This window comes from Podarcis liolepis (genome assembly GCF_965112155.1).
Source record: "Podarcis liolepis genome assembly, chromosome: Z".
Lineage (NCBI taxonomy): Eukaryota > Metazoa > Chordata > Lepidosauria > Squamata > Lacertidae > Podarcis > Podarcis liolepis.
Window position 1 is genome coordinate 30,203,456 of NC_139570.1, and position 129,997 is coordinate 30,333,452.

General features: G+C 44.8%; 2 protein-coding genes and 3 long non-coding RNA genes across 22 annotated transcripts; 2 read left to right on the plus strand and 3 right to left on the minus strand.

The window, feature by feature from the left end:
• The first annotated feature begins 16,614 nt into the window (after positions 1–16,614).
• Positions 16,615–112,757, plus strand: LOC310698169 (rho GTPase-activating protein 20-like). Of its 13 annotated transcripts, none has more exons than XM_083484991.1 (16): positions 16,615–16,816; positions 18,776–18,887; positions 77,205–77,287; positions 82,777–82,950; positions 85,178–85,327; positions 88,481–88,522; positions 89,873–89,957; positions 90,120–90,197; positions 91,707–91,773; positions 98,513–98,701; positions 99,462–99,637; positions 101,068–101,229; positions 102,508–102,617; positions 103,800–103,989; positions 106,115–106,232; positions 108,158–112,757. In XM_083484991.1, exons 2-16 carry the CDS (start codon positions 18,873–18,875, stop codon positions 109,771–109,773), a joined length of 3,255 nt encoding a protein of 1,084 aa, XP_083341117.1. In that variant the 5' UTR covers positions 16,615–16,816; positions 18,776–18,872; the 3' UTR covers positions 109,774–112,757. The 13 variants fall into 13 exon arrangements, with proteins under 13 accessions (XP_083341117.1, XP_083341111.1, XP_083341118.1 ...); XM_083484985.1 differs by having other exon boundaries at positions 16,623–16,753; XM_083484992.1 differs by lacking the exon at positions 16,615–16,816 and adding an exon at positions 16,877–16,927.
• LOC310698398 lies at positions 23,810–30,859 on the minus strand. Its single transcript, XR_014521499.1, has 2 exons — positions 29,375–30,859; positions 23,810–25,609 (listed from the first exon to the last, which is right to left on the minus strand). It is a non-coding gene; the product is annotated as an uncharacterized lncRNA (long non-coding RNA).
• LOC310698353 lies at positions 30,893–74,926 on the minus strand. Of its 6 annotated transcripts, none has more exons than XR_014521437.1 (4): positions 74,661–74,926; positions 43,263–43,372; positions 33,665–33,703; positions 30,893–33,121 (listed from the first exon to the last, which is right to left on the minus strand). It is a non-coding gene; the product is annotated as an uncharacterized lncRNA (long non-coding RNA). The 6 variants fall into 6 exon arrangements; XR_014521438.1 differs by lacking the exon at positions 74,661–74,926 and adding an exon at positions 43,876–44,198 and having other exon boundaries at positions 30,893–33,118; positions 43,273–43,372; XR_014521439.1 differs by lacking the exon at positions 74,661–74,926 and adding an exon at positions 43,876–44,198 and having other exon boundaries at positions 43,273–43,372.
• On the plus strand, positions 54,892–60,295 carry LOC310698413. Its single transcript, XR_014521513.1, has 3 exons — positions 54,892–56,892; positions 56,934–58,005; positions 58,044–60,295. It is a non-coding gene; the product is annotated as an uncharacterized lncRNA (long non-coding RNA).
• A 4,376-nt stretch (positions 112,758–117,133) lies between the features above and the next one.
• LOC310698319 (adrenodoxin-like) lies at positions 117,134–125,087 on the minus strand. The gene is made up of 4 exons (XM_083485421.1): positions 124,781–125,087; positions 123,292–123,416; positions 120,363–120,492; positions 117,134–118,137 (listed from the first exon to the last, which is right to left on the minus strand). The coding sequence occupies exons 1-4, from the start codon at positions 124,954–124,956 to the stop codon at positions 118,017–118,019; spliced, it is 552 nt and encodes a 183-aa protein (XP_083341547.1). The 5' UTR covers positions 124,957–125,087; the 3' UTR covers positions 117,134–118,016.
• Between the last annotated feature and the right edge of the window lie 4,910 nt (positions 125,088–129,997).

Consider the following 129,997-nt stretch of genomic DNA (forward strand, 5'->3'; position numbering starts at 1 on the left):
GTAGACCAGACATGAGAACAGTGTACTGCAGCAGCAAAAAAAGCTAATGCTATTCTAGGCTGCATCAACACAATGAAAGTTGTTGCTCTACACATATGGAAATCCAAACAACAGTAATTCCTCTCCCCTCACCCATCCACACCTACCCACCCCTAATCTGCCCCCTCCAGCAGGAATCAACCTTCTTCAACCATCTCCTAACCTACCGTATTTTTCGCTCTATAGGACGCACTTTTTCCCCTCCAAAAATGAAGGGGAAATGTGTGTGCGTCCTATGGAGCGAATGCAGGATCCTCGGCTTCGCCGCGAGGCGCCTGACCTGGAAGCCAGGGGAGGAACAGAAGGGTCTCCTTCCTTCCAGGAGAGGCGCTGCGCAGAGAGAGAGAAGGTGCAGCGCCCCTTGAGCGGCACGCCTGTCCAGCGAAGCCCGAGGAGGCACAGAAGGGTCTCCTTCTGTTCCTTCTCTTGCTTCGCAGCGACACACCTGTCCAGAGAAGCCGGAGGAGGAACAGAAGGGTCTCCTTCTGTTCCTTCTCCAGCTTCGCTGAAGGGCGCTGCGCCTTCTCCCTCTCTGCGCGGCACCTCTCCTGTGAAGGAGAGGCGCTGCACAGAGAGAGAGAAGGCGCAGCGCCCCTTGAGCGGCGCGCCTGTCCAGCGAAGCCCAAGGAGGCACAGAAGGGTCTCCTTCTGTTCCTTCTCCCGCTTTGCAGCGACGCGCCTTTCCAGCGAAGCCGGAGGAGGAACAGAAGGGTCTCCTTCTGTTCCTTCTCCAGCTTCGCTGAAGGGCGCTGCGCCTTCTCCCTCTCTGTGCAGAGAGAGAAGGTGCAGCGCCCCTTCAGCGACGCGCCTGTCCTGGCTTCTGCTTTAGCCCTGCGCAGCCTCTTCGGGCAGGGGGGGCCTTCATCCCGCTGCCTTGAAGAGGCTTGGCGCGGTTATCCCAGAAGCCAGAACAGCCACACGGTATCCCAGAAGCCAGATCCCTCTTGCTGTTCTGGCTTCTGGGGTTCAGAATAAGTTTTTCTTGTTTTCCGCCTTCCAAAACTAGGTGCGCCCTATGGTTTGGTGCGCCCTATGGAGCGAAAAATACAGTATATTGCAGTGGGAAGAGGAAAACTCTGTCACAGAGAAGTTTTCTCTGCTGACATTCTACTGTTTGGATTTATTTTTAACAGCAGTTACATTATGCTCATATATTGTTGATAATTATTTTTTACAAGCAGGCCAAGGGAGTAGTTTCTATGTGGTTTGGAAGGTTTAAATCACTTGGGCCAAGAAAAACAAGCTTTGGAAAGGATTTTGATTCTGCATTTGAGGAATGCTGCTTACTATAGCTTCTGATCCAGGAAATATCAACATTCCAGCCAAATTCTGCCCTTACTTAAACTCAATATGGCCTGTGCCACTGATTGGGATGGAGGTACCATTTTAGCTCATGTCCATTTTTGTTCAGGTGGTACTAAGTGGGTTACATGCAGAAGGTCCCCGGTTCAATCCCCAGCATCTCCAGGTAGGGCTGAGAATCTGTCTGTTTTTTATTCCTATCCTGCCCTTCCTCCTGAAGGAGTACAGGGCTGCAAACAGATACACAATTTAGCTAAAGACAAGTGCAGCTGAAAATATCTAAAAGCAATTACATTTGAAAAGGCTCTTAAAAAGTTTTTATCATTATTATTATTCTTCCACACAAGGATCTTGTGGTTGCCGAGAAACAGCATTTCTCAGCCACCAAATTCCTCCTGAAAATTAACAACATACCCTCCAACCTTTCTCTGATGAAAATAGGGACCTGACATTCCCTAATGATAATTTTACTGCCACTCTGGGCAGCTTCCAACATATATGAAAATATAATGAAGCATTAAACATTTTTTTTAAAAACTACCCTATACAGAATTGCCTTCAGAGACAGCTGGGGAGTCAAATAACTTCATACCCTCCAACATTTCTCCAGTGAAAATAGGGACATCCTAAGGAAAAGCGGGACATTCCAGGATCAAATCAGAAACTGGGACCGCTTCTCTAAATCAGGGATGATTCTGGAAAATAGGGACACTTGGAGGTCTGCAATGGTGGGCACAGACACACGTTACTAGAAAAGGGCATTTCACACATGGGGCATTTCACACATGGGGAACCTCAAATATTTTATTGGGGGGGACGAAGCCCCCACAGCCCCAGGAGTTTGCAACCATCTATTTTCTATAAGCCAATATTTTTTCAATCTTCAAATCTAGATATTTCAAGTTCATTTTCTTTGTCACACAAAAAGTCCATAAGAAGTTTCCAATCTTTAATAAATGTCAATAATGATTTTTCTCTAGTTAAAGGCATTAACTTTGCCATCTCAGCCAAGTCCAATGATTTTATCAGTGATTCCTCCATAGCAGACGGGGCTGCATTTTTCCATCTTACATGGAAAAGATGTGTTCAATCTTGCCATTGAAATAATATATTGGCACAATCTTCCATAGTTTTGTTTTCTGGTTATATATCCATTAACCCTTAAAAAAAAGAAACAAAGTTCTGTCTTCAATTGCACATTAGACTTTAGAATCTGCTGTATCAACATATGTATTTGTAACCAATATTTTTAAGCCATTTTTCATATCCACCAAGCATAATAAAATGTCCCTTCATGTTCTTGGCACTTCCAGTAACTATTTGAAACACCTTTAATGCATTCTTTAGACACACACAAATACACCAATTCACCCAGTGATCAGATTCTTAGGCCTTTGGGACATATTCTCCCAATTGTTTTCCTGGCTGGGGGAGAAGGGGGGGGAGTCCAACATAGGCATAGCAAGCAGGATGTTGAATTCCAGAGACTCAGGAAACCCAGCCCGATGATTCCTGGGAGTGAAGAAAGCGGGTTTGTCACCATGCTGCATACCTTTAAAGTAAGGACATTTCCTGAGCCCTTCTCCCCATGATATTGTGTACACTATCACTGTTTCCGTCATGCGACGCATAAAGGAAAAGTCCTAGGAAAGGGGGAAGGAAAGAGGGTCGTGGAATCCCTGTCACTACTGCTGCTGCTGCTCTGTTAAGGCCACATGTGCACACTTTGACCTACATCAGAGAACGAGAGCTTCTGCCTCCGCAATGCTGAATTGTGTTTTTTCTCTCCAAGTGTGAGCAAAGCCGCTCTTGCTGTCCCTGGCTCAGCACATGGATTTGTCACATACTTTGAAGTCACTGCGTGCACTGAGATCGTGACTCAGGAACGAGAATTTACAGGGGTTTTCAAATGCCACCCCCTCTGAGTCAAGGGATATGGGAGGTTCTTGCCAAAGCTCTGTTTGGACCAAAGCTGGGGAAAGATGTGCAACTTCCTTCTTCAGAGTGATTTTGTTTAACAACACTATAGAGAGTTTACTTACTAATTCATTCATTCATTGCATTTCTATGCCAGCTTTTCCACCAAGTTGCTCAAGGTGGCATACATGGTTCTTCCCCTCCTCAATTAATTCCTACAACACCCATGTAAGGTGGGAGGAGACCGAGAAGCATTGAGTGGACCAGGGGTCAGTCAATGAGCTTCATAGCTGAGTGTGAATTTGCATCCTGGTCTCTCCCAGGTTAGTCTGACACTTTAACTGCTACAGCACAATTGGCTCTCTTCCCCCAGTATATATTTAAACCAGGCTCCACTGACCTGGTGCCCTCCAGTTGTTTTGTGCTACGAGTCCGTACCTGCCAAGTGCCCCAGGGGGGAAACGGGACGTCCCTTTTTTTTTACAAGAGGTCACTGTGGCCATTTTGGGTGCTGTGATCTCACGTGCCATGATCTTACCCTGAAAAATGCTCTCCCCCTGCCCCCACCCAGGACAAGATTGCAATGCGGATCACGTGAAGTACCTGGGAGCATGTTCTGGAAGACGCGTGTCCCAGCTTTGATCTGAAAAAGTTGAACTGCTTCAACCAGCACAGCTGTATGCTGATGGGAGTTGTGGTCTGGTTTAAACAATACATGGATTGCTTCCTCCTTACTGAGCCCACCTGCCCTTTCTTCAGGAGTGTATCTTAGCCCCTCCTCCTCCTCTGGGTGTGCAAGAAACTGTGGCTTCCATGACCACGGTATCGTTTCTGCAAGCATCCTCTCCAATGCGTGCTTATTACAGGGTTGTTTTTTAAAAGTTAAAAAGCTCAGTGCCTTCAGACATTACGATAAATGTATTTCATAGGACAAAACAAAACAGAAACCATGCGCTTTTGTCCCATTGACTATCATGCTGACAAGTGGAGGCTGATGCCATCATAACAACATTTCCCTTTCGCTCCTCTAATTGAAACCAACTCTTCCTTTCTGCAGCGGGGAAAAAGCATGTGCTCAGAAGATGTTCTTTGGCATGTCAAATGTTAACCAGCAACACATGGGCAGAAAGAAAGAGGATGCTGCCCTTTAAAAAAACCTATCTGACAGCTTGATGTAGGCAGAGGAAAGTCTGCTGCGGGCAGTACAGAAACTGTAATACATATGTGGACCTCTCTGAAAGAGTTTCCCCGTTTACTTAACTGGAGGAAGTGGCTGCAATACCTTCATCATCCGTTTGCATTCAGCATCTGTCCTGTTTACGTGCTACTTGCATATAAGTCACTCGTGGATCAGGCCTTGCCCCAACTAGTGTAGTGTAACAGGACTAGGACCTGGGAAAGACCTTGGGGGCCAGTCACTGCCTCTCACTCTTACCTATCTCACAGGGTTCTTGTGGGGATTAAATGAGGAGGGGGAGAACCATGAGCTCCTTGGAGAAAAAAGACTGGCTATAAATGCAGCAAATAAATAATAATAAATAACATCATACCCCTCAGCTCAATTCGCTCCCCAGCCTCAGTGCTTTGAGCGCAGATGCCTGTGGGGTGGGGATTGCAACCGTTTTGGCAAATGACCTTAGTGTTGTTTGTATAGTTAGCCATTGAGAGGGGACTGTTGAGGCAGTTTGAAGAGGTGTGCTTGCTTCTTATAGGGAATGCAAAAGTAAGGTAACTGTCAGTGATGAAGGACTTGGCAACGACAGATTCATCCTCATCTATCCTGAAAACTGTGACCAAACACCACTCTTAAAGATCGTCACAGATGTAAAACCCTATATTGCTTAAACCCAGGCTCTCTGAAATATCGCATTCCCTCAAACGAACCTGCCCAGACGCTGAGGAGGCTATTATTTCGGTCCCGCCGCCCTCACGCTTGCTGGGGATGCAGGACAGGGCCTTCTTGGTGGTGGCTGCTCCCAGACTCTGGAGCTCCCTCCCTAAAGAAGCCAGACTGGTTCCCTCCTTGCTGTCCTTCTACCAGCAGGTGAAGACTTTCCAAACAAGCCTTTGGAAACTGACTGATTTTAATGAAAGGGCTCGGTTTTTGTTTGTTTTTATTTTTTTAAGTTATTGTCTGTGTTTTTAATGGATTTTAAAAAATACTATTTTAATTCTATTAGTGTTTAATAGCATTTAATGACGGTTGTCTCAATGTTTCTGGCTTGTTCTGTTTTATCTGTGTAAGCCACAGAACTGGGAAACTGGCAGGATATAAATATAAAACCAAAGTTAGGTAAGGTTTCATAAAAGTGTGACCCAAACTGAATTTATCTGCTATCCCTATTGGCCGTGTGCTCTTCAAGACATGGGGAGAGGAGGGGTGTTGTCAGCAGAGCAAGGCATTATTCAAGAGGAGATTGTTGGAACTGGCTGAGAGTCAAAGGGAACCAAGCGCTTCCGGCATTCCTCTGCCTCAGGCTCTGTTCCTCGATGCAGCTCCTGCAGCTACCATGCAAAGGCTTCAACAGGTGCCTTCCATGCCAACTTTTAAACGCCTGCTGAAGATTTTTCTATTTTGTCTGGCCTGTGCAGGCAATTATGAATGCGTCTTTCCATAACTGATGTCTGGTTTTAACCTTTTAAATATGGTTTTACTGTATGGTTTTATGCATTTTAAATGAAACAGAGCTTCAAAATAAACAAACGGATGAAATGAAAGCTGAGCATTTTGGTGTAGATTGTTGCAGCAAATAAGAGGGTGTTTCGGGTGGTTCTGGCGGCTGCATGGACAATAACTGGAAATTGCCCGGCGAGAGAGAAGCGAGGGAGGAGTGTGTGTTGAGAGGAGGGGGTGGGGATGCCTGCATGGATTTCAGCCCATGTAGCGAAGAGAAAATAATAATTTGAGAGCAAAAGGAATGATGGCGTTTGTGAAAGGAAAGGCAGCAACTCAAAACAAGATGCTGTGGGTGGGTGAGAATTCTCCCGGCTTTATGTGTGTGGAAAGTGTGTGTTGTGTGGTTGCACTTACGTACCAGAAAGATGAGTTTTCAATGGCTTTTCGACGGTTTGTTAATCCTTTTCTTTGTTGGTTTGTTGCCCGTTCCACTGTCAAACAGTCTTCCTAATTCCTGAAGATCCTCCTGATTTTTAGTCAGAATCTCCTTTCCTATCACTTGAATCCAATTAAATTTCAGAAGGCTGAAAGGCTGTTTAGTGGAAGCACTGGGAGAAAAATAAAGATATCCACTTGGTGGCAGGCAGCTGCAGTGAAGTGAGCAAGGAGGAGGGGCCAGTTTGTGCTGGTTTGATTCCACTGCCCCCCCCCCTTCCCTCTCTTGGCACAGCTCCACGCTTTCACAATTTGCTAGGCTGATTTTGACTCGTTTTTGTTTTACTACATTTATATCCTGCCCTTATTCCAAGGAGGTTCAGGCAGCAAACATGGTCCCCCCCCCCAACACACACACTTCATTTTTTCTCTCACAACAACCCTGTGAGGTAGGCTGGCTGAGAACAGCTGACACGACGTTACCTAAAAGAGTTTCATGGCTGAGGGAACCTACATCTTCCTGGACCTACACCCACTACACCATACTGCCTGGCCAAGCCTAAGGTTGCCAAGAGGTAAAAATACATTTTCATTTAACATTTACATTCCAGCAGCGGGAGTAAAGCGAAGCAGGGCTCCCTCCATCGGCTCTACTGTAGCTGGCCAACCCCACCAGGCTTCCTCTCCCCTCAAATGGCACTTGAGGGAAAGCCATTCCCTCAGGCTGCCTGGGGGCTTATCCACACTTCCCCTTGTCTCTCTTCTTTCCCAGGGAAAACCCATTTTTTAGCTCTAAATCGGAGCAAACCTCAGTCTCTGGAAAACACAATTGCTGTTTGCTCCAACTGAGTGCTAAAGAGTGGCTTTCCCTGGGGCAGGGGTCTGCAACCTTTAAGACAGAAAGAGCCACTTGGACCCGTTTCCGAAGAAAAAAAAACTGGGAGCCGCAAAACCATTGCGACATTTAAAACAAATATAACACTGCATATATTGTTTCTTACCTTAATGTCCGATCTGACAGCGGGCGGGAAGGTGACGTTGGGACGGTGCGTGACTAACGCACGCCCCGCCCCCATGCGACGTCACAGCCAGTACAGCGCCCGCCACAGTGGGGAGTGTCGGGGCGCACAATGCTAGTATCCGCCCCGGAGCCGCGGCAAAGGTGTAAAAGAGCCACATGCGGCTCCGGAGCCGCGGGTTGCAGACCCCTGCCCTGGGGGAAAGCAGCAGAACAAGAGGAACTGAGACCTCAGCGGGAGAGGTGGGAAGCAGGAAGCTACCTCCATCACCTTTGCCAAAGACCCTGCTCCACCAGGCACCTCCTCCTGCTGGTCATTCTAAGAACAGCTGTTTAGAAATCTACCTGGGTTTTTGTTTTTCCTCTTCCCTCTCTGTGTCTTTGCCCTTGTGTGTCATTTTTTAAAAATATGGTAACCCTGTGGAAATATACTTTTCTTGTTTTGATTGTTTGTGAACCACTCTGGGAGCTTTTTTGGCTGAAGAACCGGGTACAAACTCAACAAACAAACAACGCTTCTTTCATGTAGACTTTTTGCCATTTTTGAAAGGGTGGGTAACACCCTCCCCAATTTTGACCCCAGAAAATGTCCAGATATTGTTGATACCACCCATAATTTTTTAAAAAATATATCTCTGACTTCTGTCAAAAGAAGGAAACAAATAGGAAACACATGACTGTGTGACACTACCAGGATCCACAAAGGTGGCTATTACACCCAATCCCAGCACAGGAGCCACAATGAATCAGGGATACTAAGAGCATATTAACAGTTCCTTTGCCTTCTGTACTGTTTGTAAATACTTCAGAGGACAGTCACTGATCCAAAAGGAACGGCCCTTCAGTCACAAAGTAGCCTGCCAGGAAACCTTGGCCACCAACTTAGTTTGCGTGCTATGCTTTGCCTGGATCAGTCACTGCAAAACTGTTCCTGCCTCCCCTTTTAGGAAAAACTGACTTCTTCCAAGCGGACATCAAATCTGGTAGCATCCCCAGGGGAGAGTCAATTTAGCACAAAAGGTGAATGGCAGGCATACTATTTTCAGCTCTTTCCGTTCCACATAACTCTGCTTTGAGAGAGGAAGGTAAACCACATTTTCTGGGGACTGGACCATAGGCTGGGCTTTCTTTCTAAGTGGGGTCATCTTTGTCCGGTTATCCACATCTTGGTCTCAGGTCCAGACATTGGCCATTTGTTTGCTCAACTCGCAGGACTAGTGGCTGGCCAAACAGCAGAGGGAATTTCAGAGGTGAAAGGATAGAAGTTTACAAAATCATGCATGGCATGGAGAAAGTCAACAGAGGAAAATTTGCCTCCCTCTCTCATAACATTAGAATTTGTGCGCCTCCATTAAGGTTTAAAGTTGGCAGATTCAGGACAGATACCCCCCCCCCCAAAAAAAACCCTTCTTCATGCAGCATGGAGTTACTGTAGTTGTGGTTGTTGTTTTTATTTATCCACCCTTCACCCTAAGGTTTCAAGGTAGGTTACAACATTAAAACACAGTATTAAGAACAGTTTTATAATAACTTCCCACCACAAAAGTAAGGTGGATCCTAATAATATACACCTCAAGTATCAAAAGGCAGACTGAAAATGCGAGTTAAGACTGTGGAACTTGGTTCTACAGGAGACAGTGATGGCCACCAAATTAGATGGTTATTTTTTTAAAAAAAAATTCCATGCCAGGGGTCATTGGGAAGGGAACTGCAAATTGAACTACTAATATCATAATGCTATTATACAAATCAATGCCGTGAAGGCATTTGAAAACTGTGTATGGTCCTAGTTGCCTTGCGTCAAAAAGGCTGTTGTAGAGATGGAAGATGTTTAGAAAAGAGCTACCAAAATTATCAAGGAGTGGAGCTCTTGCCCTGTGATGAAAAGTTGCAGCATTTGGGACTTTTTAGTTTAGAGAAAAGGCAAGTAAGAGGCAACATTATGGAAGTTTTTACAATTATGCATGGCATGGAGAAAGTGGATAGAGAAATGGTGCTGGTCCCCCCCTTATTTCATAACACTAGAACTTTTGGACATCCAATGAAGCTGAATGTTGGGACATTCAGAACAGATAAAATAATAGTCCGTCCTCAGAAGGGCACTTCACTGAGTTCCGCAGATGGGGAACGAAGCACAAAGAAGCTAAATCAAAACCAATCAAAAAGACGGTGGAATCTTTCATTTATAAAGTCACGATGTTGTCAAAATGTCAGGGCAGCTACATCTCTATTACTTGAGTCAAAAATAGAAAAGAAAAGAAGCTAAGAGAGCGGGAGATGGGGCAGGTGTGCACCGCTCGCAGGCAGAGAAATGTTCATTTGAAGAAAACAGTCTTACATGGGAGCGGGGAGGCGGCCCCCCCCCCCCAGCTCTCCAGTATTGCTTTGGAAACCATGTTCCGTACATTGCAGGTGCCTTGGGGTGGTGGTTTAAATAGGAGAGTGAAATCAATAAGATATAAGTGTCTTAAGGATGGAAGGTCACCGCGGCCTGGCTTCGCTGCCTAGAGGCCATACAATGACAGCGGAGGATGTTTAGCAGCAAAGACATCATCAACAATGAAATATTTGATGACATTGCAAGGTTTCTCATTTGCAAACAAGAGAATGGCTATGACTCAGGGATGTAAGCGGAATTGAGCCTGGATCCCAAGAACTCTTGTATTCTTCGCTCTATTACTTTCCAAGGGCATCTTACCCTGCCCTGTTCCTTCTATACATGTAGAAAATATAGCATTAAGAAGCATTGTTGTATTAATCATAGCAAGAGCAAAACAAATTCTTTAAAGAATATTGGCCTCCGTCTATTGAATTTGATTTGCGTCAACAGCGAAGAATCGTCCTTCCAGATGTTCCTAGTCTGTTAAGGACTAGTATAATACCTAAACAGTTCTGACCTTTAATGTAAAAATCTACAAATTAGATTTGGAATTTAATGTTCCAGGTTGCTGTGTCTCCAAATCATTGTGTCCTCTGGTTTGTTTATTAGTTTGGTGTATCAGCAAGAACTTTACTAAGTTCACAGTAAAGTTTTGTTTTGTATGTTGTGTTTGTTATTATGTATTTCTTATTTGAGAAATTTCAATAAAAATTTATTTAAAAGCAATAATATTGTTGAGAGTGTGATTTCTTAATGTTAATATATGATATAGAAGTAATTATGGAAATACGATAGATATGTTAATGTCTTAGGGATGTCAGAAAGAGGGAGGGAAGGAAGTCAATGCTCCTTTTGAGCAAATAATATAAGTTGTGAATATGTGTATTGAACTGAAATGAAATATGGAAAACTCAATAAAAATTATGATAAAAAAGCAATAATATTGTTGTAGGTTTGGGAAGAGGGTCAGTCCAGACAATGCCCATGGGGCCCTTTCCAACCCTGTGATTCTGTACCTATGAGGGTAGACAGTATAACAGGAAACCTGTTGAACCAGCCAGATCACTGCATTTGTTAAGGTACTGGCCTGTGCTGGCCAGTTAAGTACTGCCAATGTCTACCTGTCCAAAGAGAAACAAATGGGTGGGCCTTTACGCACCTCACCTGATTGGAACTACATCAACCTAGGATGGAGAACAATAAACTAAGGAGTGTGTGAGAGAATTTGGGGCTACTGCTGGAAACTGGAAATACAGATGCTCCTCTTGCTCTGGGCTGGACCCAAAGCTGTGGCTTGGGGCTTCCATGGAAACCAAATGGGGAAGAAAGATCTGCTTGAGTGTTAATGATGTGAGCCCTTCCGTCTATGTTCAGGTTTTATATGTATGTAAATAAAACCACAAATACTAATGACCTCACGATCTCCATTCACTTTCATTCCAAGGAAATGGAACCATAGGTCATAGCACAGCACCCCTGGAGTCTCTTAGCATTCAAAAGGGGGTGGGAGGGCATGCAGCAATATTAATTCAATTATGCAGCAAAGGCATATTAAAACATTGTTCTCTCATTCCACATCAAAATGTTGCTGAAAACAGTTTATTTCTAGGTCCATCAGAACATAATATATTTTCTAGTTCAATTCGTGCAGCCAGTACTTTAGAAACAAAACAAACCCTGCAACACTACGAAAACCACCTCTAGTCCAAACTTGTTTACAGATCACAGTGTTGAGTCCTGGTTCAGACTGGTTGCAGCGTGGTTGCCAGGGAAGAGAGTGGATCAAAGGATTTACAGAGGCTGGCTATGGCTGATCTGAGAGATATTTTATATCACCTGTGCTCTCATTCTTCCAATAATAACACTTGCTTACATCAGGTAAGCCTCTCTGTTTGTAGTGAAACATGCAATGCATGAACTGTTTAAAATTTTTAATTGTTGTAACCTGCCCTAGGACCTGATGCAGCAGCAAAGAAAGCTAATGCTATTCTAGGCTTCATCAATAGAAGTATAGTGTCCCAATCAGCGGAAGTCATATTGCTGCTCTCTTTTGCCTTGGTCTGGGCTCCCTCATTTAAGGAGGATATTGACAAGCTGGAATGTGTGCATAAGAGGGCAGTCAAGATTATCGAGGGTCTGGAAAGCAAGCCTTATGAGGAGTTGTTGTTGAGGGAATTGGGTATGTTTAGTATGGATAAGAAGAGACTGAGAGGAGAATTGATAGCCATCTTCAAATATCTGAAGGACTATCTCATAGAAGATGGAGCAAGCTTGTTTTCTCTGGCTCCAGAAGGAAAGACCTGAACCAATGGCTTCAAGTTACAAGAAGATTCTAAGCACCAGGAAGAACTTTCTGACGGTAAGAGCTGTTTGGGACAGACTCCCTTGGAAGTTGGTTGGGGTCTCCTTCGTTGGAGGTTTATAAGCAGAGGTTGGATGGCCATCTGTTATGGATACTTTAGCTGACATTGCAGCACTGCAGGAGGTTGAACTACATGATCCTTGTCCCTTCCAACTCTACAATTCTACGATTCTAGTAGTAGTAGTACTTCGCCTGACTGGGTTGCCCCAGGATGTGTAATGTTAATAATACTGTAGCCTCAAGGCTGCATAAATACTTGCACATTCATATTTTGCTGCAGGCTGCATACAGCAACATGGGTTTTGTAGTCTTAATGCTTCAAAAGTATCTGGAAAATATGCTTAATTATTTTATACTGGAAAGGAAAATGTTAGAAAATCTAACAATATTTTTACTGCCTACACAACACATTATCTTGGATGCTTGTTTTGCACCCTGTTCAAAATGTGCCCAGGGCACCACATTACATCACTTTAGTTCCACTGGTGCTGTCAGATGCTGAGAAGTTCATATATTGTGTATCTCGGCTAAGTTCTTGAGGATTTTATGATGCCCACACCCACAATTACTTAGCAGCTTCAGGCTATAAGCCCAAGGAAGCACATCCTGTCTACACCCACAATGAGATGAATGTAACATCTGGATGACATTACCAGGGTTTTCTATCATCTAAAATATCCATAGGTCTTTGCCATGTTTCCCTCCCCCCTAGCATGATATATTCTTCAATAGTACACAACCTCAAACTTACTCTCCATGGTTTATCACCAGAATAACTATCATCCTCAGATTCCATGCTCACAATCATTAATGTGATGCAGCCATAAAAAGGGGGGGGGGGGTTAGAATGGTAACTAGTCCCCCTTCCATTGCCTCTCCTCTCTTTTACCCTCCCCTTTTAGATCTGTTCAACAATATGTGTAATACATTGCAGGACAAGGAGTCTATGAGAGCTTTCCACCAGAACATACACACACAAATAGATGTCATCTTGACTGTTTCATCCTCTCCCTAACCACCACCTGCTACCCATTTGTTCCAGCATCTCTTCACCCAACCACGGTCTTTGAAAATGCTTATTCAACCCAATTCCCCCATCCTGTATATTCAGATCCTTCCTTGTACCCTATCTGGAGTTTTTGACTCAAATAGCCAGCCGTTGGGTTCCTTCTTAAATGGTTCTTACCAGTTGTGTAGTCAAGCTGCATACATGGCACAAGCCTCATGGATGACAGGTTCCACAAAAATTCTACTTCTGTTGGTAACGACTTTGATGGTTTAATTTGTATGAGCAGAATATGCCCTTTTGCACAGCTGCTGTGCACTGGGCTGACAGCTTCATCAGGCTGTCCATTATGACAGTTGCCACAGGAGGACAGAGTTGCTCTTGTACTCAGGCTCTGCTTGCCTGTTTCCCACATGCATCTTGTTGGCCACAGCAGTGAGAACAGGATAAAGGACTAGATGTGCCATCGTTGGCCTGTTTCATCAGACTCTTCAGATGTTCTTAACATAGGGCTACCAGACATCCCCGGTTCCCTGGGACAGTCCCTGGATTCACCAATCTGTCCCCGGACAAAATCTGTCCCTGGAATGTCCCCGGTTTTTAATTAATGTCCCCGGATTTATGCCTGGGGACTTCTGGCGATGCAACATGGTGGACGCCATGGCAGCGAGCAGCACTGGAGGTCCTGGACATGTCAAAGTTCCAGCCAGTCAATCCGCTGGTGGGGGGAGGGGTTATTTAAATCAAGGCGCGAGCCAGAGAGCTTCTTTCTGGCTTGCTTCCTCAATCAACGCTCGCCCTGAACTAGCGCAGAGCTGCCTGCAGCAGAAGAGCCCACGACGCTCTTCTGCTGAGGGCTCTGTGTGCCCAAGTTGGGGGGGGGGAGCGAGGCACTGAGGAAGTGAAGAAGAGGAGGAGAAGCATAGAAAAGAGTTTTGCCGCATTGCAAGACAGAGAGACAGAAATTAAAATTATGTCTGATTCAATTCCTCTGACCTGTTCATCAAACAATGCACCAGAAATGGAGTCAACAAGGGAAGCAAGGTGAGAAGACTATGAAAGATGGAATGGCCCATGGGGGGAGATGAAACTCATTCACATTCCTATTTGCCATGCTGCTTTCCCCCAGGAAACCCTCTCTTTGGTGCTAAATTGGAACAAATGGCAATCACCAATTTAGCACCAAAGCCAAGGTTTCCTGGGGGAAATTGGTGGGACAAAGGCAATACCTAGAAAGCATGGGACAAGCAGGGAACAGCTCAGAGTTGTGCTTCCTAGGCACTCCCTAGTGGAAGTGTGGACAAGCCCTCGGTGGCAAGGCAGCATAACCATGGAAAGGTTTAAGCAGGACTTCACCATGCAAGGTACAAGAATGGATGAAAAAGAAGACCCTCAAAAGATAGCATGTATTTTTGCCCATAGCTGAGCATACAACAATAGGGATAGGCTGGGCCATAGCTAGCGGGTGGTGAGGTGGGCCCCCGCCAGAGGCGCAGGCAAGGGGGGGTACAAAATCAGCTTAAAATATGTCCATAAATATGTCTATAAAGAAAAATATTGATTATTGCCTCGTAAGAAAAGGTTTTAAGTAGAGGGTGTATTGAACGGGTAGCAGGGGGGTGGGTTGGAGGAGAGGCAGAAATAAAAGCTAATTTGTCCGTGGCTAGGGGGCGCAATCTGGACGGTTCTGCCAGGGGTGCAAGATCACCTAGCTATGGCTCTGGGCACAGGCAGTCAAAGAAGCAGGAGGCAGGGCAAAGTGAGGTAGAATATAAAGGGAAGGCTTGTTGCACTCAGTTCATTAATAAAGCTGTTTTGAGTTCTGCTCCTCTGACCTGATCAGGACCAAGAGGGTGTGACTGTTGAAGAGATGCCCAAATTTCAAAATCAGTTATGGGGAATCTATGGATGCTCTCGGAAGATGGGCCTAAAGGCATTTCCCAGATGTCCCTAATTTCCTTACAGCAGGATTTATTTCATCAAATTTATGCACTGCTTGATTGGGAAAAAAAGCAACTGTGGATAAGCCCATGTGTACATTAAAACCAAGGACTTACCCACACTTCCTCTTGTTCAACTGCTTCACGACTGGGAAAACAGCTCTTTAGTGCTCAATTAGAGCAAATGGCAATTTAGGTTTTCTTTCCCTGGACTGCCATTTTTTCTGATCTATCACTAAATAATGATTTTTCCATTGGAAAGGAGTGGGGCAAGGGGGAAACCACTCAGACCTATGCTTTCTAGATGTGTAACAAGTGGGAGTTTGTGAGCCCCAAGGGGGGGGGGATACATTTAAAACATCCTGCCCACTTCTAAAAAAAACAAAAACCCACAAACAGTTAAAGGCCAATGGGGGGGGGCAAGTACCTAAAAATGTGTGTGCGTCTTATGGAGTGAATGCAGGCTGCGCAGCTATCCCAGAAGCCAGAACAGCAAGAGGGATTGCTGCTTTCACTGCGCAGAGATCGCTCTTGCTGTTCTGGCTTCTCAGATTCAGAATATTTTTTTTTCTTGTTTTCCTCCTCCAAAAACTAGGTGCGTCTTGTGGTCTGGTGCGTCTTACAGAGCGAAAAATACGGTAGTTACCTGCCACCCCAACTCTACAAAAGGTGTGAGACCTGCAGCTCTGAATTATACCACGTATATACTCTGGTTGATCCAAAAGAGTATTCATTATCTCAACAGTCTTACAAGTTTCTTTCTTTCCCTCATCGCCCTTCCATTACAACCTCTTTCCTCTGAATAATAAATAATTGGATTTCTATTTGGTTCCCTGACTTTTTTTCTTTTTCTCTCTTCAGATTTTATCTGTGTTGAAATTATGTACATAACATGCACGTCACTGGACTTTTGTTTCCTTCTGTATGCATTATAAAAGAAATATAAATTCAAAAATCCAAATAAAAAAGGAAGGACACCCTCATTGTACATTTGCTCCCTCACAAGACAAAGGGAAGCGCACGGAGGCAGGAGGCAGGCATTAGCTCCTCAGCCCACAGCTGCAAGCAGCCTTTACTCCCTGCTCCCACAGACTGCTGGTTGTTCTAAGGGCAATACGATCCTGTTTACCTCCTTCGGATGAAAGAGTGATCGGGAGACGTGTTCTTTTCAGGTGTTTGTTTTGTTTCAATGTGCAACTAGTATTTTAGCCTTCTCCTCTGTTTAGCTTCTTTTCGTGTCTTTGCATGCTCACTGTTCTCAATAATTGGAGAGACGTCCAGTTTCCCCCCCTGCTTCTGACTCTCCCCCCTCCATGCTAACCTTAGAAGGGTGAGGGGGTCCCCTACAGGTGGAAAAGGTCCCCTGCAGCAGTTTTATGGCATGGCCATCCCTAGTTGTCAGTACCAATGAAGGGGAGTCTATAAATATTTTTTAATAGACAAGGACACAAACAAATCCCTGCTGAGGGGCACCCACAATTGTGGGGTTTCAGGAGACCATGGTGATGCATCTCCAGCTGTTGCCATTGGCTACAGAGTACCTGTGACATCACAAAAGTACATGGCGGATATATAAGTGGCTATAAAGGTGGGCCTTATCTTGTTCCCTCAAGAGAACACAGAGGGCAGCAGCTGTGACATGCAACGTTGCCCAGCTTTATTCCACCTGCAGGAGGTGAATTTGAAGATGGACAGAGATGATTATCTGGCAGTGGGATGCTGCGGAGCAATAATAAGGCAAGTTCACTTGCTGAGAGGGACCTCAGCTTGAAGGGGGCTGATACCCAGTGTCAGAAGCAGGTTGGTGTCTACCTGCGGAGCTTGTGAAAGTTGGCAGGTGTTGGTGGGTGGAAGGTGGTGGAATTCCCATTCTGTAAGGCTGAAGCAGGCTGGTTTTGTCTTTAGGAGCTGGTGAGTATTTGTGGGTTGGAGACAGGGCACATTTGTGAATGGATGGAGAAAGATGAGGGAATAAGTCTGTTGAAGTTCTTCACAGATATTGCTTGGTATATGCTTGTGTGTGAGAGAGGTTTTGACTGTATTTGAGGCTAATGGGTGTGCACAAATGTGATGTGTGAAAGAATATTAATGAATAGATGAAACCCATAGAAGTTGGCAGGCAAATGTCACAAAAGTAAATAGTGGCTGAGGGGAAAGAGGTAGTTCTTATGGGGAAGCAGGCAGGGAGGGTAGAGACCCACCAGGAGGAGGCAGAGGAGAAATCAAGGCAGGACCAGCTGGAGACACAGTAAGTGGGGGAAAACATTTGGCTCCTTCTTGTCTATTTGAGTTGCCAACTTTTTGTGCTTGTCTTGTGCCTGTCTCACCTATATAGCTGTAAAAAAACTAAAAACTAATGCTATCACTGAGAATTCCCATCCCTACTCATCCCTGATAAATTTATTAGGATCTCTAGGTTTTGAAAAGTTATGCTTTAGTTGAAATATGCCTGCTGGGTCTAGTAAGGTGTTGATCCTTCAATGTGAACTTTCATCCATGTATTTTATTTTAAATGATTTTATAAGCTGCTTAGACTTTTCAGTGTACAAGGTAAAAGCAATAAACAATATCATTAAAGCAGAAATACAGCAGAAGATCAGCAAAGCAGTAAGTATGAAAGCATGTTGAAACCAATAAAAGCATACTTTTGGGGTAATTAAAACAATTTAAAACAAAGTCCAATCTTATGGGCCAGGGAAAAGAAAAAGAATCTACAAAAAGATACTTTGTAGAATCGGGAGTGGGGGGGGGTCAGACTGTGAGCCATAATGAGCCACAAAGACCGGGGTTTGAATGTCACTTCTGCACTCAACTAAAGAGAATGTTTTACCCTCGGTCTCCCTCCTTCCTCCCTGCCCCACATATTTACATAACAGTCTGAGATACTTGCAGCTGCCAGTGCCATGCTAGGGATTAAACCTGTGCCAGATATGGCTGGGGGATGCTACCTAACACCCCACAAGAACATCGGGCTTCCTAGCTCAGCAGTCCCCACATCTGTCTTTGCCAATGTGGGGTTTTAAGGTTCCAAGGTCCCCATTAAGTTCCCCTGCAACACTTTCATCACCCCAGTTTGAGATTTGAAGCCTAAGCTTTAAGAAGCAGCCCCAGTTGCAGTATGTTTTCTTTCTTTCTTTTTTAAAAAAATATTGAATTGTTTAAAAGTGCAAACATAACAAAATGTAAGAAAACAAAGATTTAAAAATTCAATCTGTATAGCTTCTCAGCCTGGAAGGACAAAAATACAAGGATCTAGAGCAGCTTCAAAGCAATTCCCTTTTAGGAATAATAAATATTTATTAAAGTATTATCCACTTGTGAGTGCCATCATTATTGAGAATAAAGGTTCTATATAGTCTTAAATTTGAGTCAGGCATTTGCATATACTGGTGGCACAAATACTGTCACTTTCCCCTGGGAAACCCAACCTTTAGCACTCAAGATTAAAGTTAAAGAGCAAGTTTTCCCTAGGAAAGGAACAGGGCAAGGGGGAATCTGCCAGAACCGTGCTTTCTAGGCATGGAACAAGCAGAAGTATGGATGAGCCCTGAGTGACCACCTGCCTCAATATTTGTGTAACAAATAAAACCATACCCTATTGGGGGGGGGGGAGTCATTCAAGCTCTACCCTTTAGATGCTTTTAGTTTGTGAGAAACCTTTTCAAGGACAGCATTTTGCAAAAACCCTTGAAGACCAGCAATCCAGATTATTAAGATTAATATCCAAATTACTGAGAGGTGTGCTTTCTTTGCTTACAGATATACACCAAAGAGCCCCCTGAGGAAGCAAGACAGATCCAAAGAACTGGAAGCAGATTCTTCACAGAGCAACTCCTATAGGAACCCACTCTCCAAAATGCTGCGCCTCAAGGTATGTCCACCTTAAAACCTTGCTTCTTCTCTCACTGTATGAAAAGGTGATTTAAATCAGGAAATATTGCTGTGAATTTCCCACTCAGGAACTGCACTCCTAATTATCTGCTTCCCCTGTGGTTTGAACCCACGACTGTTTGCAAACAATTTGTAAAGAATGGTCTGTCGGCAAAGGCAACCCCATTTAGGGAAATTTAGCATATTGTAATTTTATTTGTATTAAGGGTTTTTATTAGTTTTATTATTGTGCTTGTACTGGAATATAATTAGCTGTTCATGCCTCTGAAATCCTAAATAGGATGGGTGGTATATAAATGTTTCTGAGTTGTTAGGAGACTGCTATTCCTCAGTCCCCAAAGTTCTCCGGGAAGAGGGACTGGTGGTTAAACCAGCCTGAGAACATGTGGAGACGCTTTTCGGGAGGGAGAGAAACAAGGAGTTGGGACAACCAACTTTTTTGCTTCCATATAACACTCGCGCTAGTTTTTCTTGTCTTCCTGCTGCCTCCCCCCCCCCCCGCGCGCTTCTTCTTTATCAGTGGTAAGATTTATTATTTTCCTCTGCCCCCATCCAATTCTGCTTTCACATCTTGAGTTTATCTGGAAAGTATACTTGGCTGAAGTTGCTGGAGGAGACTTCGTTCCTTTAATGAAGACCAGGTTGCTTTCCTAATGCCTGAAATCTGCCGCGGTGAAAGCAATCGCGGGGAGGGGGGGTGGACGGGGGGCGGCGTTGGCAGGAAGGATGGCGGAAAGCGAGCACTTGTGGCTTTGCAAACCTCTTGAACCTTGGGGGATTTTTGACAATCTTCAAGGCTTTATCCAAATCCCAGCAGCTTCAGAGGGAAATGGGAATCCTCCTTTGCCCGGTAGTGATTCCTGCCCATCAAACAGCTTGGAGTCAGGTGAGCCCGCAAGTCTTGTAAACTCTGAGGATCCACTCATGGGTGTAGCCCGGGGGGCAGGGCAGCTGCCCACAGGCATAGGATTTTTGTTAGAGGGGTTTTTGGGAGAAATCATGGGTAGAAATACGTGATTTCATTACGTGGGGCAGGCTTCTGCTGGGGGGAGGGGGAGGGGCAGAACCTCAGTTAAGTGGGTGCTTTCAGTGCTGCCCCAACTTCAGCTCCAAAGCTGGACTATGATAGACCATGTGGGAGAAGAGACTCAGCAAAGAGCATTCAAGAAGGCTGAACATAGCAGACCTAGTAAAGTAAGTGAAACGCTTTTGCCCTACCACAAAAAGCCTCTGCTCATCTCTCTTGCTCAGCCATGGGTATGTCTAAGGACTCAGGGAGGGGCAGCTCCCCCCCCCTCATCAAGTAAATAAATACAAAATCTTAACTGAGGTCCTGCCCCCCCACCCCAAACATAAATGTTGGCTATGCCCATGTGCTCAGCCATGCGCACCACTTGTACCATAGAGCTGTCATTCAGTGCCTTACAAAAAGTAAAGACATGGCTAGTGACAACGATGACAGGTGAGTGTCTCAATGGGCTTTGGTTACTGAGTATGCACCGAAAAAACTGCATTGGGGGGAAAGAAGGAATTTGAGAAAGAAGTGCTGAAAAGGTTTTCAGCAAATGCAAGAAAACTTGTTTTAGTTTTGTTTTTTTAAAGCAACGTAAAAAATACATGTTCCTTGTAATTTCGCAAAATATACCCGTTAACCACATGAAAGATACTCCCTGGTGCTAACTGTTTTATTTAACTTCCTAGTTTTCAAATGACTGAAGATTTTGACTGGATTTTTCTGAGCACTTGGGGGCAAAAGAATAATTTAAAACAACTGTTGTTGAGGCATTTCATTCTGAATCTGCTAGAGAGCCTGACAGGGGTTGATGGCAAGTGGGTGTCCTGCCCTCCACCACCCCAGAACACAAATCCTGGCTATGCCCATGGTTCTGTGCCCTTATAAGCTCCCACAGTGAAAGAACCAAACCAAACCAATTAAAATTCAATTCAAACCAAACCAATTCAAACTGGAAACATTAGGAAGAACTTTCTGACAACAATGGAATGGAGGTGAGTTTGGAAGGTGGTGGACTCTCCTTCGTTGGAGGTTTTTAAACCAAGGTTGGATGGCCACCTGACAGGAATTCTTAAACTGTGGTTCCTGGATTGCAGGGGGTTGGACTAGACCCTAGGGTGTCCCTTCCAACTCTGCAGGGGGTCGTCAAGTCTAACCCCCTTCAGTGCAGAAATCTTAACTACAGCACCCATGACAGGTGGACATCCAAAAAAACCTCCAACGAAGGAGAGTTCACCGCCTTCCAAGTAAGTCTGTTCCACTGTCAAACAGCTCTTACTGTCAAAAAGTTCTTCCTGTTTAATCAGAATCTCCTTTCTTGTAACTTGAAGCCATTTATTCGAATCCTACACTCCCGAGCAGGAGAAAACAGGTTTGCTCCATCTTCCATGTGACAGCCCTTCAGATATTTGAAGATGGCTATCATATCTCCTCTCAGTGTCCTCATATCCAGGCTAGGTAAAGGTAAAGGGTAAAGGGACCCCCGACCATTAGGTCCAGTCATGACCGACTCTGGGGTTGCAGCACTCATCTCACTTTATTGGCCGAGGGAGCCGGCGTACAGCTTCCGGGTCATGTGGCCAGCATGACTAAGCTGCTTCTGGCGAACCAGAGCAGCACACGGAAACGCCGTTTACCTTCCCGCCGGAACAGTACCTATTTATCTACGTGCACTGTGATGTGCTTTTGAACTGCTAGGTTGGGAGGCAGGGACCGAGCAACGGGAGCTCACCGTTGCAGGGATTCGAACTGCCAACCTTCTGATTGGCAAGCCCTAGGCTCTGTGGCTTAGACCACAGCGCCACCCTGTGTCCCTCATATCCAGGCTAAATATACCCAATTCCCTTAATCAAAGAATGTATCAATTTTATGACATAAATAAGGACAACCAGGAGTCAGGGTCAGCAAGCAAGGGAAACCCATGCCACCTTGGAACCCAGCTGGACCTCATTACTGAAGCAAAAATCACCTGCAAGCCCTTTAAACCCCTTAGGGCCCAGGGAAAGCCAATGGCTAACCTGGGTGGGCAGTCAAGCCCAGATCTGGACCATTCTTTACTGAGCTGCTGCATTTATGTGGCTCACCACATGAGGGCAGCAGTTCCTGAGGAAGGCGAAGGCCTTGGACTCTGCCCTGGACTCATTAAGGAATGGTGGCACAAACACCTAACTAATAATTATAATGCTTGCTAGTAGAGGTGAGAGAGCAGCTCTGTGGGCATAGCCTGTTTTCCCCCCTTCTTGTTCAGGTTTTACATAGTCATTTAGAATAAACAAAACATGTCATGTAACAACAACCGTGTTAGGCAGGTCAGTATCATTATGTTGCAGATGGGAAACTGAGGCTGAAAAAGGCAAGCCTCAAGCCACATGGCAGAGGTGCAGTTTGACTCCTGATCCAATTTAATTTCAAACTGATAAGGTTTTTTATTTATTTATGTTGTAAAATTTATACACTGCTTGGCTGTTGTTTTTTAAAAATGAAAGCTCTCACAGCTGTCTAAAGACTGCTGTCTAAAATAATCAACAAGGAGAATTAGCAACAATAGTTTTAAGACTTTCCTCCTCCTAGTGGTGCAGTAAAAAATTGCTAGCACATTGGCAAAGCTAAGCAGGGTCTGGTGTGCGTTGCAGGGGATTGGCCAAATCAGTGTTTCTCAACTGGGGTGTTGGGGGGGGTCACCTGGGGCCCCCAGGATATTCCAAGGGGGGCACAGGTGAAAATCATGTAACTGGGGAGCCACGGCACGAGACCAGGGGGCCACAGAGGGAGGCGAGAAGTGAAGAAAACAGAGACGTGGCCGAGAAAAGAAAAAAACAAACAACAAACAAACAGAAGTAAAGCAAATAAAGTGGTACCTCGGGTTACATACGCTTCAGGTTACATACGCTTCAGGTTACAGACTCCGCTAACCCAGAAATAGTACCTCGGGTTAAGAACTTTGCTTCAGGATGAGAATAGAAATTGTGCTCCGGCAGCGCAGCGGCAGCAGGAGGCCCCATTAGCTAAAGTGGTGCTTCAGGTTAAGAACCGTTTCAGGTTAAGAACGGACCTCCGGAACGAATTAAGTTCTTAACCTGAGGTACCACTATAGAAAGCAGAGAAGTGGAGTGAACCGAGAAGTGACCATAGTTCCCAGTGGATGGATTGCCACACACCCCCCTACAGCAACGTTGCTTCCATTTCCTTCTCCCTCCCAATTTGGGATAAAGCAAAATTGTTTTTCATGGCATTTCCTCCTTTGTATTTGGTAGAATCAGGTTTCAGTAGTGTGAATTATTTGCTCGGCCTAATGCGGAATCGCCTCAGTGGACAGAGATGATCTTTGGTTATTCCTCACAGAGATAGAACCGGATATAAAAAAGCTTGTTTCTGGTCCTCAAGAACAAGGTAGAGAAATACTTAAAAGTATAAGTTTTTACGTAATTGTCTTTCCTATAAATTATAAAAATTGTAAGTAAAGCATGTTCCATTTACAAACAAAACTGCCTTTCTGAATTGTATAGGTAGGAAGGGGGGCCACAGGAAGGAAAAAAGTTCAGAAGGGGGCCACAGCTCAAAAAAGGTTGAGAAAATTTGGACTAGATGACCCTCAAGGTCTCTTCCTACTCTACCATTCTATGATTCAAAAATTAAGATAACAATAGACTGATAACAGGTTGAAATTCACATCAGCTTTCTAAACATCTGGGTAGAAAGGTAAAGGGTAAAGGGACCCCATCTGGGTAGGCTTGTCTAAACAAAAAGTGTTTTCAACAGGTGCCAAAAAGAATAGAGTCAAGGTGCCTGCCGGATATCAATAGGCAGGGACTTCCAGCAATACTGTTTTTAAGCAGGACAGGGCCTAGTAGGGTAATTTTAAAAGGTTTAAAAAAAACACACACAAAAATAAGCAAAATCATCACAAAATGGTGCAGGGACTCCAGTACCCTTTGTAATCCTTCTTGGCACCTCCTGGGTCTTCCTTGACCCTCCTAAAAAGATGGCATTGCTCCCGAGTCTGGATCTCCCTGACATTGTTCATTTCAGCGCCTGGAAGCCGTCATCAAAAGGATGGTCCTGCTAGGGTGACTGTTTCTGCCTCCTTCCAGCTCTCTCTTAATGCTCACTTCATCCCGTGAAGGCAGCTGCTTAGCAGTTACTGCTTCCAGGATGGAGCACAGCATATGAGCAAATGTCCATATTTAGGCAGTACGAGGAGGAGCTACTTGGTTTGTGCACACTCCCCCCCCCCTTTTTTCCTCTCTTGGCTGATGAGGAAAAGCAGGCAGGCAATGCTAACTTGCTCCAGTCGCTCAGCCCCTAGCTCTGGGCCTGGACGTCCAAGCACGTCAGCAGCTTTGCCCAAGGATATACAGAGTCCATCTGGACCACGGCAGGGCTTCTCCAGCCTTCTGCTGATGGTGGGTGAATGTGCCTGCAGCAACAGCAGCAGCAGCAGGAGCCCTGGCTGACCACCGGTCCTCCTCAGGATGACTCCCCAGCAGAAAGCCAGCTTGTCACCACAGGGGCAGAGTGAGCAGAATTTGGGAGCCTGTCCTCCCACCCAGGAGTGGAGCAAGGCAAGTACTTGAATGGTGTGAAAGGAGGCTGAAGGTGCAGAGAGTCTGTGTCAAGAGGTACAGCTAGGCTGGCTGTTCCATGTGTCTAGAGAAGTTACCTCTCTGTCCGGGCTGGAACGGCTTGTCCCCACATTCCTTCCTGGACGTTTCACTTTTTCCAATTTGTTTTTCTTCCCCTTCCCTTCTATTTATTGCTCGTGTGCTCATTTCTCCGCCAGCTTCCCCTGATGAGCCGCTCTTGAATTCTTGCTTATTTTCTTTTACTTGATCGTACCACAGAATCTGCTGAACCCGCAGCTGCTTCCTCCAACCATACGTATTTCCCCGCACCGGGATAAACTTTCCGTGCTTAGCTAGACAGTGTGTAACCACTACACCTGTCCAACACACTTTCCTCTCGGCAGCCAACACATCTCTGTGTGCAGAGTACATGCTTATACAATGGTTCTCTGTGTGCTGTTCTTGTGCATGCCATATATCATGCACATGCTAAAACAGACAGGCAGTGCTTCTGAATACCAGTTGCTGTAAACCACAGGGGCAAAAGTTGCCCTTGAGCATCCCACTGGGGCATCTGGTAGGCCCCTGTGAGAACAGAACGCTGGACTAGATGGGCCATTGGTCCAATCCAGCAGGCTCTTATCCGTTAGACAATATTTGCTCAGCGCACCCATTAGGCAGAATTCCATAAATATGTTTGTGGTTTACCAAGACTGAATAATATAATCACAGACTGATTCATGGCTTGACATTTCAGGGCCATTTCACACATTCCCTAGGCAATCTAAACCCAGATTTATATCCAACCCACAGCCAGTTCTCTACTTCTGGAAAAGTGTAACTGTCTAATATGCATATTTTAAAGCACCTGTCAGTCACACTGACAGTTCACATTCTGAAGACTGTCTAAGACTATCAGTAGCTACATGGTGGCCATGCTCTGGTCAGAAGCAGTAATTCTTCTGAATACCAGTTGCTGGAGACTACAGGAGGGGAGTGGGCTCTTGTGTTCAGGCGCTGCTTGCTGGTTTCCCACAGGCATCTGGTTGGCGACTGGATGCTACACTAGATGGGCCACTTGTCTGATCCAGAAGAGCTCTTCTTCCTTTCTTCTGTTTAAGTAGACACCTGAAAATTGCAAAGCATAAAGAGGCATTTCGTGTAAAGCTGTTGGGAGTTTTGTTGCTAACCTGGATAGTTAAAACCATGACTTTATTCTACTTGAATTCTTCATTCAAATGTTTCAAGGGGACATCTACTTAGGGTGGCCATGTGTCCTACATTCCCAGAAGAGAGTACTGTATTTGATGAGCTGTCCGGTTTAACAGCAGAAAACCCTAAGATGCGAGAGCAAGTTGTACACCAACAGTTAGGACCTTGGCAGCAGTCTAAGCAGAGATGGATATATGCATTTCTGTTTAAATTATAGTAATCATTTGCAGTATAAATATAAATTAGCACAGGGTGATGCATTTCCTCTCCTGGAGTGATGAGTAAGTGGACAGCTTATACCCACTGGGTAGGAAATGCCTGGCAAAGAAGGTGCTCAGTTGCTCCAGACCAGCTTACTTGATGCTTGAAGCATGAGCCCTCCAAAGTTTAGGTAGACCTACGCCAGCTGCTGCCCTCCACTTGTAGAGGTGGCCAAATTTCACGGTGAGGTGAATTTCTGTCAACCAAGGCTGCTGTTTTTTATACTGTTGTTATACTGTTGTGATGCTGTTTTGTCTGCTAATGTTATAGAACTGAATGCTGTACAGGTGGTGGTGGTGAGGAACAACAGGTATACTTGCAGGAGAAATTATCCCATTACCTGATGCTACTTTAGATGCTATAAAATCCCTCACCTTTCCTCTGAGGAGCTCAAGGTGGCATGCGTGGTCTTCCTCATCATTTAAATCCCCACAACAATATTGTGAGGTGGGTTAGACTGAGAGGCCATGACCAGCCCCCAAGGTTGTGGAGAACGAGGTTCCTATTTTTGTGGGGGAGTGTACTGTGGTTCATGCCTTTTGGGGGAAAGCCTTTTATCTGACCTCCAAAATCACTAAACAATCTATGTCTCCTCTAATTCGGCACTTGCCAGGCGTATCACTGGATTTGACCCCAAATTCTACCCTTAAATCTAAAGAATTAATTTCCTTCCTGAAGCTAGGCTAGTTATTGCCCAATATGGAAGGAAACCTCTAATATACCAATAGTGGTTGGGGTTAATAACATCTGCAACATTGCTCTATCAGAATGCCTCACATATCACTGGTGAATAATCAAGGGCATCTCCAAAAAGATACCTTTGACACAATTCAATCTCCCTTTTTCTCTTTTATTGGGAATGGGATATTTTAATGCCATAATCATTACAGAGGTGTCTGTGGAAGTGATATACAGTGGTGCCCCGCAAGACGAAATTAATTCGTTCCGCAATTTTTGTTGTTTAGCGAATTTTTTGTCTTGCGAAGCACGAAATCCCATAGGAATGCATTGAAAATCAATTAATGCGTTCCTATGGTGAAAAAAAGTCCAAACAAAGCCAAATTTGGTACAACAACAGTTTATTAACTGCTCTTTAAAGTCACACATACTGTAAAGAGCAGTTCAAAAATTTAAGGGAAAATAAATTAACTTTATAAACAAAACATGTATTTGTTTTTAGTCAAAGAAAAAAAAGTCACGAGACGTTTTCGTCTTGCGAAGCAAGCCCATAGGGGAAATTCGTCTTGCGAGGCAAATCGCGAACGGAAAAACCTTTCGTCTAGCGAGTTTTTTGTCTTGCGAGGCATTCGTCTTGCGGGGCACCACTGTATTGATTGAAAAATGTCTAGTATACCAGATCAGTAATTGGGTCCCTATTGAGGGTATTTGGTGAGCCAACATGACAGTGATGAGGGATTGAGGATTGGAGTAATTTTTCTGTAGGATTATAGCAGTGGACAAAGCTGAAGTGTAACTTTTGAATAAACGTGTGTGTTTTTTAATAATAAGTGGCATACATGACTGTCCATAGCCACTGTATGTCAACAACCCTGGTCACCCAGTGAGCATTGTAGCAGAATGGGGATGGAGTGTCACCTACCACAGATGTATGGTAACTAATTTATAAGAAAATCAATAGCTCACCAATAATTGGCTACCTTGTAACAACCCAGAATCGTCAATACAAACAAATGTGACCAAAGGAAATAGTTTTGAAATTGATATGAGCAGCAAAACCTTAATACAAAGTGAGGAAGGTGTTTTGTGCCAGAATCCAACTTGGTATATTGTAAATACGCAATAAATGCTCTCAGAGGGGTTCATCTCCAACCCCCCCCCCCCGCTGCCCCCTTGACTCTTAGCTCTCCCGTAGGTCCTCCCACTGTCCTCCAGGGGGCGGTACCACCCACTTTGGGGACCACTGCCATACACTACCATGCAAAGACATTTCCCTTCCCAGTGACTGTCCCTGTCACTCTCCAGCTCTTCCAGCTGCAGGCATTTATTTCTTTAGTCTTACTAGCCAGAGTGGTGCAGTGGTCAGAGTGTCAGACTAGGACACTCCATCCCCATTCAGGTGAAGGTTTTTGCATATTTGGTAAGTCGTTATATATTAATATTTTGTGCTGCAAATTTGCTTCACCCTTATGTTTTTGTTAGTAAGAATATGTAAAAAAGACTTTTATGCAATATTCTTTGCCATTTATATTTTTTTCTAAGCTACAGAGCACATGCTTATTTTTACATGGGTTTATTTTTTGAATAAGGGAGCAATTAATTGTTACTCTTCTGACTTTTACTGTGTTAGCATCCTCCTTAGTGGGTCATGCAAAGCCCTATTCTAAATAATGCTTTGACAGGGTAGGGGGCACTGGTGATGATTTCAGGGAACCAGGGGACAGTGGTCCGAAAAAGTTTGGGAACAACACTGGTCAGTGGATACACAGTGCTGCCCACTTGGGGTTTTCTCCTTTCCCCAGGTGCCCCCAGTCTGTTCATAGCACAAGGTTGGCTGCCCTCCCTTCTTTTCTTGTCGTGCCAAAGTGAGAAGATTCAGAAATGTTTAAGCCTTGTGTGAAAGGGGAGCTACTTCTAAATAGCTTGGTGTTAGCTTGGATAGCTCAGTTGGTTAGAACACGATGCTGATAACACCAAGGTTGCAGGTTCGATCTCTGTATGGGACAGCTGCATATTCCTGCATTGCAGAGGGTTGGACTAGATGATCCTCAGGGTCCCTTCCAACTCTACAATTCTATGATCCTTACTCTGAATATTATTGCTCCCTTCGAGTCCATTCCTGCATACCAGTGCAGATATGAAAGGTCCGTCCCGTCCCGTCCTGTCCCCGCACCCAGTAGGATTTACACTAGGGTAGTTACTAAATCCCCATCTCTGTTCCTTCACTTTTGCAGCCCAGTCTCAGGTGGGGAGTCATTTTGGTGATTTTTCAGAAAGGTGTGGAATTCAGCATGGTGGGGCGAATGTTATTACTATCATTATCATAGTCATTTATTTAGACCCCACCTTTTGCCCTGACAGGGTTCAGGGTGACTAACAGATAAAAACAAGAACCACTAAAAATAGGGGGAAAACAATACAGTAGTACCTCAGGTTACATACGCTTCAGGTTACATACGCTTCAGGTTACACACTCCACTAACCCAGAAATAGTGCTTCAGGTTAAGAACTTTGCTTCAGGATGGGAACAGAAATCGTGCTCCAGCGGCGCGGCAGCAGCGGGAGTTCCCACTAGCTAAAGTGGTGCTTCAGGTTAAGAACAGTTTCAGGTTAAGTACGGACCTCTGGAACAAATTAAGTACTTAACCTGAGGTACCACTGTAATAAAAAAACAAGTAAACATTGATAGAATTAAAACTATATATACATACACAATCTTATTACAAACATACAGATAATTACCATAAAACCAGCATGGTGACAGCCCTTTCATTAAAAGCAGCCAGTTCTCAAAAGAAGGACTTCACCTGCCAGCAGAAGGCCAGCAAGGAGGGAGCCAGCCTAACTTCTCTAGGGAGGGAGTTCCAAAGTTGTCTGGGTGCAGCCATCACTGAGAAGTCTCTCAGGTCCTGGGCCCCCATGAAGTGTGCCTGTGAGGGTGGTGGGACTGAGAGAAGGGAACCCAGGCAGGTTCCTATAAGGGAATAACGTATTTCAAATAGCTTGGGCCTAAGCTGTGTAACAATAACACCCTGCACTCCTTTCCTCTTGGTAAATGGTTGCTGGTGGGTGGTGGCAAATATTTATTTTATTTGCAATCAGAAGAATAGGGTGAGCCCCTATGAAAGATATGTCATGTATCCAAGAGTAAAGAGGCGCATCTGTGGCACACTACAGAAGCTATGCCATGTGAATGCCTGACTAAATAGCACCCTATCTCCTGGGCCACTTTCCCCTGCCTTGCAGCTGCCGTTTCCCTGCCAACCCCCGGAATATCCATGGAGTGACATGAGCTGCATTCACACAGCGGTCTATGCCATTTCACTTTCCAAAATATTTAAATTTGTATACTACCCTTTATCTATAGATCTCAGACTGGTTCATAACCTAAGATTACAATATAAAAAGCACAAAATGATTCATTCTCTCCTACTACCTGTTGCATCTAGACTGCAACTGGTCAGTTTCAGTGCAAGCCTATGATTGCTGGCTGCATCTTGCCTTCTTCTCCCTATCATGTTACTTTGGTAAGTAGTTTGATAGGGAGAAGGTCCTGAGTGTGTGTGGCTCTGCTCATGGATTTTCAGAATGACTTCTTAATGGCTTAAGAAAAAGAAGGAGCTTGGTCTATTACAAGACCAAACTACATTGCAACGTGGGTCATTAACAGACTGATCAACAAAGACCTGAAATTTAATAAACAGTGTATGTAAAACTTTAGAGCCAAATGTTGTTTGACTCCCAACTCCCACCATCCCTGATGATTCTGGAAACCTAGCAGAATATAGTGGAAGTTTAGGACTGATTTTTGTATTAATTGCTTTGGGGGGGGTGATATTTGCAACCTCATTGACCGAGAAAATGGTGAAGGGTAATGTGATAAAATGTCAGGCTCTAATCTGGCATGCAGTCCTTTCCTGCTGCTTTCATGGGGGGGGGGGAGATCATGGGGAAACAGAAGCAAGTATGTGCAGAAATAGGGGTGGGGGCGTTGCCCAGTGATGTAGTGCAGTGTTGTGCCACACCGCACCCACTGGTGTGAATGAAATTTATCGCCACGTGCCAGCAGATCAGTAAAAAAACAGCACTTCCATAACACAACAGTTAGAGTACTGCAGCGTGAAAGGAATGTTAGAAAACTACCACAGTATTTCCTGCATCTGAATGCACCCCTGGTGTCAGGAAATGTAACATCATTTCAAGGAGACAAGCTGCAGTTGCAGGGGGTGGGGGGTGGGGGGCAGCAAGCAAGCAACCTCTGTTGTCAAACAGCTGGAGTAAAAACACAGAAAAACTCAGCGTCAAGAAGAATGGGCCTGTGCCCTATGGCTATGGTGTATGTAGGACTGGATCAAAGGACAGAAGTCCAGGGCCCTGCAGCCCTGGGCCCCCAAAATGAGTGTGGCAGGTGATGCAGCACACATGGTTGCTGAGCTTTTTTTTAGGGAAACCCCAAAATTGTTGAGGTTTTTGTTGTTCAGTTGTTGTTTTTTACTTGCCTAAGATCCAGAACAAAGCACCACCTTTAGGAAATTCCTCCCGGACATTCATTCCGCCTCTGAAATCATGGTAATGTCCAAGAAAATCCAGGCATACGGCAGTCCTACTGGTGTGGGCATGCCTGGGAGTTGAAAACACCAGGCTGATACTTACCACTGTAGCATCCTTCCTTTCCACTTATCTTTTCTTTAAAACGTTTTATAGCCACGGGGCAGATACCTGGCCGTGTGCATGGTTATCGGTGCTCATTTTATCATTTCTAATTGGAAACCACACTGGTCTTCTTTTCTACAACAAAATGCTGATTATTAGTCCCAAAGAAATGTATTGAAAGCATAAGGAAGCATGTCCCATTTTGTTCCTTTAGTCATGATGGTGCTGTGATCTCAGTGACTTCAAAATGCAAACTGCACGTGCTCAGAGTCCTTCCTTTATTTCTTTTTTTAAAATCAGTGCTGGTAAACTTTTTAAAAAAAAAAATATTTTGGCTCTACCATGGCAGGAATGTAGAACCAGCTTCAAACGCAGCTAGGCTGTTCTTTTTATTAATTCAGAAGCTGGGCGGGGGTGGGCAACACACATCAAACAAAATGCAATATTTCGTAAGAAACGGCGTGACAGATACAGGATAGGTGTGGACTGTGGCTATGTTTACAACACTTCCTAAACAAACAATGGGAGTATACTGCATGTGTCCACTGGGTCAGTTTTTATCTGAGCTGTGGCACATCTGGGGAAGGGGATTCAAACCATTGGGTGCCCCTGCATACAAAACATTCCCAGTGCATGGAAAGCCAGATTGATCTGCTTTACCCTGCTTTTTCTTAGTGCAAGGGAATTTGATGGTGTGAAAGTGGACTAATGTCTGGAGTTGCTCTGCCCAGACACAGGGCCAACCACCTTGAGGAGAACTTAGCCATGGTGGGCATGTGGGTGGTTTCCTCTCAGACATTTAAGGTAAAGGTAAAAGGACCCCTGACCATTAGGTCCAGTCGTGGCCAATTCTGGGGTTGTGGCGCTCATCTCGCTCTATAGGCCAATGGAGCCAGCGTACAGCTTCCGGGTCATGTGGCCAGCATGACTAAGCCACTTCTGGCGAACTGGAGCAGCGCACGGAAACGCCGTTTACCTTCCTGCCGGAGCAGTACCTATTTATCTACTTGCACTTTGTGCTTTCGAACTGCTAAGTTGGCAGGAGCAGGGACCAAGCAAGGGGAGCGCACCCCGTTGTGGGGATTCGAACCACTGACCTTCTGATTGGCAAGTCCTAGGCTCTGTGGTTTAACCCCACAGCGCCACCCGCATCCCTCATTTAGGACATTTAAGATGCAGCAAATGCCTAACACTTTAGAACAGTCCTTTCAGCCTTGGGTCCCTAGTTGGACTGCAACTCCCACCATCCCGGGCTGAGGAGGCTGGGAATGATGGGAGTATTAGGCCAACAACACCTGGGGACAGGAAAGCTGAAGAACACCAGCTTGAATGAAAGAAATTCCCTCCTCCTGAAAGGAATAACAGTAAAGGTAAAAGCACATCAATCCTACACAGCTTCTGTGGGAAGGAAACATGAATCCCTGTGATCCATGTGTGTAGGGTGAATAGCAAGAGAATCAGCTGGGTGCTTAGATTCAAAATGTGAGGCTAAACTCACCCTCCAGCAGAAGAAATTCCCCAATAGCAGATTTTGAACTCACAAAAGTCAAGCAGCATTATAATGTGGGTATATAGGTAATTGTACCCTTTTATACCACTTAGCTGTATCCAGGGCTTCCCTCTTTCCTACCCCTCTTAGCACTGAACTGGCCATAACACTGAAGTAAGTTTCAAATGTGTTACTTACAAAACGTTCTAAAGGTCAGATTCATTCATGTATCCAGACAGCAGCAAGGAAAACTCAGGCAGAATACTCTTGAATAGAATATACAGAAAGGTTGCTTCAAACATGTGCTCTAAGCTTGGAGTCTGCTTAGGCCTGCTTAGACACGTCTTCTTTGGCCATTAACATCATGTGGAGAGAAAGAGAACAGGAAGAAAAGGCTTCACTTCCTCTCTCATTTGAGAAGAGGGGGCATCACTTAGCTGAGTCTAGGAATCCAGCTCTATAGTCTTAACCCCTTCACACACTAACTAGCACTAATGCGTAGTTATGTTTGACTGCAATTTCCCATAGTTTTTATGTCCAGGCTGCTTCAGGTTGAGCTTGCAGTTATCTTATCTGTGCCTCCCCTTCACATGGAACTGCTAGGTCCTGCATCTTTTACAGCTAGATCATTGAATCAGTTGTAGCAGATAAAGCAGGCCTGATCTCCAAGAGGTCTTGGAAGTTTTAGGGCAAGGATGAGGAATCTCTTTACAGACTGGTCTCAGGCCCAGACATACCTGCAATTTGCCACTTGTTTGCTAAATTCACAGGTCTAATGGTTGGGTCAAGTGTGCAGCCGAACAGCAGAGGGAACTTAAGAGGTGGCAGGCTAGAAGTTTACAAAATCATGCAAGGCATAGTGAAAATTGGCTAGAGAAAAGTTTTCCTACCTGTCTCATAACTCTAGAACTTGTGGACATCCAAGGAAACTGAATGTAGGAATAGATAAAAATTAGTCCTTATTAGTAGTATTAGTGTTATTGAAGCAAAAAAAAAAAAAATCAACACAAGAATAGAGATAGAAATACAAAGCAAAACAAACAGTGCAGTATACTCTCCTTAAACCAGGTAAGCAGAGTACTTAAAACCATTCCAAAAGCCAAATTTCACACTACCATGGAGAAGGGCCCTGGGTGTCTGTATTTGTTGGATATATGGAAGACTAGATGGCCCATTGGCCTGATCCAACAGGCACTTCTTAAGTTCTTCATTCTGCTCCAGTGCTTTTCAACAGCAATTCATTGTACAGAAATTAGCAGGTGGCAAGTGATTATCAAGACCTGGCCAATCCAGTTTTTCCCAGTCAGTTGGCAATCCTTTGTCAAGGTGCATATGCAAACTAGCCAGAGGGAAAGGAAGAGAGCAGGGTGTAGCTTTTCTCATGTCTGTACCTGCCCAAATTCCTTCTTAATGATGCCATTACTTGGCACTTGCCTGTAGCTTTCAGATGTCCAAAGCACTTAACATTATCCCGTCATCTTACAACAATCCTGTAAGGTACACCAGTATTATTAGTGCCAAGTTGCAAATGGGAAGTCAAGGGTGATTGGCTTACCGAAGGGCGGGGGGGGGGGTGCTTCCAAAATTCTGCATCTGAATTTCATAGATGAGTAGAGTTGGAAGAGACCAAATGGTTATCTAGTCCAGTGTTTCCCAACCTTTTTTGGGCAAAGGCACACTTGTTTCATGAAAAAAATCTCGAGGCACACCACCATTACAGCCCCGTGACGTCAGCGCGCAGCGTCACGCCGGGAGGGACGCACGAAAGTGTAAGTTTCAATTTTCCCCCCTCCCCCTTGCCTTCCTTCTGTGCCAACCGCCAAAAAGCCAAGAAAAAAGCCAAGACTTTAGGGCAGCAGGTTGACACGGAAGAAGCTCCTACCTAAGGACAGGTGCGACGGCAGTGTCCTCTTCTGCCACACTTGGCAGCCCTGCCTCACGGTCGTGACTCCCACCCTGATTTCTCCCCGCAGGTCGAGCGGCACAGGCAGCCCAATGTGTCCAGCCCAGACACAAGCCCCGCTTCCCCACTCTAGATCCTGAATGCGACCAAGTGCTCTGGACTCCCGAGCAGGGTGGGAAAGAGGACTCGCATCTGGTAGCCTCCGGGCTCCTCGCCTGCTCGAGGGATGGCATTGCAGGCAAGCTGCCGGCCGTCGCCATCGCCACCCCCTCATGCGAGTGGACCTGCCCGGAGTGGTGGGCCGGGGGAGGCTCGCTCTCTGTGGGGATGTGGCCCGCACGTGCGGCCCTGCTTCCTCCTGCCCAGGGCTGAGCTCCTTACCCGCGATCTCAGTCTCGCGCATGCGGATCCCACTTATTCCGAAGCTCGCGCCACTAGCCGGGGCTCTCACACCGTGCCAGGGCAAGGCGGCGCGGCCCACTGACGTCATCGCGGCTCGCCGCCGCCCTCGACTTCCCTGTTCCCTCCCCTCCCTCGGGTCGCCGTGGTTACCGAGGACTGCAAGCTGCTCGGGCGAGCGTGGGGTATTAAGTGGGGGAAGGAAAATTAAAATTAAAACTCGCCTGAAGGCCGCCTCTCTGGATATGAAGCTATCTTTCGAATTTTTTAATTTTTCCCGCGGCACACCAGGCAACATCTCGCGGCACACTAGTGTGCCGCGGAACAGTGGTTGGGAAACACTGATCTAGTCCACTCCCTTCAGTGCATGAATTTGTTCCCAGATTTTGGAGTTCCAACTTTACCTGAAGATTTTGCTTCTGAAGTGGAGCTGTGCCTTAGAAAGTTTTTATCTTTCCTTCCTGCCCCCCTTCCCATTTCCAAATTCTGTACAGAGCCCTGCTTTCAGTTCCTTCGCATCTCTCTCCCCTCTCCCCATTTTGTGGTGATAGTATATTTTGGTGGTTTTTAAGGTTTACCAGTGAGCACATAACTCTTGTGTACTGACACACATCTCAAAGGTGCCTTCCATCTTGCTCCCTTTTCTCCCTCAGGTGGTGTACACACACACTAGTATACACACACAAGGTGGTGTATACACACCCAGTTTGGTGTTTTCTAAAGGCATTTTTGTAACCATTGCTTTGCAAGTGTCCTTACCTGCAGCCTATGCAGGCAGCACGAGCAATTGTTAAATCATTGCCATTTATATATTTGGGCAAAACCTGCAACCAGTTCATTTTTAAGGCAGGGTCTTGCAAAACATGTTTCCTGACCAGGAATTGAACCTGGACCATGGCGGTAAGAGCGCCGAATCCTAACCACTAGACCACCAGGGAATTTTTTTTAATTACTGCCATTTGTACCTACAGAAGGTGTATCCTCTTTGCCTAAATTGTACATTTGTTCCTTTGCACCCTCTCCTTTCAACGCTCAACACCTTTTTTTAATCTCTTGACCCCCATAAGTTTATTGATAAACCGGAAGACTAATATCACTGTGTTTATGTTAGCACTCTGTATGTCCAATGGTTTCCTTCCCTTGCATCATGCAGGAAACTTTACAACTACATACCTCTTTTCTTTTGGCAGGGCACTCTAAGTATGCTCAAAGGCTATCTGCTCTGGCACAATGCATGGCAAATTACAGTGTTTCATTTCAAGGTACCATATTTTTCGCCCTATAGGACACACTTTTTCCCCTCCAAAAATGAAGGGGAAATGTGTGTGCGTCCTATGGAGCGAATACAGGCTTTCGCTGAAGCCTGGAGAGTGAGAGGGGTCGGTGCCCTCTCACTCTCCAGGCTTCAGGAAGCTCCACACAACCCTCGGGAGCCCGGCGCGAAGCCGCGACGGGCTCCCGAGGGTTGCGCGGAGCTGTCTGCACTCCCGGGCTTGGCAAGGCTCCACGCAACCCTCCGGAGCCTGGCGCGGCTTCGGCATCGCTCTGGCTCCCGTTCTGGGGGCTGGGGTCGGGGGAAGCTAGGGCGAAAAATGCGGTACTTGAGTTTTGCTATGCTCTGAATCTCCATGCCCTGGCACTAGACAGGCTGGGACCCAGTTTGATTTATTTAACGAGGAGTGCAAAAAAAAGGGGGTGGTTGGGAGGCACTTCTGGCTTCCAATATATCTGCTCCTGTTATACCTATTAATTCCATTGGGGTCATTGTGGTTTCTCAAAGGGCAACACACAAAACAGACATGCCTCAAACCTGTCCAGCTGCCACCATAAGCAGTCAGATGCCATGCTTCTCGGTTGAAAAAAGTTTATAGGGACTGTGACATTAAGTTGATCAAAGCTTTGCAATTTTAATAAACTGGATTCAGCAGTAGCAGCAGCAGCAGCAGCAGCAACAACAGCAACTGAAGTGCCTTTTTGCAGAATCCACACATGATGTTATTAGCACCAAAATACTGGCCTGTACTTTTTCATTTAATCTGGATTTACCCTTTCTGGAGAAAATCCAGTGTGTTGGTTGGTTGTTTTTCAAGTCGGTTGCCGATGACCCTTTTGCAATATCCATTTACATCCCCTTTCTGCAAAAAACCTTTTGGAAGAGTCTGCTCTAAGTTCGAAGCGAGACAACAGCTTCCACCACCCTAGAGGTGGAAGGTAGTTTTAAAGAGTGGTGGCTGCTTCTGATATGTGGATATCCATCCTTCTTTCACCTCTGCTCTGAAAAGGTTTTGCATGGATTCAAAAACCTGCCAAACCTCTTTGAGCACATGTGCCAGTCAGTAATGGGAAGGAAGTATATCTGTACAACATAGAAAATGATGCCTCTCCTAACCCCACTTTTAGCCAACTTAAAATACTATTGTCTGTCTCCTGCTTTAAAAGAATGAATCCAACATGTTTTAAATAAGGTTCTTTCCTGTAAATTCTATGCCAACAAACAAGACCTTTTCCACTTAACGTTTCCCTTAAGGGGAACGTTACAGTCGGCTGCCAGTAGTTCTGTGGAGCTGCCTGGGGTGCTATTTATTTATATACAAACTGGGTGCTGTTATTAGAAACAGCTGGCAATGCTAAAAGTTAAATTTCTAGTTCATGGGTTGAAGAGCTTCAGACGTCTTTACACCTAGAGAGAAGCACTGATCTCAGTGCAAATGCGTTCACTATTATACATCCCTGAGGCATCCTGGTGGTGGAATGGTGCAGTCTTGTTAGGTCCTGCAAGTTATGGGACAAGGGGAGAGAACATAGCATGGGATGCTGTTTTTAGGCGTATTCCCACCACTTCTGTAGCATGAAATTCTGAGCTCAATATTTTTCTAGGGTCTCTGAGCATAGGTATTCTGTTTAACTCTTGCCTTTATGAGTCATCAGTTGACATCACCTAACACACACACACACACACACACACGCCTAACTAGGCCCATGTACATTACCACATAGAATCACAGAATTGTAGAGTTGGAAGGGACCTCAAGGAATCTCAGCTGAAGCATCCATTATAAATGGCCATCCAGCCTCTGCTTAAAAACCTCCAAGGAAGGAGAGTCCTTCCTCAGGAGTTAATAATGCACTGACTGAAGCAGTACACACATACACATTCCCATGAATTTATTGTCAATCAATTTCACTTGATGACACTCCCTCTCTGGAGAGCCAGTGTGGTGTAGTGGTTAAGAGCGGTAGTCACGTAATCTGGGAAACCGGGTTCGTGTCTCCGCTCCTCCACATGCAGCTGCTGGGTGACCTTGGGCCAGTCACACTTCTGTGAAGTCTCTCAGCCCCACTCACCTCACAGAGTGTTTGTTGTGGGGGAGGAAGGGAAAGGAGAATGTTAGCCGCTTTGAGACTCCTGAAGGGGAGTGAAAGGCGGGATATCAAATCCAAACTCTTCTTCTTCTTCTTCTTCTTCTTCCTCTCTCTCTCTCTCTCTCTCTCTCTCTCACACACACACACACACACACACACACACACAAAGAGCTACGTTGTGCAAACATCAGCAGGTTAAAATGCAGCTAGGTCATTATATTTCTTAATTCTGATTGAAGCTGGTTTGGGAGAAAACAAATCAAAATGCAGGATTTCAGAAGAAACAACAGGTTAGATATGGGTTGTGGCTAATATTAGGTGTACACTGCTTCCCAAGCCAGAACTGGGAGCACACTGGGTGCCAGAAAGAGTAAACAGGAGGGTGCACACTAGGGTATTAGGAGTCTGGGGTAGGAGCTGTCCACTCTGGCCACATGGTGTGTTCATTTGGATGCCAAATCCCCTGAATTTTGGTGGTTGCAAATGGCATCCCTACACAAAGAATACTGTTGTAGCTGGGGTACCAAAGTGAATATTATAAACTAATAAACAGTTGTGTTTAGATAATATTTGGGATATGGATGCAAGAGAACTATTCCTCTCCCCCCACCCCTGCTCTGAGGAGTGGAAAGAAACAAGATAATTAGCAGGTTGCCTAGATGATGGGGGGCCTGATGTCACAAGAAAAAATGTCCTTTTTGAAATCTAAAGGTCTGCTGGGAGGAAGTGGGGCAGAATTCTATGGGTTGATGTGGAGGTGAGAAGCAGGAACAAGGAGATGGTGCATGGGATGTCTCTGAAAGCAGTGCTGGGTGGTAGGGAAGGAGTTAGAAGATAGGAAGTATAGAACATAGGGTGCTGCCTTATATTGAGTCAGATCACTGGGTTCCTCTAGCTCAGTATTGTCTACACTGACCAGCAGCAGCTCTTTACAGGGTTTCAAGCAGGGTGCTCTCCCAGCCCTACCTGGAGAGGCCATTGGGAACGGAACCTGTGACCTTCTGCTTGCAGAGCAGTTGCTTTACCACTGAACTATGATCCTTCCACAGATAGTCTACTTCATGTACATTTTCAATCCTGCAACAACCTTCCTCTTTAAAACCTTTGTAGGAAATAAACAGACTGATAGGAAATAAACAGACTAATAGTGTTGACAAAAATGGGTGGAAATTTTTCCAAAACTGAATGCCCAAAATAATTACTCCCTCCAAAAATCAGGCAGGGTGGGTTTAAGCTTGCAGCACTACCAAGACACAAAATGCAAAACAAAACACAAAACAAAAGAACACCAGGATTCCTCACACCACACCCCCCCCCATATAACTTATTGTGTGTGCGTTTTCCATTGAAGTGAGTGTGTTTGGAGGGGGAGAGAGGGAGCTGTCCTGTTTTTAGAGCTGTTGCTTGTGTTATCAAAGGAAGAAAAGAGAGGCAAGATGGGCAAAAGCATTAAAGAGAGTGGGAGGCAATTAGCATGTTTTCTTTTCCTTTAGACTACAGAAAGGTTGCTTGTTTTAAAATCTTAGGTAATTTCCTGGGGGCTGACCTTAGCAGACTGGAAACTGAGCCACAATGAACAAAATGAATTTCAACAGAGACAAATGTCAGGTTCCACACTGAGGCAGGAATAACCAGATGCACAAATATAGGATGTGGGATGCCTGGCTTTTGTAGCGGTCCATGTGAAAAGGATCTAGGAGTCTTAGCAGTCCTCAAGCTTCACATGGGCCAGCAGCGTGGTGCACCAGCCAAAAAAAGCTAATGCAATTCTAGGTAAAGGTAAAGGGACCCCTGACCATTAGGTCCAGTCGTGGCCGACTCTGGGGTTGCGGCGCTCATCTCGCTTTATTGGCCGAGGGAGCCGGCGTACAGCTTCTGAGTCATGTGGCCACATAGGCGCCGACTCCATGGGGCTTGAGGGGGCCCGAGCCCCCTCAAAAATTCGTTTGGGGGGGCTCTGCCCCCCCAATAATCTCCGGCGCCCCTCCAGCAGAGCGCCATCGCCGCCCCTCCCCCAGCCCAAAATGCACAGGGTCGGGCTGCATGCCTCCTGCCCTCCCACCCGAGCAAAAGCTCCACCCAATTTCCTTCGGAGCTGATTAATAGGCGCAGCACGCTCTCCCCTATTCACTCACGAGGAGGCGGCGCCACTTTATTTGCATATTCATGAGCTTATTTATTATTCATGAGCTTTCCCGGCCCCCCCCCCCAATATTTTTTATAAGTCCGCGTCCCTGTGTGGCCAGCATGACTAAGCCGCTTCTGGCGAACTGGAGCAGCACACAGAAAGTGGCGTTTACCTTCCTGCCAGAGCAGTACCTATTTATCTACTTGCACTTTGACGTGCTTTCAAACTGATAGGTTGGCAGGAGCAGGGACCGAGCAACGGGAGCTCACTCCATTGCAGGGATTCGAACCGCCGACCTTCTGATCGGCAAGCCCTAGGCTCTGTGGTTTAACCCACAGCGCCACCCACATCCACAGCGCCACCCGCATGCAATTCTAGGCTGCATCAATAGAAGCAAAGTCTCATTTAGCTACGGGCAGTTTGAGGATGTTCCATCCACCATCTAGAAATGGTCTAAATGAATAAACAAAGTGGGTTGGTGTGTGGAGGGTTCAGCATAAATCCACTTCAAGTGCACAATTAATGAGTCAACACCACAGGCACACGATAAAGAACTAAGCTGCAACTTTAAACAGCTATGGCTTCCCCCCAGTGAATTCAGGGCACTGCAGTATGATAAGGGTGCTGAGTGTGGTTAGAAAACTCCCCCATTCCCCTCCTAGAACTGCAGTTCCCAGAGTGCTTTAATAATCCCTCCTCAGGGGACTCTGGGAATTATAGCTCTGTGAGAAGAATAGGGGAGGAGTCTCTAGGCACCCTTAACAAACTTCACTTCCTAGGATTCTTTGGTGGCAACCATGACAGTTTAAAGTGGCATAATAATGCTTCAAATGTATGGTGTGAACATGGACTCAGAAAGGGAGAGAACTGGGTGTCTGTCTGTGTGAAATGACTTGAGAACTTAGTTCTGGCACTGGTCACAAATTTCCTGGGCTGTGCATGTGCTCCTTAGGTTTCTGGTGTGTATACCCACACAGCAAGGCCGCTGTTTTGCACCTGGTGCCAGTTGGTGGTCCATAGCTACACAGGAATCTGCCTTACACTGATCTATCTACCAGTATTGTCAATACTGATGGGCAGCGGCTCTCCAGAGTTTCAAGCAGGAGGCTCTCCCAGACCTACCAAAAGGGAGCTGAATGACTTCTGCATTCAAGGCAGGCAGAGCCAGCGCAATACATGTGGGCACCTGAGGTGAACCACAAAATGACGCCCTCCCACCAGGGAACAAGCGAGGAGTGAAGAACTACATCGGGAATAAGAGAGGAATAAAGATAAACATTGGGAACAAGGCAGGGAATCAGATTAACCTTACCTTTTGGCTGAAGTGTGAATCAAAGTATGGTGTGGTGGGGGAAGGGGCCCACGCTGAATCACACTGGCAGATCCAGCCTCCAAGGAGTGCACCACAGCCATTGCTGGCTGTGCAGCGGCAGCAGGGGACATTGCATTCCTTAGAGGCAAGACCAGGTGCCCCTGTAGATCCTGCCACCTGAGGTGGTCGCCTCACTTTGTCTCGTGCATGGGCCAGCCCCAAGGGGGGGGGATATGTGAGCCTGCAGCCGAGTTAATAGTAAAGCAGAATGTTCCCCAAAGCTTTACACTATAATAATAATAATAATTTATTATTTATACCCCACCCATCTGGCTGGGCCTCCCCAGCCACTCTGGGCAGCTTCCAAAAGAATATCAAAATACTATAATACATCAAACATTAAAAGCTTCCCGAAACAGGGCTGCCTTCAGATGTCTTCTAAAAGCCTGGTAGTTGTTGTTCTCTTTGACATCTGGTGGGAGGGTGTTCTACAGGGAAGGTGCCACAACCGAGAAGGCCTGGTTCTCTGTAACTTGGCTTCTCGCAGTGAGGGAACCGCCAGAAGGCCCTCGGTGCTGGACCTCAGTGTCCGGGTAGAACGATGGGGGTGGAGACGCTCCTTCAGATATACTGGCCCAAGGCCGTTTAGGGCTTTAAAGGTCAGCACCAACACTTTGAATTGTGCTCGGAAACCTACTGGGAGCCAATGTAGGTCTTTCAAGACCGGTGTTATGTGGTCTCTGCGGCCGCTCCCAGTCACCAGTCTAGCTGCCGCATTCTGGATTAATTGTAGTTTCTGGGTCACCTTCAAAGGTAGCCCCATGTAGAGCGCATTGCAGTAATCCAAGCGGGAGATAACCAGAGCATGCACCACTCTGGCGAGGCAGTCCGCAGGCAGATAGGGTCTTAGCCTGCGTACCAGATGGAGCTGGTAAACAGCTGCCCTGGACACAGATTTGACCTGTGCCTCCATGGACAGCTGTGAGTCCAAAATGACTCCCAGGCTGCGCACCTGGTCCTTCAGGGGCACAGTTACCCCATTCAGGACCAGGGAATCCTCCACAACTGCCCGCCTCCTGTCTCCCAAAAACAGTACTTCTGTCTTGTCAGGATTCAACCTCAATCTGTTAGCCGCCATCCAACCTCCAACCGCCTCCAGGCACTCACACAGGACCTTCACTGCCTTCACTGGTTCTGATTTGAAAGAGAGGTAGAGCTGGGTATCATCCGCATACTGATGAACACCCAGCCCCAATCCCCTGATGATCTCTCCCAGCGGCTTGAAAAGCATAGGGGAGAGGACAGAACCCTGAGGCACCCCACTGTAGTGTAAATAGGGAGGAATCTCTTTTCCATGCCCCCAGCGCCCCCCCCCAAGCTTACCTTGACTCACCATTGCCCCGTTCTCATTAAAAACAGCTTCCTCCAGTTGCTCCGGGTTCCGTGTTATTTGTTTCCAGGCGGCAGCATCAACATTTGTCTCTCAAAGCAGGCTGCAATATAAAAGAAACCATACACTATGATAAATGCATAGTATCATTACAATGCTTGCAAAGTATCACATTTAAGAACTCAAAAAATCCTAAAATTTAAACTTTTCCATATTGGGACATGGGCACAAGGCAGGCAGGCAGGCAGGCAGGCAGGCAGGCAGGCAGGCAAGAAGGAAGGAAGGAAGGAAGGAAGGAAGGAAGGAAGGAAGGAAGGAAGGAAGGAAGGAAAGCAGTCTCTTTTACATAGTATTTCTGTGTGTTCTTAGGAGGGGGCATAAAGAAAGTATATTGGTTAATATTGTCATGAACCACCCACAATCTCTGCCTCACGGTGACAAGATTTCAGGGCGTTCCAGGGGCCCACACAGGAGTTGTGTTTCATTTGGAAATCAGGCACAGCAGAGACTGTATTGTCTTTAAGATATGTGTTCTTACTGACACATATATGCATTCAAGCCTACTGTGGAGAATTCCAGAGCATGCACATCTCAAGAGGGGCATACTTCCTGCAGGTGCAAATCATTAGACCTCTGTGTCTCTTTGTAACAGCCTGCTCCAGTCAGTCCACATGGCTCCTGCAACCCCCTTCTTCCCAGAAACCCTTGCCAAATGCGGCTTCCCCTTCCGCTGACATCATTGCTCTCTGTAACCTTGGCAACCTCCCTCTCTGTGCAAGGCAGAGTTCTTGTCTTGTTGATTTCTTCTATTGATGGGTTAATGACTGGCCATTTCAGCCTTTGTTTCTTAATGGCTTATCCCTGGCAAGCTATGTCAAGCTGGGCTGGCTCGTTGTCGGGAAAACTTAACCCAGCAGTGTTTGGTACAGTAAATCAAACCTTGATTAATTCTAACTTTTACTAATTCCATAAATTATGGGTGCCCTGCACCCAAAAACTCTGGGACTTCAGACACGGGTCCCAATATGAATGGAACCTCTTCCTTCCCTTCTGCCCTGCAAAGGCTCTGGTGGCAGATTGCTCTCCAGTCCCTGTTTCGGCAGGGAGGTGAGTCATCAGAGGCTGCTTTTCAAGGCATGTTTGCTGTAAGTGCCCCATTAGTCCACTTTTTCCACCAGCCACCTCTTCAAATGCTATTTAGCAAATCAGAGGCTGTGCCCGTTGTGTGATGCTTTTAAAGCATAAAGGGATTAATGTTCCACTCTAATGAAAACCAGATGTAGAAAGTTGCCTGGCTGAAAGCTATTTTCCACTGCCAAGCTGCAAATGAAACGATTTAATCAGCATGAAAATTGTTGCCAAATCTACAACTTTGACCGTATCTCCCAAGCTGAGATGCACCAGCACTACAGGCATCTGGGATCTGCAGGCAGGTCGTCCAGTAGAGGTGATATTTAAAGCACAACTCCAGCTCAGGTTTTTAATTTTAATTTTTATTTTTATTACGCAAAAAGGGGGGGGAATGCAAAACTCATGTGTACTGAATCCTGGAAAAGTCCAATAAGCATGAATGGATGCACAGACCGACCATCAATAACGTACAAATATTGGGACTATTCATGCTCAGTATAATCATAATAGTAAAGGTAAAGATAAAGCGACCCCTGACCATTAGGTCCAGTCGCAGACTTTATTGGCCAAGGAAGCCAGCATACAGCTTCCGGGTCATGTGGTCAGCATGACTAAGCCGCTTCTGGCGAACCAGAGCAACGCACAGAAACACTGTTTACCTTCCCGCCAGAGCGGTACCTATTTATCTACCTGCACTTTGACGTGCTTTCAAACTGCTAGGTTGGCAGGAGCTGGGACTGAGCAACTGGAGCTCACCCCATCACGGGGATTCAAACTGCCAACCTTCTGTTCGGCAAACCCTAGGCTCTGTGGTTTAACCCACAGCGCCACCCATGTCCAATCATAATAGTAGTTAGGGCTTATTAAATTAGTCATATTTTACGTATAGAAGATTGGTTGTACAACAGATCCCTTGCTTTAAGAATAATTCTTAACTAGTTCCCATTCTTGTTCAAACTCATTGATTCTTTGCTTTCCTTGTCTTGTAAAAAAAATAAAAATCAAGTTAGCTCAGCTGGTTAAAGCATGGTGCTGATAATGCCCAGGTTTGATCCCTATATGGGACAGTTGCATATTTCTGCCTGCAGGGTGTTGGACTAGATGATCCTTATGGCCCCTTCCAACCAACTCTACAATTAATTATAAGATTCTATGGTTCTACTTAAAGCATCAAATTCCCATAGTATAATGAACACCTCTTTAAAGAATGAATTACTGATGTTTTGCATGTGGTGTCTGCACTGCTAGCACTACATAAAGAATTTTTTCTCTTTGTGAAAACCTGCTCTTTAAAGCTCAATCGGAGCAAGCAGAAGTCCGCAGAAAATGCAAATTGATGTTTGCTGTGATTCAGTCCTAAACAGCAGGACAAAGAAAGGCCCACGCATACCCAGAACATGGAAGCGTGGACTGTGCCTGGAAAGTGCAGGGCAAGAGATAAGTACAGTATGGATAAAAACCCTTGGTGTTTGGTTCTCAAGTTGTGAAACATTTGGCATTAGATGGGGGATGAGTGTTTGAGTTCACTTACAAGAGAGTCCCCTTCCTCCCCCCCCCCAAAGAAGCTAAAGAAAAATGAGTCTTAAATACAGATAGGCAATTTTACTTATCGTTTTCCAAATCTTAATTTCAGTTTGTCCGATTTTTAAAAGTCCTCAAAAGAAATTACCAGCATTTAGGGAGCACTTTATCCTAATATATACATTTTTGCAAGCAGTTCTACCTAATGTAGCATATTTTCTTGATATGCTATTGCAACACATCTATGCATTTGTAAGCACACTGTCCCCCGATATGTGCATTTTGTACATATTTTGGGGCGGGGGATTGGAAAACTGCAACACAAAATGTATAGAAGTGCTAAATTTTGAAGGAGATCTGTAGTGCATGTATGTGTGTGAGTTAGAAAGGTTCACATTAAAAATGCAAGCTGAGCTGGACTTCTATCCCTAACTCAGGAAGTCATCTGAATGCAAAGAAAGAGCAGAAAACATCCTTGTAGTGAGAAAGACTCACATGCATCCCATCCACACCATAGATATAAGGTACTATTATGTCATTGTAACAGTCATGAAAAATGCTGGAAGTTGTAGTTTGTTAAGGGTGCAGGGAACTGTACCTCTCTGGTTCTCCATGACTGTTAAAAGCAGTGTAATCATGCTTTAAATGTATGATATGGGTGTAATCAAACTGAGGAAGAGAGCAGGCTGAGTTTAACAAGGAGACAAATTTTAAAAGAATTGAGGGAATCTACAGCTGAAGAATCAGAATTGTAGAGTCGAAAGGGATCTTCAAGGTCAAGTAGTCCGAAAACTCACTCTTTAAAGCTAAAGTGCAACAAACATCATTTGGGGTTTTCTGGGGATTGCTCCTTGCTCCAATGGAGCTTTAAAGAGTGGGATTTCACAGGTAAAAAAAGAGAGCACTTGGACATAGAGCTTTAAAGCATGGACCATGCCTGGAAAGTGTGGGGCAAAAAGTAACTGTGGATAAGCCCACAGTTGCACTGAAGCATGTAACGTTGTTTGATTGATTGATTGATTGATTGATTGTTTGCTTGCAGTATCCATGCAAAATCATATTTACCTCTACAGAATATCTAATGGAAAAACCTTTTTCGAGAAATGGTAAATTTAGAATAAATGAGACAGAGAGACTTATGGGAGAGCATTTCGATGAGGACAATGTATGTACTTGGATGCATGAGTACTAAAGTGCCTATTATTTCGCAGATATACTGTTTATTGGCCATGGCTAGAAAATCAATCAGTTATGAAGAATGAACTTCCTATACTGTGATATTGTTAGCTTGTTGGTGGAATTGCTGTATTGCCAGGAATTGCTGTATTGCTGAAGTAACTGCCTCTGCTGTATGAAAGGATTGGTTTCAAAACATTTTGGACGCATTGGTCCAAAGATCTGTTGTGTGAGCCAAAGAAGTCAATTTCTGCAGGGGTGGGGCAGTGTAGAGGGGCAACATGATGCAAACATGCCAGCAGGAGCTCTGTTTTGCTAAAGCCTAGCAGCAGATTTTTTAAAAAAATATATTAAAATGATAAACCCTGTAATGCTCTTCAGAGCCCTACGTTTTGCAAAGCTTTGTGTTCTGGGGACTCTTGGAGGCCTGCAAGACTGACAGAGGTCACAAGCCCTGGAAAGGTAAAAGGCCAAAGGAAAAGCTGAAAAGTTCTAAGCAAAATGTGCAAGCAAGCAATAATGCAGACCAATTGGACAGCTCTTCGCGATTTTAAGGTAGCAAAGAGCAGGAGATGGAGGATTGTGGAGGAAAGTCAATCTTTCCTTTTTCTTCTTCTCACAAAACAAATCCCTATTTGTGGGGACCTATTTACCTGCAATATGGCAGTCTTGGTCCATGCTGGAATGGCTGCTGTGCCTATAAATTTCACCCAGTTTATACAAGAAAGAGAAAAGTTCAAGTTTCACTTCATGCAGGATGCAGAATAGCTCAGGGTTCACCTTGTGGGTTCGCCAGCAGGTGAATACTGTTTTGTTTCAGCAGGCCTTTAGGAACTGGCTGGTTTTTAAGGAAAGGGTTTTTAATAGGGCTTTATTATCTGTATTTCAATACGATTTTTTGGTATTGTTTTAATTACTTTTTAAATACTTTTTGTATGTTTTCAGCTTTCTGTATCTTATCTGTGTTATTTTAATGTGTGCAAAGCACTTTGAGTCCCAGTCTGGGGAAAAGGTTGGATATAAACAAACAAACAAATAAAACAACAACAATATAGGTTGAGTGGAGAGAGCAAGAAAGCAACTTGGAAGCAGATACAAGCAAATTTTGGGTCTCTTGCACACCCCTAAGGGGGGGTGTACGCTTTATGCTGCCAGTTATCAAACAGGCTTGGCTGCCCATTAATCCAGGAGGACACACGAAAGAAAGATTCCCCCCCCCCCAATAGAACGTAAATAATTTTATGGATGGCTATGGAGAGAGAAATGACATATTTGTGGAATAGGAAATGTCTGCAAATGATGGTTTGCTATAATATGGCACAAGGTATATAAATTCAGTAAATAAATACATAAAATAAGCAGTGTTATTTTTCTAGAAAAAGAGGTGCTGGAACCCACTATGAATGTTTGCCTCATTCTCTTAGAAGGGGCCAAAACTAAGTTCTGGCTAAAAATAAAGCTCTAGGCTTTAAGCAAGGGAGCCAGGGACTCATGGCATCAGCACCAGAAGGGGCACTTAGTACATACCCTCCAACATTTCTCGGATGAAAATAGGGACATCCATTCCATAATGATAATTTTACTATTTATACCGCACACATCTTATTGGGTTGCCCCAGCCACTCTGAGCAGCTTCCAACATATATAAAAACATGATAAAACATTAAACATAAAAACCCCTCCCCTATACAGGAATGCCTTCAGACAGCTTGGGGGGTTGGATAGCTCCATTCTCACCAACATCCTAAGGATGTCCTAAGGAAAAGCGGGACATTTCAAAATCAAATCAGAAACCGGGATGGCTTCTCTAAATCAGGGATGTTCCCTCGAAAATAGGCCCAACAGGTGACTCTCAGGGTGCTGTTCTGAATGTCCAAGTGGGTACTACCTTGCTGTTCAGTGGCTGGGTGTTTACATAGTGGAAGAAAGGTAGGATACAAATGTAAGGAAATAGACAATTGATGTGTGTTCCTTTCAGTACAGATGGCGACCATTTTGCATGAGTCCAACTGATGTGCAACCTCCAATGTGTGGGTCCTTTTGGACCTGGAAAAGGGCAGAATGGGGGTTGGAAGTGGAATGGGCAAGGTGGGCTTATACACGCTCAACAGCCATGCATGGGGGACAGGAACAGAAGCCCTCGTGCAAAACGGTTGCCATCTTTATTTTAAAATTTGTGACCACCTTGGATGCCTTTGCAGAAAGGTGGCTTATAAATACAGACATAGAACGAAACTTCATGGCCAAGTTCACACTATGCATTTAAAATGTTATGGTTCCACAATCGTGGTTTCCTCCAAATAATTCTGAGAGCTATAATTTGTTCAGGGTGCTGAGAGATGTTAGCAGGCCCCTACAGTTTTCAGCATAGTTTGACAAATCTCTCCTTTCCTGAGATTCCTGACAATTGTAGCCCTGGGAGAGGAACAGAGGCCTCCTAACAGCTCTCAGTACCCTGAACAAACTACAGCTCCCAGAATTCCGTGGGGATGTGAGCCCTGATTGTTTAAGGGGTGTTATGTACTGAGAACAATAGGATCCAAATTGCAGCAGTCTGATTAGTCCTAGAACAATAGGATTCAGAATGCAGCAGTCTGATTGGTCCTAGAACAATAGGATTCAGAATGCAGCAGTCTGATTGGTCCTAGAACAATGCAGCAGTATGATTGGTTGGCAGGAACCACCCAATCCTGCTCCAGATAGAAGTGAATCCACAACCTGATTGGCTTACAGTAGAATTCCGGAATTAGCCAATCATGTGCAGCCCATTGTGTAAATAATGTATATAAAGCAGATACTGTGAGGGGACATTCATTCATTCCTCCTCACCACTATGAGCTGAATAAAGAGCATGAAATCACTTTGCGACTCTGAGTATATTTCACTGGCGACGAAGGTGGGATCCCGCTGAGCTGACTGCCACACACAGCACCGCAGCAACGCCACCTGCCGCACCGCTGCCTCGCACCGTGTATCCAGGCTTCAGCTCCGGGACACAAGGAACTCAGAATGGGAGCCATAAGCAGCTTCTCGCCATTCAACCCAGCATCTGGAGACTGGGAAGCGTATGCCTCCCGTTTCACCTTCCTCCTAGAAGCCAAAGGGGTCACTGACGAAGAAGACGCCAAGAAGAGGGCGATATTCTTCAGCGTCTGCGGAGAGGAGACGTTTGAAATCGCCCGGGCTCTCCTTGCGCCTGAAGACGTCGCTACTGTTCCATACAAAACAATAATGGAACAGCTGAAGGGGCACTTTTCGCCGCAGCCCTCAGTGGTGGCTCGTCGAAATGCCTTCTACGCAAAGCGACAAGCCCCTGGGGAAACCATAACGGGGTTTGTGACCTCTCTCCGCCAAGCCGCCCGGTTCTGCAACTTCTCAGAGCTGGAGAACATGCTTCGTGACCGCCTCGTCGGTGGCCTGAAGGATGAGAAGCTGCAACGACGCCTCTACGCTAAGAAGGACCTAACGTTCCAGGTCGCTCTGGAGGAGGCCCTGGCAACGGAAGCTGCCGAGAGGTCGACGCAAGAGGCACGGCCGAGCCTGCCATCCCAACCGAGGGTCCACCACGAAGACCTCACCGACGACTCAGGATCCGACAGGGAGGAGGTGCACCGAGTACAGCAGCGCACTCAAGCAGCGCACAAACCACAGCTGCCTCGACGAGAAGGAGGAAACTGCGCAAGCTGCGGGGAGAGTCACGAGAGGAGGACCTGCCGTTTCCGCAACGCAGAGTGCAGGCAGCGCAGAAAATCGGGACACATCGCCCGGGTGTGTCGGGCTCGGCCCACCCGACACCAGGCATCAGAGGACCAACCCAAGAGCCCCAGGTCCCGGGGCCCAACGCACCAAGGCAACTCGACGGAGCTCACGGACTGCCAGGTATACCAGTTGCCCCACCCCAACGTAGAGAAAATTTATGTAGAGGTACAGATAGAGGGGGCCCCATGCCGCATGGAGCTTGACACAGGTTCAACTCTATCCATAATCTCGGCAAGGACCTTAAGGAAACTGTGTCCTACTGGGGGTCCCAAACTCAGGCCGGCCCCATTCACCCTACGGGACTTCCAGAAACGTAAGGTCCCCACAATGGGGGTGGGGACCTTCAGGGTGCAATACCGAGGGCGGACACGGCAACTGGACTTGCTTGTGGTCAAGGGCCCCTACATTAGCTTACTGGGATTGGCATGGTTTGGACCACTGGGGCTAGCCATCACCGGGGTGAACCACACTACCTTACAAGTGGACGTGGACGCCATCTGCAAGGAATTTCCAGGGGTTTTCGACGGGAAATTGGGACAGTATACGGGCCCCCCCATTGCTCTACAGCTTGACCCCGCAGTACGACCGGTCAGGCTCAAGGCCCGCCGGGTCCCATTCGCCTTGAAACCCCGTATAGACGAGGAATTGGACCGACTTGTGGAACAAGGAGTGCTGGAGCTGGTACCTAATGCCCCCTGGGAAACCCCAATCGTCACACCCGTCAAGCCTAATGGTTCGGTCCGCATCTGCGCAGACTACAAATGTACCATAAACAAGGCCCTCACGGCCCATGCATACCCAGTGCCAGTGGTCAGCCATGTCCTTGCCACCCTGGCTGGGTCGAAAATTTTTGGCAAGCTGGACTTGGCCCAAGCATATCAACAGCTGCCAGTAGATGAGGCCACAGCAGAGGCACAGACGATTGTGACGCACAGAGGAGCGTTCAGGGTAAAGCGGCTGCAATTCGGGGTCAGCGTGGCACCAGGCATATTCCAGAATCTAATGGACTCGCTCCTTAAAGGGATTCCTGGCGTCACCCCCTTCTTCGATGATGTGTTGATTGCCGGGCCCACACCAGAGGAGTTCGAGGACCGCCTCCGCACCGTTCTACACCGTTTCCAGATGGCGGGTCTCAAGGTGAAGAGGGAAAAATGTCTACTAGGAGTGCCTCAGGTGGACTTTCTGGGATTTATGGTGGACGCAGAAGGGGTCCACCCAACTGGGGACAAGGTACGGGCCATTTGTGATGCCCCAGCACCCAAGAGCAAGACTGAACTTCAGGCCTTCTTGGGACTACTGAACTTTTACCATTCCTTCCTTCCCCACAAGGCGGCGGTAGCGGAGCCCCTACACAGACTCCTAGACAAGCGGGCCCCTTGGGTGTGGGGCCAGCGCCAGGAGGCCGCATTCCAGGCAGTCAAGGACTTGCTTGTCTCAAACTCTGTCTTGGCACACTTCGACGAGAGGCTGCCGGTGGTGCTAGCATGCGACGCCTCACCCTATGGCATTGGCGCTGTCCTGGGGCACCAACTCCCGGATGGAAGAGAGGTACCGGTGGCGTACTTTTCCCAGACACTCAACGCAACCGAGCGGAACTACTCGCAAATCGACAAGGAGGGTCTGGCTATCATGAAGGGAGTAAAAAAATTCCATGATTTCTTGTACGGGCGGCCCTTCACCGTGGTGACTGACCACAAGCCGTTGCTTGGCTTGTTTGCCCCCGAAAAGCAGACCCCCCAAGTGCTGTCTCCTCGTGTCCTCAGGTGGTCAATTTTCCTTGCCAGCTACCAGTATGCACTGATTCACCGACCTGGGAAGGTGATGGGCCATGCGGACGCCCTCAGCAGGCTACCACTACCAGAAACAGGCCCTGACCCAGCACCTGCACAAGAGGTTATGAGCCTGGAGCTGCTTCCCAACCGCCCCATTCAGGCACAAGAAGTTGCCCACCATTCCAAGAAAGATAGGGTCATCTCCCGAGTCCTGGACTGGGTGTGGAGGGGATGGCCCAGCAGCAGCCCCGGGCCAGAATTCGCCGGCTACACAACCCGCAAACATGAACTGTCGGCCCACAAGGGGTGCCTGTTATGGGGAAACAGAGTCGTTGTTCCCCAGCCCCTCCGCAAAAGGGTCCTCACAGCCCTACACGAGACACACCCAGGGGTAGTAAGAATGAAGGCCCTTGCCAGGAGTTATGTGTGGTGGCCGGGGATCGATGGAGAGATAGAGGCCTGGGTCAAACACTGCCAGGCCTGCCAAGAATCCCGCCCAGATCCCCCAAGGGCCCCAGTCCAGTCCTGGGAGTCCGCCCGAGCACCATGGTCACGCCTGCATGTGGATTTCGCTGGCCCCTTTCAGGGGAAAACATTCTTCATAGTGGTGGACTCCTACACCAAATGGCTGGAAGTCGCACTGGTACCGTCCACTTCCACGTCCGCAGCCATCCGGGTACTACGCAGGCTGTTTGCAACCCACGGGCTCCCTGACACTCTCGTCTCAGACAACGGGACTGCATTTACGTCAGGAGAATTCCAAACCTTCACAGCACAGAACGCCATCCGCCACATCCGTTCGGCGCCGTTCCACCCTGCCACCAATGGCCAAGCAGAACGCATGGTGCGGACCACCAAGGACACCCTTCGCCGCATGACGCAAGGGGACTGGGAGTACCGCCTTGCCACATTCCTTCTAGCACAGCACAGCACCCCCAGCTCAACGACTGGCCGGAGCCCCTCTGAACTACTAATGGGTCGGCGCCTTGCAATCAGATTGGACCGCCTTCACCCCGATAGAGCTCAGGATGAGGTAGTGGTGGGGAAAGGCAGGAACCCCCGGACCTTCGAGGCCCAGGACCCAGTGTACGCAAAGAATTTTGGGGCAGGCCCAGCATGGGTACCCGCCACAGTCACCAGGGTCACTGGCCCAGTGTCATACGAGGTGCTAACGGATGGGGGGCAATGCTGGCGCTGCCACTGCGACCAGATACGGCGACGATTCCCGGGAGAAACCCAGGATGAGGACAGGTCAGAGGAGTCCCAAGGGAACAGCGGGGCAGTGAGGCCCATAGAGCAGGAGGGGCCAGCAGGAGAGGCAGAATCAGTAAATACAGAGAGGACCCATGAGGCCGAAAGGACACCGGAACCAGAACCACGACTGAGCGAGCCGGTTGCACCAGACCAAACAGCCCCATCACAGCCAGCATCCTTGGAACACGAGCCAGAACCTGAACCCCGGACCAGGGAACACCACAGGCCGCAACGCACACGTAGGCCGCCGGCATACCTTGAGGACTATGAATGCGACCTCCCGGGCAGGACTGGAACTTAGAGGGGAGGGGTGTTATGTACTGAGAACAATAGGATCCAAATTGCAGCAGTCTGATTAGTCCTAGAACAATAGGATTCAGAATGCAGCAGTCTGATTGGTCCTAGAACAATAGGATTCAGAATGCAGCAGTCTGATTGGTCCTAGAACAATGCAGCAGTATGATTGGTTGGCAGGAACCACCCAATCCTGCTCCAGATAGAAGTGAATCCACAACCTGATTGGCTTACAGTAGAATTCCGGAATTAGCCAATCATGTGCAGCCCATTGTGTAAATAATGTATATAAAGCAGATACTGTGAGGGGACATTCATTCATTCCTCCTCACCACTATGAGCTGAATAAAGAGCATGAAATCACTTTGCGACTCTGAGTATATTTCAAGGGGGTATTATAGCACATTAAATTATATAGCACATTAAACATCACAGTGTAGATGTGACCCATATTCTTTTAAGGTAGTATATCCAGTGCTTTTTCCTTAAAAAATGTTTAAGGGCACAGTGGAACCTCGGAAGCCTGTAAACTCAGACATTTTGGCTCCTGAACTATCGAAAACCTGTAAGTGATTGTTCTGGTTTTTGAATGATTTTCGGAGGCCGAACATCTGGCACAGCTTCCATGGTTGGCTGCCAGAGTGTCCTGCAGCCAATCTTGAGTCAAGAAAATCACTATTTTAGGGTTCAAATCAGGAAAAATAATACAGTAAATGGACAAAAGTACAAAGATTCACAACATTTTTAGGGATAGGGTACCCCTGCATCCCCCCAGAAAAAAGCAGAGTATATCAGCTGCAAGAGAGCCACAGGAAAGGAGGCTTGCCACCTTCATGTCTGGCTTGGGCTGTGGGCAGAAAATAGGATGCAGGACTAGAGAGACCATTAGTCTGACCCCGGAGCATCCTTGCCAATCACCTGCAATTTCAGGAGAGAGTTGATGTGGGCCCAGGGAAAGACCCACAAGGCTCCACCTCTTCTGGCAGGGTGCCACACTCCTCCCACCCCAATACACGTGGGTTCTGGCAGAGTTTTCCCTGCAGTCACCTTAAGGTAGGAGCCCCTTAGCGGTGTGGCTCCTCTGCACCATCGCATCAAATATTCCTGTGGGTGCACCCAACTCTTTTCTGGCCTTTAAAATGGTCGCCTTTGAGAAGGGTTGTGCTAAGAGTAAGAAAACAGCCCTGCTCTCAATCTTAAAAGACCCCGAGGAATGTGCTACATTCTTCCAGCCCTCAAGGTTGGCGCCTGCACAAAAATGCTCCTTTTGCCAAATATCAGTCCAATGAAATGCTTGTTTGCTTTCTTTAAAAAAAATGCCTCACTTCATAATTTACCTTGGCCTGGAGACGAATCTTTATAGACAGAAACCCATTTTACCTTTTTATACTACCCCCCCTCGTGCTTGCACACCTTAAGCTTTTTATACTACCCCCCCCCCTCGTGCTTGCACACACACACACAGTCACAAACATTCTCCTGACATTAACAGTAGTTGCTTCTCTTCCACTTTAAAAAATTACCAAATGGAGGCTTTGCTGCCTATTTAAAGGTTAGCCCAATAACCCTGTGCACGTTCACTCAGAAGCAGGCCCCACTGCATTCAGCAGGGCTGGCTTCCAGGTGAGTGGGATTGCATCACTTGTTGAAATGTTAGGTCTTCTTTGGCCATATTATAATTGCAAATCATAAAATGAAAGCAGTTCATTTATGTTCACAGCCAATTTATGGAGCTGAAACAAATAGACTCCAAAATATATATTCCTCTGTGAACTTTTTAAAAATATATTTTATTGCTTTTTTACATAGTCATTGCTGTCAATGTTTCCCTTTTTTAAAGGGAAATTCCCTTATTCTGAATAGGATTCCTCGCAAGTAAAGGGAAAAGTTGACAGCTATGCATACAGTAAACATAATTTAAAATACAATAGACAACAACAACTGGCAACTACTCATGAATTGGAAAGTGACATAATAACAGCTTAAAATTGGAATTTTGATGGTAAATATTTTACAGAAATTTGCTGGATGCTTGAATGTTTCTTAAATATTGTCTGAGTCATTCATGTGTGATATCCTGTGGCTATCTAGGAAAAAGAGTATGACAGCTGACATTTGATAGCAGCTATTTTGCAGTAGTTAATAGGTGGTATGCAAAGTATCTGGTGGTGTCTGGTGGGTGGCATGCTATAGTACAGGGGTCGGCAAGGTTTACCTCACCTGGGCCTGTTCACTCCAGCGAAGATCCCTCTGTGGGCTGGATTGTGTGATTTCCAGCATCTGCGTCTGCACAGACGCGATTTCCGACCTCAGTGTCTGCACATACATGATTTTCGGCGTCTGCGCAGACACGATTTTGGGCACTGCGGAAGTGAGTCCCCACGCCATGCTGCACTGGTTTAGTGCAGCGCACAGGGACTCGCCAAGTGGGCGGCCTGGTTTGGGGGCAGATTGGGGGCTGGTTAAACGACCCCCGAGGGTCACTTGTGGCCCATGGGCCTTAGGTTGCCAACCCCTGCTATAGTAGCTGCTAATACTTGATAATTGCTGTGCACTAGCATTTAGCATTTGGCAATATCTAATATCTGACATGAAATAGTATTAGTATCTCATGGGTATGCAATAGGAATAGTATTCCACTGTGTATGGTATTTCACACAGGTTTCACTAACATTTTGTGAGATCCACCTAAAAAGCAGTACAGTATATGAATACTGTAAGCAAGTAAGTAAGTAAGTAAGTAAGTAAGTAAGTAAGTAAATAAATAAATAAATAGTAATGTTTTGCTATTCTAAAGGAGTGGAGGAAACTGTTCACTTTTTCTCCTATGCACTTGAACACAATTGGAACGGGACTGGTGTTTGCCATAGCTTTCTTGTTTTGTTTTTTTAAGTAATTCCTCCAGTTTATCAAAATCCTGAAGCTTTCATCAGTTTAATGTAGCATTCAGAATAAATTTTTCCAACCAAGAAGCATAGCATATGGCTGTTTATGGTGGTAGTTCGACAGGTTTGAGTTGTGCCCATTCTGTGTGTTGCCCTTTAAGAAACCGTAATGATTCAGCAGAGTTACTTGGTAAAACAGGGAGCTGGTATATCTGAAGCCAGAAGTGATTTACTTTGCACACTTCATTCAATAAATAAAACTGTTTCTTGCCTGCTTGGTGCCACGGCACGGAGACTCTGTGCATACCGTAACGAGTGCCTTTCAGTAAAACAGACACTGCAGGCAGTAATTAGCCATGTACGTTGCCAAAACAGGCAGCCTCTGAGCATGCTCAGAATTCCTTGCCAAAAGAAAAGAGGTGGCCATGAAGTTGCCGGCGTGATACAAGGACAGGAAACCCCTGGGCATACACGGAGGGGTATATTCAGTGTTAGTCATATTTAGAGCAGACTCATTGAAATTGATAAACATAATTAGCTAAGGACCATTAATTTCAGTGGGTCTATTCTAAGTAGATATTAATTTGATATAGGCCAGAGTGCCTCCCAAACTAGAAATGAAGGTATGAATGGTGCAAGGGAGAGTAAGTGGCTTATGAGTTCTTTGTAATGTGAGTGTGTGTTTGTTGTCTTGGAACATATTTAATAGGGCCAGTTCTGGAATGGCTTCTAATACCTGTGAAATATACTTAGAGTCAAGTGTGAATTTCATGCTCTTTATTCAGGTCATAGTAGCAATGAATGAAACTTTCTCCAAAACGTCTAGCTATATACAGTCATACCTCATGTTACGTTTTTTCAGGTTGCGTCCCGCAGCATCCCAGAAGTACCAGAAAGGGTTACTTCCGGGTTTCACCGCTCGCGCATATGCTAAATCCCGCTTCGTGCATGCGCACAAGTGCCAAATCACGCCGCGCACCAGAGCAGATATGGCACTTCAGGTTGCGGGCTTTTCATGTTGAGAACAGGCCTCCAGAACGGATCCTGTTCGCAACCAGAGGTACCACTGTATACATTATTTACACAATGGGTCCCGCGTGGTTGGCTAATTCCGGGCTGCTCCTGAAGGCCAATCAGGTTGCTGATTCACTTCATCCAGGAGCTGGATTGGGTGACTCCTGTGGACCAATCAGACTGCTGCATTCTGGATCCTATTTTTCTAGGATTCAGCTCAGTACATAACAACCTGCTTTGTTATTTTGAAGATTTCTTGTAGGACTGATGTCCAAAAGGGTGGGGGTGGGGGAGAGGATTTGAGAAATCCTCTTGTCATGATGGAGGTTATGCTGTGCCTTGACATTGGGAGGCAGCAGTGCTTACAAATACCAGTTTCTGGAAAACACAGCAGGGGAGATTTCTGCTTGCTGGTTTCCCACAGGCGTTTGTTTGGCCACCAAAAACAGGATGCTGAATGAGATGGCTACTGGCCTGATCCAGCAGGCCGTTCTTGAGCTCTACCATCAGTAAAAGTTTGCCTTGGTGGTGATAAAGGGACCACAGAGCTGTATTGTATTCTACATTCCTGTGCATCTCACAGTTGTAGATTTGTATTTGAGGAATTGGCTGAGTGTTTTTGCAACAGCCAATGTTAGTGAAAGGGTATGAATAATTGAATGATGAACTGTGTGGCAGGACTGGTCTGGAGTGTAAGCAAAGTGTGTACAGTAAAAGTAAGTTTCCTTTGGGTTTGTGATTCCTTTGTGCTAGAAGTCCATATCCTAACAAATTAAGATGGGAAGACCTTCTATTTTAATAGACGGAACAACCTTGACGCAGCATTTCCCCTCAACTTCCCTTAAGCATTGTACTGCAACATTAAAAAGTTAACCCAGTTTAAAATTATCATGAAGAGGGTATGTGCAATAATTTATTTATTTATTGCATTTATATCTCACCTTTTTCTCCAAGGAGCTCAAGGTGGCATACATGCCCTTCCTTGTCATTTAATCCACACAACAGTCTTTTGAGGTAGGTTAGACTGAGAGGCAGGGACTGGCCACACCCAGTGAGCTTCATGGCCAAGTGGGAATTTTAACCCTGGTCTCTCCCAGGTCCTAGTCCGCCACTCTAACCACTATGGGACACTGCCTCTCATAAATAAAACTGCCTCATTATTCGAATTCAACCCAATCAGAAAAGAGACTAAACAAATCAGCTCAAAGAAAATCTTATAGAACAGAGCATCTGGATCTCTCAAAAGCCCCCCCCCCCATACCTATTAAGCACCTGATTTTTGTCTGAAAACCCTGGGGTTGCTGGCTATGGGTTTTTGCCCCACTCAGAGCTGTTCAGGTGCTCTTAGCTTCCAGCCAACAACTCACAGATCCTGTCTTTTGTGGCCAGCAAAATCACCTGAAACAAGGGCAGTTGCACAGGACTCTTCCATGCCTGCCCTTGGGTAGTGACGCAATCTGCTGTCCTGGAGAATGGAGCTGTAAGCACTCTGAGATGCAGTGGGGTGGACGCTCAGGAAAACAGCCACAGAAACTGATTTTGTGAAAATGCACCACCCCAGAGCAAATGCTGTAGATTGAATGAGATAGAAAGAGAAGTATTCCTCCCCACCACCCACTGCCATGTAATGGTACTTGATTTATTTTAAATATAAGTGGTATTGGAGATCCTTCTGGATTGAAAGGCAGCAAATCTAATTAATTAAGTAACATCCCATCAGCCCTTCAATAAATGATCCAGGCGTGCGTCTTCTGCAGCCATTCATTAGGGAACTTTAAAAATATAGCCATTTTCTGCATTTCATTTTGGACTGGTTACTTGCTGACACCTCTCCTTTACTCCCTCTTTTTAAATCTAGAGTAGCTTAGAGGATATTAAATATTCTAGACTCATTGTTTTATGCCAGCTGCCTGTTTATCCCTTGAGGACATAGGATTGGCTTTGTTCCTCTGATAGGTTTAAACTGCTGAGGTAGCTTGTGCTGCTCCTGAAGTACCAAGCCTGAATTCTGTCCTTTAAAAATCTGGAAACCCCATATCACTTGAAACTTTCATTGCTTAGGGGCTAAGGCATTTGAATTTCTGTGGCCAGGCTCAAAGGTATGCGACAAAATCATATTTGCACAATGGAAAAATGAAGATACTGTGTGATGATAATAAAAACAGTAGTAGAAGGGTTGACAAAAGCAAGCAATAAAATAAATAATAAAAAGCAATAAAATTAATAAGGAAATTATCAAACCACAGTATCATCATGACTAATTGTAGCTGTCTCTGAAAGTGCTCTACACAGAGCTGTGCAGCAGCCAGTGCAAATAATAATAATAATATTAATAATAATAATTAATAATAATAATAAAATAATTCATACTTGGCTTGATTGTAAAAAAAACCATAAAGCAGTTTTCTAAAATGCTAAAATTATCAAGTAGAAAAGCTTTAAAACATTTTTTATTGATTTCTTCCTCTTGTTATATAAGAAAATCAACAACTTTCAAAAAATTAAAGTAGCAGGAGGTTAAAAACAGATTAAAATTCAAATCAACTTTCTAAACATCTGGGCAGGCCTCCGGGTTAACAAGGACCACAACTTTATTACCGTTTAACAGGAACTGTGGCAGGGTTAATACCTCAGCAGCAGCAGCAGCACAGCCAGCACTACCAATGGCAGAGTGAGGCAGCAGCCTCAGGTAGCAGATGCCAGAGCGAAGCATTCTTTGTGAGCAGTCTCATGAAGGCAAGGATGAGAAACATGTGGCGTTCAAGATGTGGTTGGACTCCAGCTCCCATAATTTCTGATGTTTGGCCATGCTGGCTCTCGAGGCTGATAGGAGCCATCAGGGCCGTCTTAAGCATATCCGGCACTCCCCCACCCGTTTCCCAGAGTTGTCGACCTTTTTCTTTAGGGAGCTGACACCACACTTACACATTATCTCTAACAAGCCCTTAGGACAAAATGAAATGAAAAGGCAGAAGAAAATGTAATGAAGTCCTCAATTCCAAAGCAAGACTCAGTCAAGACTCAGCAGTTCTTCTAATGCATCCTCATGATTCAAATCACCACATATCAAAAAGTTAAAGCAATCACCAGTTTGTTGTTCTTTAAATAAATTGATAAAGACACAGAGAATGCAATGCCCGGCCAATTTGTGTTTAAGTACAAAGCTGACGTTTTCAAATATTGGGGGGTGGGTGTAAAGCAGTGACATCCTGAACCTAAAAAGGACCCAAAACTTGGGTCACAAAGGCTGCAGCCCTAACTGCACTTACCTGAGAGTAAGCCCTGCTGAATCTAATAGGACCTTAAAACCCGCCCCCGTTTTTAAAGGACTTTTTGTTGGTGTTTGTTTGTTTTTAACCACTAACTGCATGGAGAGCACGCTCTCGAGTTCGCCCCGGGTGTCATCACTGAGGGAGGTGACATTTGGCACACCGCCTGCCCGCAACTCCCAAGCCTAACCTGAGCTGTCAGAGAAGGGCCGGAGCGGCACCACCTTGTAGGCAGCCTTCCCCCTTCATTCTGACAGCTTGAGGGAGGCTTGGGAGACGCGGGAGGATGGTGCGCGGGAGGATGGTGCGTCGTTGCCCCCTGCTCCTGGGCTGCTTCCTGGTGGGTGGGGGAGCCTCCCCTGAACTGTCAAAAGGAAGAGGAGAGGAAGGCTGCTGGCAAAGCAGCGTGGCTCCCTCCCCGCCACCGCCCAGGAAGCAGCCCGCCATGGGCAGCTCACTCCATATACACCCTGGGCGGCTTGTATCCTGGGACGCTAGCCCCACCCCCATGGCCCCACCCCCAGGTGCACAGCATGTGCCCCGCTCTGGGTGCCTGAGCAGCTAGCTCCGCCTCTGTGTTTGTTGTGTCCTGTTGGCGGAGTGGTTGCAGCCGCACTTACCCTTCTTCTGATAGGAAATGCTTGGTGGGGATGGACAAAAATATGGGGTTGAGAAGGGTCAGTTGGGAGGGGTGTGAGAAATGTCCTTAATTTCGTCTGAGGAATGTTGGAGGGAATGTTATCTAAATGGTCTGTCATCCCTTAGCATTATGATCCTCCTGTTAGGAGGTGGTCCCTGGGAGATCCTCTCCTCAGTTTTGCTGAGCAAACACAGACAGTTTCCTGCGGCTTTAATCTGAGGACTTTGCCCTTTTGAGGTCATGTTTTAAGCTGTGTATATGTGTGTGTATTCCCCTTCCAGAAATCTTATGAATAACCTTGCTGGCATAAATAATTTGCAGGACAGCAAGAGAGCCAAACTCATCCCTTGGTGCCATCTCCCAGAAAAGTGTGTGTATGTGTGGTAAAACAACAAACTGCTTTTGGCAGATATGTGTTCCGCCCCTCCCGCATGTCCTCGTTTTGAGGACATTTTAAAATAAATGAATCATCTTCCATTTCTTGGAAGGAAAGAGGCAGCTTGTTCCTTTCAAAAAGCGTCCTTCAGATGTGATTTAGTACCTTCAGGCCCAAAATCTTTGCAAAAACTTTTGAGCTCAGATTAAGATGCTCTCTCAGGATGAGGGGGTGGGGAAATAGTAAAAATATCAAGTGAAGGCGCATTAGTCCAAATATTTACAACCAATCTCCTTAGCTTTAAGTTCACATTAAGCCAGGGCTCCTGCCTTTCCCAGGCGGTACAGCCTCCTCCTGCTGTCCTTTCCTTACTGATGCCCTTTAAAGTGTGGGATAACCAGCCTCATGTAACCAAGAAGCATAAATTAATTAAAGCATAAAGGGGTTAAAACCATAGAGCAAACTGTACTGCCGGGCTTAGCTAGATTATCTAGCTTGGGAGGGACTAGAATCAATTATTTGGTCCCCTAAGGCTATCTAATGAACTCAGTGTGTGCAGAAGCCAAGTTGCTTGCTCCAACTTAGTCGCATGGCTCTCACAAGTAACTCTTATACCAGTAACTTAGGAACTTTCACCACTTTGAAACTAAGCCGAATTTTCCTGCCTCTGCAACTTTCTGGAGCATATGAATCTGAACTTTGAATAGTTTGCAAGCTAGCCATTTTTAATTTACCAAACGTCTGGCCTTTTTCTATGCCAGGGGAAAAGGGAAATTTTGGTACTCACAAAGGTATATTTTAGTCTATATGTATTTGCATGCTTTTGCTGCATATTTTGTGATTTTAAATTTCTGCTGGGGCTCTCTCACCTAAGAGTACTTGCCCCAAACTTGGATCTTGGCACCCAGGAATTACCTTTTACATTTGGCTTCTTGCCAGAATGTTTTGTGTACTGCCACAATTTTCTAAGTAATCGTCAGCAGTCTCCTTTTACCGTAGTGTGCATTCATAGAATCATAGGATTGTAGGGTCATCTAGTACAACCCCCCACAATGCAGAAATCACAACTAAATAATCAATGACAGATGGCCATCCAAACTCTACTTAAAAGCCAGCAATGAAGGAGAGTCCACCACCTTCCCAGGGAGTCTTTTCCATTGTCAAACAGCTTTTACTATCAGAAGGTTCTTCCTGATGTTTGGTTTGAAGCTCCTTTCTTGTCATTTGGATCCATCGGTTTGGGTCTTTCCTTCAGGAGCAGCAGAAAACAAGCTTCCTCCATTTTCCATTGTTCAACCCATCAGATACAGTGGTACCTTGGTTCTTGAACTCAATCTGTTCCGGGAATCCATTTGACTCCTGAAACCGTTCGAAAACCAAGGTGCGGATTCTGATTGGCTGCAGGAGTTTCCTGCACTCAAGCGGAAGCCGCGTCAGACGTTCGGCTTTCGAAAAACGTTTGCAAACCTTAACACTTCCGGCTTTGCGTCATTTAGGAGCCGATTTGTTTGACATCTAAGCCGTTTGGGAACCAAGGTACCACTGTATTTGAAGGTGATTCTCACGTTATTTTACCACTGTCAAGTCTGCCACCCCCTCTCACAAGGAGGCATTAATCACCCCTCTGGCCCAGCCAGCTGTCCACTCCCTCCTAGTTTTTATCAGCCAAGAGGGGCAAGTGTACAGAGCACCTCGTCATCCTGACCGATCCAAGCACCTTGTCCATATCCTCAAACCTTACTAACTGAAGCTCAGCCAACACAACAGGAATAGACAGTACACTGGACACCCCTTGAGATTCATCTTCTGGAATGGAATAGAATAGAATAGAATAGAATAGAATAGAATAGAATAGAATAGAATAGAATAGAATAGAATAGAATAGAATAGAAATTCAATGGCTATAATATAGCTATATCAGAGGGCAGATCCACCCCATAAATTTAAAGCACATGAGAATGATGGATAATATAGTTTGTTAAGGGTGCTGGAAATTGTAGTTTTTTGAAAGGGGAAAGCACATTTTTCAAAAGCCACCAGAATCCACAGTAGCAAATGAGACCTCTAGTATTTCTGTGACTTTGGGCAGCTTGGAGTCCCGGATCCATATTTACACTAAGTGATTGACCCTGGAAGGGTATGATGTGGAAATGAGGGAGCAGGAGCAGGAAGCAGCTGTTGGTGTTTGGAAATAAGTTATATGAACCTCATTTTGTGGACAGCTTCCCCCTCTCCCAATTGGCCTCCCAAGGTTTTATCTGTTCTCCGTAAAAAAATAAATCATTTCCTTGCATGGGGTTGCAGTGACCTGCTGCACACTGATAGAAAACAAGAACACAACCCCACAATGCAATGCTGTGGGCATGTTTTTGAGAAGGGAGATTATCTGATAGCTTAGCTATAAATTACATTGGCGGGGGGGGCACCCAATAACTTGATGACACTTTAAAAATAACATAGATTCCATGAAAGCTTCTGCCTTAATAAATTAGTTGGTCTTTAAAGGCGTCAGGAGATTTGGGTCTCATCCCCTACCTGTGCCCCCTACCTGCACACAACCAACCTACACATGGAAACATATGAAACAAAAATCTGGGAACTCTTTTATAACAGGGGAAGCCACTTTGGCAGAGGGCAGCTGGAATCAGGAGGAAGCTGTGCTTTTCCTGCACTGACGCCACATTCACACTATACCTTTAAAGTACTTTGATGCCACTTCAAATAGTCATCATGGCTTCCCCCTGAGAATCCTGGGAGTTGCAGCTTGTTAAGGGTGCTGAGAGGTATTAGGAGACCCTTTATTCCCATCACAGAGTAACAATTCCCAGTGTCCCCTGTTGGGAAGGATTGAATTGCACTCTAGTAATTGTAGATCTGAAAGGAGATGGGGGGTGGGGTTCCTCCTAGCAACTCTCAGCACCCTTTGCAAGCTGCAGCTCCCAGAATACTTTGGGGGAAGCCATGACGGTTTAAAGTGGTATCATAGTGCCTTAAATTGTAATATGTTTTATTTTATTTCCCCAAAACAAGAGCACAGAAGGTCATCAGAGAGATGCCTACACAATAATGGTAAATAGAGTTCTACATAAGTATATTAAACTAATATGTAATTTAGGAGAGCCGTATTTCTTTCCTAAACCATATTTAAATAGTTGCTTTTAATGCTGTAAGCCACCCTGGGACCTTAGCGTAAAGGGCAAATAATAATAATAATAATAATAATAATAATAATAATAATAATAATAATAATAATACAGTGGTACCTCAGGTTACATACGCTTCAGGTTACATACGCTTCAGGTTACAGACTCCGCTAACCCAGAAATATTACCTCAGGTTAAGAACTTTGCTTCAGGATGAGAACAGAAATCGTGCTCCGGCAGCGCGGCAGCAACAGGAGGCCCCATTAGCTAAAGTGATGCTTCAGCTTAAGTACAGTTTCAGGTTAAGTACGGACCTCCGGAACGAATTAAGTACTTAACCCGAGGTACCACTGTAATAACAATGGTGTGAATGCGGCCTGAGTGTCCCTCTCCTTCTGTATGCTTCTGAGCATATTTTTCTCATTTTGTGTTTTTTAAAAAACCACTGCAGTCCCTGTTGCTCTTTGTATAAACATGACCACTGCTGCTGCCAGATAATTTTGACTGTGGAAAAGGTGATTTTTAAAAAATGCTCTGGATCATTAGGAAAGAGTCTGAAACTTTAACTGCCCATGTCACAATGCCCTTATGCGCATCTGTGATGCAATCAAATGCGGAATGCTGCGCACAGTTCTGTTTACTTCACTACAAAAAGCTGGAGAAAGTGGAGAAAAAGTCACCCAAAGCCATTGGCTGACTTGTGTGGTGGCACATCCGCCGCCATAGCTAGTAGGAGCAGGGATGAGCCTGTGCAATGGTACTGGGTCTGGGGATGGGAGGAGTGGAGAGCCCCTCTAACAGAGCTGGCTGCCATCCTGCTTGGCTTTCCTGCATTGGCAGCAGCTATTTCAGATTAGCAGGGGTCTCACCTGGGTCCGCATAAGAACATAAGAAGAGTTTGCTGGATCAGGCCAATGGCCTACCAAGACAGCATCTGGTTCTCACAGTGGCTAACCAGATACCTGTGGAGAGCCCAAAAGCAGAATCTGAGCACAAGAGCCCACTACCCCCAGTGATTTCCGGCAACTGTTATTCAGAAGCTTTGCAGCATAGCCATCATGGCCGGGAGCCATTAAAAGCCTTCTCCATGAAATTGCTTAATCCTCTTTTAAAGCCTTCTAGGTCAGTGGCTATCACTGCCTCATATGGGAGTAAGTTCCATACTTTAATAATGCTCTGTGTGGAGAAGTGCTTTCTTCATCCCAAATCATCCAATGTTCATCTTCATTGGCTGTATGCAATTTCAAGTGCTATGGACTAGGAGAAAAACTTTTCTTTCTCCACATTTTCCATAAAATTACCTTGCATAATTTTATAATTTTGTGTTTTTATTTTGAATCTGTGGACAAAGCGCGGTATACAAATTTAATAAACAGAAATATCATGTCACCTCTTATTTGCCTTCTCTCTAAGTTAAAGGGTCCCAAACTCTGCAACTTTTCTTCATAGGAGCATTGCCTTTGATCAGGGGTCAGCAATCTTTTTCAGCCGTGGGCCGGTCCACCGTCCCTCAGACCATGTGGTGGGCTGGACTATATTTTGAAAAAAATATATGAACAAATTCCTATGCCCCACAAATAACCCAGAGATGCATTTTAAATAAAAGGACATGTAAAAACTCATGTAAAAACACGCTGATTCCCGGACCATCCACAGACCAGACTGAGACGGCAATTAGGCTGCATCCGGCCCCTGGGCCTTAGGTTGCCTCCCCTCCCCTTGATCATTTTGATTGATATTTTTCCAGCTCTACAATATCCTTTTTGAGGTGAGACAACCAGAACTCTTCACGGTCTCTCAAATGCATTTATACCATAATTTATAATTCCCGCTGGATGCTGCAGGAGGCATGTGGGGCTAAACGTCAGACAGACTTTAGGCCACAACTCTTGTAGTCAACAGATCCTGTGCCGGTCCCACTTATTCTTCTTAGTCAATTTTCACACGTACACATCTCTTGGTTTGTTACTGGTTTGCACTCTCACCTGCCCCAATGGGGGCCTCCAGGGCAAATGCCTTTCAAGGAAAAGTTATAATATTTGGAATTATTCAGTTCAGAAAAATCCTGAGGATGGGGAGACATGATAGAGATATGCATGGAGAAAATGGATAGGGAAAGGTTCTCTCTCTCTCTCTTATATAATATGGAACTTCCTAGTGATGACTACCAACTCAGATGGCTTTAAATGAAGATTAGACAAGATCTTGGAGGATAACGCTATCAGTAGCCAATAGCCATGATGGCTATATTGCCTCCAATATGCATCAGCATACCAGTTACTGTTGACCCTGAATGAGAGAGTACCATTGCACTCATGACTTGCTTGTGGGCTTCCCAGAGGCATCTGGTTGGCAACTGTGAAAACTAAATTCTAGATAAGATGGACCTTTGATTCAATCCAGTTTATGCTCCTGCAAGCTATTTTAAATTGTAGTTGCCATTGACTAGACCAGGAACCTTTTATATGCAGGATCTGCTCTGCCATCAAGCATTGCTTGCTTCTCTAAGAGTTCCTGTACTAACCAAGAATGTGCTAATGAAGTCCAGGCTTTCTGCACAAGTTTTCTTGCTTGACGTCTGTTCTGTCCCTTTTAATGTCAGAAGGAAAGCGTTCGCTGTACTGAGCAGGGCAGGTGTGTTGGGGTGTTCTTGTGCTCTGTCTTAAGTTAATTGTCTGGATAATAACACAGGAGACCATGCCAAGATCACAGCTCGGAAGGAATCCTGGCCCATTTCAGCAGGCCACATTGATAGCAGCAGGCCATACATGGGTTTGGAATGAGACTATTAGACTCTCAAGTTTCCCCCTTGCCAAGAAACACAAGGCAGGAATTGGCAGCTTTAGGATGAGTAATGCACAAACACGGTGTGGCGTGTTGCAAGTTTTCAAGCACTTTCAAAGTGTGTTTGAGTAAATGTGGATCTGTCACCATGGCCACGGAGCAAATCGAGCGGGAGAGTGAGCTGGGTCTCTGCGAGAAGCCCCAGGAATGTGCACTGGGAGAGCAGAGCAATCACTCCTGCCCCTGTTCAGGGGTGGGAGTTGTGATGAAATGAGGGGGAATTGATGCACATTGCAGAACCTGTAAGGTTTGCTTGACCCGGTCACCTGCCAGAGGGACAGAACATTTTTAGGAGACAAAGACAAATGCTTTCCAGGTGGACAGCAGACTTTCTAGGTCATGTTCCACACTAGCAGCAGTATTTCAGATCTCATTTATTATGGTGATGATTTATGGCATGAGACAGGACCTCCCCACGGTGCCAGTAAAGAGCCAGAATGGATGCTCTGCAAATATAGCCCAAATAGGCGAGGACAGGATGGGAGCCCAGTGCTGCTCTGCAGCAATCACTGGGGCGTCGTTTATAGTTAAGCACTAGAGCGGGAATCCAAAGCCTGGGCAGAAAATGAAATGCATACATAACTAGAACCTAAGTGCATACTTTGCATGAAAACCCCCAACCTGCCTGAAGGTAGAAAACATTATGGGTTGGGAGCGTTAGTCTGCATGATGTTCGGAGTTCCTTCCAGTTCTTAGGTGCAGTACCCAGTGCGGGTCAGAATCATATGGAGGAGATTGCAAACCATTGGGACATCCTACTGGAGACCCTTAGCCAATTAGGGAGGGAGGAGAAAGGTAGTGAGGATGGAAAAAGGAAGAAATAGGCAGTTCTTGTTTAAACCTGAAACACCACCTGACAGAAAATTAATATTGTTCCTTTAATAGTGAAACCTTCAAGCTTTATCCCTCATTGCGTGTTTGTTTATAAAAAATACCAGGACAGACTTTGCTTGTGTGCTCAAGACATCGATTCCATAGATCATATTTTGTTACATTGTGTGAAGTATGAGCAGGCCAGGGCTGAACTGATACTACCCTTGCTGGTGCCTTTCCCTAGAAAGTCAGAGGCTCACTATGTCAGGTTCCTACTGGAAGACCAGACAAAAGCTAGAACGTTGGCAGTGGCAAAGTTTTTATCGGTGGTTGCAAGAACAAACGAGCCCTATACTCCAAACAAAGTGCTTGATTAACCTGGAGGTAGGCTGTATGAACTCTGTATTAATTTGTAATATTTTGTTGGGTCTCTGGACCGTAATAAAGATTGATGATAAAAAATATTTTTTTTCCATTCTCCTTCAGCTTCAATTTGTACCTAGTTCAGGGAATAAGATATCAGGAGTCTTTGTTGTTGATCTGCGTATGTCATATAGATAATCCTTGAATTCTCAGGTATCAGAGGGAGGGAGTAACCAAGGTTAAAAAACATCAGATTGGGTCATGTTGCCCAGCTTCCATCTTAGAATAATAGAATTGTAGAATTGGAAGGGATCCCAAGGGTCATCTAGTCCAACCCCCCTGCAATGTAGGAGTCACAGCTAAACTCACTGAGGGAGTTTGTCACAGAAGAAATGCCTGGTTTCCCACTGAAATCAAAAGAACAAGCCTTTGCTGTGTCCTGAACTCCCATTGACTGCATGGGAGTCTCTCTGCTCTTTGAATGGTGGCCTCCTCCTCCAGATTTCATTAAAGATAAACTTTTAGGTTTTTTCCTGCTACATATTTTGGCACTTAATAGTTTTTACTGTTTTTTGTGACTTAATATTGATTGGATTTTTTTAAAAAAAAAACTAAATCTGGAAATGCACTTCATGAGTCCATTGTGTTATGTTATTAATTTCAGTATTTATATACCACTTTTCATCAGAAATTATTAGAAAATGGGAAAACATCTGTGATGTTATGAGTTTGTGGGTGAGGGGGTCAGTCCCTTCCAATTCTCTAGGTCCTATACCTAGTATGGGTTATAATTTAACAGATGAGGTTGTTGCAGTAAGTCAGACTGTTTTCTTTTTAAGACCATGACCTTAGCTGGCCACTTAAGTGTCCTAATCAACCCCAAAAATGAGCTGGATTGCAAGAGCTGCAACCTGCTGATGCGGCCCTCCATGCTAATGGATGGGCCTTTCCTCCACTCCTTCACTTACCATAGCTGTTAAGTAGAACAAGAGCCAGTGTGGTGTGTGAGAGATGAGCTGGGAGCCAGAGACACAGAGACCTGCTTACTCTGTGCTGAATCCATAGCTGCAACCAATGGAGAAACAAGATCTGTTGGGATGTTAATGCTCTGAGCCCCTCCATGTTAGGCTCAGATTGTATATGTGTGTAAAAGGATGCGGGTGGAGGTGTGGCCAAACCACTAAGCATCTTGGGCTTGCTGATCAGAAGGTTGGCGGTTCAAATCTGCATAACGGAGTGAGCTCCAGTTACTCTGTCCCATCTCCTGCCTACCTAGCTGTTCGAAAGCATGCCAGTGCAAGTAGATAAATAGGTACCGCTGTAGCGGAAAGGTAAACAGCATTTCTGTGCGCTCTGGTTTCCTTCACAGTGTTCTGTTACACTAGAAGCGATTTAATCATGCTGGCCACATGACCCAGAAAGCTGTCTGTGGACAAACACCAGCTCCCTAGGCCTGAAAGTGAGATGAAAGCACCGCAACCCCATAGTCGCCTTTGACTGGACTTAACCATCCAGGGGTCCTTTACCTATACCTATATGTGTGTAAATAAAACACACCACAGTCTTTAGGTGGTGTGTAACAGTCCGTAGAGTGGCAGATGGTAGAATGCTATACATATTTTCTCTGGGAAGACTGCTGGAGTAAGAATATGCTATTTACATGCTTATGGTCTAGTTGCACCCCTCCCAATTCTATTTCCTGGGAACTCTTTTAAAAAAGTAGTCCTGTGGCCCTGACCTGGTCTTAATCTTGCCTCACTGAATGGCCTGAGCTAGAACAGAGTTGGCTTGTTTTGCCTGTGCTATAATCCTCCTGCTCCTGGTGGAATGATGTCATGCAAAACAAGAGGATTTTTTTATTTTTATTTTTTTGCAGAGAGTTGTATTTCATGGGAAGGGCATGAAAGGAGTCAGAAGAGTTTCCTCACATAGCCTGTAGTGCTTTTAAAACAGGATCCATGTGCAGTTTGGTTGTTATCAAATGCATATGCTGAGAAACTCCTTTCTATGATCCACCATTGAGAGGATCGCCTGTCCCCATATGAACCAACTCAGACCTTGTGATAATCATCTGAGGCCCTTCTTCATGTGCCTCCTCCACCAGAGGTCTGAAGAGTGGCAACACAAGAACGGACCTTTTCTGTGGTGGAATGCTCTCCCCAAGGCCGCTTGCCTGGTGCCTTCATTACATATATTTAGGTGCCAGGCAGAAGCTTTCCTCTATAATTAGGCCTTTGGCTAATTAAACAATCAATGTTCTTTTAAGCTATCTGTGTGTGGTGGGATGGGGGGTAATTTTTGTTATTGTGGTATGTATTTTTGTGTTTTTATATTGTAAACTGCCCTGTGATCCTTGGACGAAGGGCATGCTTCTGCTCTAAAGTAATTATAAGATTGCAGTGGGAATCACTATCATATGCCACAGTCTGGTTCTCAAAAGGATGATGGGATAAATGACCCGTTAATAAATAAACTGCTTGCTAAAGTTCACACTGATCCTTTTTTCATTAAATAAAGAAATCAGATTTGTCTGGCTTGATCTACCTTTTGGCAAAGCTCCAGCATCCCATTTGTTTGTTTTTCTTCCAGCTCTTGGATTGTTCTCCCCTGCCGCCGCGCCCCCCCCCTCCATTTAAAGTTTATTCTGTGGGTTTTCGTGCTACTGAAGGCAGAAGAACATTGTTCTGAATTCCTGATTGTTAACCATTTAATTTAATTTTCTTTTTCGTTTTTGTAAGCTGAAAACAGGACCCAAAAGCACCAGGCCAGAGGTGGAATAAGACCATTGAATTAGGACCTCTGTTATATGTTACCTGAATAGACTAGAGCAGCTTTTGCCAAGTTGATGGTATAAGAAAATTTGGGGTTTGGCTTTTACAGACCAACTCTCCCTTTAAAGGACCCTGTATCTCCTAAGTTCACTATCAATCAGAGAAGAATGAGTGAGGGCAGGAACAAGTTGAAGAAAGTAAGGCAGATCTTCATTTTCTGTTGCAGCAGAGTTCCCCCTCCCCCTTGCAAGGAGGTGAGGAACCAGAACAAAAATGTTTAACAACTTTTAAAGACTTTAGAAATTGCCCAACCCCACTGCTTGTAAGCATCAAACAAGCATCACAGAAAGAGGTAATCTACAACAGAAATTTGAGAGTATGACTTGTCTCCTGACTGTCAAGATACCTGATAATGCTTGATGATTGCCTTTTCCTGGCCAGTCTGGCCCATTATTTTGAAATGGCAAATACCTTAGTTCTTGAATCCATTGCCACAAACCTACCTTTATTCATACACAGAAGATGCTCTTTTGACAGGCCTGCTCTGCTTTTAGCAGATACTTGCCAGCCAGGTTTTTGCAGAGTGGGTAGCCCATTAATGTGAGAAATCTATCTATTTACAGGATTTGCAGGTTTTTGAAGGATATTGTGAAAGGTTTTTCCAAGATACTCCTTTCTGCTTCAGAGAAAATCGCTCTGTGAACTCAAATGAAGTGTCCTCCCCCCAGAGGGGTAGGAAGGTCAGGTGGTACTCGGTGCGGAAAATTTCTTGTCACTCCCCCATTGAATTGGGGGGGGGGCCTGCAAAAATGGTTTAACATTTCTTATTTTCTTACAAAGGAATGTGGATTCTGGGCCTCTGATAACAAGTAGGTGACTATGGACAGATACTTAAATCTACAGGATGGATTGTGTTTTGGCTTGTGTTATTTTATTTATATTTATTGTTTCTTTATTTAATAAAATTTATCTTAAAAAACCTGCAAAGTGGTTTACCAAAACAAAAAACCACCACAGCTGTAAAATCAAGAAAAATTAACAATCCTACTTTAAAACATACAAGAGCTAACATATTAAGATTAAAATTACTTCAACTTCCTAAGCATCTAGGTATGCTTGCCTGAAGAAGAATGCTTTTAGCAGGTGCCCGAAAAGAGTCTAGCAAAGGCACGTGCTTTGTTGCAATAGGCGGGGAGTTCCAAAGTGCAGGTGCTGTCACAGTAAACAATGCAGTACAGGTATTTATGTGGAACCTGTAGTAGTGCTTGAAACTACTTAAGGGGAGCTTTTATTTATTGTGATTTCACCATGCTCTGTATTATCTGAAAAGGAAAACATTTATTTAAAAAACAGGACTGCACAGCAGCAATCTAGTCTCAGCATGATCAGTGGGACTTATTCCCAAGCCGACGGTGCATAAGATGGGCTGCAATCCTAAGCACCCCTTGCATCCAACTTGTACCTAAAACTCTGCACAAGCCTGCACCAGAGAAGTGTAGAGTTGGAAGGGACCGCTGAGGGTCATCTAGCGAAACCCCTGAGGCAATGCAGAAATCTCAACTAGGCCATCCCTGACCAATGGCCACCCATCTTCTGTTTTTTCCCTCAGCCAAGACAACAACAGAGACTGGAGGTGGGGGGGAAAGATAAATTTTGACAATGGGGCAGATTTGTCAGGCATGCGCAGGAACAGCTTGAAGACTTTACACAGAGAGGAACCCCACACGGGTTTCCCCGCATGTAACGTAACAGGCTGGGAGCCAGCTCAGATAAGGAGAAAGACATTGGGGGACGGGAGGACAAAAGAGTACCAAAGTCTGCTCTTTGGGATGGTGGCACTAGGGCTCTGGGACCACCCTCCTCAAAATATTTGCTTGTCTTCAATGTATTGTTATCACTGTTGTTCTATAGTACAGATCCTTTTAAAATTAAACACTTTCTCTAAAATTAAAACGGCAGACGTAATCAGTAGCATAGATATCAAAGGAAAGGCAAGAGAATAGTCCCTAATAAATACAAGGAAGACACAGATACACAAGCACACAGAAATAAATAATCCAGCCTTGGGGAGAGGGGTGGGAATGTACAGTTTGCTGTACTTAGCCTCGAGATGGCAGACTGAAAGGGCTTTAAAAATAAAAAATAAAAATCTTGTGTCTAGGAATATTTTTCTGCAAAAGCATCAGACTAGTTGTCAAAAGTGTGAACTTCATTAATAGACCCTATTTAAAGGAATTGTTCAATTAGCCACAGATTTGCTTTTGCTGATTTTCCCCATCTTCTTTTAATTACACAACTGCTTTTGGGGGGTGTTAGCTTCATGTAGGTAAGACTGGGGTATGTGGCTGAGAGGGTGGGGATCCTACCTTCATCCAGGGGAGGCTGAGGAAAAGGGGAGGCTGGCCTGCCGAGTGCCCAGGGCGGCGCTGAGCTGCTCCTCCTGGCACCACGTGCAGGCAAAATGAGGCGGCAGTGCTGCCATTGTCCCGTGCGCTCCACTTTTGGGGGCAGCAGATGCTTTTCAGATGGGGATTGGGGCCCAAAGGGGGTGTGCAGGCCAGGCAGCGGCCTTGGCAGGCTTCCCCAGCAGCCCAGAAAGTCAGCCTATGTGAAGAAAATGAGACCAGGCCAAGTAGAATTGGCCTTGCCTTGCCTTGCCTTTGCCCCGCCTCCAACCCAGCTGGCCAATCAGCTGCAGGTAGGGGGGTGGGGCCAAGGCAAGGCAAGGCCTACTCTATTCGGCCTAGTCTCATTTTCTTCACATAGGCCTATTTTCCAAGACCTGGAAAACCTAGCGGAGGGTAGGGCAGTAGGGCGGTTCATAAAAAACTTTATTGGAAAATGCCTGTTCCAAAGGTTTTATCTTACTAAACTAGGGGTTATATAGCTATATCTGAAATTTCATGCATATCAATTAATATCTTGACCCTGCTCCACTGAATTGAAATTTCAGCCTTCAGGACATAGGAAAACAGCCAAGTAAACAGCTATTTTCGTGGAGGAGGGTCAAGATATTAACTGATATGCATGAAATTTCATATATAGCTATATAATCCCTAGTGTAGTAAGATATGACCTTTGGAGCAGGCATTTTCAAAAAAAAGTTTTTTATGAACCGGCCTAGTAGGGCAGTAATTGTTCCTTGATAATTTGTTACCCCCCTCTATGATGGCACCTAGGGTGGCCCGCCCCCCTTCCTACGCCCCTGCTCCCCCCCGTTGCTTTTCTGTGGAGTGTGCGTCTGCTTTGTGTTCATCTTAGAATTTGCATAATACTGACACCCCCCAACTCCTAATATTTTGGACCGCAGCTTACATCAGCCCTAGGGAGCATGTGTCAATTCCCTATACCCAGCAGTTGATCCTTCTGCCAGATAAACTTGACTCTGGAAAAGGTAGGTTTTTTATGTCTTGAATTATTAGGAAAGCATCTGAAATTAACTGCCCATGTCACGATGTCCTTATGTGCATCTGTGATGCAACCAGACTTGAAATAATGTTCATAGGTCATGGAAACTCTCACCCATAATGATTGTGGGGCAGGAACATCTTCCCTGTAACTTACATGTGTGCTGAAAAGAGCTCTATTCTGAAATGTCAGGTGGCACAAGGGTAGGGGTGGCTGGGCCCAAGGTCCTGAAACTCTCTGGGCCAACCACCATTCCAGTTCATTTCCAGACTCATTGGGGGAAAGACTTTTCTAAAGACCAAATTGCACATGGCATTATTCACACTGTTAACTGTGGCATGATAATTATTGTTTGTTTGTTTTTGAAAATTAATGAGGGAGGGAGATTTAGACTACCGTGTGCAGAGGGAAGGCTTTAACCATTTACCCCATAATGTTCACAACTGGAATTAGGTCCACCACACTTGCTCTTTGCAACAGGAGAAAAGCTGTGCTATTTATTTTCCCCAAAGGTATAAATGACATGATATAAACACCCTATCTACGGCACAGCCACAACTATTGCTTAAATTGTATTTTGATTTTTTTGCATATTGATTAATTCCCCTGGGACTGTAAGCTTTTTCTTCTTGTTCCGCAGCTGCGCCTTGCAAAAATCCAATCTTAGCCACCGAATTTAAGGTTGGCAAAATCCCTCAGGTTGTCTGCGCTTCTAATAAGACCCAATTCAGTGGCTAAAATTTGATTATTTGCAAAGCACAGCCACAGAACATCGAGAAAAGGTCTTGTAATAGGGGGATTAATCAGTGCAAGATAGGGTCAAAATATGGGTCAAGCAAAGGTATGGATGAGCCCTTGAGCCTTTGAAAAGCAAGCAGAAGAAGAGAACGTTCTACGTGGCTGTGGATGCTTTTCTGCACATACACATACGTTTGCAGAAATAGGATGCTTCAGACACCAAGGCAACTCTTATCTAAAGTGTCACCACACATCTATATGGAAGTCCTTATTTAAGTTCCACAAACTGTCTGGATCAAGTTGACTTGGGGCAGGGCAAAGCTGTTGCACATGACTAGAGATGGATCAGGCCTCTGCATATGGGAAATTTGAACATAAGAAGAGCCCTGCTGGATCAGGTCAATGGCTCATCTAATCCAGCATCCTGTTCATCCAGGTGCCCCAAACTACAAGCAGGACCTGAACACAAGAGCACTCCCCAACACCCCATGGTTCCCTGCAACTTATTCAGAAGCATTACTGCCTCCAACCCTGGAGGCAGAGCATGACATCGTGGCTAGCAGCCATTGGCAGTTTTTATCTTCCACGACTATGCCCAATCTTTTTAAAGACCTTCAAGTTGGTAGCAACCACTTCCTCCTGTGGCAGTGAGTTCCATAGTTTAACATCCTTTTTGCTGCCAGCGTAGTTCAGCTTTAAGCATGTGGAAACTAGTGAATTGGTGGCATACTTACCTAATCTGCCTTTTCTTTTTTTCCTTACAGAAAATGAAGCCTCTTGGACAGCGGAAGCGCTCAACACCTGTTGCACTCAGCAAGGCACTCAGCATGTCTAAGCATCACTCCGGGTCAGCAACTTTCATTTGCAATCCCTCCTTAGTATGCGCACATGCTTGGGTTTTATTGCCTAGATCAGCCTTTGCCAAGCCTTAGCGTCATATGACCATACTGGGTAGAGCTGAGGGGAGTTGTCCAAAGCATATTGAGGGCACTAGATTGGCAGTGGCTGGCCTAGAGTGATGGGGACTGAAATTACCAATATTCTCCCAGTCCAAATGTCCAGCATTCTATTATCTTTTTTTAGCGGGGGGTGCCACTTGAAAGATTTATATACCCCCTGACATTTAAAAAAGAAACAAGCTTGAAAGTGGTTTACAAAGAGAACAAAACAATAAACATATTAAGAAAATCTGTTAAAAACAGCTATTCAAAACTTTTCAAAGAATAATTAAACTTACGGATAAGCTATAAACAGATCAAAGCACATTGATAGGTTTGCCTGAACAAAAATGTTTTTAACAGGTGCTTAAAAAAGAGTACAGTGAAGGTGATATAAACAGGCAGGGAGTTCCATAGGGTAGGTACTGCCACACGAAATGCTTGAGTTCTTACAAACGGTGTGATGTGGCACGTGAAACAGGATCCAGTGCTGCAGATCAAGTGTGTGTTAATGGGGTAAGGCAATCTGGCAGATAAACTCACCTCCAGTTGTAAAGGGCATTGTACTGTATACTACAAGTTCAAGCTGTTAAGGGCAACAGCTTGAGCTTGGCCCAGCAGCAGATTGGCAGCCAGCACAGACCATCTTCCTCTTGTCAGCAACTGTGCTGCAGCATTCTGCACTAACTTCAGCTTCCAGATCAAGTGCAGGGGAAGCCGCACACAGCAGTAATTCAGTACCAGTTCCTCAGGTCAAAGTGAACAAGAGGGCATAAATAGGTAGTGCAATCGCATAAGTAAACTGGTAAATTTTAGGCAGATCCAAGGCTACTGATCACATAGGAAAGTGAGGTCTAGATTGTGCCTACTGGCCTCACCTCCAAATCTCTGCAATTTCACCTAGATTTATTCACAGAGGCTGTGTGCCAGGGTTGCAGACCCTGTGGCTTTCCAGGTATACTGCAGCTCATTTTTTTTGTTTTTGTTTAAAAAATCTGTTACAGTCATTTGACCACGTGCAATCTTAAGGGCACTGGACATTTAACTGCTGATTAGTTTTTTCTCTGCCCCCACCCCATTAATTCACAGGAGTGAAAACAAAAGAGCCCTAGTTCCCATAGGGCCACTGTGGAGGTTGCCCTGACCTCCCCCATCCTTCCAGGTTTCCTCTTTCCTGCACCAAATTACATTCAATTTGGCTTAGCAAAGGCCGTTTTCTAGAAGAGACTTGTTGGCGATGCTGGACATTCCACAAAAGAAGCAGTGAGAGAGGAAACAAAAGTGCGTGGCTCTTCCTCTCCTGAAGGCAACTTCTAGGTCTCCCTGGAAAAGCGGAGGTGGGCATTTCCTCCGAGGGTGCAAAGTTCTCTTGATGTGGGTCAGGGTGTGCTTCTGTTCCCTTCAGATGATTCCTAGAAACATGAATCACTTCCTCTCTCTTGCTGCTTCTGTTGAAAAATCTAGAGTGGTCACCACAGTTTATTGCAAGGCTGTTCTAAGTATATGGAGAAATATTATCCATAACTTTCCCATTGCAAAACTGAATGAACGCTACCCGTCTCTTGATAAATCTGTCCTGCCAAATGCAGTGGTACCTCGGTTTATGAACTTAATCCGTTCCAGAAGTCCGTTCTTAAACCAAAGCCATTCTTAAACCGAGACACACTTTCCCTAATGAGGCCTCCCGCTGCCGGTATCCTTCCACCGTTCAGCTTCCGTTCTTAGACCGAGGTAAAGTTCGTTAACCGGAACACTACTTCTGGTTTTGCGGAGTTCTTATACTGAATAGTTCGTAAACAATTCTTAAGCCAAGGCTGCTTTGTGATCTTATTTTATAGGTCCATTTAGTCATTAATGTTATTTCCAAAATTTCAGAAGTAAGAAGCACAGATTTCTAGTGGATGGCAAATTTGTAAATTTATTCCAAACTTTGCTTTGCACAAAATGGAACACTAAACACCCCTACCCCTTCCCCGTATGTAACAGAATGGATGAGAAAATAATTTGGAAGGAACAACTATCATTGTTACTTGAGGCCTAGATGACCTTGTTGGCTTTCCTGGGTAGAAAACCTTCAAATCTGAAATCCAATCTACTTGGGCCTGCCTTAGAAGACAGTCCAGAAATTGCAGCTACCGCAAAATTCAGCAGCCCAGAGTGCTTATGGGAGTGGCAGACTAAGCATATCCATTGTAAAAAAAAAACCTTCACTGGTTGCCACTTGTTTTCCGGACCCAATTTGAAGGACTTATACTTATGTAAATCGAACCATCTGAAGGTTAGGGACTTCTCATGCATGTGAAGACTGGTTCCGGGTGGACTGAGTGTACGAAACTAATAGTGGGTCCAGTGGCCAAGAAGGCAGTTTCTGCATGTGCTGTAGAGGGAAGTGAGGGGCTGATGGGACTTGTCAACCTGGGAAGAGAGCCCATCTAGGAGAAGGAAAACTGATCCTAAACCTCCCCTGCGTTGAGGGTCATCTTCAGGAGAAGAAAAGGCTAAGGAAATCCCTACACAAATCCAGAATGGTGTCCATAAGACAGTTGGATGGCGCCTTGCATGCCTTCTTTCGGCGGGGGGGGGGGGCTAGCTAAGGTCCTGCCCCTCATTGCATGAGGGGCATTTGTGCCTGAGCCTTCTGGACTTTTCAAAAGAACAGCAAGCCCAAACGGCTGTCTCTTTAATAGGGAATAAGTTATCACAGAGTTTGGAGACTCCCTCACCCCCACCAGCAATGAGATGATGGATTCTAGAAGGCCATGCTCTCTGTCATTCCTGTTCCAAAGATGCCCTCACAAATAACATTTCCTGCCAGTTTATTTAATTGAAATAAATATTTTCTTTAAAGCCAAGATAAAAAAACTTTAATGATTTACACTTCGAACCAAGCAAGCTTTTATGGGAACACTATTTTTCATTTAGCACCATACTATAACCCCTCTGCTTTGGGGAAATGATTTGTGCAGCTTCCAGCATGGTTTTTATCTGAGAGGAATTCTTGCACTGGCTGCCACTGAGAAGGCCTTTCCTTCTTCCAGCTTTCTCCATTTTCTGCAAGCGACTCGAATGGGAGAAACACATTCTTGGCTTTATTTGGATGCAGGGAAGAATGTCTTTTTGCAGACTAGGCAGAGGGCAAAGAGGGGGCACTTAACATTTCCTGGGTTGGCCTGACCCTGGGAATTTGTCACAACGTCACTGGTGATTTGTAGGTTCGCGTATTATTAGTTCCCTTGCATTGCATTTTTTAAAGAACAAGATTAGATAGCTTTTGGCCACATATACAAAACTTGCACAATTGCTGGTTCAAAGCGTTAATAGATGTTGGTGTTGGATTCTGATTTAGAAATAATTAGTTTGGGGGGAGGAAGCAAGTAAGAGGCAAAATGATAGAGGTTTGTAAAATTATGCATGGCATAGGAAAAGTGGATAGAGAAAAGCTTCTCTCTCATTCTTGCGTAACACTTGAACAAAGGATTTGCTTTCATTATATGCTGGGGAGCAGCCCTGAGAAATAAAAGAGGAAGGTGTCATGCAGATACAGTATTCTGGGAGGGAGTTCCAGGGGTAAGAAGGAGGGGCAGGTTCATTTAAAGGAGCAGGAGGTTTTCAGGTAGATAAAGGAGTGCTAAGAGTAAATGAACCAAGCTCCAGTAGGACCCTGGGTGGATCTGGTCAGGTTGGGTCTGAAGTGGATGCTTAGACTCCAGAAAGCGCTCATTTTGTGTATCAGCCCTGTATGGGTGATGATGAGTCTTTCTTAATCAACCAATAAAATAATTAGGCAGTGTCAGTAACATTTTCCTGTTTTACAAACTAATATGTATTTGAAGTGATCATGTGGAACTTGATGATTTGACCTTTTTTATTATTGAGCAGTTTAGAACTTTTATATTAGACCTTATATTGGAGGCTGACAACTTAAAGTGAATGCATAAGGCTATGGACCATAATCAGGATGCAAGCGAAGATTTATGTATCTTACTCTGTTTTCAGCTCCCTCAAGCTTGTAACAAATTGCCACCCCACCCCACCCCCAGTCACCTTCCCCACCCCAAGAAAATCTTTAATAAAGATACATTTTTTTAAAAAACTAACTGACCTAACTAACTGACCCATTGCATTGGGGATAACTTGGTTCTGCCCCCAACAAAAAGCCTGCCCCCCAAAATAATAAATCCTGACTACACCCAACCTCTGGGATGAATTCACCTCTCAGCTGTCATCCACAAAGATCATTGTCTGAGAAACTTTGAAAGAACTAATGACCCCCATGGATGAGCAGCTAGCAGACATCAGTGTGAGGGTGAATACCATAGCTGTCAACTTTTCCCTTTTTTAAGGGAAATTCCCTTCTTCCAAATAGGATTCCTCGCAAGAAAGGGGGAAAGTTGACAGCTATGGTGAATACTTTATTGGAGAATGCAGATTTGGTCAAGGAAATTGGTCTCTGACATGAAAAGCAGATTCAATGAGTTCTTTTTAAAAAAATGTATTTTTATTAAAGATTTTCTTGGTTTACAAAAGTATGTGCAGTGGCTCTCTCCCCCCCCCCCCCCGTAACATTTTTTAACAGATCAGTTTCATTTGTTGAGACATTAGGGTGAAAAGGGGGGGGGGAGATGAGTGGAGGGGGGTCAGGTGGCGATATTTCTATTTTACTTAATATATGTGGGGTTTTGTGTCAGCGTTGCTTGCGCAGGTTCCCGTTAGGTCAGTTAGTTAAGTATTTTTATTTATTTGCAGTCATACCTCAAATTGAATGTGCTTCGGATTGAGCGTGTGTGAGTTGCGCTCCGCGGCAACCCGGAAGTAACAGAGCACTTTACTTCCAGTTTTCGCTGCTCGCGCATGTGCAGATATTCTAAATGACATCACGTGCATGCACGGAAGCGGCGAAACACGACACGCGCCGACGCGCCATCGCGTCTTACGTTCCGTTTGGGATGCGAACAGGGCTCCAGAACGGATCCCATTCACATCCCGAGGTACCACTGTACTTGATTTGGGGGGGTGGGACAGCTGCCCCCCTTACTACACCCATGTCCCAGAGACAGGGGCTGCCACTGCATCCCTGGTCTCCCACACTAATTGAATCTTCTGCCAAGTTGATAATGGCCTGATTGTGGTTTTGCAGCTGGCCTACCTTTTCTTATATCGGTCATGTGGTTTGAAGAAACCAGGAAGATTGTCTGATTTTATTTTTTGTGTTGATTCAGATTCACTGGCATACACAAAGCACAAAGAAGAGATTTATATCCAAAACATATGTGCAGGATCCGTTGGGTGAGAGGGGTTATTTCTGGTGTTTGCCTGAGCTAAGGATTTAAGGGGCCACCTTCATCGGCATTGACTCCACTCCCCCATCACAACTCATTAGATAATTTCTCTTTTTCAGCAGGCAAGTAACTTGTCATCCCGTCCATTCAGACAATGGATTACCAGCCGGGGCTTTCGGTAATCCAAATTCCGTTTTCATTTTGGAAGAACAAGTACAGCTAACCGCAGGCTTACAGACGCAAGAGAGATGTTTGTTCCTCTTCAGCAATATGTTGGTTGTTGCCAAGTTCAAGTAAGTGCAGATTTGATCTACAAGGCTGTTAATGAAGTGGGTGTTTCTTAGGAGTACCTTGCAAAGGTTACTTGCCCAGGTGTCTGTACTTGCTAATGGAACCTTCTTGAGTGTGGTCCATTTGTGGCCTCTCTCTCCATTCTCAGAATTAAGCTAGCCATTGTTGCACCCTCCAGATGTTACAGCTCCTCTCACTGTTTGCCATGCTGGCTGCTGGGACTGCTGGGAGTTGGAGTCAAACAGCATCTGGAAGGCACCAGGCTGGGGGCGTCTGGTGCAAGACCTTGCTTAGCTTATCATCAGGGGAGGAGGGCAGTGGTGAGCTTGAGCAAATTTGGAAAATATGGGTGTTTCCAGCTGTTTGTTGATGATTGTGGGATGGGCACATCTCACCCATGCAAAAAATTTTTTTTGCTACATCCACATAACTTTATTGGCACCAGAACACCTGCCTGTATTTTCCCTCTATTGAATCAGGATTTACCCTGCACATGGAAAATCTGACAAGTATTTTTTTTAATGCCAGCAATCTGCTTATGATATCTGAACGACCTGTTTGCAGAATTAATGAAGTCCTCATATGGAACACCCCAAGTTTCTAAAGTTCTTTTTCTTCATCTATTATTATTATTATTATTATTATTATTATTATTATTATTATTAAAAACTGGCCATTTTCTGAAATGGACCAGCAAGATAGAAATGTGCTATAAATCAGAATAAATAAATAGTCAAGTCCTGACTTTCTGATTTCTTCATAAAACAAGTTAAAAATGCAGCAAATATTCTTATGAAATTAGAACATGAGGGGCATAGGGTTGAGCGGGAGGGAGAAGCAGAATTAAAGAAATTGTGCAATATTTTGCCAGATTGGTTTTGTTACTGTTAAGTAAAATCACAACAAGGCTAATGACTCTTTTATGAAATGCCAGACCCCAACAGAAATGGGGAGACTTGGAAAACATCAGTCTCTCCCTATGCAAGGTTTTACTGGTGTGCAACAGAACAAATAATTGTGATTATTTTATCATTTGTTTTATTTGTTAAAGTAATTTATATCTCACCATTCTACGAAAAAATTGTACTAAAAGAATGTCACGATATGGTAAAATAAAACAGAAAATTTACAAGAATGAACAGATCGTACACTATTAAAAAGCAACAATTTAAAACATAACACATTCTTTAAAATTATGCTGGAAGAAAACAGCTTTCACTGCCTCTTGTGTAGATTTGGGAATTGACTGCTCCATTGGAGTCTTTTCTCTCATAAGGAGGAAATTTCTGGCCCCTGATTCCTAACCCCAACAACAGCCATTCCCATTCATAAATCTGTGGGTCCATCCTGCTAACAAGGAGTGTGACTTCACTGGTGAATGTGTGTTGGGATGAATGAACCTGCCAGTTTCAGTTTCTCTTCATCTCTCATTTATCCAGTCTTCAAGTTCAGGTCTCTCTGCATTTGCACATCAGTTTCCGAGTTGCTGCTTTTAAAAGTCCTCATAAAACTTTGTCTGTATTTTAATGTATAATTTTCCTAATACAGTATACACAACTTGTATGCATTTTTGCCCTAGTAATGCATATTTTTATTAACAACCCCCCTATTGTAATGCACTTTTAAATGTTGTTTTCACTAACGTATGCATTTGTCCACATTTTCCATTAAAATGTGAGTTTTTGTGTACCTTATTTGATCGGAGAACTTGCAGCACAAAGTTCAGAGAAGTGTAATTCTTCTTTTTTTAACTGCGTTCTGTTTTTAAAAGAATATATATTGTATTGCTTTTTCACATGTAATTTAAAAAATAACAACAGTAAGCAACAACAATAGCAGCAAGTCTGTCATTTCTTGGGGGGAAACTGTGTCAGCAGTTGGAACCAGCAATTAGAACAAATCTGTGGTGCATTTTAAAATCTCTAATCAAATAAGCCTCTCCAGATATTTCCATGGGGAAGTTGTGTCAATAATTTTGTAGGATGGGTGTGTTTTTTGTCACATATTGTTTTGGGAAGAGTGAATCAGGAAGGTTTACCTTTAAGGCAAATTCAATCAAATTTTTCTCTCTCCCCTTATGGGTGGTTCAACAGTGGTCATAATTCAGGAGAAGTGAAGATAAATGGTGGGGAGGTCTATGGTGAGGATGCAGAAGAAGACATGGGCACCACATGCCGTCTTCCTCTTGCCAGCATTCTTAACATAACCTGTCTCTGGCTTTGGATCTAGGTCAACCTCCAACTTGAAAGTGAAGAAGCAGGTGCACCTGAGTAAGGTGTGGACAGGCAGCTGCCTCAGTGAAGTGTCGGAGAAAAGATTCACCCCTGAGACCTCTTTTGTGATTGGCTGGCCCACCACCAACTTTGTTGTCACTTATAGGTAACACCTTCTCTCAGAATTCATCATCTATCCCCCCCCAAGAAAAAATCACCTCGCATTTTCCTTAAACAACATCTGATGACAACACAGGGATATAGAAGCTGACCTCTACCACCCCTCACTCACTAAGAATGTTTCCCAATCTTACTTACTTTGTTTGGCTAACTTATTTACAAAAATTATCTCCCACAAAAATTTATCTCCCACAAAGATTTGTACTCAAAGTAGATTATGATAATTTTAAACAACAGAATATATAAGCAGTAAAAGCTGTCAATGGCAAAACTACGATGGCAACAACAACAGGAGTAAAGAGTTAACATCAGTTAGAACCAGTATTATTAACATGGAGATTCATTAAGGATTGAATGGTAGTTTAGCTTCCTTTGAAATGTTTGAGATTTCCTGCATGAGGAGAAATCTCAAAATTCAACCATTCATTCATTCATTCATTTACATCCTTTGGAACATACCATGAACATGACTTAAAATACAAATAAAATTCAGTTCTGGACACATCAAAAATCACACAAGGATTACTGTCTTCAAAGCACAGTATAAAGATAACCATTCTTACTATGATTCTTACTGTTACAGCATAAATAAGCAATGCTGAGTACCTCAGAGTAGCATCCTGAGATAGCTGCATTGCATCCTTAGTTTTCTTATTCTCACATGTTACAAAATCAGACCAATCTGACCCAATCAATCAAACCAACATTTCATTCTTTTTAGTCCCTCTAGACAACTTTATGTGTCAATTTATGATTTCTCATTTGTGAAATATTTGGGGGTCATACTTGCTCTTTCTTTCTCTTTTCCCCTTTGTGATGCGATTCCTGTAGCCATTTGACCTTTGAAATGATTGTGCCTATTTGTCCATTTCATGGCTAATTTCATAACAGAAATGCACAAAGTATACATGCTCTGTAATTCCCCCCCCCCAGCCTGTATCCCTCCAGATGTGGTTTGACTACATCTTCTGTTGGGTGTTGATGAGGGAAAGCTGCACCCAGCTGAGAGTGTCTGTTATCTGAAAATAGACAACATTCCCTCCTTTACATACTAATTCTTCACATAGCTATACTGTGGGATTTGTTACCACAAAATGGAGTCATTGCCACCAACTTTGATGGCTTTAAAAGGGGTTTAGACACCTTCATAGAGGATTTGACAAACAAAGGCACTACTCACAATGGCTGTGCTGTTCCTCCAGGGTCAGAGGCAGTATGGCTCTGAATACCAGTTGCTGGAAACACAGGGGTGGAGAGTTGCTCTTGTGCTCAGGTCCTGCTTGCTGGTTTTCCACAGGCACCTGGCTGCTAAGAGAACAGGATGCTGGACTATAAATGGGCCATTGGCCTGATCCAGCTTCATAGCTCTAATGTTCTTAATGTAGAAAATAAATACCATATTTTTCGCTCCATAAGACGCACTTTTTCCCTCCTAAAAAGTAAGGGGAAATGTGTGTGTGTTATGGAGCGAATGCAGGTGGGAGGCTCTGCTCAGCGCTCCCTTTAAAGAATATTTTTTTCCTTGCATTCCCCCTCTAAAAACTGGGTGCGTCTTATGGTCAGGTGCGTCTCATGGAGCGAAAAAATACGGTGCCTTTAATTCATTAAGTCACTATTCCATCACATCCACACCATATATTTAAAGCCAATGGCTTCCCCCCACAGACTCATGGGAGTTGTAGTTTTCCCACTCATAGCTACACACAGTTAAGAACTACCGTTCCCATGGTATTTGGTGAGGGTCATGTTTAAATATATGCATTAAATATATGGTGTGGATCAGCCCTTTATTCCTGCTTCAGCAAACAAGGTTGGCTGACATTTGCCCTATGCCCCCCTCAATATCTTCCTGATTGAAGCTAAAAATGTAAAATTTCTTTCCTCATCTCATCCAGGAAATAATTTCCTATTGGCCATTCAGGCTATTGGGGAGTCTCTGCTCTGCCGCGCATTGCAGGATACCTGACTAGAAGAATGACGACTCTTGGCATTTGCTTTTTACAGCCAATATATGTTTGGGCAAACCTTGGTACAGGTTCTGTATCTCTCACGTCATTGCAGGGAAATAGTTTCTAAGAATTGCAAGGCAAGGAAAGCAGACAAAGCAAGATATTAATTAGAGGCCATAGCCCAACGTGAAAAAGATGTTTGCTTCAAACGTCAGAACAAGGCACTTGCTCTCCGCCCCCTTATCAGAGCCTTGCTTCGCTTCGCCAGGAAATTGAGCTCAGCAGCACAAGAAAATTATTTTACTAAAATAGAACAGGAAGGGGCTGTGCTTTTGTACTGGGCCTTTGTCAGAAGGGACAGTGATTTATAGTTCTGTATATCATCTATGGCAGTGGTAACAAAGAAAGGGGGGAAACTTCCCCAGCCTGAGAGCCACATTATTCTCTGGATCATCTTCTGGGGGCCACATGCCACTGGCAGGCAGGGCTAGAGGCAAAAGTGGATGGAGCAATGAATGTGACTTTTACCCTTCATATGGAAGGCTACAATCCAGCCAGACAAGACAGAGATTTCTATGGAGGAGGTTTCTATTCATAGAGAATAAGTCTATCAGTGACTGCTAGCCATGATGGCCAAGCTCTGCTTCCATGGTTGGAGGAAGTAATGCTTCTGAAAACCAGTTGCTGGAAACCTCAGGAAGAACTTGAGTGCTCCTCTGCTTGGGTTTTGCTCAAGGGTTTCCCACAATGAGCACCTGGTTGGTCTCTGTGAGAGTAGGATGCAGGCCTAGATGGGCCCCCTTTGGCCTGATCCAGCAGGCTCTTCTTATGCTGTCATGGAAACCACAGGAGGGGGAGAGTGCTATTGTTCTCAAATCCTGTCTGCTTGTCCCCCACAGGGAACTGGAGGGCCACTGTGAGAAGAGAATGATGGACTAGATGGACCATTGGCCTAATCTAGCAGACTTTTCTCACACATCTCAACTTCTGAGACATTATCACATTATCACCCACGCAAAAGCACTTGAGGAGCAGGGCCTGGCAAGGGGTGGGGCCTCTGGAGGGGGAATAGCATAGAGAGAGTCCCAAGGGCCACAGTTGGCCCTTGAGGCCACAGTTGTTCCCCGCCCCTGTTGCAGCCAGAGGACTTTTGATGCTTTCTTACCATTGTGTTTACTACTCATTTTCAGATCACCTGAAGTGAAGGACAGGTGGATGTCAACACTGCTGTGGTAAGAGTTGCATTCTTTTTGTCTGCAGCAAGGATGCCATGTGGCGTAAAGGTAGGAGTGGCATTGTGCCATGGTGGCCTGCCTGTGGCATCTAGTGGCCCTTGCCATGGTTGCTGCCTGCTCCCCACAAAAGCAGGCTAGAAGCAGGGCTACCTCCATCAGTTCCATTGTGGCAGGCCAGCCTCATCAGGCCTCATCTCCTCTCAGCTTGGCACCTGAGGGCAACTGCCATTCCCTCAGGCTGACTCAGTGGGAGAAATGGGAAGCAGAAGGCTCATTCCATCAGCTTTGCCAAAAGCCCAGATCCATCAGGCACCTACTGCCCCTGAACTGTTCCAACTGTTTAGAAATCAATACTGAGCTTGAAATTTAATTTTCTTCTTCCCTCCCCATCCCTTTTTCCTTGTATGTCATGCTTTTTGGTCTTTAGGTTGTAAGCCTGCAGGCTGTTTTGAATGTAAGCTGCTGTGGGAACCTTTTTGACTGAAGAATTGGGTACACAAGTTATAGATAGATAGATAGATAGATAGATAGATAGATAGATAGATAGGCCAACTGGAAGAGGGAGGAGGGAATGTGTTGGGTCTATAGTGTGCCTCAGAGAGTACTGTCTTATACTTTATCAGTGTTCCACTTTGATCCCATTTAGCCACTATTCAGGTGTTCATTCACAAGGATAGCCAACGTCCTGCAGCCTGCAAAGCAGGCTCATCAGCCCCCGGGGAAGATGGGAGTTGTAGTTCCACAATATTAGGAGGACATCTTTTTAGCTACTGCCACATAGGAAACACATGGGAAGGGTGGCATTGCAGTGACAGGCAGCACCCTAGACTAACATGCACCCATTAAAACAGGAATCAGGAACCATTTTCAGCCTGAAAGCTACACTCCTGCTGTGTGGGTAGCTGCATGCCAGGGCTGGGCGTGGCCAGAGATGAAAGAGGGTGGGGCTTTACCTTTGTGCAGTAGGTTACATTCCTGGCAAACAGAAATCAGAGGTCTTGAACATACCCACATACCCACACATGTGTAAAGCATTATCATGGCCCCAGGACCACATTCCAGCCAGGACTGCTCTGAGGGGTACAACCTGAGGAGAGGTGTCGTGGGCTGAGTGGGGTCCTCGGGGCATGAGGTTCTCCACCCCTGTGTTAGAACCTCTGAAGGGAGCTACTGAGTGTGCACAGGACTTAAATGGCATGGAGATCCTTGAGTGAAATCAACCCCACCCCAAAAACGTTAGTCTCCCCAAAATGGTCTGTAGCAGTGTTTTTAGTGCCTTTCTCTGCATGCCCCAGTAACTATACACCTTGTGGTTTATTTTCTTAATGGTAAATTTATGAATTACAGGCACATCAATGAAGTGAAGCAGGCTGAGTATCCCAAAAGCATACCCATGCAGATTTTGTTGATGGACGGTGACCACAGCTCCTCTGTGAGTAACAGTGGGGAAAATAGCCTGGCCTATTAGGTTGGTCCTGTTCTTCAGTACCGCCGTATGTGGCAGTGCTTAGTCTTGATTTTCAATCTACAGTGGTTTTAAGGCTCTATGTTACCTGAGCAGAACCTAAATGTGTTTTTTATTCTTTGTGTCAAGAGCACTGCAATAATCGTCTCCAATGTAGAAACAGCAGAGCATGTCATCAAGAGGACCACTGAGAAGCTGGGACTTCCTGTAAGTGCAAAATGTATTTCCTTTTAGAAATGGCTCAGCAGTACTGCATTATTATTTTTACTAGGTGTGAGGCAGGGGGTGGGAAGATGAAGTCACTTGAGCTTTCCTAAGTGTAACTGAGGCAAGGGATCCACTCATGCCCAAGAAGCAAATAGACTGGAGAAGGGATCTGGGCCACATGCTTTTGCATTCTACATTTTAAAAAAATTAAGGAGGTATTAATGAACAGGATATTATTTATCTAGACTTACTGTGTATGCATTTTATTTTTGGGGGGTATACTGGGTTCTGAGAAGGAGTGGAAAATAAGCACTAAAAGTGAAGATGCATGATTTTAATAAATACATAATTATGTCAACTGTAGGGTTGTAAAATACAGATTGGTTCTTTTATGACCAACATATTCACATGAATGCTTGTGTTGCAAGTTGTAGACAAAGCCATTGATTTCTGTGGCTTTGCAAGCATTCCTCCATGAGGAAATTGGTAATGTCAGTTAAGATTCCCTAAAACTCTCTCCCCCTGCTTTCCAAATCACACCTAAACTTTGCCACTGCTAAGGAGGGCAGTCTGGGAGGCACAAGGGTGAATTCTCAGTTTATACAGAGCAAGTGGCTGTAACTCGTGGTCAAACCTTTTGCTCTGGAGCATGTCCCAGAATCCCTCAATAATGTACAGGGGTTCCTTGAGAAAAGAAGAGTTTGAAAGCCACTGGCCTCATCCCTTGCCACCTAGGCAAAATATACTAGTTTATAATTAGACTGTGGTGTACTAAAATGTGCCATGTATATAATGACTCAAGACATGTTCATTGGCCTGACTCGCATGCTTTTCAAGTCTTTTGTGTGGATATTGCATCCATTTCCAACCTAGATGGCTTTAAAAGAGCATTAGACAAATTTGTGGAGAAGGAGGAGGAGGCTACCGCTGCCTGCTAGCCATGATGGCTGTGCTCTGCCTCCACTGTCAGAGGCCGTAACGCTTCTGAGTACCAGTTGCTTGAAACTACAGGAGGGGAAAGTCCTCTTGCTCTTGGGTTCCTCTTGCAGGCCTCCCACTGATGCATCTGGTTGGCCACTGTGAGAAGAAGATGGTACTAGATGGGCCATTTGCCTGCTCCAGCAGGCTCTTCTTATGTTCTTATGTAAGCCGCTGCTGTCCAGATGCATGGCTGTGCTGGTTGGGGCTGATGGAAGTTGTAGTCCAAAACATCTGGAGGGCACCAGATTGGGGGAGGCTCCTGTAAAGTTTCAGCTTTGACTTCTTTCTGTCTGACTGCCTTCCCCTTTCCTCAGCTGTTCTGTTCCGCTTCCTCTGAATGTCAGACATGCTGGTCACTCTGTTGTATTCCATCAGGTTTGCAGCCCTGCATTTCCTGATCCTCCCTTCACCACCTGCTGCCTGGGCTTCATTGCCTGGTATCCCCTTCTGTTGTTTTGCATCCCCTTTTCCCAGCTTCTCCAGTCCTTCATTCTGCCACCTCATTTCTTTCTGTTTTTCAATCCACAGGGCCGGCCAAGAGACTATCTCCTTTGGGTAATACCAGGAAGGGACAATAATGCTTACCCACTTATCGGTAAGAGCTCTTGCTTTCTTGAGTGAACATAGATAATTCAGTATTAATTAATGTCAAAATGAATATTTGTAAGTCCTTCTGATGTGAGTGGCATCTTACCCTTTCATTTCTGTGGAGTGAAATTGTTGTTCCTTTTATCATCCAGGACATTGCACTCTGTGAGGCAGTGTAATGCAGCAGCAAAAAAACAAAACACAACAACCCTAATTCAATTCTAGGTTACATCAGCAGAAGTTGAGTGTCCAGATCAAGGGAAGTAATAGTCCTGCTCTGTTTTGCCTTGGTCAGACCACACTTGGAATACCGTGTCTAATTCTGGGCACCACAATTTAAGAAGGATGTTTATAAGCCGGAACATGTGCAGAGAAGGGCAACCAAGATGATCGAGGTTCTGGAATCTAAGCCTTATGAGGAACAGTTGAGGGAGCTGGGTATGTTCAGCCTAGAGAAGAGAAGATGGAGAGGTGATATGATCCCCCTTTTCAAATATCTGAAGAGCTGTCACATGGAAGATGGAGCAAGCTTGTTTTCTGCAGCTCCAGAGGGTTGGACTCAAACCAAAATACAGCAGGTGAAGCTCTTATGGCCAGGACTTGTATAAACAGGGGTGTTTGTGAGGGCATTTAGTGGAGGAGTTTGAGGGGGAAGCCTGAATTCCATCTCACAGCATATTTATGACTAAGAGACACAAACAGTGAACTGCAACACCTGTGCCATGTTTGCCTTCCTGTCTAAGAACGTGCAAAATCATACATGACAGATGGCCATCCAACCTCTGCTTCGAAATGGTCAAGGAAGGAGAGCCCACCACTTTCAAAGGAGAGTCTGTTCCACTTCCAAGCAGCTCTTACTGGCAGAAAAGTCAGAATGTCCTGTAGTGTAACTGTTTGGAATGTCCTTTATTGTAACTTGAACCACTGGTTCGGGACCTACCCTCCTGTTACCTCCATACACTACTGCCTCTGTCCTGCCCCCAGTAAAGAATCACCACCACCACCAACTCTTCCTCTGGGAAGTGGCAGGAATTGTTCTGTATCATCATTACACCATGTGATCTCCCACTTGCAGTCTAAAGGACTACAGCCAAATACAGGTTTGCCACATCAGGGAGAACCAGACCCTTTCTGAATGAAGGCTCTCCCACACTTCCATTTGTCCCAGGCTTTCTGTGTGTTTGCCCTGCTGCTTTTCCTGGGAAAACCTGCTGTTTACCACTCAGTCGGAGTAAAAGTCCATCAGGGTTTTCTGCAGATTGACATGAGTTCGGATTCAGTGGTAAACATCAGGTTTTCCAGGGAAATGGCAGGGTAAACGAAGAACCTCTAGGACCCATGCCCAGAAACCATGGGACAAGTAGAAGGGAATCCAGGACAAACAGAAGTATGGACAAGCCCTGAGTGAAAGAAGAATCAGATTCAAACCTTCTGCCTAAAGCAACCCAAACATCATATGGTTATAAAGGTTAGGTGCCACCCCCCATGTTCTACAAGACTCCAAGGGGTTCCAGGCTCTCACCCAGGGTCTGTGGTCCTTTGGAAAATTGAGACATGGCAGAGACTGTAATAGCTTTGAGAAAAATGGTTTATTCACCTATTTACACCTTCAGTCTGTATGGAGGGAGTCCAGAACTTAAGGCATGGTCATCTGAAGCAGAACTTGTCTCCCATAGCAGTGCAGCCCTGAAGTACAAGGCATCTCTCCCAGCCAGCCTTCAGCCACCTGCCCAAGATGGATCCCAGTCTTTCTTCTCTCCCCTTCTTCTTCCCAGCAAACCTTGCTAAACAACCCTCTTTTCCTGTCACCTCACACCCAGTTACGCTGACAACCTTCCAAATCCCAGACTCTGTTCACACGTCAGAGCAAGGGGAAGGTCAGTTTTCTTGTACTGCCAATGGCCCTCAACAGCATTGTATTGTTTTTAATAGCCCTATCTTGGCCAGGTTGTTTTGCATTGGCTAACTCAGGAATTCCTTTGCAGCTTGTATTTCTCCCTTCACATCCCAAATAATCAAAATCCTACCATTTATTAATTTCTAGGGTTTAGCTCACCCAACCCAAATCTTTAACACCATGCTTCCCACACCAACTTAGACAAGAGCTATGAAATTCAAACTTGCAAGGAAAACAATGCCTTCAGAGATGCTGTGGGAGGAAAAATGCTGTTTCCCTTAATCAACTACTCCTGTTTAAATAAGCAAACATCCATCTTCCCATTATGAGCGTGGAATCTTCAGCTTGTTTATTTCTCCTGTTAAAGAATTCCAGCTGATATTTCAGGATATTATTTCAAGTACGATAGGCTGGTAGTTAATTCAGATGGAGTTTGTAAGGACATAAGAGCCTGCTGGATCAGACCAATGGCCCATCTCACATTGGCAGGACCCAAGCACAACAGCTCCCTCTCCTCTTTCGGTTTCCAGTATGTGGTACTCAAAAGCATTTGCTGCTTCCAACCACACAGAGAGAGCATAGCCATGATGCCCGGTAGTCATTGATAACCATCTCCTCCTATGAATTTGGCTGATCTTCTTTTAAAACCATCTAAGTTGTTGGCCATCACTGCCTCCAGTGGGAGTGAGTTCCATAGTTTAACTCCGCGCTGCGTGAAAATGTCCTCTTTATCCGTCAACTTTATCTTCCAACTTTCTGCGTCAATGGACATCCACAAGTTCTAATGTTATGAGAGAAGGGGGGCTTTTCTCTATCCATTTTCTCCATTCCATGCATCATTTTATAAACTTCTATCATGTCGCTTCTTACTTGCCTTTTCTCTAAATTAAAAAGTCCTGAATGCTGCAACCTTTTTCATAGGATAGTTGCTACATCCCTTTGATCATTTTGGTTGCCCTATTCTGAACCTTTTCCAACTCTGCGATACCCTTTTGAGGGGAGGCAACCAGAACTAAAGACACTGTAATCCAAATGTGCTCACGCTATCAGTTTGTATAACAGCGTTGTGATGCAGGCAGTTTTATTTTCAATTTGTTTCCTAATGATCCCTAGCATAGAATTTGTCACGGCTACTTCACACATGGCTGGCAGCTTCTGCTTCATTGTGTTAAACATTGTATCCTAGTTCAATGGATTTCTGAAATAGATACAATGGAACATTCTATACATAGTGTGCTGTCTATTCAGATGTTGCTGTTTTTCTTGGTAAAAGAATAAATTAATCCATTTAGCTCCTAAACAGCTTTGCGCTGCCTTTAAGGAGCCTAAATAAATGCTTGGGTTTGAACTGAGGCTAAATGACTGGTAACAGGGAGTGATTTCAGAAATAGGCAGCAGGAAATTAAGATCAACACAATATTTTCCTTTAAATTATTCAATAATAATAATAATAATAATAATAATAATAATAATAATAATAAATGCCCTATGAAGGCAAAAAGTGTTTTGGATTTTTTTGCCATTGGCACATATCAGAAAATGATGCAAGTTTAGATGTACAAATAACATTACACAGAGTATTTACTTTGGCTGAGAGTACAGGGCATGTCTTTTCAACTTTTTCCCATAGTGTTTCATAACAATTTCTATTATTAAATGTGACATAATGACAGTATCGTATTTAGGGTTGGGCTTTCTGGTCAAAATGGGACTAAAATGAGAGCAGAACTTTTGATGAAGGCTGCTTGGGAATGTTGACAAGAGCAGCCTTTTCCTTGAGACTTTTCAGTTAACTTCTTTCAGAGGAGCCAAAACCCTTTCACTGTTGCTTCTCTTGGGCTGTGGGAGATGTCAAAGCCTTTTAAAGCAGGCTCAGCAGATTTGGGGTCAGAGCCCCCTTCCACCCTCCTCCTCCTCCTTCAGATTCCCTTTCCTTTGGATGGCTAACCATGTCACATCTGTGATGGGCTTAAGGTTTGTTTGTTTATATCCTACTGTGTAGCCCACAGGGATCCTCCCCACCCCACAAAATTTCACCAATGAAAATTAGATCAAAGTCTAGTGTGAGGAATAGACCTGCCATGCTGTATTACTTCCTTTACAGGTAAGGGATGATCCCATGTCTGGTGTGAAGGATATTTCCACACTTTCTTCCTTTAGCTAGATGTGGTTGGTGGGCACAGGATTCTTCTCCAACTGACACCCCCAGGCCAGTCAGTGACCCACTGTGGATCTGAGTCTTGACTAGGGACTGGAGGATAAATTAGATTCAGGGCTTATCCACACTTATCTTTCATCTACTCTTTCTAGGCTCTGTGTCTGAGTGCCCTTCTTTTTGCCCTGGAGTGTTCCCAGTGAAAATCTGCTCTTTATTTTATTTTTTTTAATAAATATTTTATTAAGTTTTCAAACATAAAACAGAAAAACACATATTAAACACACAAATACACCAACATTATACATAAGAAAAAGAAAGAAAAAGAAAAACAAAGCTTTTCATAATTTTTTTTATATAACTTATTGGACTTCCTTGCATCTCCCTTACCCTGCGTTCTCGGCAATAAAAATTATCAGCAAATAGTTACCTTGTGTCATACCTTATTTTGTACTTCTCAAATGTTAAATTTCTTAGCTTAAAATAATTATTGTCAATTAATTGTAACTTAAGTTTACCATAAATTTACTGGAACCATATTTTTCTAGATCGCGCAATTTCTTAACATTCATACAACTTAAACTGTTTTTGTAAATAGTCTTTAAACTTTTTCCAGTCCTCTTCCATTGTTTCTTCGAAAATCTGCTCTTTAAATATGAATTGGAGCAAATGGCAATCTGCAGAAAACCTGATTCCTCTGAATGAGCACTAAAGAGTGAGGGATGGAGGGAAACTCCAGGGCAAAAAGCCCCCAATGTTTGGACATGGAGCTTTTAAGCACAGACCTGTACCTGGAAAGAGGGGGGTAAAAGAAAAGTGTGCATATGTTGTAAACAAAATCTGGTCTTGTTCCCTTATGGGGTACACAAGAGCCCTTATAGAGTCCTTTGTAGGTTCTCCATCGGTAGGAGAAAATAACAGAGGCCGACCAGAGAATATTGAGAAGCAAAGCATCTAGTAAGCCTGATCATTATTAATGCTGTTGCAACAGGGTGCTCCCTTCACACACAGGAGAGTGGAGGAGGACCCAGAACAAAGGTGTGCCTCCGCTTATATAGACATTTTGAAATTCCCTGCCCTGGAGCTCAAGACCACAACCAGAAACATCATGCATACATCACAGAAGGGGTGTAGACCAAGACCACCCCCCAGATACATCATACCTACTTCATAGAAAAGGCAGTCTACAACAGAATTCTGAGTGCTTTGTTTATCTCCTGTCTGCCAGGTTATCTGATAACGCCTTATCTGTGGTAGTCTGGCCATTTTTTTGAGATGGTAATCACTTAATTCCCAAGACAATGGGAAGGTTCCTTCACCCTCACCCTCCTTGCAGAGAAACATTTGGTCAGTTTGGGAGTCAAAATGATTTCAGGGCTGTATTTCTGTGCTGCTGCAGACATGTGGTTTATATATTTATGTACCGTATTTTTCGCTCTATAAGACGCACCAGACCACAAGACGCACCTAGTTTTTGGAGGAGGAAAACAAGAAAAAAAATATTCTGAATCTCAGAAGCCAGAACAGCAAGAGGGATCGCTGTGCAGCGAAAGCAGCAATCCCCCTTGCTGTTCTGGCTTCTGTGATAGCTGCGCAGCCTGCATTCACTCCATAAGACGCACACACATTTCCCCTTACTTTTTAGGAGGGAAAAAGTGAGTCTTATAGAGCAAAAAATATGGTATGTCCTTGCTTGGTACATTTATGAACATTTATTATATATCTAAGACCTTAAAATTCTTATAACACATAATAAGCCCTTTGTTCTCATTTGAAGGGAAATTGTCAAATTCTCACTTTCCTAAACAATATAGGAACGAAAGCATGGGACCTTCCTTAGAAATCTGTACATGTCCAAATTTTGAGGTGTGGTTTTCCAACCAAACTGTGTTTACAAAAATGCATATACATTGATACCTTGGTTGTTGAACTTAATCCATTCTGGAAGTCCGTTTGGCTCCCGGAACTGTTCGAAAACCAAGGCGCGGCTTCCAATTGGCTGCAGGAGCTTCTTGCACTCAGTCAGAAGCCACGTAAGCTGCATCAGACGTTCAGCTTCTGAAAAATGTCCACAAACCGGAACCACTGTATTAGGAGAGAGCATGCATAAAAATGGAATATATGGTGAAAATATCATACAACATGCTAGAAGTTGCTTGCAAGAAATGTGTACCTAAAACTGCATACAAAAATGCATGTATTAGGGGAAATCTGCAATAAAATGCTAAATAATTTTTGTAAGGACTTTTTTTTAATTGCAAATTGCTGCAGATATTCAGAGAATTAAGTTTAAGATTATAAAAATGAGAAACTGAGAGTTCTGAAATACAGTGGTACCTCGGGTTAAGGACTTAATTCGTTCTGGAGGTCCGTTCTTAACCTGAAACTGTTCTTAACCTGAAGCACCACTTTAGCTTATGGGGCCTCCTGCTGCCGCCGCACCACTGGAGCACGATTTCTATTCTCATCCTGAAGCAAAGTTCTTAACCCAAGGTACTATTTCTGGGTTAGCAGAGTCTGTAACCTGAAGCGTATGTAACCCGAGGTACCACTGTAGAAAGGTCTTTCTATCCCTCGTCGTGACAGGCAAGTTCTTTCAATGCATTTAATTTCGTAAGTCCAGCTGGTTTAAGCATGGTCAGGGCTAGCGCCTTGACTGTTTTCAGAAGCTAACACCTCTTGTCGTTGCAACAGGCCATGAGCAACCCTTCAGCATTATTCTCAGCTGCCTCGAAGACTCCATGCACCAGCCACAAGATACAGACAACAGAATGCTGTTCACTGATTATTATGGAAATTCCATCCTGGACCAGCTCCCCAGGGATAGGCAATGCCAGTTCATCCTGAAACTCAGACACCAGGCTCCAGAGCATCTGCAGAGAGGTAAGAAAATAGTCCCAAATTGCTGGCAAGACCTTCAGGGATCTCAGCTTGTGACCTACTGTTTTAATTGTGGCTACAAATTTAGTACCAACATGAATTTTCTCACTAATTAGGAATCCAGTAAATTCAGATGCAACTGTTTGAACTCTGGGCAAATGTTTGTTTATCTTATTAAGGCAATCAAATTGTCAAATGTTATTAAACACCATATTGGTTTATCAAATCACCAAATATTGTTAATGGAGATAGTTGAGGAGCAGGAAAAGGATAAAGGGGGAAGGCAGAGGTTGGCAGTTTGTCCTCCTTCCCTAGTGGAGGCTAATAACTGCTTCAGGAACTAGAAGATTCAATCAGCGAAATGAGTTGCTGCTGTTTTGGGGGTGGGAGGACTGAACACCCCTCCCGCAAGCGAATATCTTTCTAGTCCCTCATTTCTATATAATGCATTCCAGTAGTTCACAAAACAGTTCTATCTCTCTGCATAAGGATCTTAGAGACCTCCCTGCCTCATTTCTAATAGCTGCCCATCATTCTGCTTTATTAGAAAGCAATACCTCTCAGATATTATGGGCAAGGAGAAAAGGCTTTCTCAGCCAGGATGGACAGCAGGGGAAGGAGAGGACATTTGGAAGTTCATGGAAGATCAGCAGTCTCACTTCTTAATTGCTCCGAATTGCCTGCCTGGTACCCAGTTTGTACCTCATCAACCTTGCCTTAGAAAGGGAACACCCTGAAACCTGAGGTGCATTTGTGCTTTCAGAAAAGGTACAGAAGCACACCAAGAGGAAGAAATCTTTGATCGATTGGGCACTCCGCCGAAGCACCAGCACCCCAACTGGCAGCACAGTATCACAGTCTCCGACCACCTCGAGGAAGCTTTTTGGCCTGTCCCTGGAATCATTGTGTCCTGATGGAAACCTCCCCAAGCCAATTATGGTAAGATGGGGACCCAGGGATGTTGTTTGGGTGCCTCTGCAGAATAGCTTCTTTACTCTTTTGTTCACTGTGTCAGTGCATATTTAGATGCATGGGAAGAAGGCTGTGAAGGTGGCTTGGGCCCTGTCTGCACTATACATTTAAAGCAGTATCATACCATTTCAAACAGTCATGGCTTTCCCCCAAAGCATCCTCGTACCTGTAGTTTGTTAAGGGCGCTTAGAGGTTGTGGTGGTTGGCACTTAGAGTTTGTTGTTGTTGTTTGCATTTATGCCCCACCTTTTTCTGCAAAGAGCTCAAGGTGGCATACATGGCTCTCCCCTTCCTCATTTAATCCCCACATCAACTGTGAGGATGGTTAGGCTGACAGAGGCAGCAACTGGCTCAAGGTCACACTGTGAGTGGGTTTCATAGCCATGTGGGGATTTGAACCAGATCCTGGTCTACTACTACAGAACAGTGGTTATTAAGAGACCCCTGTTCCCCTCACATAGTGACAATTCCCAGAGTGGTTTGTTATGGTTGTTAGTAACAACAACAACAACAATAACAATAACAACAACAACAACAATAATAATTTCATTTCTATACTGCTTTATATTTCTAAGAAAAAAATCTCAAAGCAGTTTACAACACATTAAAACATCAAATAAAATAACCCAGGATAAACATTACTGAAGAAAATCAAATACAAAGGGAGTTGGACTAGAGGACCCTTAGGACCCCTTTCATATCTATGACTCTATAACTGTTTATAATACAGATGGTACCTCAGTTTTCGAACATCTCTGTTGACAAACAGTTCAGTTTTCAAATGCTGTAAACCCGGATGTAAAAGCTTCGGTTTCCAAACACGCCTCGGAAGTCGAACATGCCATGCAGCTTCCGCTGAGTGCAAGATCCTGAGGCCTAGTTGTCGGCTACTGAGTTTTCAGTTTTTGAACATTTCAGAATTCAAACGGTCTTCCGCAACTGATTATGTTAAAAAATCGAGGTACCACTGTACAGTGGAACGTCGGTTTTCTGAGCATCTCAGAAGCTGAACGTTTTGGTTTTTGAACACCGAAAACCAGGAAGTAATGGCTTCTGTTTTTGAACACACCTTGGAAGTCGAACGGCTTCTGCTGAAGTTTTTTCAGTTTTCTCCGCTGAAATTGTAGACCGCGTTTTGCACCTCGGTTTTCAAACATTTCAGAGGCTGAAAGGTCTTCCAGAATGGATTACATTCGAAAACCGAGGTTCCACTGTACTGAATTTTAAATTGCAACCTGCCCTGGGACCTGCTGGTGAAGGATGGGTAATTAACAGCAACAACACGAATATTCCCTCTGTCATGAATGAGAGCTTAACCTGATTGTCCAAAATGCAAATTATAATAATTGCCCTTAGTGATCATATAACTGACATTGTTCACTTCCACACAACCCCAGGATATCCTGCAACTCCTGTACCATGAGGGCCCCACCACAAGGGGCATCTTCAGGCGCTCAGCTAATGCCAAGACTTGCAAGGAACTGAAAGAAAAACTCAACTCTGGAGATGATGTCCAAGTGGATGGTGAATCTGTCTTTGTGGCAGCTGGAGTTATTACAGTAAGTTGGACCATATTGGTAGTACTTTAAAGACCTCAAGTTTTGCTGTGCTGACTAACAAGGATCTGCTGCAGTGGCTTAAGTGGGGGAATCATAGAATCAAGAGTTGGAAAGGACCCCAATGGCCATCAAGTCCAACCCCCTGCAATTCAGGAATTTCAACTAAAGGGAGGGCCTTTAATTCAGAATTGATGGCAAGTGGTGTCATATAACCCTCTCAGCCTATGGGCAACAGCAGTTTTGAGTCATCCCATACTAACATCCAGGCATGTCAACTAATTTAGATAACAGTAGAGAAGTGTGAAGGGTTAAGGACTGGCAATCTGTGCAGAAAGATTAGAGGCATTCAACATGTCATTCTTCATGGCGATTAGTAAAAAAATTGACCCTCCTTGCTCCCATGATAGTGCAAACTGTGCTTTATGGAGATACTGATGATGTTAATTTTGCCCAATAGGTTTTCTTGCAAACAGTGAGGTTTCTAGTATTGTGGTGTTCTGGGCTTCTTACAGGTGGATTCTGAGAAGCCCTGGAAAATGAAACCAAGTGTGGTAGAGCAGCATTGAGCAATATGCTTCTATCTGCACAGCACTGTGCACAATGCCATCAGACTGAAGTGCACAGGGTCCATTTTGTGCTCATGCCGAAAGGGGATTCCAGACACTGCCGGTCAGCTGGTTGGCAGCACCTGCGGGGATTGAATGAGCAAATACTTGTCAGGGCTTTGAGCCCATTGCAAAACATTCCAGCGGTCACCTGGTGTCATTGTGATGCTAGGTGGTTGACTGGTGGGTGTCCACATCTGCCTATCACAGGGTTTCCCAAACTTGAGTCTCCAGCTGTTTTGGACTACAATTCCCATCATCCCAGACCACTGGTCCTCCTAGCTCTGGCATGGCCAAACTTGGCCCTCCAGCTGTTTTGGGACTACAACTCCCGTCATCCCTAGCTAACAGGACCAGTGGTCAGGGATGATGGGAATTGTAGTCTCAAAACATCTGGAGGACCAAGTTTGGCCATGCCTGTCCTAGCTAATAATGATGGGAGTTGTGGTTAACATCTGGAGACCCAACTTTGGGAAGCCCTAGCCTATCAGATTTGGGCCATACGGTGAGGGATAAATAGACTTTTCCCACCCCTACCTTAAACTGTGTGGTTTTTGACACACACTCACAAAATCAGGGCTTTTGTGCTTCATTGTAGAATAAATCTCAAAATCGACTCAGTTGCTCTCTGCATGACTAACCAAATCACTCTGCATGTCTGTATTTAATATAGGATTTCCTACGCAATATACCTGACAGTGTTCTATCCTCAGACATGCACGGGCTGTGGATGGAAGCCATGGATAAGGAAAGCCGAGCACATAAGATTGAAGCACTCAAAAGGTTTGCTACTGGGGCAGTCTGTCTGCTTTGATAACCCTGGGTAATGAATATCTACTACTACTCAGTCTCCCATTCCAACTGCCATGTGGGATCCTTTAGAAAAAATAGTGCCATACGCTACATTCTAGTAAGATGCTCTTATTTTAAGGAGAATTTCAAGCATGCCCCCTCCTCAAAATGGCAAGGGGATGGAAAATTACTTGATCCATGTAGTGGGGGGGGGGAACATTTGTGGACCCTGGCTAATTTCTCTTAGCCTGACTTTAAGGGAAGGGCTCAGCAAGAGACCACAAGGTTTGCCAGCAGAAGATCCAAGATTCAATCCATGGTTTCTCCACTTAAGAGGATCGGGGAGGGAGAGAAGGAAACGATGGGAAAAACCTCTGCCTGAATCCCTGGAGGGCCACTGCCAGCCAGTGTAGGCTATACTGAGCCACATGGCGCCTTCCTGTGTCCCTAAACTCACAGAGTGGTTGTGAGGATAGAATTGCAAGGGAAGAGCCTTGCCTACCACTCTTGAGTGCAGTCGAGGAAAGGCAGATTTGGAAATGTGATCTATCAACAAGCAAGCTTCCAATATTTCCTGGAACACAGGTTGGAAGCCACTCTTCCGATTTATGCCAGCTGCTCTTCATTCAGCAGTTGATGGCTTTCCATGGGCTTTATACATGAGCATAATAACAGGCTCATAATTTGGAGTAGAATTAGAAATGCAGAAGCATTCAAGGCTCAAGTCCTGCTATGGAGTCAGCTGAGATAAGGTATCATTTGCAGGAACCCTGCTTCTCAGTTGTGCTGCCAGCTGCCCTGGACTGGATACTTACACTTTCTCGGGGGAAATGATAAAACTTTAGTCCAACATGCAGTTGCCAAAATCAAACCCAAGCAGCATGTCCAAAGGATTAAAAAATAATAATCCTTGTTAAGAATTCTAATGTTGCATTCAAAATTAACGTAGCAAAATTTCCTGCAAATGTTGAATGCTTGCTTTTCCTTTCTCAGTTGATGTGCAAATTTGAGGCACAAGTACATTTAGGGTATGTTTTGGCTGTGCAGAGTAGTAGTTACTATGCCACGAAAATCCCATCAGATGTGGACCCTCCTCCAGGGAGCCGATTCTCCCCTTTTGCCTGCGGTCTGAGCTGATGTTCTTCATTCTCGTTTCTCTTCCTTTTTTTGCAGCTTAGTGAATCAGCTCCCAGAAGCAAACCTCATTTTGCTCAGACACCTATTTGGAGTTTTACATCACATTGCGCAAAATTCGACAGAGAATCAAATGAACGCCTACAACTTGGCCCTCTGCATCGCCCCCAACATGCTGTGGCTTCCCAGCCCAACAGGTCCTGAGGAGGAAAGCAAATCCACAAAGAAGGTAACAGCCTTCTCTGCTTCTGGGTTTTTACCCACATCCCTTTCGTTGGCTTTTCCCTTTGGCTCAGACACTCTGAACTCTGATTAGACTTCCCAAATCCTTGTTAAGTTTGTAGTCCCTTTTCTCAGAGCTGGAACACAGAGCTAGCAGTTGCATGATGCTAACCCTGGCCCAAATTGCTTTGGTCATCATGTCCAGAGGATATTTGTGATATGGTATGACAGTACTGACCACAGTAGCTCATGCACTGGTTACTTCAAAACTGGATTACTGCAATGCACTCTATGTGGGACTTCCCTTTGCAGAATGCTGTAGCACAATTGCTGACAGGAGTGATATCTTGTCAGCATATAACATCTCTGCTCAGAGATGCACACTGATTGTCGATTTGCTGCAGGGCCAGGTTCAAGGTGTTACTGTATATAAAGGTGTTTAGGATCAGTTTACCTGTGAGATCACCCCATACATGCTCACTTTGACCACTTCAATCTGCGGAACCGGCTCTGTTACAGGTGCTACATAATACTTGTTCCACATTTGTAAGAACTCAATCTTTTAATGTGGTAGCACCTGCACTTCAGAACTCCCTGCCTATTGACATCAGTCAGACGCCCTCACTGCACTCTTTTTGGTGCCTGCTAAAAACATTTTCATTTAGGCAAGCCTAGACAGATATTTGGGATGCAGGTGGCTCTGTGGTCTAAACCACAGAGCCTAGGGCTTGCCAATTGGAAAGTAAGGTTCCAGCAGGAAGGTAAACGGCGTTTCCGTGTGCTGTTCTGGTTCGCCAGAAGCGGCTTAGTCATGCTGGCTCCATAACCCGGAAGCTGTCTGCGGACAGACGCCGGCTCCCTTGGCCTATAGAGCAAGATGAGCATGCAACCCCAGAGTCACCTGAGACTGGACCTAACGGTCAGGGCTACCTTTACCTTTACCCAAATATTTAGAATGCTGATGTGTTTTTAGTTGATTGCTGGTCTGGATTTTCTGAATCTTTTAATTGTTTTACTAATAATCTTACTGTTTATTCTTTCAGTAAACCGCTTTGAGGTTTTTGACGATCAAGCAGTATATAAATTTTATGAAATAAATAAAACTAAGTGGGTTTGGGTGAGTGTAAAAGGGCAGAGCTGGATATAGCACAGATCTTGTCCTGCTGCATGCCCTAAGCAAGCCTCATGCCCTCGGGCACAATGTCCTGGTCCCAGTGTTAATGTATAAGATTCACTGCTGGTCTCATTCGTATATCTTATTCATATAATTTATACAGCACTTGATTATTTAAAAAAATCAAAACCTCAGAACGGGTTACAAAGAAAAGATAAATCAATAAAATTATCAATAAGAAAAAGTGGCATCAACAATTTAAAACTTTCAGGAAGTTAAAATTACAATAGACATCCGCTTTCTAAATGTCTAAGCTTGTCTAAACAAGAAAGATTTTAGCAGGTGCTGAAAACAGAACAGTGAAGGCACCTGCCTGATGCCAATAGGCAGGGAGTTCCAAAGTGCGGGTGCTGCCACACTAAAAGATTTGAGTTCTTACCAATGCAGAGTGGGTATTACGTGGCACCTGTAACAGTGCCAGTTCCACCAAGCAAAGCAGTCTTGTCCTTTGTCTCCTGGCTCATCCACACTTCCACTTGTCCTGCCACTTTCCCCCAGGAAAACCTGCTCCTTACCGCTGAATCAGAACAAACATCAAAAAGCATTTCTGCAGATTGATGATTGTTCTGATTTGGCAGTAAACAGTGGGTTTTCCAAGGGGAAGTGGCAGGACAAACGAAAAACCACTTGGGGCTGTGTTTTCCAGGCACAGGACAAGCGAAAATGTGGACAAGCCCTTAGACACCAAAATGTCTCGGGCCAGCCCTGCTGCTCCTCTGTTCACATCTAATGCAAATTTCCCCTGCACAGAGACAAAATGGGTTTGTTTGCTGATTGTGTGCTTCAGCTCTTAATCGCACAGTAGAATAGAGACTGGAATAATTATACATAATAACTAACAGACAAGTACCATGTTGTTGGAATTAGCCACATGAACAGCATCCAGAGCTGGTGTCCTCCACTTAATAGAATCATAGAGTAATAGATATTACCTTGGCAACTGCTCCCTTTCATACAGGTGGCCAGGCTGGTGCAGTTCCTGATTGAAAATTCAGCTGAAATTTTTGGAGGAGACATTGCTACACTGTTCCAACAGTCAGAGAAAGAGAAGTCCAAGAGTGCGGGTGCCTTCCTAGGTAAGACCATGGCTGAGATACATACCGTATTTTTCGCCCTATAGGACGCACCGTCCCATAAGATGCACCTAGTTTTTTGGGGGGGAAATAAAGGGGAAAAAATTATTTTCCCCCCAGGTGTGGGGCTGGGGCAGCCCGAGCTTCCCCCGACCCCAGCCCCCAAACAGGCAGCTCTCTGCAAGCCGTGGGAGCCCAGCGGTATCTCCCGCTGCTTGAGAAAAGGTCCGCGAAGCCTGGACGCGCTGAGATCAGCGCGCGCAGGCTTCGGGATGCCGGCAACTCTCCCCAAGCAGCAGGAACGTTCCCGCTGCTTGTGGAGAGATCCGCGAAGCCTGGACGTGCTGAGATCAGCGCGCGCAGGCTTCGGGATGCCGGCAACTCTCCCCAAGCAGCGGGAACGTTCCCGCTGCTTGAGGAGAGATCCGCGAAGCCTGGATGCGCTGAGATCAGCGCGCGCAGGCTTCGGGATGCCGGCAACTCTCCCCAAGCAGCGGGAGCGTTCCCGCTGCTTGAGGAGAGGTCCGCGAAGCCTGGAGAGCGAGAGGGGTCGGTGCGCACCTACCGCTCTCGCTCTCCAGGCTTCAGCGAAAGCCTGCATTCGCCCCATAAGACGCACCCACATTTCCCCTTCATTTTTGGAGGGGAAAAAGTGCATCTTATAGGGCGAAAAATACGGTAGTCTGTTCATTTAATATCCCCGCCTTTTCAGGATGCTAATGATGGATTACATCCCAGAATGGAATAGAAAGGGGCCGGGGATTTCAAAGTAGAAAGAATCACCTGACTGGCTATGCCCACAGGATTCCTCCAGTCACTCCAGCATCCTGTTCTCACAGTGGCCAGCCAGGTGCCTGTGGGAAACCAGCAAGCAAGACCTGAGGCACTGTAGAGGCAGAATATAGCCATTGTGGCTAGTAGCCATTGATGGCTCTATCCTCCATGACTTTGTCAAATCCTTTTTAAAAGCCATCTAGATTGGTGGAGAAAAGAGAGAGAAGGAGAAGGGCACCAATCTGTGGCAGAGCTGATTTTCCCATTAATCCCCACCTCCCAAAAAAACCTAACTTGTCCCATTTATTTCAGTGGACCTAAGGAAGGGGGATTCATGGAGGACAAGGTTATCGATGGCAACCTGCCATGATGGCTATGCTCTGCTGCCACAGCCGGAGGCAGTAAATGCTTCTGAATACCAGTTGCTGGAAACCACAAGGTGTGGGGAGAGGGCTCTTCTGCTTGTGGGTTTCCCATCTGCTGGCCGCTGTAAGAACAGGATGCTGGACTGGATGGGTCATTTGGCCTGATCCAACAGGGCTGTTTTTTGTGTTATTAGGTGCTCCCAGATGGGCTCTTAATACTGTGAACAGCTGAGATACTATAAATGGGTTGTTGGCAACAGGTTTTCTTTACAGTGGTGCCTCGCAAGACGAAAAGAATCTGTTCCGCGAGTCTCTTTGTCTAGCGGTTTTTTCGTCTTGCGAAGCAACCCTATTAGCGGATTAGCGCTATTAGCGGTTTAGCGGCTATTAAAGGCTTAGCGGCTTAGCGGCTAAAAGGCTATTAGCGGCTTAGCAGCTTAGAAAAAGGGGGGAAAGCGAAAAAAATCGCAAGACGTTTTCGTCTTGCGAAGCAAGCCCATAGGGAAATTCATCTTGCGAAACGCATCGAGAAACGGAAAACCCTTTCGTCTAGCGGGTTTTTCGTCTTGCGAGGTATTCGTCTTGCGGGGCACCACTGTACTGAATTTTCCTCAAATCCAAATTAAAATGGGGTTGAAATCCAAATTAAATGGGGTTAAAATAGGGCTGGCATTTTGACACTTGTGTGTTGGTGCTGGAAATAAAAACCACACACACACACACTTTGCATTCCTGAGGAGCACAGCAGGTGCACATTTATCTTGATGTGGCTTCCTCTTATCCCCACAGGCCAGCTCATTGATTCCTCAGATGAGATGGAAAGTGCTCCCTCCTACCAAGGAAGGGCAAATCAGCATTATGTGCGGGAAGCAGGCGGTGAGGGCCTCTTCAGCCCATTTGATGGACTGATGCTCAATGAGGATCAAGAGGACTGGGATTTGTTTAGCGAGATCACTGCCTGCTATCAGAGCAAAGCTGGGCACACCAGTTCCAACAGCTGCGACTTCCTGAGAGAGCAGGGATCCTTTTGCTCACACTGCCCAGTCTGCTCACTGGGGCCCTCAAGGAATCGGTGCTCTTCAGAGCCCAGCGTTTGCCTGAGCTCTCAACTTTCTGTTGAGGACCACGAGCCAGTGGCCCGGCAATCCAGTTGTGATGCCACCATCATGCACAGCCATAGTGATTACGTCCGCAGGCTCCAGCAACTGCAGATGGAGAGCCAGAAGATCATAGATGAAGGGCTGAACCCTGGTCCGAGCAAAGGAAAGCAGAGTTTCTGGGGGGCCTACCCAAGCACCAGCATGCCCAAGAAGCTTGACCCTCTGAAGTCGTGCCTGTCTAACACGTCTAGCTTCTCCAGCCTTTCATCAACCACCACATCTGCCTCCTCGCTGAGCTCCTTGGAGAGTGCTTTCTCGTACTGCTCCGAGTCATCTACCTTCAGCCCCACTGAAGCCTCCACCCCGTCATTTACATTTGAGACGTCTACCAAGCACCACGGCTTGTCCCCTAAGATGGCAGAGAGATCCTTGAAGGAGTGGCACAAGCCCTTGACCTCCCCTTTGCCACTGGGCCCTTGCAATGTGGGCGCTTGCTGCGGGAGACAGGTGGATGACCAAGAGCCAAGCTGCAGCAGCAGAGTGTCATCGAGGGTCTTCATACCTGTAGGTAGCCCGTTTCGTGAGGACAACTGGGACGAAGAGAGGAAAGAGGCAGGAGCTGCTGAGATGTTCGGACGCACTCCTGTGAAGACAGACTTCAGAGGTCATTTCCCTAATACCGAGAGCCCTTCTCTGCCAGCACCGCAAGTGCAAAGGGAGAAATCTGTGAAGCACATTGAGATCAGTCGTCCCAAAGCTTCGCATCATGGCCAAGAAAGCCTGAAGCGCACCAAGATAACCGTATTCATGGCACCTAAAACGAGCTATCCAACAGCATCTCCTGTAGGGCAAAACAAGGAGGAGACAGCCAAGAATCTGCAGAGCATGAAAATTCATATTCCGCAGACAGTGTTCTACGGGCAAAACACTCCTTTGGTCCTCCAGTCTGCCTCAAGGAGATACCACCATGAATCAGTGAGCCAGTCACCCCAGGTGGAGATCCCTGAAAGTGTTCCCCTCATGGAAGTCCCAGGGGACCCAGCTGAGCAGGAAGGGTGGCACACCAGGGTCCAGCGGAGCACACTCGGCCACAACCTCCGCGTCTTTCTCCCGACCTCCATCCGCAACACCGTCCGGGAGTACTTCAACCAGGAAAGCTCTAAGGAATACTGCATGATGAGAGCAGAATCGGTGGAGAGTGAGCTTCTGCGGAACAGGGCAGAGTGGCTTAGAAGCCAGCCCCGCCCCAGCGCCCCGCCCAAGAAGCACAGCGGTCGAATGTTTCCAGAAGAAACCATTGTCTAGGAGCAGAGCACCTGCACCTTGCGCATTTTTGTGCTTTCTTTCCGCATAGGGAGGATAGTCCTGTGAAAGTGCCTCTAAAATGCTTAGCTGAGATGTGAAGATATTCGTTTTCATGGGCTGGTGTCAAGTGGCTGTCAGTGTGGTCATTTGTCGCTTTTCCCTTGGCCTCTGTGTGTGTGTGCTTTCCCTGCCCAGAAGAAAAGACGGGAACAGATGGCTGCTAACATGAAGCCGCACTCCACACATGCAAAGCTTCATCCTGCTGCTTTCTGCTGAAGATGCCAGTTTGCACAGAGGGGTGAGCAGACAGGAGCAGAGTCACTCAAAAGGATTTTTGTTGTTGTTGTTTCAGCTCCATGCAAACGTCATGGCAAGCCTACAAGGACGCTGAGGAGACCCTTTCAATTACATTGAAAAAAAAAGTACAACAAAAAGAAATCCTGGCTGTTTTTTGTTTTGCTTTTCATCACTTTGTTAGGTGAAACTCGAAAGAAAAACATTTCATTTCATCCCCCCCCCCCTTCATTTCTGAATTCTCATTGTTTGTGTGTTTAACTTGGGCATGACGCCCAAGGCCGTGTGGAAATAGTTATGTGATATGGCCAAGTATGGGACAAAGCAAGAAAGCTACTGGTCTGCTAAGTTTGGTTTGGTCAGCTGGCTGCTTTCTTCTTAGGGAAGACCTACTGAAGCTCTCAAGGTATCCCAGGCTTGGCAGGCTTCGCCTGGCTTGTTGATCATACTTATGCCATCTCCATTTCATCTTGCCTTGACTCATGTGCTTCATGTGAACATTATTTCTTTCTTGCAATGTTCTTTTGAAAGAATGGACAAATGTCTCAGAATAGCCCTCCTTTCATCCACAGGATTTTCACTTACCGTATTTTTCCGTTTGTAAGACGCCCCCATGTATAAGGCGCCCCCTATTCTGGAGGACTCAGATTTAAGAAAATGGGGGGAGATGTATCCATGTATAAGATGCCCCCTAATTTGTGACATTATTTTAAAGGAAAAAAACCTAGTCATATACACAGAAAAATGTGGTAACCTCCAAATCTCCCCTTGTCAGCACCGCCAACTTGAAAATTTCTTCGGCGGATTTCTTTATAAGGGATGCTGGGGTCATTTACAACTTTCTACAACTCTGGCTACTTCATGAGGTCCTGTCTCAAGGTCCCTCCCTCCCCAGCTGTGTTTTGATGCATCAAAGTTACTGGTCGTTGTTGTTATTATTATTTATTTGAACTTACTAGTCATTTTTCACAAAGCTCTTAAAATGTCTTACAACTAACAGCAACAAAAATAATATGCAGTACTAATAGTTTAAAACAGATACACAACACAAGGTAATCAGACCATGAAAACAATCCCTCTCCCTCTCCCTCCAACATAGGTCTGACCACAAGAAAAAAGCCACCAAAGAAGGGGGTGCTTCCCAGATAACTGGGGGGAAAGGAACATCTTTGCCTGGAGGCAAAAAATATCAATGTCAGTCAGCGGTGGAGGAAGCCGATCAGGCTCCTGGGGCGACATGTGTGCGCTGCGCCCAGGGGCGGAGCCAGTCATCCACAGGGGCGGAGCAAGCTGGCCACAGGGACACCGTGGGGCCTCCAAGGAGTCTGTCTCCTCCCACTCAGCCACCCTACAGCTGAGGAGGAGGTAGCAGGCAGACTGTTTGGGGCAGCACGGAGGCTGTAGGTGCTCAGGCCACGGCATCACTCCCAGGAGAGACGCGTGGCCTGGGCACTCTGCAGGCCCTGCAGTGAGTGCCGCCCACCATTTTGTCACCCCCCTCAGTGGGGTAGACCACACCTACTGCACTCCCTTTGCTACACCCCTGATGTCAGTACCAGGTGTCTCCCTAGGGAGAGATTTCCATAGATAGGCCTACTGAAAAGGCCTGTTTTCTGGACAGCTGCTCTCTGGACAGCTGCTGGTGGGGTACACAGAGAAGGGGCTCTTATGCTGACCTCAGGATCTTGGCAGGCATGTGTGGGAGGAAGGTGTTCTTTAAAGTATTGGGCTCCTTCTGAGCCATGGAAAGCTATATGAATCAAAACTGATTTGGTTGTATTTACACATAGTCCAGCATAGAAGGAAGTTTGTATGTAGAGTAAAATGGGCAGAAGGAACAGAGGAAGGGCAATCTGAAATGAAATTTTAACAGGTGGCAAATAGGTCTGGCAATACCTTAGGGCGTTTTTTAAAAACTAGGCATACTGTGCTGTGGGTAGCGCTGACCCTGGTGCAAAGAGCAGCCTGCACTGATTTCAGGAGGGAAAAACAGAATAGTCTGAGCCCAAGCATTGCCAAGGGAAGTGCATGGATGGCTACCCCCAAGTGAAATCATGTGATCCTGTGTGCACTGGAAAATGCTGTCTGGCCGGCTGAAAGTGCTGGCTCATCCACAGGGACAGCAGATCTGGCCACCAAGGAATACATCAACTGCTAGCTGAACCACATCTTTCTGTGAAAGAAGAGAGCCATCCTTGCTTAGGGGACAGAAAGAGTATGTGATAGAGATTTTTTGAAGCAAGGTTTCGTTCAAACGTTATAGAAGGTTTTCCGAGTGGGACATGTAGAAAAGAAAGCTGGGCCACTTTTTTAAACAAAGTGTTTATTCGCTTTAACTGCCGGTTTAAGAAGCTTTAATTGTGTCTGTGGTCTGCTCTTGAGTATTTTTCATTGAACCTAAAAGTAAGTAGAAGATCTCTCTTCCCTTAGTCAGTGGAAATCACTGTCCTTATCTTTAAACTGGAAGAAATAGATTTTTCCTGCTGATACGTGATCATTAAAAAAAAATAATGTTGCTGTTGTTCGTGTCGAGTCCCGTTGTGCTTGTTTGTTCTGTGAGTACAAGTTTAAGCTCTTTGTTGTCAATTTCTCTTGCACATAAAAGCTGATAAAGAGATTGTTTCCTTCTAGATTTCTAAGCTATGGTTGTAAAATATTTAATAAAAGAAGCACAGCTTTATTTGTCGAAACTGCCTACTCGTTTTTGTCCACTGCTTACTAAAGGTTGCTGGCTTTTAACACACATTTTATTTGTTAGAGACCACAAAGGAATTGTTGCGGTAGAAAGAATCCTACTCACTTCATGTTTTTGCAATTAAGAGGGCTGGAGGTCTAAAGAGGTGCAGGGGTAACAACGACCTATGCTACCCCCTTGCCTCTTAGTGTCCCCCATAGCGATTCCCACCGCCCTGCACGGGGTGGCACCCCCCACTTTGGAACCACTGGTCTACAGGGATGGCATTCCAAAGCTATAGGGAAAAGGCCACTCACCACACTGTCCTGGGGGTGGGCACACCAAGAGGGCCTTCAATGCAGATCTCAAGTGTGTGGGCAGGGTGGTCTGGGTACAGGCAACCCAACAATCCAGACCATATTAACACTTGCTGATTTCATGGACAGATCAGAACACACTTAACTCTTTCCCATTGAAATCAAGACTTCAGAGTGGCTCTCTTTGGCTGGAACACTGCCTGGCTCCCTTTTATAGTTCACCAATCACCACTGCAATACCTCTCCATGCAAAACCTCTTTTGTATGCTTGATTGCTAACATACACCTACAGACTTGGCCCTTTGGGGTCCCTTCCACCTCTACAATTATATGATTCCACATATACCTGTTCCTAGGGTGTTTTGCACTGTTCAAACAAGTGCATCCCCCCACCACCACCTTTGGTTTCCTGATTACATGTGGGATATCATATATATTTTTCCTGGTTTGTTCTTAATATTTAACAGGCTCTTGGGCCATTAAAATGTTTCAGGAGCAATTCACAGTATTGAAGAGGGCAGTGAAGATTCTCGACAGTGGGAAAGAATCTCCTTATCTAAATGTTCCAAATCCCCGTTTTCAAGATAGGAGTAAACAGAATGAAAAGTTAAGTTTTCTTTGGAAGGAAATTTTTAAATATGTATTCCAAGAATCTAGAAAGATATCAAACTGGCTCAAAAGTCATCCTGACTTCAGCCCAAACAAGGAGTTTTGGCAGGGTCCGAATGTCCCCTGCCCCTCCCAGCTGCACATGAACCATCAAACTGTTGTCATATTATTAAAGAGCAACAAATAATTTAGGGAGCCGTATTCTCACATGTTTACTAAAAGTGGTGGAGGGATCATGTCCAGGAGACGGAAACTAGATTTGCTCCAGATGCTTAATACACCACTCATATTCGGGGTTTTCAAAGTCCTCATGGGGCTTTGCAAGAATCCTGTGCTTGTCGCATTGTTCCATTCCCCAGTTCTTTAGATCCTGAGGTCAGTGGTGCCCTGTGCCCTCCCCCACCAAAAAAGGGGTTAAAAATCAAGATTACAAAAGTTGGGTGCCACCCCCTCTCTCTGCTGAGCGGTAGAAAAAGCCCCTTGGGGTTCTGGGCACTCAGCCAGGGTCTGTGGTTCTTTGGGGACTTGAGACACGATGGAGACTGTCATAGCTTTAAAAAATATGGTTTAGTCACCTATTTACACCTTCAGGCTGCATGGAGGGAGTCCAGATCTTACTGCATTGTCATCTCAAGAGGGGCTTGTTCCCTTGTCTTCCACAGCATTGCAGCCCTGGAGTCCAAAGGCATCTCTCTCAGCCAGCCTTCAGCCAACCTGCCCAAGATGGATCCCGGTCTTTTCTCTTCCTTCTTCCCGAAGTGTTTTCTTCCTCAAAAACTTTCTTTTCCTGTCCCTTCAAACACACACCTTGGCAACATCTGTCTCCCCAGGCCAAAGGATTACTCTCAAATGGCCCATCAACACCTTTTGTCATGTTAACAGATTTGTTCTTCACATAAACCAGCCCAGGTATTCCATGTCTGGCACAGCTCTGCAGCTTGTACTTTTATCCATATCCCAATTAAAATCCTACCATTCAATAATTTCTAGGGTTTGGGGAGGTCCTCCCAAATCGATAGCATTATTACTTATTAAATGTATTAGTTTCTTTTTTGCCACAGCAACTTGAGACGAGTCACAATAAACAGAAAACAAGCACATACATATGCAAACGTGCATAAACTGCCTTAAAATATCCCACCCATGCCAAAAGGCCACAGTCGAAATCCAAAGCCCTGGTTAAAAAAGGAACTGAATGAATACGCAGTAAAATAGCAAATAGAATTCAATGCAAAGAAGAAAAATCTTAATTTCATATACATGTTCATGGGACTAAACTGAAGATGACGGAGTAATAATTTGGGGTCATTGCAGAGAGCTTGATGAAGATGTCGATGCAGTGCATGGTGTTCGTGAAAAAGGCAAATTCCATTCAGAAAGGAATTTAAAATAAAGCTACCAATATCATAACGCCATTACACAAATCAATTTTGGGACGTTTTAGTTTAGTTTAGAGAAAAGGTGAATAAAGGTTTTTAGTTTAGAGAAAAGGTGAGTGAGAGGCAACATGACAGAATCAAAGAGTTGGAAGGGACCCCCAAGGATCATCTAGTCCAATCCCCTGCAATGCAGGAATCTCAACTAAAGCATCCAGGACAGATGGCCATATGTTTATAAAACGGTGCATGGCTTGGAGAAAGTGGAGAGAGAGAGTTGTTCCCCATCTCTCATAACACCAGAACTTCGGAACATCCAATAAAGCTGAATGTGGGAAGATTTAGGACAGATAAAATGTAAATGTAGTAAAATATATAATTAAGCAAGCAAACAAATAATAAAAGGCTGGTGGTCTTAAGATTATAAAACAAAATAACTTTGAATTTGCAAATAAACCGGGAAAGTTGCTGGCTTGGCAATTTAACAAAGAGAGTAGACCAAGAGTAATCAATGACCCAAAAGAAATAAGACTGGAATTTGTAAGGTTTTACACAGATTTGTATAAGAAAGAAAAATAAGATCTCAAACAAATAGAGAACTACGGTATATAGAGGAAAGTAAGCTGGGCAACACTTCAAGAGAAAGTAAAGAGCAACTAAATAGGCCAGTTTCAATGATTTGAAATTGGAATTACATCAGGTGATAAGTCAGGGAAAATTGGGTAAAGCCCCAGGGCCAGATGGTGGACTACTACAAAAAATTCCAGAACAAGTTAGCTGTCCATAGCTGTCCAAAGTGCTAGAAACAGGACAAGCTCCAGAGACTTGGAATGAGGCTTATATCACCTTTCTACCAAAACAAGATGACGACATGACAAATCCCAAAAGATTTCGTCCAATCTCACTACTAAACTGCGATTATAAATTATTCGCAGCAGTGTCAGCAAATAGACTTAAAAGAACTATGAGTGATATAATACATAAGGACCAAGCAGGCTTTCTCCGCAGCAGACAGATAAAAGTTAATGTTAAAAATATAATAAGCATAATAGAATACCTAGAAGTGCATAATGAAAAAACAAGCAGCATTGATATTTCTGGACGTGGAGAAAGCATTTGACAACGTGTCTTGGCTATTTATGAAGAGAGTTCTGAGGGAAATGGATTTGGGGAAAACATTTTTAAAGGCTATAGAAGCAATATGTACTGAACAACGAGCAAATATTATTGTAAATAACATTATTTCTGAGAGGTGGAGTCATGAAAGGAACTAGACAAGGGTGTCCATTGTCCCTATTATTGTTTATTTTGATTTTGGAGGTATTGACACAAAATATAAGGAATAAAAAAAATAAGGGGTATAAGAGTGGGCCAACGAAATTATATAAAGAGTGAAAAGAAAGTAAAATACCTGGGAAATATGGTTAATAGTGAATAATCATAATATCATTTAGTGATAACTATGTATGGGTTTGGAAAGAAATAAAAAAAGCTCTGCAAATTCGGAATAGAATGCAATTATCACTGCTAGGTAGTGATTGTGTAGCATAACTAAAAATTATTGGAAAATGATTTATACTGAACGAAAAAAACCATTTTAAAAATCCTTTCCCAAAAATCCAGAAGCATTGCTCTTAGGGTTAATAACAACAGAAGTCTCCAAAAAAGAGGGAAATCTGTTTCTATGTGCAACAACGGCTGCCCGTGTACTATTAATGCAAAAATGGAAAACAGATAAAGTACCAATGATAGAAGAATGACATATTAAACTGTTAGAATATGCAGAGCTAGCAGGGATGACTACTAGAATAAGAAACCAAAATGACTAAATATATAAAGAGGACTGGATTTTTTTATGGAATATATGGAAATGTATTATAAGCAAACAATTTACTGAGCAGGATGGCAAGTCTTCCAGCAGAGTAAGAAATAAATAAAGTATATAAAAGTTGTTGTGATAGATGAGGTAAACTTAGAAAATGCAGGGGGAAGAGAGGATAAAGGAACCTCGGAAGGAGAGGATAGAATTGTTTTATGTTGTTGTTTGGTTTATTCTTTGATATCTAAAATTTAAAAAATAAATAAAAAAATTGTATTTCAAAGATTTTTCTTTATTGTATCATTTTTGTTTATATTTTGTTGATACGGAATCCTATCAGAAAAGCATATCAATAAAATATGAATATCTAATCAAACAAGCAAATAATAAAAAGCTGTTGGTCTTTGTAGTGAAATAATAATTTTCACAGTCAAACCCGCATTTTGATGTTTACTTATTAAGAATATTTATATCCCACCTTCCCAAAAGAAAATTGCACAAGGTGGCCAACCATAAACGGAAAATGCATCGAACAACAATCTAAAACATATTAACTATACTATGAAAATCACACAATGAAGAAACAAACAGTTATTAAAGAGGAGGACTAATCACAGATACAAGCAGCAGAAAGGTTTCTAAAGCTCACCAGCTTTTAAAATTATATTTATATACGTTGGTTTTGAGTGAAACAATCTATTGGTCCCTCCTGCAACAGATGCAGGGTTTCTGTGATTAGTCAAAGAGCGAAGGCTGCTGTGAATTGGCGTATTATAGTACACCGTAAGACTGGGATGCCCATCACCTTAGCTGATAAAGTTTGGCAGTTCCCCGCATTGCTCACAGTAAGAATCACCAGCATTGTTAACAAAAAGTTGCTTCCATTTCACTGTCATATGTATTACAGACCAGCAAAATGAGGTTCAGAGACATAAGGACCCCAGGACTATCATTTAAGTATCAGGGGCATGCTATGCAGTTTCCACGTATGTCATGCCAAATATCGAACTTCAGTACACATGGCAGGTTTTAAACACAGAAGGCATCTCAAGAAGTCACAAGGAAAAGCAAGCAACAGCAAAATGATCAAGAAACATGAAGCCTGAAATGATTGCATTGTAGGAAGAGCATTCAGGAGAACACTGCGTCAGCTATTATTGCTTGGTTTGCTTCTCCCCTTCCAGTTCTCTCCTGATGTCTGACACATCTGTGGGGACCTGGACCGTGAGGCCATCCATCCAATTCTTCACGCGCACCTGGCAGCCTAGACGAGACCTTATAAAGGACAAAAACAGACCCAGACATCTCTTGGTTTCGTTGTGTGTGCTTTCTTGGCTCCCTGGCTTCAGAACTCACTTCCTAAGGAAGCAGCTCCTCCCCACTGTGCTTCTGCCCGACAGCTGAAGGCTGCTTTATTCCAAAAGGCCTTAGGGAACTGGCTTATGTTAAAGGAAAGGGCTTTTAACAACGATGTGCTGCTTTTATTTATTCTTTATTTATTAAATTTATATGCTGCCCTTCATCCGAGGATCATTGGGTAGTTTGCAGTATGAAAATGACAAAAAATACACTTGGCAAATGAAAGCAAGCTTTTGTGTATGTGTAGCTGTGGAAATGGGATGCAGGTGGCGCTGTGGGTTAAACCACAGAGCCTAGGACTTGCCGATCAGAAGGTCGGCGGTTCGAATCCTCACGACGGGGTGAGCTCCTGTTGCTCGGTCCCACCTCCTGCCAACCTAGCAGTTTGAAAGCACATCAAAGTGCAAGTAGATAAATAGGTACCACTCCGGCAGGAAGGTAAACGGCATTTCCGTGCGCTGCTCTGGTTCGCCAGAAGTGCTTGGTCATGCTGGCCACATGACCCAGAAGCTGTACGCCGGCTCCCTCGGCCAATAAAGAGAGATGAGCGCTGCAGCCCCAGAGTCGTCTGCAACTGGACCTAATGGTCAGGGGTCCCTTTACCTTTACCTTTAAGCTATGAAATGTGTCTCAATTGTTGTTGAACAATGTAACCAAATTAGTTACAGTTATTGATAGACCTATGCTTTTTCCTCTATTTGGAAACAAGTACCGGTAAGAAAAAACCTCTTCAGCTTTTCCAGTCAAAGACACTGGGTAGGGTCACATGTGCTAGGTATGTATGTAAGTATGTATGTATGTATGTCTCTATATATAATAAAATATATAAAATATAATAATTCACACACACAATAGAATCAAATGACATCAACCCATACTACTGCAGCAAGCTGCCACTCTTCACTGAGGTCCTCTTTGGAAGCTTTGCTGTAGGTTCCCTGCCATGCGAGATAAGGAGGCTGGTGACCAGAGACACAGCCTTCTTCACAGTGGCACCCTGCAGGTGCAATGCCCTCTCTTCTGAGATGCGCCTGGTGCCAACCTTAGTTTCATTTCAGGGCCAGGTGAAAACCTGCTTATTTACTCAAGCTTCAACTGATCATTAATCTCACCACTTAATCTCTAGCTCACTTGGTTAGAGCATGGAACTGATAATGCCAAAGTTGCAGGTTCAATCCCTGTGTGGGACAGCTGCATATTCCTGCAATGCAAGGGGCTGGATTAGATTAGGGTTGCCATATTTCAAAAAGTGAAAATCCGGACTAAAAAATTGTTGCGCTTTGGGGGGGGGGGCAAAGTTGTTGAGCTGCTTCTTTCTTTCTTTCTTTCTTTCTTTCTTTCTTTCTTTCTTTCTTTCTTTCTTTCTTTCTTTCTTTCTTTCTTTCTCTTTTTTCTGCCATAGAAGACGTTTTGAGCTATTTTAAAGTAAATTTGCCAGAAATCTTCACTTCTGACATGGGTTGCCATACGTTTGGATTTTTCCGGACATTTCAACTATTTGAAATCCTAGACGCCGACTGCAAGGGCCAAATCTCAGCTATGTCCGGGAAATTCTAGACGTATGGCAACCCTAGATTAGATTATCCTCAGGATACCTTCCAGCAATTCTGTGATTGTTGCTTGTGCCAGAACCAGGTCACCAGATGGAACAGAGCTGCCAGAATGGCATCCTGGGAGCTGGATCACTGTTGCTAAGTAGGAGGATTGAGATGGGGGAGGGGGCAGCACTGTGCAAACACACTGGCAGGAGTGCCATAATGATGCCACTGGTGCACCTACATGGCAGTAAACCTCACTACCACCTTCATAGAATCACAGAACTGTAGAGTTGGAAGAAACACCATGGTCACCCCCCTGTTTCTCTGCCTCTCCTTCCTCATTTTTCATAAGCAATTTTGCTTCCAGTGGTTCCACAAGCTATAAAGGTATTCTTACTGCCATATTCCCCGGAGAGGAACCACTTCTAAAATTTCACCTGGCACTAAAAGGAAATCAAAGGGGCAACAGGAATTTCCATGTTGCTTTTTAAAAGGCTAGAACTAAGATTCTGAGGGTGCAGAATTCTGCCCCCATCTTGAGTTTCGATCCTGCGCAGTTCAATTCAGCATGCAAATGTCTAGAAACAGGGTATGGATACTTACGTCTCGGTAAGTCCGTATGCCAGGTCCAGCATATCTGTCTCTTCGTCACTGATGGGGTCCAGTTGTTGAAATGTGCTGCCCTCAAAGATGAGGTGGCAAGTGGAGCAAGCCAAGGCCCCCTCACATGCCCCTTTGGGGGGGGGAAGGAATCAGCATCAATGCTACTTGTCTTAGTCATCTGCTGCAAGAACCTACAGTGTTGCACACATATATCACATACTCTCCAACATTTCTCCGATGAAAATAGGGACATCCCATTCCATAACAATAATTTTACTATTTATACCCCACACATCTTTATGACTTGCCCCAGCCACTCTGGGCAGCTTCCAACATATATAAAAGCATAATAAAACATTTTAAAAACTTCCCTATACAAGACTGCCTTCAGATGGCTCGGGGGTCAGATAACTCCATATCCTCCAACATTTCTCCAGTGAAAATAGGGATGTCCTACGGAAAAGCAGGACATTCCGGGATCAAATCATAAACCAAGATGCCTTCTGTAAATCAGGGAGGTCCCTGGAAAATAGGGACACTTGGTGGGTCTGATATTCTAAAGACACCACTATCTCTGCTGACCCTGATTCCAAGGAAACAGAACCCTGAGTAAATGCTGGAACCCCTGAAATCTGTCACCAGTCAGAGATTACAATGTGCACAAACAGTGTCCCCAACCCTAAATTACTGTAGTTGAAGTGCAATTGCTGAGGGTTGCTACCCATAAGGTTTGTTGGCTAAAATCATCAATGGATAGCCCCCCTCCCTCCCTGAGATCGCTGAAAAAGAAGAGTTTGTAGGCTGTACATCACTTGCACCTGCTTTTGCTGCCACCTGCTGGATCTGCCTTATTACAACACATCATTTTCTTCTTCCTTACACCCCAGCAGAGAAAGCAACAGATTTGTATTTCATTTATTTGTTATTGCATTTATATATCACCCTTCTCTCCAGGAGCTCAAAGTGGCATACATGGTTCTTTCCCTTCCTCACTTAATCCGCACAACAACCCTGTGTGGTAGGTCAGGCAGAGAGGCAGTGACTGGCCCAAAGTCATAGAATCAAAGAACTGTAGAGCTGGAATCATCCAGTCCAAGCCCCTGCAATGCAGCAGTATGCACTTGTTCCATGCATGGATCAAACCTGCAACCTTGGCATTATCAGCACCACGTTCTAACCAACTGAGCTATTCAAGTGAGCTTTGTGGCTGAGTCAGTGGCGTAGCGTGGGGGGTGCAGGGGGGCCAGCCGCACCGGGCGCAACATCTGAGGGGGGGGCACGCTAATCTAGTGGAAGAGACTCAAGGGGGGGCCCGGCCGCACCGGGTGCAACATCTGAGGGGGGGGGCGCGCTAATCTAGTGGAAGAGACTCGAGTGCTAAAATCCACGGGTTAGGGGGCGCAAATTACTTGCCTTGCCCCTGGTGCTGACAACCCACGCTACGCCACTGGGCTGAGTGGGGACTTGAACTTTGGCCTTTCCTAGGCCCTGGTCCAACACCTTGAGCCCTGTGCCACCACTGGCTCCTGCTGCCTCTAAGGAAGACCACATAACACAGACTTGCATTGGCACATATAGTGTTTGAGAGAAAGTGGGAATCTTTGACCTAGTGGGGTAGCTTTGTGGGTTTTGCTTGTGCAATTATTTTTATTCATTTATCTGAATAAATAAGTTGGACACACTGGTATGGTGTGTGGGTATCGGGGTGTGTGTGTGTGTGTGGCATGTGTGATGGCTACAGAGGTGTCCAATTAGGGGTTTCAGGTCTGAGTCAAAAGGAAGTAAAAGAAGGTCGGTCGTTGCATGGCACTTGGACCCTCTGAACCAGTGCTGTTTCCTTCCAGAAAGAGAGGTGCCTGCGTTCACCACGAATGCCTCCCTTGTTCTCTTAGAATGGCAGTGGTACACACTTGAGAGGGGCCAGAACAGAGCTCCATCTGGCTAGAGCCATACAATACAAGAGTCTGCCTCCCACCCAAACCATGTGGGGGTAGAGCAGGAAGGTAAGAGAGAAAAGTGTAAGAAGAGAGGCGTCCATTTGTGGGGCTCATTTTGAAAGCCTGACGCATGGACTGCTTGCCTGAAAAGTGGGGACTGAGTTTATTTATAGAAGACTGCTATGAAGAGTAAATAGTGTTTGATTCCAGCATGCTGTTAGCAACTGACTGCTTTTAAGGAAATGGCCTTTAAATCGTGCTGTGCTGTTGTTACCTATCTACACTGTAATATATTTGTTTTTACATCATTTATGATTATATTATAGGTTAATTACTTTGCTTTAATCTTTGTGAGCTGCTTTTAATCCTGGTTCAGGGGGAAAGGCAGGGTATAAATAAATAAAATTGATGATGATAACAACAACAACAACTAGATTGCTTCTCCTGACTAGTATCTAGCTCCTGCCAAATACACTTTGGAACTCCCTGCAACTTGATATCAGGCAAGCACATTTGCTGTGCTCTTTTTGGTGTGACATTTTTGTTTGGATAAGACTACTTATATATCTAGAGCATTGATGTGTATTCTAATCTGATTTTTGTTTATTACTGATGTTTTTTTTAAATGATTTAAATTGTTGCCCTTACCTGTTTTACTTATGTTTTATGGCTTTCTCCTTTTTCTAAATGACTTGAAGGTGGTGTGTTGTTGTTTTTACACATTTTATGAAATAAATTAATAAAAACAGTAACTGGAGCTGTATACATGTTACTGCCTTAAAACACAGTTAGGCTGTTCTTTTTCTCAATTTGGATCTAAGTTGGTTTTGGGAGAAATGCGTCAGAATATAGCATTTCATAAGAAATGACAGGCTGGATCTGGCTCATTACTAGCGCCATGTGTTACCACTTAGCAAATCGGTGATGGGAGTGCGCATGAGGTGCGGAAAACGACTTAAGGCTAAAGAAAGAGAATGGGTCACATCACTTACCAAAGCCATCGATGTCGATGTTTTGATTCATCACCACCTCCAGCAAGCTTTCTCCTTCTTTAGCGGTGACTGAGAATTTATCTCCATCCCGGTTAATAAAATTTAACTTCACTTTCTCAGTAGATCTGTGGGAGGGGGAAGCACACATTCAATAAAGTTAGGATGCTTCCAGACATGAGAAGATCAATATTATTATTGTTGCAGTAAATGCTTCCAACGGTGACGGTGGTGGCGGTAATTAAGTCTTGTTTTCATTTGCTTCCTATGAAGCATCTCAAAGGGATTTCACAGTACAATAAAAGCACATGCAAAGCAATTACCTAGATGAAAACAATTTCACATCCAATACTGATGCAACCAATAATGATGATGATGATGATGATGATGATGATGATGATAATATCTCCACCTATAAATGGCTTGTTGGAGACCTCTTCCAAGGGAGCTCTGAGAATTGTAGCTCTGGGCGAGGAATAGGGGACCTCCTTACAACTCTCAGCACCCTTAACAAACTAGGATTATTTGAGGGAAGCCATGGGTGTTTAAAGTGGTATCGCCATGCTTTAAATGTGGTATGACTGTGGCCTAAGGGGCAGCAAGAGAGGATTCAGGCTCAGGCGAGTTTTAACCTGCCAGGCCAAATGCAGCTGCCAGGTGTTTTGTCCTGCTGGGTCCTTGGCCATCTCCCCCTCTCAGTTCAGCATGTCCCAAGCAGGGAGATTTCTCAAACCACGGGTGGGCTGTCACACAGGCTGCACGTGGCCTGTTGCATCACAAGTGTGCAGGCCTGAGATAACGGTAGAGAAGTGTGAAGGGTTAAAGACTGGCAATCTGTGCAGAAAGATTAGAGGCATTCAACATGCCATTTTAAGCAGTCATGACTCCCCCAAAGGCTTCTAGGGGTTGCAGTTTGTTAAGAATGCTGAGAGTTGTTAGGAGACCCTTATTCCCGTTCCAGAGGTATGATTTTTAGAGTGATAGAACAGTCAATCATTCTTTAGTGGAACGTATGGAATCTATCTATCATCTATATCTATCTATCTATCTATCTATCTATCTATCTATCTATCTATCTATCATCTATCTAATACTGTTTTTCAGTTTGAATGTGTGGGTACCATGAATCCAATATGGGAGAAAGGTGGGAGAGTTTTGTTGATTTGTTTTTTAGAAAAGAAAAGAAAAGAAAAGAAAAGAAAAGAAAAGAAAAGAAAAGAAAAGAAAAGATGAGCAGTAGAGAGATGAGGTTGTTCCAATGGAAGGATCTGTTCTTTCTCAGGCTCCATACATAGCTGTATTCAAATAAATTGTCATTCATGCATCTTGCTACAACCTCCTCACAGCTGGAGCAAAGGCACTCCATCATAAAGACCTAGAAAGGTGGCTTAACGGAAGCAAGTCCTGTTGAATTCAGTGAGATTAGCATCCACACCCCCTTCCTCCAATGGGATCTACGGAAGCAAAGAATTTAGTTAAGATCCTGACTTACCCTGTGCCCCCCGCGGGGACATATTGAAGCCTGTGGCTGGTACTGAAGCATCTCCCCAGGTGAAGGCCAGCCAGTGCCGGACTGCAAACAGTTGTCACAAAGATAACCTGGGCTCTGGCCCTGTGTGCTTGAGACAGCCCAAGGCGGAGGAGCCCAGAGATGCTCCGAGACATCATGCTGACAGATCTTGATGTCTCCTAGTCTTTCAAGGACTGCGGTGCTGATATAAGTGCAGATGGGAAGGGGTTGGGACAGCCTCCCTGGGAGGGAGGGAGAGAGGGGGCACCGTTGTTCCAGCCCATCCCACGGGGGGAGTGGGGAACTGTGGTTGCACAAGACATGGGTTGCAAATGTGGTCACATGCGTAGGCTTGTGTCAGCCGTGATGAGACTTGCATCCCTCATTTGTTCTGACTTATTGGAAACTGCATCAGCACGAACGCTGCCTGTCAGGGAAAGCTCACTTTGCTTAATTTTGAGCCAGGGGTTCCCCTCCCCCTCTTACATAGTAAGGCTGATCCATGATATGCAATGGTCACAGCATTTGGGGGTAAGCAGAGGATGTAAGGAGGGGCAGGAGCTGCCTGCTGTCCTGGTCTCCTTGGGGCACCACTGCAAACCTTCATCTAACTGCTGCGTCCCCAAGACAAATGGTGACCTGTTTATTTGCTACAATCTCAGGGACATGGGGTTACTGTGAGGGATGTCTGCCTTGAGGCCAGGGAAATCCCTGATCCCATTTGTAGCTGTGAATGAAATTTGGGCACATGTGCATGCAGGGTATCAATCTCTCCCTTGCTGCTGCCTTAGAAATAAGGGGGGGGGGAGCCAGTCCTTCTCCTGGACTCCAGGTGGTGAAAGCCACAAGGCCTGCACTTCTTTCACTGGCCAAGTTTTAAAATGTGTCCCTGGCCTCCTTCTGCTCCCCAATCAGAAGCAGCATCCTGCATGCTGTGCCTCAACCATCCAAAGTGGCTTATCTCACAGGCAAACCTTGAACTGAAAGATGTGGGAGATGAATGTCCATCAGTGACCCTTTTGCCAAGGACGCCCATATGACTGGCAGCGACCTCTCCTCTGTCATCTGAGAGATTGTTGCTCAGAAGGCAGGACAAGACAGAGGCCCTTGGAAGGGGAATGGGGGAGTCCGTTTTTATTTATTACGTTTGGTGTACATGCACCAAGCTAGAGGGATTTAGAAGAGGATTGGACTAGGAGGAGGAGGCTGTCAATGGCAACTGGCCATGGCAGCTGTGCGCCTTCTTAGTGGTCAGAGGCAGTAATGTTTCTGAATACCAGTTTCTGGAACCCACAGGAGGGGAGAGGGCTCTTGTGCTCATGTCCTGCTTGCAGGTTTCCCATAAGGGGCATCAGGTCTGTCACCAGGATACTGGGCAAGATGGGCCTCCTTTGTTCTGAGCCAGCAAGCTCTTATGTCCTTAATACTCTGCAAAACAAGAAAGTGCCAACTAAGACCATTCATCCATCATGCATGGTGAAAGTGGGCAGAGGAAAGTTCTTCTCCCTCTCTCATAACTCATGGCTATCTAATGAAGATTGTTGGGATATACCGTATTTTTCCGTGTATAAGGCTAGGTTTTTCCCCTAAAAAATAATGTCCAAAATTATACACGGGGGCCATCTCCCCCCCATTTTCTTAAATCGGAGTCCCCCAAAATAGGGGGCATCTTATACATGGGAGCGTCTTATAGACGGAAAAATAAGGTATATTGGAATATATAATGAATTATGTTGGGAGATTTGGGACAGATAAAGGGATGTCCTTGTTTATGCAGCAGAGAGTTATACTGTGGAACTCACTCCAGCGGGAGGCAGTCATGGCCGCCAGTCTAGATAAATACTTGGAGAAGGCTATCAGCCTTGGCTGCTAGCCAAGATGGCTATGCTCTGCCTCCATAGTCAGGGGCAGTAATGCTTCTGATTATCAGTTGCTAGAAACCACACAGCAGGGGAAAGTGCTCTTGTGCTCCATTCCTGCTTCAGGGTTTTGTGTTGGGGCATTTGGTTGGCCCCTGTGAGAGCAGGATGCTGGACTAGTTGTGCCATTGGCCTGATCCAGCAGGCTTTTCTTAGTTTAGTGTTGGCTATATGAGGTGTGGAGAACCAGTTGCTCCTCTGACGTTGTTGGACTCTGTGACGCCCATGGGCCGAGCCAAATGGCAAGGATGATGCATAGTCTAACAATGTCTAGTAGAGGAGATCCCTGGGATTGCTCCTGGGACCTTCTGCATCCAAAGCAAGGGCTGTCCCACAGAGCTATTCAACCCTTCCCTAAAAGGACCCTGTGTTGTAGCTAATGGATTAATGTATTTATTGCAGCTAAGATTTGGGTTCCATTGGGAAAAGGCAGAAACACCAACTATAATATCATGGGAGCTTAAGAGGTGGTCTCTGCCAAAATATTTGAAACCCACTAATCTTATGCACATCAGAGAAGGCATAGGTGTGAAACATGGACTGTAACAATTAGAATTTCTCAGAACTGGAGAAATCAAGATAAAATGAGAGTTGATAACTGGTTTGGGGGGGGAGGTATTAAAAAAAATAACTTTAGGATGCAGAATGATGGATGTAGTAATTTAAATTATATATTTTATTGGATTAATGTATTGTACATTATAGATTATATCAAATGCTCTTTATAAGATATTGTTATTGATTTAGGGGGTGTCCATCTGGATGATGCCCTGAGTACCTTCCAATACCTGGTGTCCTTTGTCTGTGGAGGTAGAATGTAGAAGCGCAAGCTTCCAAACCAGCCCCCTTGGCCAGGCAATGGTTTTGGTACCTTGATTAGCATAACCCAACAAGTTGCTCTGTGTCATAGAACAAATGGGTGGGCCTTCCTGGCTCACCTAGCTGTTAGGTTGGAGAACAAGTGCCAAGGTGGTGGGGGTGAGCTGACCTGGAAGCCAGGTGGAAGCTGGAGACACGGAGAACTGCTTGCTCCATGCTGGATCCAAAGCTTCAAGATCTGTTGAATGTTAACACGGAGAGCCCCTCCGTCTTAGGCTCCGGCTGTATGTGTAAACAAAGCTGTATATCCTAAAGTCATCATAGTCTCTGCTGACCTTCTTTCCAAGGAAACAAAACCCCGAGTAAACACAGGAACCCCCAGAGTGCCTCATCTCTTGGGGGTTGGGGTGGCCTGTACCAATATTGTGCATGTTTTGTATTTATTTCAACAATTATTTTTAAAGCCTTTCCAGGCCTGCTCACTGGTGCATGGAAAACTACAGCTCTCCACCACTCTCCCTGCTCTTCAGATCCAGAAGTGCTGAGGCCAATAAGCCAGGGTTGCACTTCTAGGAAGACAGAAGATGACACCCAGAGAGGAGCTTGGAGGACATTGAACTGGGGCCAGAAGGTCTGAGTGAAGGTTGCTGCAGCTGATGTTTTTCCTCATTCCTGTGGAATCCTTGAGTTGCCTAAGAAGTATTTGCAGCCATAAATCATTAAGGCTTGCCTGTGCCCCTTGGAAACTCTTTCCTTGACTCTACTATAATCACATCCCAAGGCAGAAATGAGAGAGGCCAACACTGTATCTGTACAAGGTGACCAGTTTCAGGAATCCAGTATCGTTTTGCAAGTGATTATGTGGAGATGAGTTTTCCCATTAAGGAAGCAGAAGGGACAGAAACTTGGGAGTAATTATATAAATAGAAGGTGAAAAGCAACATGACAGAAGTTTATAAAATTATAAATTAAAAGATAATGCTTTCTCCTGCTCTGGAGGCTAGGAACTGAACCTGAACCAAGTTACGAAAAGAGATATTCCTACTAAACATCAGGAAGAACTTTTGGACGGTAAGAGCTCTTTGACAGTGGAACGGACTCCCACAAGAGATGATAGACTCTCCTTCCGTGGGAGGTTTTTAAGCAGAGGTTGGATGGTCATCTGCAAGGTATGATTGAGAATTCTGCATTGCAGGGGGTTGGGGGTTGGACTAGAGGACTCTTGGGTTACCTTCCAACTCTGCAGGTCTATGATTCTACTCCTTTAATTACTTGGCATGTTGCAGAAAATGGTTGAATTGCACACAATAATTACTCACTTAAATAGTCTTTCTCAAGCCTACCTGGAGATACCAGGGATCGAACTGGAGGCCTTTCATGCATTGAGGCACCTGTTCTTCCAGTAAGGTATGGTCCCTCTGCATAAGATGTAACCCAAACCTGCAGCACTATACAGAAATTCTCTTATCTATATTGTTCTACAATGCCCCCTAATGGTTCAATAGAGCACATGGCAAAGAGTTTTCAATTTCATCAGATTCAAGGGGAACAAATGTATGTGTATGACTTCTTATTTCAAGGCAATTTAGGAGGGTTGAGTTTTGCAGTGGCTTAATAAATTAAAATGCATTCAATTTTATTTTTATTTTTTAAAAAAACAACCTTGAGTGTTTCAAGATGTCGAAGGGCCTGAAAACAAGGAAGTGAAAAGAGCTGAATATGGTTAGCCCGGAGAAGAAGAATTAAGATGGCGTGACAACCATCTTCAGGACTTCTGCAGAGGATGGAGCAGAGTTAATCAGTTGTCTATTACTGCAGGTGGTCTTAACCAATGGTGGAAATGGGAGAGATTTCAGCAGAAATTCAGAGAAGCTTCCTAATAGCAAGCACAGGCAAACTCCAGCCCTTCAGATGTTTGGGGCTACAATTCCCATCATCCCTAGCTAACAGGACCAGTGGTCAGGGATGATGGGAATTGTAGTCCCAAACATCTGGAGGGCCGGAGTTTTCCTATGCCTACTAATAGCACGAGATGTTCAACAGTGGAACAAGCTGTCTCATGAAGAGAGTGAGCTCTTCTGTTTTGGAAATATTTGAGTAGAGTTTGGGCCACCACTTAGGGATGCTGGAGATGAAGACCTTGTACTGAGCATTGGGCAAGACTAGAAAAGTCTGAGCTTTCTTCCAACCCTGATTCATGCCAGTGACAGCTTTCATCTAACAACACCCAATCCTTGCTGGCCTATAGGGTAAGTAGTCCTTTTGCTGTAGCACAGATCATTGTTCTAGTACATTTTCCTAAGCTATAATAGCACTCTGGTTAATCAACCGGCTGTATTCCCATCCCAATTCTAGGCTCATCTTGCCCCTACCCCTCTGTTGACCCCAGTACACAGGCAGCTTCCATCTGCAATGGATTCAAGTTACAAGAAGGGAAATTTTGACTAAAACCTTAGGAAGA

Coding starts and splice junctions, on each gene's coding strand:
- LOC310698319 (XM_083485421.1), bottom strand. CDS start 124,956: ATGATGTCTCGGAGCATCTCTGGGCTCCTCCGCCTTGGGCTGTCTCAA. Junction 123,417..124,780: donor GTCCCCGCGGGGGGCACAGG/GTAAGTCAGGAT, acceptor CCCCTCCCACAG/ATCTACTGAGAAAGTGAAGT. Junction 118,138..120,362: donor GCATACGGACTTACCGAGAC/GTAAGTATCCAT, acceptor GTCCTTTATAAG/GTCTCGTCTAGGCTGCCAGG.
- LOC310698169 (XM_083484980.1), top strand. CDS start 44,615: ATGAAAATTGTTGCCAAATCTACAACTTTGACCGTATCTCCCAAGCTG. Junction 91,774..98,512: donor TAATGCTTACCCACTTATCG/GTAAGAGCTCTT, acceptor TCGTTGCAACAG/GCCATGAGCAACCCTTCAGC. Junction 98,702..99,461: donor TCCAGAGCATCTGCAGAGAG/GTAAGAAAATAG, acceptor TTGTGCTTTCAG/AAAAGGTACAGAAGCACACC.